General features: G+C 44.3%; 2 protein-coding genes across 4 annotated transcripts in view; one reads left to right on the top strand and one right to left on the bottom strand.

The window, feature by feature from the left end:
• The first annotated feature begins 35479 nt into the window (after window positions 1–35479).
• PITRM1 (pitrilysin metallopeptidase 1) lies at window positions 35480–126387 on the top strand. The gene is made up of 27 exons (XM_056519505.1): window positions 35480–35621; window positions 42194–42296; window positions 43077–43183; window positions 63123–63274; window positions 66694–66808; window positions 67097–67193; window positions 67596–67756; window positions 72932–73058; window positions 76745–76833; window positions 77213–77341; window positions 79246–79359; window positions 80180–80276; window positions 80440–80574; window positions 82421–82559; window positions 92069–92185; window positions 96092–96221; window positions 105638–105758; window positions 106393–106469; window positions 110023–110188; window positions 110382–110482; window positions 112645–112765; window positions 115522–115587; window positions 117034–117146; window positions 117268–117393; window positions 117466–117611; window positions 123967–124069; window positions 126149–126387. Exons 1-27 carry the CDS (start codon window positions 35584–35586, stop codon window positions 126240–126242), a joined length of 3084 nt encoding a protein of 1027 aa, XP_056375480.1. The 5' UTR covers window positions 35480–35583; the 3' UTR covers window positions 126243–126387.
• Window positions 126388–139936: 13549 nt separating this feature from the next.
• Window positions 139937–144179, bottom strand: part of PFKP (phosphofructokinase, platelet) — a 105260-nt gene continuing 101017 nt past the window's right edge. For all 3 annotated transcript variants that reach the window (XM_056519504.1, XM_056519503.1, XM_056519502.1), the window contains 2 exons: window positions 142263–142368; window positions 139937–140531 (listed from right to left, as the gene is read on the bottom strand). In XM_056519504.1, coding sequence (XP_056375479.1) covers window positions 140378–140531; window positions 142263–142368 — 260 coding nt within the window. In that variant the 3' untranslated portion in view covers window positions 139937–140377. The remainder of the gene's footprint in view (window positions 140532–142262; window positions 142369–144179) is intronic.

Genomic DNA, 144179 nt, shown 5'->3' with positions numbered 1-144179 from the left:
GGGGTATTTCTGTACTCAGGAGAAATTGCGTTACAAATTTTGGGGGTCTTTTTCTTCCTTTTAATGCTTGTGAAAATAAAAAGTATGGGGCAAATTTTTTTTTTTTACACTAACAAGCTGGTGTAGCCCCCAACTTTTCCTTTTCATAAGGGGTAAAAGGAGAAAAAGCCCCCCAAAATTTGTACTGCAATTTCTCCCGAGTACGGAGATACCCCATATGTGGCCCTAAACTGTTTCCTTGAAATACGACAGGGCTCCGAAGTGAGAGAGCGCCATGCGCATTTGAGGACTAAATTAGGGATCGCATAGGGGTGGACATAGGGGTATTCTACACCAGTGATTCCCAAACAGGGTGCCTCCAACTGTTGCTTAATTCCCAGCATGCCTGGACAGTCAGTGGCTGTCCAGAAATGCTGGGAGTTGTTGATTTGCAACAGCTGGAGGCTCCGTTTTGGAAACACTGCCATACAGTACGTTTTTCATTTTTATTGGGGGGGACAGTATAAGGGGGTGTTTATAAAGTGTTTTACTCTTTATTATGTGTTAGTGTAGTGTTTTTAGGGTACATTCGCACTGGTGTGTTACGGTGAGTTTCCCGCTAGGAGTTTGCCCTGCGGTGAAAAATTTGCCGCAGCCCAAACTTGAAGCAGGAAACTTACTGTAAACCTGCCCGTGTAAATGTACCCTGTACGTTCACATGGGGGGGGGGCAAACCTCCAGCTGTTTCAAAACTACAACTCCCAGCATGTACTGACAGACTGTGCATGCTGGGAGTTGTACTTTTGCAACAGCTGGAGACACACTGGTTGGAAAACCTTCAGTTAGGTTCTGTTACCTAACTCAGTATTTTCCAACCAGTCTGCCTCCAGCTGTTGCAAAACTACAACTCCCAGCATGCACTGATCCCCGAAGGGCATGCTGGAAGATGTAGTTATGCAATAGCTGGAGGTACGCAACTACAACCCCCAGCATGCCGAGACAGCTGTTTGCTGTTTGGGCATGCTGGGATTTGCAGTTTTGCAACATCTAGAGGGCTTCAGTTTTAGAGAACACTGCAAAGTGATCTCCAAACTGTGGTCCTCCAGCTGTTGCAAAACTACAAATTCCAGCATGCCCAGACAGCAAACAGTTGTTTGGGCATGCGAGGAGTTGTAGTTTTGCAAGATCTGGAGGGCTACAGTTTAGGGACCACTATATAGTGGTCTCAAACTGTAGCCCTCCAGCTGTTGACAAACTACATATTCCAGCATGCCCAAACAGCTGTCTGGGCATGCTGGGAGTTGTAGTTTTGCAACATCTGGAGGGCTACAGTTAGAGACCACTGTATAATGGTCTCAAACTGTACCCTCCAGATGTTGCTAGGCAACTCACCGGCTTCCGTCGGATCCAGCCGCATGTCATCGCCGCCCGCCGATCTCCGTCGCCCGCAGCCTCCGTCGCCCGCCCGGATCAGTAAGTGGATCTTCGGCGCCGGTCTCCTTCCGTTCCCCATTCTGCGCCGCCTATTGTCCGGGGACAGGACGGGATAAACGAAAGTTAACCCCCCCGCCCCCGATCTGTTATTGGTGGTCGCGTCTAGACCACCAATAGCAGGGATAGGAGGGGTGGCATCCGTGCCACCTCACTCCTATCGCTTCAGGGGGATCCTGGGTGTCTTAGACAACCGCGATCCCCCTTACATTCCAGGTCACCGGGTCACTATAGACCCGTAATGACCCCGAATCGCGCAAATCGCAAGTGTGAATTCACTTGCGATTTGCCTCGATCGCCGACATGGGGGGGTCTGATGACCCCCCTGGGCATTAGCGCGGGGTGACTCCTGATCGATATCAGCAGTCACCCCGGTCCGGTCCCCACCAGGCACGCCGTACGTAAAGGGTCCTTAAGAGGTTAAGATATAAGTGTGGATCTTAAAATACACTTCGGGCTGAGTCTGCGTACCGACCACATAAATGTGGGGGAACGAGGGTCTTTGCCTACATTCAATAGGTTCCACATCGTGTCTTTTCATTAAGATATAAGTGTGGATCTTAACCTGTTGGGGACGAAGGGCGTATGCATACGCCCTTGCGTCCTGGTACTTAAGGACGAAGGGCGTATCCGTACGCCCGTGGGAATTTCGGCCCCCGCCGCGCGCCGGGCGGGGACTAGGCCGGTGTGACTGCTGATATCTATCAGCAGGCACCCCGTGCAAATGCCCAGGGGGGTCATTAGACCCCCCCATGTCGGCGATCGGCGCAAATCGCAAGTGAATTCACACTTGCGATTTGCGCCGATTCCGGGTCATTACGGGTCTATGGTGACCCGGAATAGAAGGGGGATAGCGGGTGTCTAAGACACCCATGATCCCCCTAAAGCGATAGGAGTGAGGTGGCAGAGTTGCCACCCCTCCTATCTCTGCTATTGGTGGTCTAGACGCGACCACCAATAGCAGATCTGGGGCGGAGGGGTTTATTTTCGTTTTCCCCGTCCTGCCCTCCCACAATAGGCGGGGCAGAACGGGGAAAACGAAGAGGAGCGGCGCCGGAGTCCACTTACCCCTCCAGAGGCAGCGGAGCGACAGGGATCGGCGGGCGGCGACGGGGATCGGCGACGGAGATCTGCGGCGGCGACGGAGATCTGCGGCGGCGTGCGGCAGAAGAGGACGGCTCCCGGATGCGACGGAAGCCGGTGAGTAGTTGCCTAGCAACATCTAGAGGGCTACAGTCTGAGACCACTATAGTGGTCTCTAGACTGTAGCCCTCCAGATGTTGCAAAACTACAACTCCCAGCATGCCCAGACAGCTGTTTGCTGTGTGTGCATGCTGGAATTTGTAGTTTTGCAACAGCTGTAGGTCTGCAGTTTAGAGACCACTGCACAGTGATCTCTATACTGCCCTCTAGATCTTGCAAAACTACAACTCCTAGCATGCCCAAACAGGCTGTTTGCTGTCTGGGCATGCTGGGAGTTGTAGTTTTGCAACATCTGGAGGTCCACAGTTTGGAGATCACTGTTCAGTGGTCTCTAAATTGTAGCACTCCAGATGTTGCAAAACTACAAATTCCAGCATGCCCACACAGAAAACAGCTGTCTCGGCATCCTGGGAGTTGTAGTTGCGTACCTCCAGCTGATGCATAACTACATCTCCCAGCATGCCCTTCTGTGATCAGACATGCTGGGAATTGTAGTTTTGCAACAGCTGGAGGCACACTGGTTGGAAAATATTGAGTTAGATAACAGAACCTAACTGAAGGTTTTCCAACCAGTGTGCTTCCAGCTGTTGCAAAAGTACAACTCCCAGCATGCACGGTCTGTCAGTACATGCTGGGAGTTGTAGTTTTGAAACAGCTGGAGGTTTGCCCCCCCCCCCCCCATGTGAATGTATAGGGTACATTCACACGGACAGGTTTACAGTAAGTTTTCTGCTTCAAGTATGAGCTGCGGCAGTATTTGCCGCAGTGCAAACTCCTAGCAGGGAACTCACTGTAAACCTCCGCCAGTGTGAATGTATTCTAAAAACACTACACTACACTAACACATAATAAAGGGTAAAACACTACATATACACCCCCCTTACACTGTCCCCCCCCCCCAATAAAAATTAAAAACATATTTTACACTAACATGCTGGTGTTGCCCTTTACTTTTTATTTTCACAAGAGGTAAAAGGAAAAAAAGACCCCCAAAATGTGTAACGCAATTTCTCCTGAGTATGGAAATACCCCATATGTGGGCGTAAAATGCTCTGCGGACGCACAACAAGGCTCGGGAGTGAGAGCTCACTATTTACATTTGAAGCCTAAATTGGTGATTTGCACAGGGGTGGCTAATTTTACAGCGGTTCTGACATAAACGCAAAAAAATAAATACCGACATGTGACCCCATTTTGGAAACTACACCCCTCACGGAATGTAACAAGGGGTATAGTGAGCATTAACACCCCACAGGTGTTTGACAAATTTTCGTTAAAGTTGGATGGGAAAATGAAAAAAAAAAAATTTGGGGACTAAAATGCTGGTGTTACCCTACATTTTTCAGTTTCACAAGGGAAAATAGGAAAAATGCCCCCCAAAATTTGTAACCCCATTTCTTCTGAGTGAGAAAATACCCCAAATGTGGATGTAAAGTGCTCTGCGGGCGAACTACAATGCTCAGAAGAGAAGGAGCGCCATTGGGATTTTGAAGAGAAAATGTGTCCGGAATTGAAGGCCACGTGTGTTTACAAAGCCCCCATAGTGCCAGAACAATGGACCCCCCAACATGAGACCCCATTTTGGAAACTACACCCTTCACGTAATGTAATAAGGGTTGCAGTGAGCATTTACGCCCCACAGGTGTCTGACAGATTTTTGAAACAGTGGTCCGTGAAAATAAAAATTTAATTTTTAATTTGCTCAGCCCACTGTTCCAAAGATCTGTCAAATGCCAGTGGGGTGTAAATACTCACTGCACCCCTTATTCAATTCTGTGGGGGGGGTAGTTTCCAAAATGGGGTTACATGTGGGGGGGGGGGGGGGTCCACTGTTCTGGCACCTGACTACTATTCCAAACAAATTCACTCTTCAAAAGCTCAATGGTACTCCTCCTCTTCTGAGCATTGTAGTTCGACCGCAGGGCACTTGACGTCCACATATGGGGTATTTCCATACTCAGAAGAAATGGGGTTACAAATTTTGGGGGGTATTTTCTGCTATTAACCCTTGCAAAAATGTGAAATTTGGGGGGAAAAAACATTTTACTAAACATTTTTTTGTTTTTTACATATGCAAAAGTTGTGAAACCCCTGTGGGGTATTAAGGCTCACTTTATTCCTTGTTACATTCCTTGAGGGGTCTAGTTTCTAAAATGGTATGCCATGTGTTTTTTTTTTTTTTTTTTGCTGTTCTGGCACCATAGGGGCTTCCTAAATGCGACATGCCCCCCGAGCAAAATTTGCTCTCAAAAAGCCAAATAGGACTCCCTCTCTTCTGAGCATTGTAGTTCGCCCGTAATGCACTTCAGGTCAACTTATGGGGTACCTCCATACTCAGAAGAGATGGGGTTACAAATTTTGGGGGGTATTTTCTGCTATTAACCCTTGAAAAAAATGTGAAATTTTGGGGGAAACACATTTTAGTGACCTTTTTTTTTTTTTTTTTACAAATGCCAAAGTCGTGAAACACCTGTGGGGTATTAAGGCTCACTTAATTCCTTGTTACGTTCCTCAAGGGGTCTAGTTTCCAAAATGGTATGCCATGTGTTTTTTTTTTTTTGCTGTTCTGGCACCATAGGGGCTTCCCCTGCTCTGCCCGGCCCCTGGATGTCTGGACAGGCCAGGGGAAGATGGCGGCGACGGAGCAGGGACCGGCGGGTACACTTACCTGTCCGGGACCGCAGGATCGGCGCAGACTGGCGGAGGTGAGTAGGTCTTCTGTCTTCTGCTCATCTATGGCGTCTTCTTTGCAGCAGGGAGCACCGCCGTAAAGCAGCGCTCCCTGCTGTTACTGGCAGTTACAAAACTGCAAGTCCCAGCATGCCCAGACAGCCAAAGGCTGTGTGAGCATGCTGGGAGTTGCAGTTTTTCAACATCTGGAGGACCACAGTTTGGAGACCACTGTGCTCTTCCAGATGTTGCAAAACTACAACTCCCAGCATACCAAGACTGTCCAGGCTTGCTGGGAGTTTTAGTTCTGTAACATCTGGCCCTCCAGATGTTGCAGAACTACAACTCCCAGCAAGCCTGGACAGTCTTGGTATGCTGGAAGTTGTAGTTTTGCAACATCTGGAAGAGCACAGTGGTTCCCAAACTGTAGTCCTCCAGATGTTGCAAAACTACAACTCCAATCATGCTCAGACTGCCCAGGCATGCTGGAAGTTGTAGTTCAGCAACATCTGGCTCTAAAGATTTTGTCGAACTACTACTTCCAGCATGCCTGAGCATGGTTGGGATTGTAGTTTTGCAACATCAGGAGGGCTACAGTGGTCCGCAAACTGTTCTCCTCCAGCTGTTGCGTAACTGCTACTCCCAATATGCCTGTCTGGGCATGCTGGGAGTTGTAGTTTTGCAACAGCTGGAGGCTGCCCCCCCCTGTGAATGTACAGGGTACACTCACATGTGCAGAGGGTTACAGTGAGTATGCAGCAAATTTTGCGCTGGGAAACTCGCTGTGATCCCCCGCCTGTGTGACTGTACCCTAAAAAAACTACAATACACTACACTACCACAAAATAAAAGAAAAAGTAAAAAACACTACATATACACATACCCCTACACAGCCCCCCTCCCCTCCCCAATAAAAATGAACAACGTCTGGTACGGCACTGTTTCCAAAATGAAGCCTCCAGCTGTTGCAAAACAACAACTCCCAGAATTGCCGGACAGCCGTTGACTGTCTAGGCATGCTGGGAGTTTTGGAACAGCTGGAGGCACCCTGTTTGGGAATCACTGGCGTAGAATACCCCTATGTCCACCCCTATGCAAATCCCTAATTTAGTCCTCAAATGCGCATGGCGCTCTCACTTTGGAGCTCTGTCGTATTTCAAGGCGACAGTTTACGTCCACATATGGGGTATCTCCGTACTTGGGAGAACATACCTAACACATTTTGGGGGCTTTTTCTCCTTTTACCCCTTATGAAAAGGTGAAGTTGGGGTCTATTCCAGCATGTTAGTGTAATAAAAATTTTTTTTTTACACTAACATGCTGGTGTTGCCCTATACTTTTCATTTTCACAAGAGGTAAAAGGGAAAAAAGCTCCCCAAAATTTGTAACGCAATTTCTCCCGAGTACGGAAATACCCCATATGTGGGCGCAAAGTGCTCTGGGGGCGCACAACAAGGCCCAGAAGGGAGAGTACACCATGTACATTTGAGATGATTTGCACAGGGGTGGCTGATTGTTACAGCGGTTCTGACAAACGCAAAAGAAAAAAAAAATACATGTGACCCCATTTTGGAAACTACACCCCTCACGGAATGTAATGAGGGGTGCAGTGAGAATTTACCCCCCACAGGTGTCTGACAGATCTTTGGAACAGTGGTCCGTGAAAATAAGAAAATGTGCACAGCTCACTGTTCCAAAGATCTGTCAGACACCAGTGGGGGGTAAATGCTCACTGTACCCCTTGTTACATTCCTTGAGGGGTCTAGTTTCCAAAATGGTATGCCATGTGTTTTTTTTTTTTTTTTTTTTTGCTGTCCTCGCACCATAGGTGCTTCCTAAATGCGACATACCCACCGAGCAAAATTTGCTCTCAAAAAGCCAAATATGACTCCTCTTCTGAGGATTGTAGTTCGCCCGTAGTGCACTTCAGGTCAACTTATGGGGTACCTCCATACTCAGAAGAGATGGGGTTACAAATTTTGGGGGGTATTTTCTGCTATTAACCCTTGCAAAAATGTGAAATTTTGGGGGAAACACACATTTTAGTGAAAAAAAAATGTTTTACATATGCAAAAGTCGTGAAACCCCTGTGGGGTATTAAGGCTCACTTAACCCCTTGTAACATTACTCAAGGGGTCTAGTTTCCAAAATGGTATGCCATGTGTTTTGTTTTTTTTGCTGTCCTGGCACCATAGGGGCTTCCTAAATGCGACATGCCCCCCGAGAAAATTTGCTCTCAAAAAGCCAAATATGACTCCATCTCTTCTGAGCATTGTAGTTCGCCCGTAGTGCACTTCAGGTCAACTTATGGGGTACCTCCATACTCAGAAGAGATGGGGTTACAAATTTTGGGGGGTATTTTCTGGTATTAACCCTTGCAAAAATGGGAAATTGGGGGCGAAACACACATTTTAGTGAAAAAAAATAATTATTTTTACATATGCAAAAGTCGTGAAACACCTGTGGGGTATTATTAAGGCTCACTTAATTCCTTGTTACGTTTCTCAAGGGGTCTAGTTTCCAAAATGATATGCCATGTGGGTTTTTTTTTTTTTTTTTTTGCTGTTCTGGCACCATAGGAGCTTCCTAAATGCAACATGCCCCCCAAAAACCATTTCAGAAAAACATACTCTCCAAAATCGCCTTGTCGCTCCTTCGCTTCTGAGCCCTCTACTGCGCCCGCCGAACAATTTACATAGACATATGAGGTATGTGCTTACTCAAGAGAAATTGGGCTACAAATATAAGTATACATTTTCTCCTTTTACCCCTTGTAAAAATTAAAAAAAATTGGGTCTACAAGAACATTCGAGTGTAAAAAATGAAGATTGTGAATTTTCTCCTTCACTTTGCTGCTATTCCTGTGAAACACCTAAAGGGTTAAAACGCTGACTGAATGTCATTTTAAATACTTTGGGGGGTGCAGTTTTTATAATGGGGTCATTTGTGGGGTATTTCTAATATGAAGACCCTTCAAATCCACTTTAAACCGGAACTGGTCCCTGAAAAATAGTGAGTTTGAAAATTTTGTGAAAAATTGGAAAATTGCTGTTGAACTTTGAAGCCCTCTGGTGTCTTCCAAAAGTAAAAACTTGTAAATTTTATAATGCAAACATAAAGTAGACATATTGGATATGTGAATCAATTTTTTTTTATTTGGAATATCCATTTTCCTTACAAGCAGAGAGCTTCAAAGTTAGAAAAATGCTAAATTTTCAATTTTTCCATCAAATTTTGGGATTTTTCACCAAGAAAGGATGCAAGTTACCACAAACATTTACCACCATGTTAAAGTAGAATATGTCACGAAAAAACAATCTCGGAATCAGAATGATAACTAAAAGAATTCCAGAGTTATTAATGTTTAAAGTGACAGTGGTCAGATGTTCAAAAAACACTCTGGTCCTAAGGTGCAAATGGCCTGCTCCTTAAGGGGTTAAGCTTCTAAATAGGCTAACACTAACCCATCCCCATCCCCATTAGTACCCCAGTACCCACTGGACCAGGAGTACCAGGAAAAGCAGTACAGTCCACTTATTGATGGCTTCATAAAAAATAATAATTAAATCACCTGTCTTTCTTATTTTACAAAACAAAACAAATATTTGATATAGTCGTGTGGGAAATCGTCCAAACTATTAAAACAAATTAAAACCACTATAATAAGATGATGTTTATGTTCCTGTATGGTGAACAGTGTAAGACTAGGTTTCCACTTGTTTTTTTTGTTTTTTTTACAAAAACGCCAATAAAAACGCCCATTCTCCGCCGCATGGCGTTTTTTTTATTTTAAACGCTGCAGCCAGATGTTAGCTGCAAGTCAATAGTAAACTGCAAAATGACAAATCCACTTGGCGTTTTTCAGTTTGGCATTTTTTTTAATCCTTTTGGCATTTTTGGGCTCCTTGGCAGTTTTTAAAAAATGACCTCTTGTCGACACTTTGGCGTTTTTTTCTGGAAAATCTTGGCGTTTTTCTCCCATAGAAGTCTATGGGAGTGAAAAAATGCCAAGAAAAACGCCATGTGGGTTTTAACTTTGGCGTTTTTTCAGGCGGTTTTTATTCTTTTTTGGACTTGAGCGATCTCAAAATAAAATGGCGATACCTTTTTTTATTAAAATTTAGTAGGGTATCATAAAAAAAAAAAAATATATATATATATATATATATATATATATATATATATATCTATAGTTCCAAGCATGAGAGCCAGCAAAGACCCCCTCTGTATGTGCACGTGGTCAGCCAACTGGCAAGTCAGCAGTCCGTAAGCATGCAATCTCCACCACAGCACAAAAGTCCAAGTTTGCCGAAACGTTGCACCGCTACCACATTTATGGTGTGAATAAACTTTGAAGCCTTTCCACTTTATCCTGGACCTCTGACTTTTTGTGCTGTGGTGGAGATTGCATGCTTTTATATATATATATATATATATATATATATATATATATATATATATATATATATATATATATATATATATATATATACCGTATATACTCGAGTATAAGCCGACCCGAGTATAAGCCGAGACCCCTAATTTCAACCCAAAATCCCAGGAAAAGTTATTGACTCGAGTATAAGCCTAGGGTGGGAAATACCTCATCCTCCCCTGTCATCATCCAGACCCGTCATTAACATCCTCATCATCATCCCCTTGTCATCATCCCACACATCCCCCCTTCATCATCCCCTTATCATCCCACACATCCCCCTTCATCATCCCCTTGTCATCATCCCACACATCCCCCCTTCATCATCCCCTTATCATCCCGCACATCCCCCCTTCATCATCCCCTTATCATCCCGCACATCCCCCCTTCATCATCCCCTTATCATCCCGCACATCCCCCCTTCATCATCCCCTTGTAATCATCCCGCACATCCCCCCTTCATCATCCCCACACCCCCCCTTCATCATCCTCTTCTCATCATTCGCCCTCAGTGGTCTTCAACCTGCGGACCTCCAGAGGTTTCAAAACTACAACTCCCAGCAAGCCCGGGCAGCCATCGGCTGTCCGGGCTTGCTGGGAGTTGTAGTTTTGAAACCTCCGGAGGTCCGCAGGTTGAAGACCACTGCGGCCTTCAACATCATCCAGCCCCCCTCTCACCCCCTTTAGTTCTGAGTACTCACCTCCGCTCGGCGCTGGTCCGGTCCTGCAGGGCTGTCCGGTGAGGAGGTGGTCCGGTGAGGAGGTGGTCCGGGCTGCTATCTTCACCGGGGGCGCCTCTTCTCCGCGCTTCCGGCCCGGAATAGATGCGTTGCCTTGACAATGACGCAAATGACGCACCTCTGCGTCGTTGTCACGGCAACGTGACTATTCTGAGGCCGGGCCCGAAGCGCTTAGAAGAGGCCTCCCCGGTGAAGATAGCAGCCCGGAACCACTATCCCACCGGACCACCTCCTCACCGGACAGTCCTGCAGGACCGGACCAGCGCCGAGCGGAGGTGAGTACTCAGAACTAAAGGGGGTGAGAGGGGGCTGGATGATGTTGAAGGCCGCAGTGGTCTTCAACTTGCGGACCTCCGGAGGTTTCAAAACTACAACTCCCAGCAAGCCCGGACAGCCGATGGCTGCCCGGGCTTGCTGGGAGTTGTAGTTTTGAAACCTCTGGAGGTCCGCAGGTTGAAGACCACTGCGGGTGGGGGAGTTCACTCAAGTATAAGCCGAGGGGGGTGTTTTCAGCATGAAAAATCGTGCTGAAAAACTCGGCTTATACTCGAGTATATACGGTATATATTAGTGATGGAAAAAATTGTATTTAACGAAACTTATCTTTTTTAGAACAAAATTTTAATTAATTTTTTAACAGGGATCAATTTATGTGGGCGGGGACCTAAAAATGTAGCCGGAAATAAAAATGTAGTGTGTGCGTGTTTTTAACTTTTTTTTATAAATTTTTTAGGTAGTACTACTACTCACAGCGTGGAACACACTCTTCCATGATGAGAGTAGTAGTACCTGTTTGTACTAATTGACAGATCGCCCGTTGCGATCCTCCTGTATAATGTATAGATGCGGCCGGCCGCTCTTCTATGGTCCCCTGCACTGACGTATATATACACATATTCATATTTCTTGCAGAGAGCTGTGATTGGTCAGATGGTTCCAGCCAATCACAGCTCTAGGAATATGTGTATATATACGTCAGTGCCGGGGACCATAGAGGAGCGGACGGCCGCATCTATACATTATACAGGACGATCGCAGCGGGTGTCAGGAGTTACACTCGCTGCGATCTCTCTATTAATGCAGGTACTACAGCTCCCAGCATGGAGCAGAGTGTGCTCCATGTTGGTTGCAGTAGTACTTGCAGTAAGGGACAGATCACAGCGGATGTCACTTCTCCTGACACCCGCTGCGATCGCCCTGAAGTGACTGCGGGGACTCAGCTGTTCTCACCGCTACAGAACCGGGAGAACAGCTGATCCTGAGCCTTATATATACATCGTATATCTACTGCTCAGCAAGAACTTACAGTGAGCCTGCAATGTGTATACAGTATACACATTGCTGGCTCACTTAACCCCTTGTTTAGCTGTGCGCTATGCACAAGCCCAACGAGTTAACTTACACTGCTGGACAGTGTAGGTTAACCCTTTGGGTGGTATATAGTATATACAGCTATCTATAGATAGCTGTACATAGTGTATACAGAAGATGAAGTCCCCTCACCTCCCTCCAGTCTCCACGGGTCCGTGTAGCTCCGCCCCCTAGTGATGACATCATTAAGGGCGAAGCTACAGACGGGATCCAAGCTGGTAAGGTTATAAGGCTCTGTTAACATTGTCCGTTTTGTATAATGTGAACAGACCCTTCTGGCAGTGTCTTCCCAGATAGGGAGACTCCAGCTGTTGCTAAACTGGCATGCTGGGAGTTGTAGTTTTGCCACAATTGGAGGCTCCCTGTTTGGGAAGACATTGCAATATGGGTGCATTCCCCAGCGGACAGCGACAAAAATGTACTAACCAATATTTTGTGTTTTTTTTTTCTTCTCGTTTCAGATCCGTGTGTGCAGAGGATTATGGCGGATTCGATGGATTACGGCGGGTGAACATTATTTTTTTCTTTGAATAAAATGGCTAATGAAGGCTGTGGGGGAGTGTTTTTTAAAATAAATTTTTCCAATGTGTTGTGTTTTTTTTTTTATTGAATTTTGAGGCTTAGTAGTGGAAGACGGTCTTATTGACGGAATTCATTACTAAGCCGGGGCTTAGCGTTAGCCCCAAAAACAGCTAGCGCTAACCACCATTTATTACCCCAGTACCCACCGCCACAGGGGTGCCGGGAAGAGCCGGTACCAACAGGCCCGGAGCGTCAAAAATGGCGCTCCTGGGCCTAGGCGGTAACAGGCTGGCGTTATTTAGGCTGGGGAGGACCAGTATCAATGGTCCTCGCCCACCCTGGTAACGTCAGGCTGTTGCTGTTTGGTATTGTGCTGAGAATGAAAATACGGGGAACCCTATGCGTTTTTTTATTTATTTAAAAACGGGTTCCCCGTATTTTCATTCTCAGCACAATACCAACCAAACAGCAACAGCCTGACGTTACCAGGGTGGGCGAGGACTATTGCTACTGTCCCTCGCCAGCCTGTTACCGCCTAGGCCCAGGAGCGCCATTTTTTACACTCCGGGCCTGTTGGTACCGGCTCTTCCCGGCACCCCTGTGGCGGTGGGTACCAGGGGTAATAATTGGTGGTTAGCGCTAGCTGTTTTTGGGGCTAATGCTAAGCCCCGGCTTAGTAATGGATTCCATCAATAAGATCCGGCTTCCACTACTAAGCCTGAAAATTCAATAAAAAATAAAAAAAAAACACAAAACATTGGAAAAATTATTTTATTTTAAACAACACTCCCCCACAGCCCTCATTAGCCATTTTATTAAAAGAAAAAAATATGTTCATCTGGGAGTTGTAGTTTAACAACAGCTGGAGTCTCCCTATCTGGGAAGACACTGCCAGAAGGGTCTGTTCACATTATACAAAATGGACAATGTGAACAGAGCCTCACAGAGCCTCACAGAGCCTCACAGAGCCTCACAGAGCCTCACAGAGCCTCACAGAGCCTCACTCCCGTCTGTAGCTTCGCCCCATAATTATGTCATCACTAGGGGGGCGGAGAGTGAGGAAGGTAAGTGGACCTCCTGTTCTGTATATACTATATACAGCTATCTATAGATAGCTGTATATTCTGTATACTGCACAAAGGGGCTATAGGTGCAGGGAGTCCTGTCAGTCTGGTGACAGGATTCCCGGCTTCTGTATAGTATACATGGGTACACTATGCCCCCCTGTATACTATATTGCCGGGGAGGTGAGTAGTGATGCTGTACATCATTCCTCATCTCCTTACACTCTCTGTAGCGGGCGCTCAGCATCCGACCCACAGAGTGGTACCCAGAAGACAGTGTGAAAACTGCCACAGGGGACAAAGCTGACTATTTCCACACACCAGAAAAAACGCCAGAAAAACTGCCAAAACTCAGGAAAAACCTGTGGCAGTTTTTCTGTCATTTTTGCTGGCGTTTTTTTAGGTGTACAAAAAAAAAAAAATCAAGTGGAAACCTAGCCTAACCGTCATGAAAAAAAAAAATAAACTCCAGAATTGCTGATTTGTATTCACAATGTTTATAAGAAAAAAATAAAAAGTGATAAACACAGATACAATTTAAACAAAAGATGTACCGATAAAAACACAGCACAAAAATACAAGCCCTCACACAGCCCTGTATAATGAAAAATAAAACATATATAAAGGTGTCAGCATAGGGCAATTTTTTGCATATTGATAATTTTTTTTTTTTAAGTTTACGTATTTTTAACTCCTTGGGGATTAAGCCCATTTTGACCTTAAGGACCAGGCCATTTTTGCCAAATCTGAGCATTAATTACTCTGGGATGCTTTTACTTATGAATTTGATTCCGAGATTGTTTTTTCGTGACATATTCAACTTTCTGTTAGTGGTACATTTTTGTTGATACTTGCATCATTTCTTGGTGAAAAATTTAAAAATGTCATGAAAAATTTGAAAATCTTGCTTTTTTTTTTTAACTTTGAAGCTCTCTGCTTGTAAGGAAAATTAGGGTTTCAAAGTTTAGCAGCAGTTTCAAATTTTTCACAAAAATTTCAAAAAATACGGAATTTTTCAGGGACCAGTTTTTTTTATTTTATTTTTCATGGACCAGTTCAGTTTTTAAGTGAATTTGAGGGTCGTTATGTTATAAATACCCAATAATGGACCACATTATGAAAATTGCACCCCTCAAAGTATTCAAAATAACATTCAGAAAGTTTGTTAACCCTTTAGGTTTTTCACAGCAATAGCAGCAAAGTGGAGGAGAAAATTCAAGTGGTTTTTTTTTTGTTTTTTTTTTTTCATTTTTACAAGGGGTAAAATGAGAAAAAGACCACAAAAATTTGTAATCTCATTTCTCTTGAGTACAGAAATTCCTCGTATGTGGATATACAGTGCTCCGTGGGTGCACTACAGGGCTCAGAAGGGAAGGAGCGACAATGGGATTTTGGAGAATGAATTTTGCTGAAATGGTTTTTGGGGAGCATTTTCCATTTAGGAAGCCACTGTAATTGTAGAACAGCAAAAAAAAACACATGGTACACTATTTGGGAAACTACATCCGTCAAGGAATGTAACAAAGGGTATAGTGAGCCTTAACACCCTACAGGTGATTGACATACTTTTGTAAACGTGCGACATGAAAATTAGAGATGAGCAAATCGAACTTGACGAACCCGAATTCGTTACGAATTTCATGAAGAATTCGATTTGCAACGAATACGAATATCGCCGCGATTCTATCACACGAATCGCTTCATTAAACTCCATTTTACAGCGTTCCAGGCTATTGGAGACCTAAGATGGCGGATCCACATGTGAGTACATGGGGCAGGGGATTATGGGAGGGCGGGAATGAAGGTAGGCGGGCTGACCCTGAATCACATGTGAGATGCAGCCTATCAGTGTTCATTGACCCCTGTGATGATCACAGCCCCTATATAAGGCGGCCATCTTGCCTCACTTCATTTCATCTATGCACTTAGATGGAGAGGACGGGACTGTGTGTGTGCTGAGTACTGAGTGCTCTGCTGTTACTCTGAGAAGGATCATTGATAGCTAAACCTCCTATTCCCGTTATTGAGCATTGCAGCAGAGAGGGGCAGATAGCTGTCAGATGCCTCATACCGATCAACAAGCTGCCTGAACTTTATCAACCATCTTATCTCCTCATTTTTCAGCCCAATTGAGTTTATTTTTATTTGCTCCACAAATCTTCTGCTGCTCAGAATTGTGTGACAGAGTGCAATTTAGGGTTTAATCCCTGGATTATTTTTTTGTGGTGCTGCACTGTTGGGTCCTGCTGCTGTTCAGAAATAAGTCATATTAGTGTGGACTTTAGTGCCTTTTTACCATTTTCACCTGTTACTCTGTCTCTGTGCTAAATTCAGTGTTATACCACACGTTATATACCTGCCGGTGTATTAAAGAAAAAAAAGTTTTTCCTGCGTACAAATACGCTTTTTCAGTGGCCTTATCAGTGCAAAGGGCCTCATACAAGCAAATAGCGTACCATATACCACCTTTTTTCTGTCTCTGTGCTAAATTCAGTGTTATACCACACGTTATACACCTGCCAGTGTATTAAAGGAAAAAAAAGGTTTTCCTGCATACAAATACGCTTAACCCCTTAAGGACCAAGGACGTACAGGTACGTCCTTGGTCCTGCTCCCGTGATATAACGCAGGGTTACAGGGTAACCCCGCATCATATCACGGCGGGCTCTGCGTCATAGTGAAGCCGGGACCCGCCGCTAATAGCGTGCAGCGCTGCGCGCTATTAACCCTTTAGCCGTGCGCTCAGAGCTGAGCCACGCGGATAAAAGTGAAAGTAAAAGCTGCCGGTTAACTCAGTGGGCTGTTCAGGATAGCCGTGGCGAAATCGTGGCATCCCGAACAGCTTACAGGACAGCGGGAGGGCCCCTACCTGCCTCCTCGCTGTCCGATCGACGAATGATTGCTCAGTGCCTGAGATCCAGGCATGAGCAGTCATGCGGCAGAATCGTTGATCACTGGTTTCTTATGAGAAACCAGTGATCAATGATAAAGATCAGTGTGTGCAGTGTTATAGGTCCCTATGGGATAACAATGATCAGTGTGTGCAGTGTTATAGGTCCCTATGGGAGCTATAACACTGCAAAAAAAAAGTAAAAAAAAAGTGAATAAATATAATTTAACCCCTCCCCTATTAAAAGTTTGAATCACCACCCTTTTCCCATAAAAAAAAACCACAGTGTAATTAAAAATAAACATATATGGTATCACCGCATGCGGAAATGTCCGAATTATAAAAATATATCGTTAATTAAACCGCTCGGTCAATGGCGTATGCGCAAAAAAATTTCAAAGTCCAAAATAGTGCATTTTTGGTCACTTTTTATGTAATTTAAAAATGAATAAAAAGCGATCAATAAGTCCTATCAATGCAAAAATGGTACAGTTAAAAACTTCAGAACACGGCGCAAAAAATTAGCCCTCATACCGCCCCATACACGGAAAAATAAAAAAGTTATAGGTGTCAGAAGATGACAATTTTAAACGTATACATTTTCCTGCATGTAGTTATGATTTTTTCCAGAAGTCCGACAAAATCAAACCTATATAAGTAGGGTATCATTTTAATCTTAGGGACCTACAGAATAAAGATAAGGTGTCATTTTTACTGAAAAATGTACTACGTAGAAACAGAAGCCCCCAAAAGTTACAAAACGGTGTGTTTTTTTTAATTTTGTCACACAATGATTTTTTTTTCCGTTTCACCGTAGATTTTTGTGTAGAATTGGTGGCACAAAAAATAAGCAATCATATGGATTTTTAGGTGCAAAATTGAAAGAGTTATGATTTTTTAAAGGCAAGGAGCAAAAAATGAAAATGCAAAAACGGAAAAAACCCTGGTCCTTAAGGGGTTAACAGTGGCCTTATCATTGCAAAGGGCCTAAATACAAGCAAATAGCGTACAATATAAAACCTTTTTTTCTGTCTCTGTGCTAAATTCAGTGTTATACCACACGTTATACACCTGCCGGTGTATTAAAGAAAAAAAAAAGTTTTTCCTGCGTACAAATACGCTTAACAGTGCGCTCCTCATTGCAAAGGGCATACATACAACCAAGTAGTGTACTATTTAGTACCTGTATTTCTGTCTCAGTGCTAAATTCAGTGCTATTCCATACATTAGTATACACCGGCTGGTGTATACAACAAAAAAAATAATACGTATAAATACGCTTAACAGTGACTGTGTAACTGTTATTCTGTCTAGGGCCTATACACTTTGAAAGGATAGCCGTAAGTAATCGCCTGCTGCTGTTCTATACCCTCATAAACGCACTAAGTATGTCAGGCAGGGAAGTGCCAGGACGTGCACAAAGAGGGGGCAGAGGCCTACATACGTCAGGCAGAGTTTGCAGCAAACTTGGAGCGAGTGGCAGCAGGAGTCGCAGCAATAGGCCTGAGCTCCCATTAACACCCAGCGGTCGTGTCGTCGACCCATCTCTCCTCGTCAATTGGTTTGCACACTCATCCCCATCATCACAAGTGACATCTGACAACCCCAGTCAAGAGTTGGTGGGTTCCTCAGACACAACCCTCAGTTGGCATGGCCCGGGAGCAGTCCCCATAATCCCATTGCCTTTGTCCTATGCTGTTCCCTCTCCCAAAGAAGTATCTCATGCTTTGGGTTCAGCTCCACTATTTACTGAGGACGATCCAATAGAGGACAGTCAGCAGCTAATGGGCAGCCAAGAATGTGAGGAGACATGCGTCGCTTGCTCCGCAAGGCGGGCAAGTAGTGATGCGGAGAGTTACGTGGGAGGCGGTGTTTCAATTGTTCAGGGTCCTGAGGAAGACACTGTTGTGGAACACGAGGAGGACATCAGTGACGTGCACACATCTTTTGATGATGATGAAGCCGATCGCAATTGGGAGCTGGGTGCAGAAGTCTGGGGTTCATCATCATCATCAGGAGAAGAGATTTGCTCTTTGTCTATGAGGCAGCAAGGCGGTAGCACGGTTGGCAATCAGCGTGGTGGTGGCAGTAGTGGAAATTCAGGAGCCAAATGTGCCAGGGGGAGACCACTTGCTTCGCGGCAAGCTACCATTCAGGGAGGTAGTGGAACAGGGGTTCCTGGATACGGCGCCAATAGCAGTGAAATAGTGCGGACTGCGGGTGGGAAAATCAGCTACTCTGCGGTGTGGTTGTTCTTCATAAAGAATCCGGAGGACCTTAGCGTAGTCACATGCAAAATCTGTCGGCAGAAAGTGAAGCGTGGCCAGGGTCCTAATCTCGGCACCACGGCCCTGAGTCAACACATGATTCGCCACCATAAAGCGGCCTGGGATAACCGTGGCTCCGATGTAGTGATCCAGCCTGTCGCATCACCCAGTGGCCATCCGCTCCCTCCGTCATCCAGCCAAGGCTCCACCACCTCAGCTGAAGGGAGCTGTGTGTCAAACTCTCCTTCTTGCGCTCCTGCTTCTTCCGCTCGTAGTCAGCCATTCCGCCAACAATCGATCGGCAAAGCCATGTCCAAGAGACAACAGTATGCGCCCACTCATCCAACAGCGCAGAAGTTGAATGTGCTCCTGTCCAAGTTGCTGGTGTTGCAGTCCCTCCCTTTCCAACTGGTGGACTCTGCAGCTTTCAGGGAATTGATGGCTTGTACCGAGCCCAGGTGGAGAGTCCCAAGCCGTCATTTCTTTGCGAAGAAGGCAGTACCAGCCCTGCATAAGTTTGTACAAGAGAAGGTGGGCCAGTCCTTGAGCCTGTCGGTGTGTTCAAAAGTGCATGGCAGCGCCGACGTGTGGAGCTGTAACTATGGGCAGGGACAATACATGTCTTTTACGGCCCACTGGGTAAATGTTGTTCCTGCGCAGCCACAACAGCAACTTGGACAGGTCACACCGCTTCCTCCTCCACGCTCTTGCTCCCAGTCAGTCGGTCCTTTTACAGTGTGCGTCTCCTCCTCCCCCGTGTCCTCGGCCTCCACTGCACATTCAAATCTCGGTGGCCCTTCATCGTACCACGTGTGTAGGGCACAGCGGTGTCAAGACGTCCTTCACATGGTTTGCCTTGGCGAACAGAGTCACACAGGGGAAGAACTGCTGAAGTTCATTAGGGAAGAAATCCGAGTATGGCTTACTCCACGAAATCTGGAAATGGGAAACATGGTGACCGACAATGGGAAGAACATTGTAGCCGCGCTGCGACAAGGAAGTGTGAACCATTCGCCCTGCATAGCACACGTGTTGAATCTGGTTGTCAAGAAGTTCATCAAGTCTTCACCCCATTTGCAAGACTTCCTGACAATGGCAAGGAAACTGTGCATGCACTTCAGCCACTCGTACACCGCCAAGCACACTTTGCTTAATCTGCAGCGCCAGAACGGTATCCCACAACATAGTCTCATTTGTGACGTTGCCACACGTTGGAATTCCACCCTCCATATGTTGGACAGACTATACGAACAAAGAAAAGCCATCACGGATTTTTTGATGATCCAAGCAGATAGGAGTACTCCCCTGTGTAACTTCAATGTGAACGAGAGGCAGCTCATACGTGACACCTGCCGTTTGCTGAGGCCCTTTGAGGTAGCAACATTTTTTGTTAGTCGCTCGAAATACGCCATGAACAACGTAATTCCACTCCTACATTTACTCCAAAAAATGATTGAAAACATGGCTGGTAACGGCAATGGAGACGTTGCGCCTACATCAGAAGGCTACATGAGTCCTGTGGGGGATGAACTGGAGGAGGATGATGAGGGGCAGAGCGGAGCACAGTTTACGGTGGATGAGATGGCCGGTGTTTCTGGTCATTGGACAGGAGAGGAGGAGCAGGAGCAGCCAGAGGAGCTGGAAGGTTATTACGAGGGAGGCGAGACAGAGGACCCAGATACACCGTGGCAGTATGCAGTGGAGATGGAGGCAGGTAGTCCCAGCGAGTCACTGTCACAAATGGCACAATGCATGCTGAGTTGCTTGCGTAGTGACCCCTGAATTGTCAAAATTCGTCAGCGTGATGACTTCTGGATCTCCACCTTATTAGACTCTCACTACCGGCCCAGAATGGGGGCCTTTTTTACACCCACTGAGAGGGAGGACAAACTGACCTACTTCAGGGAGCTTCTACGTAGTCGGTTGGCCGATGCCTATCGGCCACATGGTCCATCCTCTCGCAGGTCTGACTCGGGGGGCCCTCTGCGCTCACCTTCCACTGCCATGGCTGCTGGGGAGGGGAGGGGTGGCAGGAGCAGTACCGGCTCAATCAGCAGCAGCCTGAGTCTACAGTCGCTGATGAGTAGTTTCCTTCAGCCGCATAGTGAAGCTACTCATCAGCAGCAGGTGGACATGGAGCAGGACCTGAACCAGCAGGTGGTGGCTTACCTCGACATGACCCTGCCAACAACCGCTGAAGATCCGCTGGACTTCTGGGCAGCCAAACTCGATTTATGGCCGCAACTAGCGGAGTTTGACCTGGAAAAGCTGTCCTGCCCGGCCAGTAGTGTGCCATCAGAGCGGGCGTTTAGTGCGGCCGGGGCCATAGTCACCCCAAGGCGAACTCGTCTGTCCACTAAAAATGTGGAGAGACTGATGTTTGTCAAGATGAATCAGGGATGGATCAGCCAGGATTTCCAGCCACCAATGACAGATGGGTCTCAGTAGATTGACCATGCTCCTACAACAAAATGTTCTCTATTGTGGTCGGTTATGAAACCCTCTGGGCAGAACTGGGCATTATACGTCCCGCTTGCCACATACGGCCCTTTGATTGGCTCTGACTGGGCCGCGCTGATTGGGGGACAACTATGCTGCCTAATCTGGGGGACAAATATGCTCCTAATCTGGGGGACATCTATGCTGCCTAATCTGGGGGACATCTATGCTGCCTAATCTGGGGGACATCTATGCTGCCTAATCTGGGGGACAACTATGCTCCTTATCTGGGGGACAACTATGCTCTTATCTGGGGGACAACTATGCTCCTTATCTGGGGGACAACTATGCTCCTTATCTGGGGGACAACTATGCTCCTAATCTGGGGGACAACTAAACTCCTAATCTGGTGGACATCTATGCTGCCTAATCTGGGGGACAAGTATGATCCTAATCTGGGGGACATCTATGCTGTCTACTCTGGGGGACAATTATGCTCCTAATGTGGGGAACATCTATCCTGCCTAATCTGGGTGACATCTATGCTGCCTAATCTGGGGGACAACTATGATCCTAATCTGGGGGACATCTATGCTGCCTAATCTGGATGACATCTATGCTGCCTAATCTGGGGGACAACTATGCTCCTTATCTGGGGGACAACTATGCTCCTAATCTGGGGGACAACTAAACTCCTAATCTGGTGGACATCTATGCTGCCTAATCTGGGGGACAAGTATGCTCCTAATCCTGGGGACATCTATGCTGCCTACTCTGGGGGACAAGTATGCTCCTAATCTGGTGGACATCTTTGCTGCCTAATCTGGGGGACAAGTATGCTCCTTATCTTGGGGACAACTATGTTCCTAATCTGGGGGACATGCATGCTGCCTAATATGGATGACATCTATGCTGCCTAATCTGGGGGACAACTATGCTCCTAATATGGGGAAACTGATGCTTCTGGCCTTGGGCCTATCATTTTTTTAAGTTTAGCAGTAGCTAAATACATGCTTAATGCAAATGTCAACATTGATCTTTAAATGTAAGGGGTTATGAAACCCTCTTGGGTACTGCGAATGACTGCTCCAAACTCATTCTGTGTCTTTCACAAACTACTTGCCTCCCTGGTGCCTCAGGTCTTGGGCCTATACTTTTTTGAAGTTTAGCAGTAGCTAAATACATGCTTAATGCAAATGTAAACATTGATCTTTAAATGTAAGGGGTTATGAAAACCTCTTGGGTACTGCAAATGCATGATCCAGACTCATTCTGTATCTTTCAGGAACTACTTGCCTCCCTGGTGCCTTTGGCCTTGGGCCTTAAATTTTTGGATGTTTAGTAGTAGCTAAATACATGCTTAATGCAAATTTCAACAATGATCGTTAAATTCTCGGCGCTCTGCCAGGGCCTTCTCCTACCCCGCCTGGGCCGATCCGAGGACCTCACTAACCAACTCACTAACTAATCCAATCGCTTATAGCGACAGGCGGTGTGTACAAAGGGCAGGGACTTAATCAAAGCCAGCTTATGACCCTCACTTACTGGTAATTCCTCGTTTTAAGGTTAAATAATTGCAATCCCAGATTCCTATCATGAACTGGTTTCAGCGTGCAACATGCACCTGTCCTTGAAAGATAGAGACACGCTAATCCGTTCAGTGGAGCGCGGCTGCGGCCCCAGAAATCTGAAGGCATAACACACCTGGTATTGCTCGATTTCGCAATTGATCGTGCAAAGGTAGGGGGTTATTAAAGCCTCTTGGGTACTGCTGAGGCCTACTCCTGACTGCTCCTGGTGTAATGTATGGGGTAATTAAACACTCTTGGGTAGTGTTTTTTTTTTTATTTACTGATAATTTTATTGATAATTTTCGAGAATGCTAATCGTTACACAACGGAACTATTGTTGCGTGTGATTTTTTAATGAAAATAAAAAATAAATAAAAATACGGACAGGGATTAACTCTGCTTCATCATTTTGGGCGAAAAAAGTCCTTTGGTGATCTGATCTTTTGGAGAAAGATGCGCTTACACACATATTGAATTAGTTTTTGTAAAAAATTTTTAAACATTGTGTGGTTTATTATTTTTGAGAACAATGTCTTTGGGTGGTCCACCGTCCTGCATTATAGAGTCTTGTGAACTGTTGGATATGCGCTTGTTCTTACACAAAGGTATTTCTTTAAAAAAAAATTAAAATGTTGTTTTTTGGAGGGGATTGTGAAGCCCGGGTGTGTACTGGTGCATCAGCCAACTCCAGGCTTTGTCCTTCAGGCAATATATGGGTTCCTGATGCCGCAGAGGTGGGGCCTGGGTCTGGAAATTTCTCATTTTTGGATAGAGGGTGCTTCCTATGAGAAATCCTTGTCAAAAATGTCATATATTGTGTTGTTTTTTTTGTGGGGGGGGGGGGGGGGATTGTGAAGCCCTGGTGTGTAGTGTACTAGTGCATCAGCCAACTCCACGCTGTGCCATTCAGTCACTAAATGGTCTCCTCTTGCTGCCAACATGTCAACGCTGTGCCATTCAGCCACTATATGGTGTCCTCATGCTGCCAACACCTCCACACTGTGCCATTCAGCCACTATATGGTGTCCTCATGCTGCCAACACCTCCACGCTGTGCCATTCAGCCACTATATGGTCTCCTCATGCTGCCAACACCTCCACGCTGTGCCATTCAGCCACTATATGGTCTCCTCATGCTGCCAACACCTCCATGCTGTGCCATTCAGCCACTATATGGTGTCCTCATACTGCCAACACCTCCACACTGTGCCATTCAGCCACTATATGGTGTCCTCATGCTGCCAACACCTCCATGCTGTGCCATTCAGCCACTATATGGTGTCCTCATGCTGCCAACACCTCCACGCTATGTCATTCAGTCACTGTATGGTCTCCTGACACTGATACCACCACCAGGCTCTGTCATTGTGCTGCTGTGTGGCAGTGATTCTAAAAGCGATGCCGGTAATCTTCATGTTATTATGAATAACAGTATTATTTCACTACCCCAGAACACTCCATATGCGTTTTAGGACACAGCAAAGTGTTCTATACCCCTATAGAGGCTGTATGTAGGCTAGAAATAGCCTTTTTTAATATCGAACAAATTCGGATCGAAACAAACTTTTCGGAAAAATTCAGCGAATCGCCCGAATCAAATTTTTGAAAAGTTCGCTCATCTCTAGTGAAAATGAAAACTATTTTTTTTTTCACCAAAATGATGGTGTTACCATAATTTTTTTTATTTTCACAAGGGGTAATAGGTGAAAATGTCCACCAAAATTGGTAACCCCATTTCTCTCAAGTAAGGAAATACCTCATGGATGTAAACTGCTCTGTGAGCGCACTACAGCGCTCAGAAGGGAAGGAGCGACAATGGGATTTTGGAGAGCCAATTTTGCTGAAATGGTTTTTGGAAGCCCCCATGATGCCAGAACTGGTAAACAAAAACCACATGGCAACTATTTAAGAAACTACACCCTCAAAGAATGTAAGGGGTACAGTGAGACTTAACACCTCACAGGTGTTTGATGAATTTTCGCTAAAAGTGAACGTGAAAATGAAAAATTAGATTTTTTACACTAAAATGCTGGTGTTACCCCAAATCTTTCATTTTCACAAGGGGTAATAGGAAAAAAAGCTCCCCAAAACTTGTAATACCATTTCTTTTGAGTATGGATATACTTCATATGTGGCTATAAAGTGCTCTGCGGGCGCACTACAATGCTCAGAAGAGAGGGAGCGCCATTGAGCTTTTGGAGAGAGAATTTGGTTGGAATGGAAATCGGGGGCCATGTGTGTTTTAAAGCCACTGTGCTGCCAGAACAATGGACCCCCCCCCCCCCCACATGTGACCCTAACCCTATTTTGGAAACTATACCCCTCACAAAATGTAACAAGGGATGCCAGTAAGCAATTACACCCCTCTGGTGTTTGACAGATCTTTGGAACAGTGGGCTGTGCAAATGAAAAATAAAATTTTTCATTTTCACCGACCACTGTTCCAAAAATCTGTCAGACACCTGTGGGGTGTAAATGCTCAATGCACCCCTTGTTACATTCAATGATGGGTGTAGTTTCCAAAATGGTGTCACATGTGGAGGGGTCCTCTGTTCTGGCAGCATCGGGGCTTTGTAAATGAACATCACCTTCAATTCCAGTCAAATTCTCTCTCCAAAAGCCAAATGGCGCTCCTTCTCTTCTGAGCCCTGTAGTGCGCCCGCAGAGCACTTTACGTCCACATGTGGGATATTTATGGTGGTTTAAATTTGGGGGGCTTTTTTCCTATTACCCCTTGTGAAAATGTTCCGTGAGGGGTGTAGTTTCCAAAATGGGGTCACATGTGGCAGTTTTTTTTTTTGCGTTTATGTCAGAACCGCTGTAAAATCAGCTACCCCTGTACAAATCACCAATTTAGGCCTCAAATGTACATAGTGCGCTCTCACTCCTGAGCCCTGTTGTTCTCTGTCATTTTCAACCATTTAGGGACACATATGGGGTATTTCCGTACTCAGGAGAAATTGTGATACAAATTTTGGGGGTCTTTTTGTTCATTTACCTCTTATAAAAATGAAAAATATGGGGTAACACCAGCATGTTAGTGTAAAAATTTTTTTTACACTAACATGCTGGTGTAGACCCCAACTTTACCTTTTCATAAGGGGTAAAGGGAGAAAAATACCCCATATGTGTCCCTAAATGGTTGAAATACGACAGGGCTCAGGAGTGTGAGAGCGCCATGCACATTTGAGGCCTAAATTAGGGATTTCATAGGGGTGGACCCGGATGTAAGCATGGCGCTTGCCTCCTCCACCAAAAATACCCTGAGGCAGTGTTTCCCAAACAGGGTTCCTCCAGCTGTTGCAAAACTCCCAGCAAGCCTAGACAGTCAATGGCTGTCTGGCAATACTGGGAGTTGATATTTTGCAACAGCTGGAGGCTCCGTTTTGGAAACAGTGCCATAGGAGCCTTTTTTTTTTTTTTTTTTGGGGGGGGGGGGGTGCAGTGTAAGGGTGTGTGTGTGTGTATATGTGTGTATATGTAAACCTTCAGCTGTTTCAAAACTACAACTCCCAGCATGCACTAACAGACTGTGCATGCTGGGAGTTGTAGTTATGCAGCAGCTGGGGGCATACTGGTTGGAAAACACTGAGTTAGGTAACAAACAGTGTTTCCCAACCAGTGTGCCTCCACTTGTTGTAAAACTACAACTCCCAGCATGCCCAGACAGCCAAAGGGCATGCTGGGAGTTGAAGTTATGCAACAACTGGAGGAGAACAGTTTGGAGAGCACTGTGTAGTGGTCTCTCCAAACTGTGGCCCTCCAGATGTTGCAAAACTTCAACTCCAAACATGCCCAGACAGTCCAGGCATGCTGGGAGTTGTAGTTCAGCAACATCTGAAAGGCCAGATGTTGCAAAACTACAATGCTCAGCATGCCTGACTGTCTAAGCTAGGCATGCTTTGAATTGTAGTTTTGCAACATCTGGAGGGCTACAATTTGGACACCACTGACTCCAAACTGTGCCCTTCCAGATTTAGCAAAACTACAACTCCCAGCATTCCAAGACTGTCCAGGCATGCTGGTAGTTGTAGTTCTGCAACATCTGAAGGGCCAGATGTTACAGAACTACAACTCCCATCATGCCTGGACTGTCTGGCCATGCTGAGAATTGTAGTTTTGCAACATCTGCACAGTGCACAGTTTGGAGACCACTGCAAAGTGGCCAAAGGCTGCCTGGGTATGCTGGGAGTTGTAGTTTTGAAACTCCTAAAAGACAACAGTGAAGATCACTTACCAGCGATCTTTACTGCTGCCGCTGACTACGTGGCCGCCGGTCCTCCCTGGAGCCTGCCGCTGATCCTCCCCGCAACCTGCCACTGGTCCTCCAGCCACAATGAGCCCCCGCAGCCGCCACCATCTTCCCCCCACTCTTCCCGTACTTCCAGAGGTGGGCAGAGCGGGGGATCTAAATTTTAACCCCCCCACACCTGCCCTGCGATTGGCCGGTCAGTCCTGACCGGCCAATCGCAGGGGATAGGAGGAGGTGGCACTCCTGCCACCTCACTCCTATCATTCAGAGTGGTCATTGCTGTCTTTCAAAGCACTGATCACCCCTATTTTCAGGACGATCGGTCACCAGAGACCCGATCAGCCTGGAAAAGCCGTGATTCGCCGGTCAGAATCGTCCACATGTGGGATCATGCCGATCGCCATTATAGGAGGTCTCAGGACCGCCTAGGCGATGTTCTGGATGGCTGCTGATAGATATCAGAAGCCATCCCTTTCTGATCACCGCCCCATGCGCGGAAGTGAACGGGAACGCCAAGGGCATACAGGTACGGCCTTGGTCCTTAACCCCTTAAGGACCAGGCCATTTTATACCTTAAGGACCGGAGCGTTTTTTGCAATTCTGACCACTGTCACTTTAAACATTAATAACTCTGGAATGCTTTTAGTTATCATTCTGATTCCGAGATTGTTTTTTCGTGACATATTCTACTTTAACTTAGTGGTAAAATTTTATGGTAACTTGCATCCTTTCTTGGTGAAAAATCCCAAAATTTGATGAAAAAAATGAAAATTTTGCATTTTTCTAACTTTGAAGCTCTCTGCTTGTAAGGAAAATGGATATTCAAAATATATTTTTTTGGGGTTCACATATACAATATGTCTACTTTATGTTTGCATCATAAAATGTATGAGTTTTTACTTTTTGAAGACATCAGAGGGCTTCAAAGTTCAGTAGCAATTTTGAAATTTTTCACAAAATTTTCAAACTCACTATTTTTCAGGGACCAGTTCAGTTTTGAAGTGGATTTGAAGGGTCTTCATATTAGAAATACCCCATAAAAGACCCCATTATAAAAACTACACCCCCTAAAGTATTCAAAAAAACATTCAGTAAGTGTATTAACCCTTTAGGTGTTTCACAGGAATAGCAGCAAAGTGAAGGAGAAAATTCAAAATCTTCATTTTTTACACTCGCATGTTCTTGTAGACCCAATTTTTGAATTTTTGCAAGGGATAAAAAGGAGAAAATTTTTACTTGTATTTGAAACCCAATTTCTCTCGAGTAAGCACATACCTCATATGTCTATGTTAATTGTTCGGCGGGCGCAGTAGAGGGCTCAGAAGGGAAGGAGCGACAAATGGTTTTTGGGGGGCATGCCGCATTTAGGAAGCCCCTATGGTGCCAGGACAGCAAAAAAAAACACATGGCATACCATTTTGGAAACTAGACCCCTCAGGGAACGTAAAAAGGGGTAAAGTGAACCTTAATACCCTACAGGTGATTCACGACTTTTGCATATGTAAAAAAAATATATATTTTTTTTTACCTAAAATGCTTGGTTTCCCAAAAATTTTACATTTTTAAAAAGGGTAATAGCAGAAAATACCCCCCAAAATTTGAAGCCCAATTTCTCCCAATTTCTCCCAATTTCTCATGGGGGTGAAAAGTGCTCTGCTGGTGCACTACAGGTCTCAGAAGAGAAGGAGTCACATTTGGCTTTTTGAAAGCAAATTTTGCTCTGGGGGCATGCCGCATTTAGGAAGCCCCTATGGTGCCAGAACAGCAAAAAAAAACACATGGCATACCATTTTGGAAACTAGACCCCTCGGGGAACGTAACAAGGGGTAACGTGAACCTTAATGCCCTACAGGTGTTTCACGACTTTTGCATATGTAAAAAAAAAATTTTTTTTTACCTAAAATGCTTGTTTTCCCAAAATGTTTACATTTTTAAAAAGGGTAATAGCGGAAAATACCCCCCAAAATTTGAAGCCCAATTTCTCCCGATTCAGAAAACACCCCATATGGGGGTGAAAAGTGCTCTGCTGGCGCACTACAGGTCTCAGAAGAGAAGGAGTAACATTTGGCTTTTTGAAAGCAAATTTTGCTCTGGGGGCATGCCGCATTTAGGAAGCCCCTATGGTGCCAGAACTGAAAAAAAAAACACATGGCATACCATTTTGGAAACTAGACCCCTCGGGGAACGTAACAAGGGGTAATGTGAACCTTAATACCCTACAGGTGTTTCACGACTTTTGCATATGTAAAAAAATATATATATTTTTTTACCTAAAATGCTTGGTTTCCCAAATTTTTTACAATTTTAAAAAGGGTAATAGCAGAAAATACCCCCCAAAATTTGAAGCCCAATTTCTCCCGATTCAGAAAACACCCCATATGGGTGTGAAAAGTGCTCTGCTGGTGCACTACAGGTCTCAGAAGAGAAGGAGTCACATTTGGCTTTTTGAAAGCAAATTTTGCTCTGGGGGCATGCCGCATTTAGGAAGCCCCTATGGTGCCAGAACAGCAAAAAAAAACACATGGCATACCATTTTGGAAACTAGACCCCTCGGGGAACGTAACAAGGGGTAACGTGAACCTTAATGCCCTACAGGTGTTTCACGACTTTTGCATATGTAAAAAAAAAATTTTTTTTTACCTAAAATGCTTGTTTTCCCAAAATGTTTACATTTTTAAAAAGGGTAATAGCGGAAAATACCCCCCAAAATTTGAAGCCCAATTTCTCCCGATTCAGAAAACACCCCATATGGGGGTGAAAAGTGCTCTGCTGGCGCACTACAGGTCTCAGAAGAGAAGGAGTAACATTTGGCTTTTTGAAAGCAAATTTTGCTCTGGGGGCATGCCGCATTTAGGAAGCCCCTATGGTGCCAGAACTGAAAAAAAAAACACATGGCATACCATTTTGGAAACTAGACCCCTCGGGGAACGTAACAAGGGGTAATGTGAACCTTAATACCCTACAGGTGTTTCACGACTTTTGCATATGTAAAAAAATATATATATTTTTTTACCTAAAATGCTTGGTTTCCCAAATTTTTTACAATTTTAAAAAGGGTAATAGCAGAAAATACCCCCCAAAATTTGAAGCCCAATTTCTCCCGATTCAGAAAACACCCCATATGGGTGTGAAAAGTGCTCTGCTGGCGCACTACAGGTCTCAGAAGAGAAGGAGTCACATTTGGCTTTTTGAAAGCGAATTTTGCTCTGGGGGCATGCCGCATTTAGGAAGCCCCTATGGTGCCAGGACAGCAAAAAAAAAAAACACATGGCATACCATTTTGGAAACTAGACCCCTCGGGGAACGTAACAAGGGGTAATTTGAACCTTAATACCCTACAGGTGTTTCACGACTTTTGCATATGTAAAAAAATATATATTTTTTTTACCTAAAATGCTTGTTTTCCCAAAAATGTTACATTTTTTAAAAGGGTAATAGCAGATAATACCCCCCAAAATTTGAAGCCCAATTTCTCCCGAGTACGGCGATACCCCATATGTGGCCCTAAACTGTTGCCTTGAAATACGACAGGGCTCCAAAGTGAGAGCGCCATGCGCATTTGAGGCCTAAATTAGGGACTTGCATAGGGGTGGACATAGGGGTATTCTACGCCAGTGATTCCCAAACAGGGTGCCTCCAGCTGTTGTAAAACTCCCAGCATGCCTGGACAGTCAACGGCTATCTGGCAATACTGGGAGTAGTTGTTTTGCAACAGCTGGAGGCTCCGTTTTGGAAACAGTGGCGTACCAGACGTTTTTCATTTTTATTGGGGAGGGGGGCTGTGTAGGGGTATGTGTATATGTAGTGTTTTTACTTTTTATTTTATTTTGTGTTAGTGTAGTGTAGTGTTTTTAGGGTACAGTCGCACGGGCGGGGGTTCACAGTAGTTTCTCGCTGTCAGTTTGAGCTACGGCAGAAAATTTGACGCAGCTCAAACTTGCAGCCGGATACTTACTGTAATCGTCCGCCTATGTGAGTGTACCTTGTACGTTCACATTGGGGGGGGGGGGGGTGAAATCCAGCTGTTGCAAAACTACAACTCCCAGCATGTACGGTCTATCAGTGCATGCTGGGAGTTGTAGTTTTGCAACCGTTGGAGGCTCCGTTTTGGAAACAGTGGCGTACCAGACGTTTTTCATTTTTATTGGGGAGGGGAGGGGGGCTGTGTAGGGGTATGTGTATATGTAGTGTTTTTTACTTTTTATTTTATTTTGTGTTAGTGTAGTGTAGTGTTTTTAGGGTACAGTCACACGGGCGGGGGGGTTCACAGTAGTTTCTCGCTGGCAGTTTGAGCTGCGGCAGAAATTTTTCCGCACCTCAAACTTGCAGCCGGATACTTACTGTAATCCTCCGCCCATGTGAGTGTACCCTGTACGTTCACATTGGAGGGGGGGGAACATCCTGCTGTTGCAAAACTACAACTCCCAGCATGTACGGTCTATCAGTGCATGCTGGGAGTTGTAGTTTTGCAACAGCTGGAGACACACAGGTTGTGAAACACCGAGTTTGGTAACAAACTCAGTGTTTTGCAACCAGTGTGCCTTCAGCTGTTGCAAAAGCTACAACCCCCAGCATGTACGGACAGCGGAAGGGCATGCTGGGTGTTGTAGTTATGCAACAGCTGGAGGCATACTACTTTGGCTGGGGATGCTGGGGATTGTAGTTATGCAACAGCTGGAGACACACTGGTTTGCTACTTAACTCAGTGTGCCTTCAGCTGTTGCAAAACTACAACTCTCAGCAGTCACCGACAGCCAACGGGCATGCTGGGAGTTGTAGTTATGCAACCACCAGATGCACCACTACAACTCCCAGCATGCACTTTAGCTGATTGTGCAAGCTGGGAGTTGTAGTTACACAACAGCTGAAGGTACACTTTTCCATAGAAAGAATGTGCCTCCAGCTGTTGCAAAACTACAAGTCCCAGCATGCCCATAAGGGCATGCTGGGAGTTGTGGTGGTCTGCCTCCTGCTGTTGCATAACTACAGCTCCCAGCATTCCCTTGTTGCATGCTGGGAGCTGTTGCTAAGCAACAGCAGGAGGCTGTCACTCACCTCCAACGATCCTCGCCGCACAGGTCAGTCCCTCGTCGTCTCCGCCGCCGCCGCTGCTCCTGGGGCCCCGATCCCAACAGGGGCTTCGGGGATCGGGGTCCCCAGCACCCGGGGTGCACGTCCCGCACCCGCTCACGTCCTCCGGAAGAGGGGCGGAGCGGGTTGCGGGAGTGACACCCGCAGCAGGCGCCCTGATTGGTAGGCCGGTAATCCGGCCGACGAATCAGGGCGATCGTGAGGTGGCACCAGTGCCACCTCACCCCTGCTGGCTCTGGCCCTGCTGGCTCAGCCAATAATTCCGGGTCACCGGGTCACTGGAGACCCGATTGACCCGGAATCCGCCGCAGATCGCTGGACTGAATTGTCCAGCGATCTGCGGCCATCGCCGACATGGGGGGTCATAATGACCCCCCTGGGCGATATGCCCCGATGCCTGCTGAACGATTTCAGCAGGCATCGGGGACCAGCTCCGCTCCAGATGGTTGCGGGGGGCCGGTAAAACACATGACGTTCTCATACGTCATGTGTCCTTAAGGACTCGGAAATGGAGACGTATGAGAACGTCATGTGTCCTTAAGGGGTTAAAGGGGTACTCCGGTGGAAACCTTTTTTCTTTTAAATCAACTGGTGGCAGAAAGTTAAACATATTTGTAAATTACTTCTATTAAAAAATCTTCATCCTTCCTCTACTTATTAGCTGCTGAATACTACAGAGGAAAGTCTTTTCTTTTTGGAATGCTCTCTGATGACATCACAAGCACAGTTCTCTCTGCTGACGTTAATATAATAATAATAACGCTTTATTTATTGTTGTCCTTAGTGGGATTTGAACCCAATTCCCTAGCACTGCAAGGCAGCAGTGCTAACCACTGAGCCACCATGCTGCCCTTAACATACATCTGCAATGCATGGTTGCTAAGAAATGTCAGCAGAGAGCACTGTGCTCGTGATGTCATCAGTGTTCCAAAAAAGAAATGAATTTTCTTCTGTAGCATTCAGCAGCTAATAAGTACTGGAAGGATTAAGATTTTTTAATAGAAGTAATTTACAAATATGTTTAACTTTCTGCCACCAGTTGATTTAAAAGAAAAAAGGTTTTCACCGGAGTACCCCTTTAAGTACCTAGGAGCAAGGGAGTACCTGTATGCCCTTGGTCCACAACAAGTTAAAAGTAGTTTAATAATAGAAAAGCATGTAATCTTAAACAACAGAATAAAGTTATTTTTTTTATATATATTTTTTTTTTATTCAACAACATTTTTGTGGTTTCACATTTTATTATTATTATTTTTACCCGAAGATACTGCCATATCGGGTCAATAGGGCTAGTGGTCCATTTTATGGTAAAATGAAAGGTGTCATTACAAAGTACAATTGGTAACAAAAAAAACAAGCCCTCATATGGGTCTATGGCTGAATTTTTTTTTAAAGGGATACTCCACTGGAAAACATTTTCTTAAATCAACTGGTGTCAGAAAGTGAAATAGATTTATAAATTACTTCTATTTAAAAATCTTAATCCTTCCAGTACTTATCATCTGCTGTATGCTACACAGGAAATTCTTTTCTTTTTGACTTTCCTTTCTGTCTGACCACAGTGCTCTCTGCTGACACCTCTGTCCATTTTAGGAACTGTCCAGAGTAGGAGCAAATCCCCGTAGCAAACATATCCTGCAGAGCATACAGCAGCTGATAAATACTTAAAGGATTAAGATTTTTAAATAGAAGTAATTTACAAATCTGCTTAACTTTCTGGCACCAGTTGATAAAAAAAAAATGTTTTCCAGTGGAGTGCCCCTTTAACCTGTCCAGGACCAAGGGCGTACATGTAAGCCCTGGTCCCATTAACAGGGTTTAAACCAATCTCACGAGCGGAGAACGGGTTAAACCCGGTGGGTCTTGTTTGCTACGGGCAGATAGGACCCACTGCTAATGCCGGGCACCGTTGATTGGGACGATGCCCGGCATTAACTCTTTAGTTGTCACAATCAAAGTTGATCGCGGCTTCTAAAATTAAACTAAAACTATCCTGGCAGCTCAGCAGAGCTGATTGGGACTATTGCGACAAAATTGCGATGTCCCGATCAGCTTACTGAAAGACGAGAGGGTCCCCACCTGCCTCTTTGTCTTCCATTCGGCGATCTGCTACTCCAAGCCTGCTCAGCAGGCTAGAGCAGCAGAGTGCCTAGAACACTGATCAATGCTATGCTATGGCATAGCACTGATCAGTATATGCAATGAAATGATTGCATGTTATAGCCCCCTGTGGGGGCTTAAAAAAAAATAAAATAAAGTGTAAAAATTTCAGTTAATAAAAGTGAATTAACCCCTTCCCTATTAAAAGTTTCAATCATCCCCTTTTCCCATTATTTAAACAAAATGATGTAATAAAAAATAAAAATAATCATATGTGGTATCGCCGCGTACGTAAATGTCTGAACTATTAAAATATAAGGTTAGCTAAACTGCACGGTTGATGGCGTACAAGTAAAAAAATACCAAAGTCCAAAATTGTACATTTTTGGTCTCTTCAATTACCATAAAAAATTAATAAAAATCGATTAACGTCCCATCAAAACAAAAATGGTACCGATAAAAACTACAGACCACATTGCAAAAATGATCCCCCCATATAGCCCCATATGCGGAAAAAATTTTAAAGTTATAGGGGTCAGAAAAATGACAATTTTAAACATACTAATTTTGGTGCATGCAGTTTGGATTTTTTAAAGTAGTAAAATAAAATAAAACCTACATAAAATGGGTATCCTTGTAACCGTATGGACCTACAGAATAAAGATAAGGCATCATTTTTACCGAAAATTGCACTGTGTAAAAACGGAGGCCCACAAATATATTTTTTGCCGTTTTGCAGTAGATTTTGTTATCAAATGATTGATGTCATTACAAAGTACAATTGGTGGCGTTAAAAAATAAGTCAGTAGGTGCAAAATTTAAAGCGTAAAAATCCTAAAGATTTTTAGGAGAGGAGGAAAAAACAAAAGTGCAAAAACGAAAATTGGCCTGGTCCTTTAGGTCAAAATGGGCTTGGTAAGAGTTATGGGTCTTAAAAGGAGAAGAAATCCAAACATGAAAATGTGTAGTGTCATTTCATTAGGGGGTTAATTTATATATATTTATAAAAAAGAGTTAATAAAAATACATGTTGCTGATCTTACTGCATAGAGCAGAGCTGGGACTGATGCGGAGTTGCCAGGCGCTGCTGCAGAACCTCTTGCGGCCGACAGTGATCAGTGACTGGCAAGACTACCTCAGCTCTGCTACATGGCCCTATAGATTGATCACCGTTGGCCACAAGAGGTTCTGCAGCAGCAATCTAAAGAGCCATGTAGCAGAGGTGAAGCTGATGGCAGATCCTTAGCTATCAATTTACATGATGCTTGGTACAGTGCTTCCCAACCATGGTGCCTCCAGCTGTTGCAAGGTTACAAGCTGTTGCACCAGCATGAGGCACCCTGGTTGGAAAACACTGTAGCACGCGCAGTAGACATCTACACATCGGGTCTAAGCCCCGCCTCTTCCTGTCCGGTCATGTGACCTTCTTTAAACCTCTCCGCGGAAGCCGCTGCCGTATTTTGTGACGCTGTGCCGGTGTGGTGTACAGGAGGGCAGACATGAGCGGGCAGTACAGAGCCGGGCTGCTGCTGAGCCGGTGAGATATCCGCACTGTGTGCACGGTTTATGGCCGTCAGTGCTGTAATGACTTCTGTCAGTCCTCTGGGAGGTGACATGCGGTTCTTCGGTCCTGTCATTCTGTCTGTCGGTATCAGGTGTTGCTGCCACTTTTGGTTCTGCAGAGTTCTGTTGTTGTTATAGTCAATGTTAGGCTCCCTTGTTGTTAATGGAAAGAACATTGTGTGCCCACGTTGTGAGTAACTACTGTTCTCTCATCTACCCCTGTGTGTTTGTGTCACATTCATAACTGTCCCCTCATCTTCCTCCTGTCAGTCATAACTGTCCCCTCATCTCCCCATGTGTCAGTCATTACTGTCCCCTCATCTCCCTCCTGTCAGTCATTACTGTCCCCTCATCTCCCTCCTGTCAGTCATTACTGTCCCCTCATCTCCCTCCTGTCAGTCATTACTGTCCCCTCATCTCCCTCCTGTCAGTCATTACTGTCCCCTCATCGACCTCCTGTCAGTCATTACTGTCCTCTCATCTCCCTCCTGTCAGTCATTACTGTCCCCTCATCTCCCTCCTGTCAGTCATTACTGTCCCCTCATCTCCCTCCTGTCAGTCATTACTGTCCCCTCATCTCCCTCCTGTCAGTCATTACTGTCCCCTCATCGACCTCCTGTCAGTCATTACTGTCCCCTCATCTCCCTATGTGTCAGTCATTACTGTCCCCTCATCTCCCTATGTGTCAGTCATTACTGTCCCTCATCTCCCTCCTGTCAGTCATTACTGTCCCCTCATCTCCCCATGTGTCAGTCATTACTGTCCCTCATCTCCCTCCTGTCAGTCATTACTGTCCCTCATCTCCCTCCTGTCAGTCATTACTGTCCCCTCATCTCCCTCCTGTCAGTCATTACTGTCCCCTCATCTCCCCATGTGTCAGTCATTACTGTCCCCTCATCTCCCCATGTGTCAGTCATTACTGTCCCCTCATCTCCCTCCTGTCAGTCATTACTGTCCCTCATCTCCCTCCTGTCAGTCATTACTGTCCCTCATCTCCCTCCTGTCAGTCATTACTGTCCCTCATCTCCCTCCTGTCAGTCATTACTGTCCCTCATCTCCCTCCTGTCAGTCATTACTTTCCCTCATCTCCCTCCTGTCAGTCATTACTGTCCCCTCATCTCCCCATGTGTCAGTCATTACTGTCCCCTCATCTCCCCATGTGTCAGTCATTACTGTCCCCTCATCTCCCTCCTGTAAGTCATTACTGTCCCCTCATCGACCTCCTGTCAGTCATTACTGTCCCCTCATCTCCCCATGTTTCAGTCATTACTGTCCCCTCATCTCCCCATGTGTCAGTCATTACTGTCCCTCATCTCCCTCCTGTCAGTCATTACTGTCCCTCATCTCCCTCCTGTCAGTCATTACTGTCCCTCATCTCCCTCCTGTCAGTCATTACTGTCCCCTCATCTCCCCATGTGTCTGTCATTACTGTCCCCTCATCTCCCCATGTGTCTGTCATTACTGTCCCCTCATCTCCCCATGTGTCTGTCATTACTGTCCCCTCATCTCCCCATGTGTCTGTCATTACTGTCCCTCATCTCCCCATTTGTCAGTCATTACTGTCCCTCATCTCCCCATTTGTCAGTAATTACTGTCCCTCATCTCCCTCCTGTCAGTCATTACTGTCCCCTCATCTCCCCATGTGTCAGTCATTACTGTCCCCTCATCTCCCTCCTGTCAGTCATTACTGTCCCCTCATCTACCTCCTGTCAGTCATTACTGTCCCCTCATCTACCTCCTGTCAGTCATTACTGTCCCCTCATCTCCCCATGTGTCAGTCATTACTGTCCCCTCATCTCCCCATGTGTCAGTCATTACTGTCCCCTCATCTCCCCATTTGTCAGTCATTACTGTCCCTCATCTCCCCATTTGTCAGTAATTACTGTCCCTCATCTCCCTCCTGTCAGTCATTACTGTCCCCTCATCTCCTCATGTGTCAGTCATTACTGTCCCCTCATCTCCCCATGTGTCAGTCATTACTGTCCCTCATCTACCTCCTGTCAGTCATTACTGTCCCCTCATCTCCCCATGTGTCAGTCATTACTGTCCCCTCATCTCCCCATGTGTCAGTCATTACTGTCTCCTCATCTCCCCATGTGTCAGTCATTACTGTCCCTCATCTCCCTCCTGTCAGTCATTACTGTCCCCTCATCTCCCCATGTGTCGGTCATTACTGTCCCCTCATCTCCCCATGTGTCAGTCATTACTGTCCCCTCATCTCCCCATGTGTCAGTCATTACTGTCCCCTCATCTCCCTCCTGTAAGTCATTACTGTCCCCTCATCGACCTCCTGTCAGTCATTACTGTCCCCTCATCTCCCCATGTTTCAGTCATTACTGTCCCCTCATCTCCCCATGTGTCAGTCATTACTGTCCCTCATCTCCCTCCTGTCATTCATTACTGTCCCTCATCTCCCTCCTGTCAGTCATTACTGTCCCCTCATCTCCCCTTGTGTCAGTCATTACTGTCCCCTCATCTCCCCATGTGTCTGTCATTACTGTCCCTCATCTCCCCATGTGTCTGTCATTACTGTCCCTCATCTCCCTCCTGTCAGTCATTACTGTCCCCTCATCTCCCCATGTGTCAGTCATTACTGTCCCCTCATCTCCCTCCTTTCAGTCATTACTGTCCCTCATCTACCTCCTGTCAGTCATTACTGTCCCCTCATCTACCTCCTGTCAGTCATTACTGTCCCCTCATCTCCCCATGTGTCAGTCATTACTGTCCCCTCATCTCCCCATGTGTCAGTCATTACTGTCCCCTCATCTCCCCATGTGTCAGTCATTACTGTCCCTCATCTCCCTCCTGTCAGTCATTACTGTCCCTCATCTCCCTCCTGTCAGTCATTACTGTCCCTCATCTCCCTCCTGTCAGTCATTACTGTCCCCTCATCTCCCCATGTGTCTGTCATTACTGTCCCCTCATCTCCCCATGTGTCTGTCATTACTGTCCCCTCATCTCCCCATGTGTCTGTCATTACTGTCCCCTCATCTCCCCATGTGTCTGTCATTACTGTCCCTCATCTCCCCATTTGTCAGTCATTACTGTCCCTCATCTCCCCATTTGTCAGTAATTACTGTCCCTCATCTCCCTCCTGTCAGTCATTACTGTCCCCTCATCTCCCCATGTGTCAGTCATTACTGTCCCCTCATCTCCCTCCTGTCAGTCATTACTGTCCCCTCATCTACCTCCTGTCAGTCATTACTGTCCCCTCATCTACCTCCTGTCAGTCATTACTGTCCCCTCATCTCCCCATGTGTCAGTCATTACTGTCCCCTCATCTCCCCATGTGTCAGTCATTACTGTCCCCTCATCTCCCCATTTGTCAGTCATTACTGTCCCTCATCTCCCCATTTGTCAGTAATTACTGTCCCTCATCTCCCTCCTGTCAGTCATTACTGTCCCCTCATCTCCCCATGTGTCAGTCATTACTGTCCCCTCATCTCCCCATGTGTCAGTCATTACTGTCCCTCATCTACCTCCTGTCAGTCATTACTGTCCCCTCATCTCCCCATGTGTCAGTCATTACTGTCCCCTCATCTCCCCATGTGTCAGTCATTACTGTCTCCTCATCTCCCCATGTGTCAGTCATTACTGTCCCTCATCTCCCTCCTGTCAGTCATTACTGTCCCCTCATCTCCCCATGTGTCGGTCATTACTGTCCCCTCATCTCCCCATGTGTCAGTCATTACTGTCCCCTCATCTCCCCATGTGTCAGTCATTACTGTCCCCTCATCTCCCTCCTGTAAGTCATTACTGTCCCCTCATCGACCTCCTGTCAGTCATTACTGTCCCCTCATCTCCCCATGTTTCAGTCATTACTGTCCCCTCATCTCCCCATGTGTCAGTCATTACTGTCCCTCATCTCCCTCCTGTCATTCATTACTGTCCCTCATCTCCCTCCTGTCAGTCATTACTGTCCCCTCATCTCCCCTTGTGTCAGTCATTACTGTCCCCTCATCTCCCCATGTGTCTGTCATTACTGTCCCTCATCTCCCCATGTGTCTGTCATTACTGTCCCTCATCTCCCTCCTGTCAGTCATTACTGTCCCCTCATCTCCCCATGTGTCAGTCATTACTGTCCCCTCATCTCCCTCCTTTCAGTCATTACTGTCCCTCATCTACCTCCTGTCAGTCATTACTGTCCCCTCATCTACCTCCTGTCAGTCATTACTGTCCCCTCATCTCCCCATGTGTCAGTCATTACTGTCCCCTCATCTCCCCATGTGTCAGTCATTACTGTCCCCTCATCTCCCCATGTGTCAGTCATTACTGTCCCTCATCTCCCCATTTGTCAGTCATTACTGTCCCTCATCTCCCCATTTGTCAGTAATTACTGTCCCTCATCTCCCTCCTGTCAGTCATTACTGTCCCCTCATCTCCCCATGTGTCAGTCATTACTGTCCCCTCATCTCCCCATGTGTCAGTCATTACTGTCCCTCATCTCCCCATGTGTCAGTCATTACTGTCCCTCATCTCCCTCCTGTCAGTCATTACTGTCCCCTCATCTCCCCATGTGTCAGTCATTACTGTCCCCTCATCTCCCCATGTGTCAGTCATTACTGTCCCCTCATCTCCCCATGTGTCAGTCATTACTGTCCACTCATCTCCCTCCTGTAAGTCATTACTGTCCCTCATCTCCCTCCTGTCAGTCATTACTGTCCCTCATCTCCCTCCTGTCAGTCATTACTGTCCCCTCATCGACCTCCTGTCAGTCATTACTGTCCCCTCATCACCTTCCTTTCACAGTCATTACTGTCCCCTCATCTCCCTCCTGTCAGTCTTTACTGTCCCTTCATCTCCCCATGTGTCACAGTCCTTGTTGTTCCCTCAATTCAGTCATTGTGTCAGACTTGTGTCAGTCATTACTGTCTTTTCCCTGGCACCCGGGATTTTTCATGCCCTGTCCGAAGATGCCCAGATACAGCACTCTGGCATCTCTGGTGCTTTCATGTAAATGAGTGGACCCTGTGCCATATGCAGCATGTAATCCTCTCTGAGGGCTGGGGCCCAGTTCTGGAGATCAGAGTCTAAGGCTGCATTCACACCACGTTTTTGCAATACAGTTCCCGTATCAGGTTTTTTAGGAAAAATGGATTCCTCAAAACCTGACTAAACTGTATCAAAACGTGTGTACAAATTTTAACCCGTATACAGTTAAAAAATGTATACGGTTTAAAAAAGGACATCTGGTTGCATCCGTTTAAAAAAAAAATGTATACATTTTTAACTTTTCACTCCATTTTGAATAAAGTTTCACTTGTTTGATTGCACAGTTTTTTTCTTGGAATTTCAAAGTCAAAAAATGTATGGTGAAAACCGGATGGAACTGTATGCACATACAGTTCTGTACGGTTCCCATTGACTCCCATGTTAAAAAAAAAAACATATACAGTTTAATACAGTTTTTCAACCTGACCTAATACCGTGGTAGGCTACGGTTTTGGGTACGGGAAAAAAAACCTGACAAAACCGTACAGGATGCAAAACGGACACAACCTGATGCATGTTTTGGCATACGGTTTTCAATGGAGAGTCAATGCATACGGTTTCCAATAAGGTTCCATACGGTTTTCACATAGAAAATGCATACGGGAACTGTATTGCAAAAACGTGGTGTGAATGTACCCTAAGTGAGGTAAATCCTCCCTGTGATCAGAAACTTATCCCAGATCCTGTATATAGGGAATAAGATGCATTTTACCATTCAACCCCTTTCAATACAGTACAACTTGTTTTTTAGAAAGATGTTTTTCCTTCAGATGACAAATAAAATAAAAATTCTAAAATTGTTATGGATCTGTGTTCACATCTGTGTCGGAGCTCTGTTTGGGGAAATCAGTTTCAGAATCCATTTAGTTAGCAGACAATTGCAAATAGTAATTTGTCTGGTCAGATCCTGCTAAATAAATGGACAATGTGATCCGTCTGTGTCTGTTGGTCATGGACTGTCCCCATATGTTTTCTGGCCCCTTGTGGAGTCTGTGGTAAAAGCCTGAATGGTGCAGCCACTGACACAGATAAAAAGGAGGTCTTAGGGTGACCACAATTTGGGCATATGGCCGTCAAATATGGTGGTAAAATTTAAAATTGGCTACTGCCGCACCCGCACTTTCCCCCATTAACTTCAATGAACCGGATGGAGTCAGCTGGTAACTCCGGTCGGCTGAACCGCATCAGTTTTCGTTGCTGTTGTTTTAACAACTGTATTTAGTTTGGAAACAAAAACTGATACTGTTAAATATTGAGCCGACCTGAGTTTTTAGCTGACTCTATCCTGCTCATTGAGGTGAATGGGGTACGACAGGGATATGGCAGTAGGTGGTTTTTAAATCTCCTGCCCAATTCAAGCTGCCGTATGCCCAGATCATGCTGTAAATGCACCCTTAGAAGGCCCCCTCCCCCCGGGGGTCAATTGCTTATAGAGGTAACCCACCTCTGATTCCCAGATTGGGAGACACGGAGTGCCTTTCTTTCTCTATCCTCACCACACATTTCTTGACAGTCACCCACTATTTCACCTTTTACCCTTTTATTTTTGTCTAGTGCACTTTTTAAGAATTCATGGAGATGGCGAGCGACTTCAGCAAGTGAAAAAGCATTGCAGTTTAAACCAGGCGAAACGATCCATGGATTCACAGTGAAGGAGGTATGACTCCATCATGATACAATGTAACAACGATGAAATAATACAGTGGATGCAAACTTATGGAAGAACACTGTATAGAACAGAAAAATTATTTCTTTTTCAGCCTCAAAACTTAGCAGGAACATAGCCATACAGGGATTATTCAGTACTGGGATTTTTTCACCTGTTGAAGTATATGGGTTTTTTTATTGGTCTTTGCAGAATTTCTTAAAGGGGTATTCTGCCCACAGACACCTGCAGCTGGGACCCCCCGTTATCTCCGTGTAGCACCCGTGCTGCACCCAGCATTCTAAACAGTAAGTATAGAACACTGGACTTGGGCAGCTGGAGATGTGAAGTCACGCCACACCCCCTCCATTCACGTCTATGGGAGGGGGGGGGGGTGATGGCCGTCACACTCCTCCCATAGATATGAATGGAGGGGGCGTGGCATGACATCACATCTCCAGCTGCCCAAACTCAGCATTCTAAATGCTGGCACCGGACATACAGAATTTCTTTCTGGATTTTCAAAACGTCTTTTTTTTTTTTAAGTGACAGTATCTGCGATTGCGCTATTGTGGTCCACAGGTAATACCCAGCAAACTCTGCAACAGTACATACATTGCATTGTGGATTAGACTCCCCCATTGAAGCCTGCTAAGTAATATATTTATTCTTGAAGGAGAGTATTATCAGTAGTGTAAGCCTATAGAAAGTCGTATGTTACGTGTGTATCTCACACTACCTTTAATACATCTACGTCCTGTATTGTTATTTATTTTTATTTTTTTACTGCAGGTCACTCCGGTCCCTGACTTGTTTTTAACTGCAGTAAAGCTCAACCATGAAGCCACTGGTGCAAAATACTTGCATGTCGCAAGAGAAGACTCAAATAACTTATTCAGGTACACCAAAGAGAATGTCACAACACACATCACTTCTATTCAACCTGCACTTCACTGTCCACACTGATGCATACTAGTTTGGAAAATGACAGTACAGTGGTCCCTCAAGTTACAATATGAATTGGTTCCAGGATGACCATTGTATGTTGAAACCATTGTATGTTGAGACCATAATTATATGGAAACCTGGTAATTGGTTCTGAAGCCACCAAAATGTCATCCAAAAATCGTAAAAAGTGAGGATTAAACAAAAATAAGTAGATAACTAACACAGATAAAGCAAATCCTTACATATAAAAGTAATAAAGATCTGCTGGGAGCTGTAAATCATTGTCTATGTTGAGGACAGGAGCTTCTTTAGGGTCCTGTACAGTACACAGTGTCCTAAAAAATGTAAAATGGAGCCGCTGTGAGGTGCAGGACTACGCCCCATAAAATGTTGCGTTGGCCCCTGCCCTCAGCTGTCCGGAGATTTCTGAACTTAAAGCGAAGGGATGGGGAAAGCAGTTCTGCACCTCCCTCAGTGCCGTACACAGTTCCCTCCCTCAGGAGGACATAGATTCTCACAGCCCGGCTCCTGGATGTAGATTTTGACAGCTAAGAAAATCTACGGCCAGGGGTCTGTGCAAGCGGCGCTGTGGGAATCCCTCTCCTCCTGAGGCAGGTGCACAGCCCGACTTACACAGTGCATACGCTTCAGTAATACAGGTGTTTTACCAGTGAAGGCCCATTCTGATTGGTCAGTTGTTCCAGCCGTTGACATGTTTCACAGATCTGGACTGTCCGTAGCATTGAATGTTGAGTCTGGTTTCAAGTTACTATGGTCCAGAAAAGACCATTGTATGTTGAAACTATTGTATGTTGAGGCCATTGTAAGTTGAGGGATCACTGTATATACAATAGTATTTTTCTAAATATTTTCTATCTTTTCATGTGACAACACTGAAGAAATTACCCTCTGCTACACAGTAAAGTAGTTACTGCACAGTGTTTAATGTCTCTCCCTCGAAATAACACAAAACAGCCATTAATGTCTAAACCTTGGCAACAAAAGTGAGGACACCCCTAAGTGGAAATGTTTAAACTGGGCCCAACGTGTCAATATTTTGTGTGGACCTCATTATTTTCCAGCACTGCCATAAGCCTCTTGGGCATGGAGTTCACCAGAGCCTCACAGGTTTGCACCGGAGTCCTTTCTCTCTTCATGACAACATCACAGAGCTGGAGGATGTTAGAGACCTGGTGCTCCCCCACCTTCTGTTTGAGGATGTGAGGATGCCCCACAGATGCCCAAAATGGTTTAGTAATAATACTTTAAAGATATAGTGGCACTATTGCTATAAAGTAGTCATGGTCACTGGGCTGCGGTACCTCTATCACAGCGGGAAACCGAAGTCCTAAGCGTGCGTCGGCTGACTGAAGCCTAGCGGTGAGTGCGGGTAACAATGTATTTTCTATACTAGTTGTCAATAGGGTTTAGGTCTGGAGACATTCTTGGCCCGTCCATCACCTTTACCCTCAGGCAGAGATGGTCTTGGAGGTGTTTGGGGTCATTATCATATTGGAATACTGCCCTGCCGACCAGTATTCAAAGGGAGGGGATCATGCTCAGCTTCAGTATGTCACAGTACATGTTGGCATTCATGGTCTCCTCAATGAACTGTAGCTCCCACCACCATGCTTTACTGTAGGCACACTTGTCTTTGTACTCTCACCTGGTTACCACCACACACACCTGACACCATCTAAACCAAATAAGTTTATATTTGACTCATCGGACCACAGGACTTTGTTTAGTAATCCATGTCCTTAGTCTGCTTGTCTTAAGCAAACTGCAAGCTTTCTTGTGCATTATCTTTAGAAGTTGTTTCCTTCTGGGACAACAGCCATGCAGACAAATTTAATGCATTGTGCGGCGTATGGTCTGAGCACTGACACGCTGACCCCCACCCCTTAAACCTCTGCAGCAATGCTGGCAGCACTCATATGTCTATTTCCCTAAAAACTACCTCTGGATATGACACTGAGCATGTGCACTCAACTTCTTTGATTGCCCATGGTGAGGCCTGTTCTGAGCAAAACCTGTCCTGTGAAACTGCTGTATGGTCTTGCCCACCATGCTGCAGCTCAAGCAATCTTATAGCCTAGGCTGTTTATATTTAAAGCAACAGTTCTTTTTTCCAGATCCTAAGGGAGATCTTTGCTATGAGGTGCCATGTTGAGTGTGAGATTGATAGCACAACATTTAAGACAATCTCTACCTGTTTACACCTGAGACCTTGTAATATTTCTTGTGTTGTCACATGAAAATATTCAATCAAATATTAACAAAAATCTGAGGGGTGTTAGATATACAGCCATGGCCATAAATGTTGGCACCCCTGAATTTTTTTTAGAAAATGAAGTATTTCTCACAGAAAACAATGTTTTGCTATACACATGTTTATTCCCTTTGTGTGTATAGGAACTAAACCACAAAAGAGAGGGGGAAAAAAAGCAAATTGGACATAATGTCACCCCAAACTCCAAAAATGGTCTGGACAAAATTATTGGCACCCTTAACTTAATATTTGGTTGCACACCCTTTGGGAAAAAATAACTGAAATCAGTCACTTCCTATAACCATCCATAAGCTTCTTACACCTCTCAGCTGGAATGTTGGACCACTCTTACTTTGCAAACTGCTCCAGGTCTCTCTTATTGGAAGGACACCTTTTCCTAACAGAAATTTTAAGATCTCTCCACAGATGTTCAATGGGATTTAGATCTGGACTCATTGCTGGCCACTTCAGAACCCTCAAGCGCTTTGTTGCCATCCATTTCTGGGGGCTTTTTGACGTATGTTTGGGGTTATTGTCCTGCTGGAAGACCCAAGATCTCGGATGTAAACCCAGCTTTCTGACACTGGGCTGTACAGTGTGACCCAAAATACATTGGTAATCCTCAGATTTCATGATGTCTTGCACACATTCAAGGCACCCAGTGCCAGAGGCAGCAAAACAACCCCCAAACATCATTGAACCTCCAACATATTTCACTGTAGGTACTGTGTTCTTTTTTTTTTTTTTTTTGTAGGCCTATTTCTGTTTTTGGTAAACAGTAGAATCATGTACTTTAACAAAAAGCTCTATCTTGGTCTCATTGGTCCACAAGATGTTTTCCCAGAAGGATTTTGGCTTAAGTTCATTTAGGCAAAATGTAGTCTTTCTTTTTTATGTCTGTGTCAGCAGTGGGGTCCTCCTGGGTCTCCTGCCATAATGTTGCATTTCATTTAAATGTCGACAGTTCGCGCTGACACTCATGCTCCCTAAGCCTGCAGGACAGCTTGAATATCTTTTGGAACTTGTTTGGGGCTGCTTATCCACCATCTGGACTATCCTGCGTTGACACCTTTCATCAACTTTTCTCTTCCGTCCACGCCCGGGGAGATTAGCTACAGTGCCATGGATTGCAAACTTCTTGATAATGTTGCGCACTGTGGACAAAGGCAAATCTAGATCTCTGGAGATGGACTTGTAACCTTGAGATTGTTGATATTTTTCCACAATTTTGGTTCTCAAGTCCTCAGACAGTTCTCTTCTCTTTCTGTTGTCCATTCTTAGTGTGGCACACACAGACACACAATGCAAATACTAAGTGAACTTCTCTCATTTTTATCTGCTTTCAGGTGTGATTTTTATATTGCCCACACCTGTTACTTGCCCCAGGTGAGTTTAAAGGAGCATCTCATGCTTGAAACAATCTTATTTTTCCACAATTTTGAAAGGGTGGCAATAATTTTGTCCAGCCCATTTTTGGAGTTTGGTGACATTATGTCCAATTTGCTTTTTTTCCTCCCTTTATTGGTTTAGTTCCAATACACACAAAGGGAATAAACATGTGTATAGCAAAACATGTGTTAATGTAGTACTTTTCCTTGAGAAATACTTCAATTTCTTGAAAGATTTCAGGGATGCTGACATTTACGGTGTGTGTGTGTGTGTGTGTGTGTATATAGTGTGTGTGTGTGTGTATGTGTATATATATATATATATATATATATATATATTCGTTTAATTTTTTTCAATTATATGAGATGCTGTACATTTGTCATCTAATAAGGTGCTTGTATACTTATGTTATATATCTATCTAGTGGGAGGTTTTCCTGTATACAGGTGACTTGATCATGGGAAAAGTGATGCAAATGTTGAAAAATTTGGTTTTTCCTGTATTGAAGCCTTTCTCTGTCTCAATGCCAAACAAACAGATATTTTAACTTGCTTTGCGGTATAGGAAATTATTGCAATTATTTTTTTCTTATACAACTTGCATAAATTGTTTCCTGCAAACATGCTTGGGGAAATCTTCAGCCTGTGTGGCCTTACCCTTAAATCTGTAGACTAAAGTTGCTGCTTGTTGCCTTTTGAAAAGCCTGTCACTGACTGATATGCCATCTGTGGGTGTCCTGTCCTCACACAACTAGGCAAAGATAACAGCTTCTGTGATGTCAAAGGGAATATGTCAGCTACAATTCATGTTCCAAAATGCTGATACTGTTAGATATGTTAGGACAAGGAGACCCATGGTACCTTAATCTGCCTATTGGGAGCAAAGAGTAATTCCCAAACCTCTGATTGGCTGGAACACCAATTCGCTCCCCCTCCCATCCCTGTCTTTCCTTCATTGACAGTCAACTGGAAGCCAAGCCCTGTTTGCAAATCTCATCCCTGTGCTGTGCATACAGATCGTGTTCAGGTAAGAGATTTGGAAACAGGGCTTGGCTTACAGCGGATTGTCAATCCAGCAGGGACAGGGATGGAAGGGGGAGGCAAGGAGGATTCCAGTTCTCAGCAGTTCAGGGGCTTGGAAGCTTCTCATTGACCCTTGATATCAGAGCATAAATGCATTGCCTACCTTATGGAAGCACAGACAGATATTTGTCTCCTTGTCCTAATGGCATCTAACAGTGTCAGCAATTCACTGCAGTTTTTGAGCCAAAGCCAGTAGTGGATTCAGAAGGATGGAGAAGTATAAATCCTTCCTTTTACATTTCCCATTCCTTGTGAATCAGCTTTAAATTTTAGCTAAAAAAAAATTGCAGTGGCAGTTTTCAAAAAAGTGAAAACACAGCCTTAGGGTAGGGTCACTCGTAACGCATCCGCAGATTATTTGATTATTTGCGGTCCCTAGAGTGAGTCTCCTGCACTGCCTGTGCGTCCTACATTGTATGCTCTCTGAAGCAATCCGCCGCTATGAGCAGACACACAGGGATCTGTGAGTCCTGTGCGCATGCACAGTTTACTCACAGACATTGCGGCCCCTCAGCCTAGCTCAGGGAGCAGATCCCTGTGCATGCGCGCGCTACTCTCTGACCCCTGTGTGTCTGCTCATAGCAGCGGATTGCTGCTACGAGCAGACAACGCATGGCACACACACAGCATGAGGCTCACTCTAAGGATAGTCATTAGTGCATCTGCAGCGCCAAATGCGCTGCAGATACGTTAGGTGTTACCCTACCCTTAGGGGATTTTACAGAATTAGGAAAAAAATGGTTGCCTTCTTATTAAAAAAATGACCATACCTTTTAACTTCAACACATCTTGGATCTAAAAAGTTACTGTCCTTTCTGCTGGGGTGCCACAACATTGTGCACCATTGGGCAACAAATGTGGGCCTGTTTTCTCCGTAAGAAGCAGACGCAACTTAGTACACACCTTAATGACATGACCTGCCACTTTTAAGTGGTGGTGGTGGTGGTGGTGGGTGGAGGTATTGGGTTGTGCCAGCATGGCTGTGAAGTGCCAGAGAGGAAGGAAAGCAAGACCTTTTAAAGGGGATGTGTGGCAGAAGAGATTTTTGTTAAGAAGCACACCCATAGTGTCGTAAACCTCTGTTCACCTCCAGCTTATTACCAGATGAGGCAGCACATCTCTGCAGCCAGTGATTAGCTGAGCTGCAACATGACCGTCGACCTCCCTCCCCAGAAACAGAAAAAAGATCTCACTATCAGTATGCTTCTTAAAGGAGTTCTCCGGTGGAAAACAATTTTACCTAATCGCTCATGACAGCACCCCTGGAGAGGATCTCCCACCACAGGACAGGAAACCTGGGAAAATAAAAAATGGGACATGCCTCTCCACACCTCAGTTCAGGTTTCCTGTCCTCCAGTAGGAGCCCTGGGAGCTGTTTCCATACCTCTCCAGGGACTGAAGGTCCTCCGGTATTGGGGCTCCCTGTCCGGCAGAAGTCTCCTCTGGAGAGCAGCCATGAGCCTGCCTGCGGGGAGTCTGATGGGGTCCCCATAGCCCTGCATCTCCATCCTTTCCCCCAGTCTCAGCGGCGTTAAGGATGTGGGGGCTGTGGAGTAGCGTGGTTTCCGCTGGCTCTACAGTCTCTGGGGCTGGAGTGTCGCTTGCGCAGTAACGCTGGCGGATGTGACATCAGCCCAGCAGCATAGCGTCACTTCCGGTTCCAGCTCCATTCAAAGGGGTGTGGGTTTTCTCCATTTTCGGATTACCTGTCGGTGTTCTCCAGCGTCCAGAACTCCGTGGACAGCAGGCAGCCAGCCCGCAGCAATATCCAGAAGCCCGAACCTGCAACAGTATAGCAGCACGCAGCAGGAGTATCCAGCAGCAACAGTTCCAGCCCGCAGCAGCTGAGCAGACCATTCTTGGTGGCCCTGCAGTGTTTTGCTTAAAACACTCCTCCAGCATGTCGTAGCATTCGACAGAGAGACGTAGACGCTCCAAGAAGAGTAGTTCCAGCCCTGCTACGGAGGTCTGGATCTACTTCTGGGTGAGATCATTTCAATTTCATTCCATATTCTGCTAGCTTAGTTAGGCTATTGTTTTGTAGGGTAGAAATTCCGTAAGAAAGAATGTGAAGAATTTGAGAAGCCAAAATTACGTCCGAAAAATTGAAATTTCATTTCGTGCGGAAATGCACGGAAAGGGGGGAGGGTTTGTGGGAGGGCCAAATCGGCCATTTTATGATTGTGCTAGTCAGAAATTAGAGCTGCAAGTGTTATATAAGCCCCAAAATGTCCTGAAAAAAATCTACAAACAAACTACAAGTTGATGTGGCTGACGAGTAAAAAAAAAGGGTGGAGTGTGGGGTGGAGAATGGGTGTCATCCTTTTTCCATGGGCTGTCTCTTCTACATTTTTCTGTTCGGAAACTATCTCAGGCGTAAACATTTTTTCCCATTGACTTCAATTGAATTCTGCTAGCCGATTCCGCTTGAAGAATGAACATGCTCTTTCTTCAAGTGGAACGGAATTCAGCGTCGGAATTCCGCTAGCGGAATTTACGCTGTGTGAATAGGACAGCGGAAATTACATTGAAGTAAATGGCAGAGGAGATGGCAATTCTTTTGGAGCGGATAATTCATGAGGAATTACTCGAGTAAATTGCTCTTGAATTCCGACGTGTGAACGGGCCCTTGGAGTAATGATCCGGGAGGAGAGAGATTCATCCCTTTAAAGAACTACCAATTGTCAAGAATGTGGGTGCTTCAACCTCCTCTGTGCTCATCCCTGCTATTTCCAGTCCCCCTTGTGTTCAAGAGGAAAATCTTACTTTATATTCCTCCTCCTGATGAAGAGTAAGAAGAGTTTAACCCCTTAAGGACCAGGCCATTTTACACCTTAGGACCAGAGCGTTTTTTGAACATCTGACCACTGTCACTTTAAACATTAATAACTCTGGAATGCTTTTAGTTATCATTCTGATTCCGAGATTGTTTTTCGTGACATATTCTACTTTAACATGGTGGTAAATTTTTTTGTGGTAACTTGCATCCTTTCTTGGTGAAAAATCCCCAAATGTGATGAAAAAAATGAAAAATGTAGCATTTTTCTAACGTTGAAGCTCTCTTCTTGTAAGGAAAATGGATATTCAAAATAATATTTTTTTAGATCACATATCCAATATGTCTACTTTGTTTGCATCATAAAATTGACGTGTTTTTACTTTTGGAAGACACCAGAGGGCTTCAGCAGCAATTTTCCAATTTTTCACAAAATTTTCAAACTCACTATTTTTCAGGGACCAGTTCAGGTTTGAAGTGGATTTGAAGGGTCTTCATATTAGAAATACCCCACAATAAGACCCCATTATAAAAACTGCACCCCCAAAGTATTCAAAATGACATTCAGTCAGCGTTTTAACCCTTTAGGTGTTTCACAGGAATAGCAGCAAAGTGAAGTAGAGAATTCACAATCTTCATTTTTTACACTCGAATGTTCTTGTAGACCCAATTTTTTTTACTTTTACAAGGGGTAAAAGGAGAAAATGTATACTTATATTTGTAGCCCAATTTCTCTTGAGTAAGCACATACCTCATATGTCTATGTAAATTGTTCGGCGGGCGCAGTAGAGGGCTCAGAAGCGAAGGAGCGACAAGGCGATTTTGGAGAGTATGTTTTTTCTGAAATGGTTTTTGGGGGGCATGTTGCATTTAGGAAGCCCCTATGGTGCCAGAACAGCAAAAAAAAAACACATGCCATACCATTTTGGAAACTAAGACCCCCTTGAGGAACGTAACAAGGAATTAAGTGAGCCTTAATACCCCACAGGTGTTTCATGACTTTTGCATATGTAAAAAAAAAAAAAAAAAAATTTTTTTCACTAAAATATGTGTTTTCCCCCCCAAATTTCACATTTTCACCGAAAATGCTTGGTTTCCCAAAAATTTTACATTTTTACAAAGGGTTAAAGCAGAAATTACCCCCCAAAATTTGAAGCCCAATTTCTCTCGATTCAGAAAACACCCCATATGGGGGTAAAAACTGCTCTGCTGGCGCACTACAGGTCTCAGAAGAGAAGGAGTCACATTTTGGCTTTTTGGAAGCAAATTTTGCTCTGGGGGCATGCCGCATTTAGGAAGCCCCTATGGTGCCAGGGCAGCAAAAAAAAAAAAAAAAAACATATGGCATACCATTTTGGAAACTAGACCCCTTGGGGAATGTAACAAGGGGTAAAGTGAACCTTAATACCCCACAGGGGTTTCACCACTTTGGCATATGTAAAAAAAAAAAAAAAAATATTCACTAAAATGTGTTTCCCCCCCCAAATTTCACATTTTTGCAAGGGTTAATAGCAGAAAAGACCCCCCCCCCCCCACAATGCTCAGAAGAGGAGTCACATTTGCAAACTTTGCTGAAATGGGGGGGGAGGGGGACATGTTGCATTTAGGAAGCCCCTATGGTGCCAGGACAGCTAAATAACCCCCACATGGCATACCATTTTGGAACTAGACCCCTTGAGGAATGTAATAAGGGGTACAGTGAGCATTTACCCCCCCCCCCCCCCCCCACTGGTGTCTGTCAGATCTTTGGAACAGTGGGCTGTACACAATTTTTAATTTGCACAGCCCACTGTTCCAAAGATCTGTCAGACACCAGTGGGGTGTAAATTATCACTGCACCCCTCATTACATTCCGTGAGGGGTGTAGTTTCCGAAATGGGGTCACATGTGTTTTTTTTTGTTTTTTTTGCGTTTTTCAAAACCGCTGTAACAATCAGCCACCCCTGTGCAAATCGCCTCAAATGTACATGGTGCACTCTCCCTTCTGGGCCTTGTTGTGCGCCCCCAGAGCACTTTGCGCCCATATATGGGGTATCTCCGTACTCGGGAGAAATTGCATTACAAATTTTAGGGGGCTTTTTTCCCTTTTACCTCTTGTCAAAATGAAAAGTATAGGGCAACACCAGCATGTTAGTGTAAAAAATTTATTTTTTTACACTAACATGCTGTTGTAGACCCCAACTTCACCTTTTCATAAGGGGTGAAAGGAGAAAAAGCCCCCCAAAATTTGTAAGGCAATTTCTCCCGAGTACGGCGATACCCTATATGTGGCCCTAAACTGTTGCCTTGAAATACGACAGGGCTCCAAAGTGAGAGCGCCATGTGCATTTGAGACCTGAATTAGGGATTTGCATAGGGGTGGACATAGCGGTATTCTACGCCAGTGATTCCCAAACAGGGTGCCTACAGCTGTTGCAAAACTCCCAGCATGCTTGGACAGTCAACGGCTGTCCGGCAATACTGGGAGTTGTTGTTTTGCAACAGTTGGAGGCTCCATTTTGGAAACAGTGGTGTACCAGACGTTTTTCATTTTTATTGGGGAGGGGAGGGGGGCTGTGTAGGGGTATGTGTATATGTAGTGTTTTTTACTTTTTATTTTGTGTTTAGTGTAGTGTTTTTTAGGGTACAGTCACACGGGCGGGGGATAACAGCGAGTTTCCCGCTGCGAGTTTGTGCGGTCGTGCAAAATTTGCTGCATCGCAAACTTGCAGCCTGATACTCACTGTAAGCCCCCTGTCCATGTGAATGTACCCTGTACATTCACAGGGGGGGGCGGGACCTCCAGCTGTTGCAAAACTACAACTCCCAGCATGCACGGTCCATCAGTGCATGCTGGTAGTTATAGTTTTGCAACAGCTGGAGGCACACGGGTTGGGAAACACTAAGTTAGGAAACAGACAATGTTTCCCAACCAGTGGGCCTCCAGTTGTTGCAAAACCACAACTCCCAGCGTGCCCAGACAGCCGAAGGGCATATTGGGAGTAGTGGTTACGCGACAGCTGGAGGAGAACAGTTTGGGGACCACTGTGTAGTGGTGTCCAAGCTGTAGCCCTCCAGATGTTGCAAAACTACAACTCCCAGTATGCTAAAACTGTCCAGGCATGCTGGGAGTAGTAGTTCTGCAACATCTGAAGGGCCAGATGTTACAGAACTACAACTCCCAGCATGCCTGGACAGTAAGGGCATGCTGAGGATGTGTAGTTTTGCAACATGTGGAAGGGCACAGTGGTCTCCAAACTGTGGACCTCCAAATGTTGCAAAACTGCAACTCCCAGCATGCCCAGACGCCAAGGGCTGTCTGGGCATGCTGGGAGTTGTAGTATACAGGGTCCCGTTACAACAATGCATGTCGCTTTACGGCGACGTGCATTGCTGTAAAGGTCCCGCCCCGCCGCCGAAGATCCACTCACCTGTCGCCGCCGCCGTTGTCTTCATTGCCGGGATCCAGGTCTTCAGGGACAAGGTTAGTACCGGGGCCGGGCCCCAGCACTCCCCCGTCCCCCGCCGCGTCCTCCTGTCTTCCTCCCGTCCTCTCCGGATTTCCAGGGGCCGGGCAGGGCGGGAGGAAGTAACCGCCCTCCCCTCCCCCGCGATTGGTCGGTTAGTTCTAACCGAGGAATCGCAGGGGTTAGGCGGAGGTGGCAGGCTTGCCACCTCGCTCCTATACTCTAGCATGGTCCTGGCTGTCTGTGACAACTGGGATCATGCAAAATTAACGGGCAGTCGGGTCCCAAAGACCCGATCAGCCCGGTATCGCCGCAAATCGCTGGCGCGATTTCGCCGGCCATTTGCGGCGATCACCGACGTGGGGGGCCGACATGGCCCCCCCTCGGCGTTTGCCCTGGATCCCTGCTGAAGGATTTCAGCAGGGATCCGCTTCCGATCTCTGCCCGGCGCGCGGCAGAGACCGGAGAAACACCAGGACGTTCTGGAACATCCTTGGTCCTTAAAGCTCAGGGTGTGGGGACGTTCCAGAACGTCCTTGGTCCTTAACTGGTTAAATCAAAATTGCTCTTTTCCCCAGATCATACGGATCAGCTCCTTAACCCCTTAAAGGGGTACTCCGCCCCTAGCATCTTATCCCCTATCCAAAGGATAGGGGATAAGATGTCAGATCGCGGGGGTCCTGCTGCTGGGGACCCCCGGGATCTCCGCTGTAGCGCCCCGCCATCATTACTGCACAGAGAAAACTCGCTCTGTGTGAAATGATGGGCGATACAGGGGCCGGAGCATCATTACATCACGGCTCCGCCCCCTTGTAACATCGTCACGATGGGGCGGAGCCATAACGTCGCAATGCTCCGACCCCTGTATCGCCGCTCATTATGGGCTGAGCCCTTAAAGGGGTACTCCGCCCCTAGCATCTTATCCCCTATCCAAAGGATAGGGGATAAGATGTCAGATCTCTGGAATCCCCAGCGGCGGGACCTTCGCAATCTGACATCTTATCACCTATACTTTGGATATGGGATAATATGCTAGGGGCAGAGTACCCCTTTAAGGACTCAGCCCATTTTGGCCTTAAGGATTCAGACAATTTTATTTTTACGTTTTTGTTTTTTTCCTCCTCGCCTTCAAAAAATCATAATGCTTTTATATTTTCATCCACAGACTAGTATGAGGGCTTGTTTTTTGCGCGACCAGTTGTCCGTTGTAATGCCATCACTCATTATATCATAAAATGTATGGCGCAACCAAAAAAATACTATTTATATGGGCAAATTAAAAAGAAAACCGCAATTTTGCAAATTTTGGAAGGTTTTGTTTTCACGCCGTACAATTTACAATAAAAATGACGTGTGTTCTTTATTCTTTGGGTCAATATGATTAAAATGATACCCACTTTTCTATTACTGTTGAACTTTTTTAACCAAATTAGTACGTTTAAAATCCCCCTATTTTGAAGACCTATAACTTTTTTCATTTTTTCCATATAAGCGGAGGTATGAGGGCTCCTTGCGCCGTGATTTGTACTTTTTTATTGATACCACATTTGCTTATATAAAACTTATAATACCTTTTTTTTAAAAAAAATTTTTTTTGGGGGGGGGGGGAAATAAAATGTGATTAAAAAAGCAGGTATTTTTATTTTTTTTTTTTTTTAACGTTCACGCCGTTCACCGTACGGTATCATTACCATTTTTATTATAATAGTTCGGGCATTTACTCATGCGGCGATACCAAATATGTATATAAAATATTTTTTTTTTACACTTTTTGGGAGTGAAATAGGGAAAATGGGACAATTTACATTTTTATTGGGGGAGGAGGTTTTTCACGTTTTTATTTTACTTATTTTTTACTCTATTTTCTACTCTGTATTGATCACAGCATCTGAGGGGTTAATGGCAAACATCCGCGCGATCGCGGATGTCCGCCATTACCTGCGGGTCCCTGGCTGCTATCAGCAGATGGGACCTGCCACGCATGACCCAAGCATCGCTCCGATGCTCGCGGTTATGCATAGGACGTAAATGTACGTCCTGGTGTGTTATGTACCAGCTCACCAGGATGTACATATACGTCCGGCGTCTTTAAGGGGTTAAAGCAATCCACCTAACGGCTAATCTTGAGAGAGAAAATTATCTAAGGAGATACCCGGCTTAGGCTCGACCTTCTCAATGCCTGCAAAGGTAAGTACGTTAGGATCTGCTCCGTGCGCCTCTACTACATGGTTGATCAGTCGGGGAGCCCCCTTGCGGGTACGCAGAGAGTACATATGCTCTCTAATGCGATTAAATAACGGTCTGATCGTTTTACCTATGTATTAGTAGCCGCATGGGCAGAAAATAACGTAAACCACAAACTTAGACCTGCAAGTGATTAAAGAATTGATAGTATGAGTATAAGCACCTAACCGCATAATTTTTTGTTTGGTGTTTTGTTTACAGAAATTACAACTGTTACAAGGGTAGTTTCCTCTAGGAACTGTACTTCTCAACCAAGATTCTCCCTTTTTCTTTTAATCATTCTGGTTGCTTCTTAGAATGGCCCCTAGCGTTTTATTCTTTTTATATGCTATAAGGGGTTTTCTTACTGCGACTATCTTAAGGCCTTCATCATTTTCAATGATAAACCAGTTCCGCCGAACTGCTTGATCAATGATGTTATTTATGGGGGAGTTTTTGAAAGCAAATACAGACCGCTTTTCATTCTCAGTAATCGCGGATTTGGTTTTTCGATTTTTATATAATAACAGATCTTCTCTCTTGCACTTGTCCGCTCGTTGTCTGGCGGACAGTATAAGAGCCTCTGGATACTGTCTTTCTCATAACCGAACGGTCAGATCATCCGCCTGAAGTTTGTAAGTCTCTTCGGACATGTTATTCCTTCTCTGGCGGACGAACTGTCCGTAAGGAATACCTTTCTTTACGGCCTCAGGGTGGGAACTGTTATAATGGAGGAGGGTGTTCTTAGCCACCGGTTTTCGATACCCTTCACTGACAATACAATCATTCTCTGCTATCAATTTAATATCCAAAAATTCAATGGAGTTTCCTCCAAACAAGTAAACGACATTTTGGCAGTATTGGAAGTATTAAGATAGAGAACGAAATCAGAAAATTGGGTAGCAGTACCCGACCAAACTACCAATATGTCGTCCACAAAACGGGAATAGAATCTGAAATACTGTAAAAAGGGATTTTGAACTGTGTAGACCAGGTGTTTCTCCAAAATAGCTAAGAACAAATTAGCGTACGTACAGGACACCGGTGTCCCCATGAGTATAAACTTTAGCGCATAACTGACAAACTCAATGAAGGACGTAGATTTATCAGAGCTAGTGAGATACTCCCGTACAGCCTCCACACCCGCATCATGCGGGATACGGGTGTGGAGGCGGACCACGTCGATTGAACATAAGCTCCAGCCCGACTCCCAACTGAGCTGGTCAATCAATTGTAGGAGATGTTGGGTGTCTTTTATGTAGGCAGGGATGGACGTGAGAAGGGGTCAGAGTAACCAGTCGGTGTAGTGGGACAGGTGTTCAGTGACTGAGCCCACGCCCGAGACAATGGGTCGTCCAGGAGGTGGGCTCAGTCCCTTATGAACCTTAGGGAGATGGTACTATTTGGATGGTCTCGGATTCTCGGGAACTAGTTTCTCAGCATTCTTACTTGATAGTATACCTGCCGTAACACTCTTCTGTAAAAAAAGATTTTAAGTCGCTCAAAATTTTTAAAGCAGGGTCTTTTTTTAAGGAAGAGTAAGTGTATACATCTTGAAGTTGCCTTTCGGCTTCTTTTTCGTACATATCTTTATACATGTAAACTACACTACCTCCCTTGTCAGCCTTGACAATCCAAATATCCTCTCTGGATTTTAAATTTGTTCAGGGCTAACTTTTCAGACGAACTTAAATTAAGCTGACTTTTTTTTTATACAGAATAGATTTAACATCTTTTAAAACGGCATTCTGAAAGAGATCTAAATGGCCCCCTGGCTGAATGGGCGGATTAAATTTGGACTTTACGCCCTTGGTGAACCTGTCTATTTCTAGAACATTATTCACATTATCCGCAAATTATGTAGCCAGGAAACCAATACATTCTCTTTCAATCTGTGTACAATCGCCTGGAAAAAAGCCCAGACCACCAATAGAAGCCTGCACATCTCCCTCACATTTTTCCTGCTCATGAGTAACTTTATTAAGAAAAAACTTATGTAAATTGATATCTCTCACTGCTTTCGCTAAGTCTATTTCAAATTGCACTACATCAAAGTCCTCCACTACTCCATAATTGAGACCTTTCGAGAGCAGTGTAACAGTAGCGCTGTCCAAAATGTCATTGGTTAAATTAATATCGTTGGAAACTAATCCTGGTGCCTCCACGGTGTAATTTTCCTCTTCTTTTGTTCTTTTGCGACTCTTTCTTCTCCCCTTTTCGGTGCATTTTTTGCTAAAGGGACATCAGTGGTTCTAGAATGCACTCCTGCATCACTTTCTTTCCGAGAGGTCGCTTTTCCCACGGGTTTCTGGGATTTACTCTGCGGGGGTCCTCTGTGAGGATTTGGTTTAATTCCTCTCCCCATTCCCGGTTTGGAAAACCATGTGAATACCTGATCATTGGTATAATCGCGCTTGTCTCGGAGGTATTTTTCTCTCTTTTTAGACTTAATTTCTTCTTGCGAGGTAACAACCTTCTGTTGTAATTTATCAAAGAACGCATGAGATTGCTCAGATGTAGCTCTCTTAATGTATTCACATTTAGCTAATTTGAGTTCATCAGTGACCTTGTTGTGTTCTATGCGGTTCCTAGTGAGCACGATTTGTAACAGGTTCTTAGCGTGATCTAGGTGCCCTTGCTTCCAAATTTCCAAGAACACTGGGTCATCTTGGTACACTGCAGGTGTTTTGAAAGAACGCAGACCTCTTGGTGTCTGGTCACACAGGACATAGGACTGCAAAGAATTAACAGTCCAAAACAAGGATATCTCCTTCTCAGATAAGCTGAAGATTTTCTGCTCCAAAGCTTTAATGTTCATCAACTCAATTTCTGGTTTGATGTTACATTCTGCAAAGTACTCCCCTGCATTGGTGAGTTGCTGACTCTTTATTCATATTCTATCAAGATTTATTGAACTGTGTTGTTTGAGTTTTGAGCACCACCTGAGTTCCCACCGCAGTCACCAGTGCCCTCCTTGAAGTCCGCCAGCTGACACAGAAGTGCTGAGTCTGCTCTCTTTCACTGCTTAGTCTTATTCTTATTGTTCTATGCACTCTGAGCATGCGGCGATGTCTGTCCAAAAGCCACAAAACACGGACACGGACATGGAAGGGATGATCCATACACTGGATGCTGCACTTTCTTTGGGGAGAGGAGACGCAGGGGAGTACTTTGCAGAATGTAACATCAAACCAGAAATTGAGTTGATGAACATTAAAGCTTTGGAGCAGAAAATCTTCAGCTTATCTGAGGAGATATCCTTGTTTTGGACTGTTAATTCTTTGCAGTCCTATGTCCTGTGTGACCGGACACCAAGAGGTCTGCGTTCTTTCAAAACACCTGCAGTGTACCAAGATGACCCAGTGTTCTTGGAAATTTGGAAGCAAGCCCACCTAGATCACGCTAAGAACCTGTTACAATTCGTGCTCACGAGGAACCGCATAGAACACAACAAGGTCACTGATGAACTCAAATTAGCTAAATGTGAATACATTAAGAGAGCTACATCTGAGCAATCTCATGCATTGTTTGATAAATTACAACAGAAGGTTGTTACCTCGCAAGAAGAAATTAAGTCTAAAAAGAGAGAAAAATACCTCCGAGACAAGCGAGATTATACTAATGATCCGGTATTCACATGGTTTTCCAAACCGGGAATGGGGAGAGGAATGAAACCAAATCCTCACAGAGGACCCCCGTAGAGTAAATCCCAGAAACCCGTGGGAAAAGCGACCTCTCGGAAAGAAAGTGATGCAGGAGTACATTCTAGAACCACTGATGTCCCTTTAGCAAAAAAACGCACCGAAAGGGGGAGAAGAAAGAGTCGCAAAAGAACAAAAGAAGAGGAAAATTACACCGTGGAGGCACCAGGATTAGTTTCCAACGTTATAAATTTAACCAATGACATTTTGGACAGCACTACTCTTACACTGCTCTCGAAAGGTCTCAATTATGGAGTAGTGGAGGACTTTGATGTAGTGCAATTTGAAATAGATTTAGCTAAAGCAGTGAGAGATATCAATTTACATAAGTTTTTTTCTTAATAAAGTTACTCATGAGCAGGAAAAATGTGAGGGAGATGTGCCAGCTTCTATTGGTGGTCTGGGCTTTTTTCCAGGCGATTGTACACAGATTGAAAGAGAATGTATTGGTTTCTTGGCTACAGAATTTTCTGATAATGTGAATAATGTTCTAGAAATAGACAGGTTCACCAAGGGCGTAAAGTCCAAATTTAATCCGCCCATTCAGCCAGGGGGCCATTTAGATCTCTTTCAGAATGCCGTTTTAAAAGATGTTAAATCTATTCTGTATAAAAAAGTCAGCTTAATTTAAGTTTGTCTGAAAAGTTAGCCCTGAACAAATTTAAAATCCAGAGAGGATATTTGGATTTTCAAGGCTGACAAAGGAGGTAGTGTAGTTTACATGTATAAAGATATGTACGAAAAAGAAGCCGAAAGGCAACTTCAAGATGTATACACTTACTCTTCCTTAAAAAAAGCCTACTTAAAAAATTTTGAGCGACTTAAAATCTTTTTTACAGAAGAGTGTTACGGCAGGTATACTATCACGTAAGAATGCTGAGAAACTAGTTCCCGAGAATCCGAGACCATCCAAATAGTACCATCTCCCTAAGATTCATAAGGGACTGAGCCCACCTCCTGGACGACCCATTGTCTCGGAGGTGGGCTCAGTCACTGAACACCTGTCCCACTACACCGACTGGTTACTCCGACCCCTTCTCACGTCCATCCCTGCCTACATAAAAGACTCCCAACATCTCCTACAATTGATTGACCAGCTCAGTTGGGAGTCGGGCTGGAGCTTATGTTCAATCGACGTGGTCCGCCTCCACACCCGTATCCCGCATGATGCGGGTGTGGAGGCTGTCCGGGAGTATCTCACTAGCTCTGATAAATCTACGTCCTTCATTGAGTTTGTCAGTGATGCGCTAAAGTTTATACTCACAAATAGCACTTTTAAGTATGTTGATCAATGGTACAGACAGGACACCGGGACCCCGATGAGGACATCGGTGTCCTGTACGTACGCTAATTTGTTCTTAGCTATTTTGCAGAAACACCTGGTCTACACGGTTCAAAATCCCTTTTTACAGTATATCAGACATATTGGTAGTTTGGTCGGGTACTGCTACCCAATTTTCTGATTTCGTTCACTATCTAAATACTTCCAATACTGCCAAAATGTTGTTTACTTACTTGTTTGGAGGAAACTCAATAGAATTTTTGCATATTAAATTGATAGCAGAGAATGATCGTATTGTCAGTGAAGGGTATCGAAAACCGGTGGCTAAGAACACCCTCCTCGATTATAACAGTTCCCACCCTGAGGCCGTAAAGAAAGGTATTCCTTACGGACAGTTCGTCCGCCTGAGAAGGAATAACATGTCCGACGAGACTTACAAACTTCTGGCGGATGATCTGACCGTTCGGTTACGAGAAAGACAGTATCCAGAGGCTCTTATACTGTCCTCCAGACAACGAGCGGACAAGTGCAAGAGAGAAGATCTGTTATTATATAAAAATCGAAAAAAACAAATCCACGATTACTGAGAATGAAAAGCGGTCTGTATTTGCTTTCAAAAACTCAACAAAATCATGCGGTTAGGTGCTTATACTCATACTATCAATTCTTTAATCACTTGCAGGTCTAAGTTTGTGGTTTACGTTATTTTCTGCCCATGCGGCTACTATTACATAGGTAAAACGATCAGACGGTTATTTAATCGCATTAGAGAGCATATGTACTCTCTGCGTACCCGCAAGGGGGCTCCCCAATCAACCATGTAGTAGAGGTGCACGGAGCAGACCCTAACGTACTTACCTTTGCAGGCATTGAGAAGGTCGAGCCTAAGCCGGGTATCTCCTTAGATAAGTTTCTCTTACGAAGAGAAAATTATTGGATACCAAAATCGGATGCTTGTCGCCCCCTGGGCCTCAATGATAAGGTTGATTTTGCTCCTTGTTTTTAATTTTTGCACTTGAATGTTGTTTTATCCACTGTGTGACGGGTTAGTCAATACCGTGTTTGGTTACCACCCCCCTGTCATGTCACTACACACGTAACCTTTGTTGGTAGGTGTAGCTGTTTAGTTACCTGTATTTAAGGTTCTCGTGTATCATTCTGCAATTGAGGCCCGAAGAAGCACGTTCACCGTGTGAAACGGTTCCGTTGCCGACTTGTGTACCCCCTGTTGTCAGTCTCTCCCCTACTGTTTGTAAGTGAGTATGCCGCAATAAAGAAGGTCCTCACGTGAACCAGCGTTGGTGAGTTGCTGACTCTTTATTCATCTTCTATCAAGATTTATTGAACTGTGTTGTTTGAGTTTGAGCACCACCCGAGTTCCCACCACAGTCACCAGTGCCCTCCTTGAAGTCTGCTAGCTGACACAGCAGTGCCGAGTCTGCTCTCTTTCTCTGCTTAATTTACAAAACTGTTTAACTTTCTGAAGAAAGTTGGTATGAGGAAAAATTGTTTTCCATCGGAGTATTCCTTTAATCCCCCCTGCCACATATCTCCTTTTTAGATCCAAGGACAGCCCCTTTTATAAACAGTTTCAGCACTTTGACACTGTTGACTCCCTGAGACCAATCCTTCATGAACACTTTAAAACTGATTAAACTGAACTACCACCCCACCACCATCAGAGAAACAACAACAACAAAACTGTCCCTTTATTTTTAGTGTACAGTTCCGAACAACCCCTCTGGACAGCACCGGAGTCCCACACATACTGGAACATACAGTTTTGTGTGGGTCCAAGAAGTATCCATGTAGAGATCCCTTCTTCAAGATGTTAAATCGATCCTTATCCACTTTTATGAATGCATTCACAGGTAAGAACACTTCACATTCTCTCATTGGTTCAGTGTGTTGAATGATTTCTTGCTCTGAAAGTGTCTAGTTTAGTGTGTAAAATGTCCATTTATTTCAAATTCTTAATGTCCAAAGGAGTTATCTGGTTTCACTACTTAAAGGAATACTCAGTCGAAAAACATCTAATCCCCTATACTTTAGATAGGGGATAAGATGTTTTTCAGCAGAGTACCCCGTTAAAAAGTACCTGTCACCAATTAAACTACTCTAAACACTCCTCCCACCCTTAAAAAGCTCTGTATCTTACCTTTCTTCTTGCTCACATAGTGCAATCTCCCAGCAGGAGAAATCCCGCGATCCCGCATCATATCGCGTCGGTCCCGGCGCTAATCAACGGCCGGGACCCGCGGCTAATACCACACATCGCCGATCACGGCGATGTGTGGTATTAACCCTTTAGAAGCGGCGGTCAAAGCTGACCGCCGCTTCTAAAGTGAAACTGAAAGTATCCCGGCTGCTCAGTCGGGCTGTTCGGGACCGCCGCGGTGAAATCGCGGCATCCCGAACAGCTGATCGGACACCGGGAGGGCTCTTACCTGCCTCCTCGGTGTCCGATCGACGAATGACTGCTCCGTGCCTGAGATCCAGGCAGGAGCAGTCAAGCGCCGATAATGCTGATCACAGGCGTGTTAATACACGCCTGTGATCAGGATGAGAGATCAGTGTGTGCAGTGTTATAGGTCCCTATGGGACCTATAACACTGCAAAAAAAAAGTTAAAAAAAAGTGTTAATAAAGGTCATTTAACCCCTTCCCTAATAAAAGTTTGAATCACCCCCCTTTTCCCATAAAAAAAATTAAACAGTGTAAAAAAAAAAAAAAAATAAACATATGTGGTATCGCCGCGTGCGTAAATGTCCGAACTATAAAAATATATAATTAATTAAGCCGTACGGTCAATGGTGTATGCGCAAAAAAATTCCAAAGTCCAAAAAAGCGTATTTTGGTAACTTTTTATAACATTAAAAAATGAATAAAAAGTGATCAAAAAGTCCAATCAAAACAAAAATCATACCGATAAAAACTTCAGATCACGGCGCAAAAAATGAGTCCTCATACCGCCCTGTACGTGGAAAAATAAAAAAGTTATAGGGGTCAGAAAATGACATTTTTAAACGTATAAATTTTCCTGCATGTAGTTATGATTTTTTCCAGAAGTGCGACAAAAAGTAGGGTATCATTTTAACTGTATGGACCTACAGAATAATAAGGTGTAATTTTTACCGAAATATGCACTGCGTAGAAATGGAAGCCCCCAAAAGTTACAAAATGGCGTTTTTTTTTCGATTTTGTCGCACAATGATTTTTTTTTCCGTTTCGCCGTGCATTTTTGGGTAAAATGACTAATGTCACTGCAAAGTAGAATTGGCGACGCAAAAAATAAGCCATATATGGATTTTTAGGTGGAAAATTGAAAGGGTTATGATTTTTAAAAGGTAAGGAGGAAAAAACGAAAGTGCAAAAATGGAAAAACCCTGAGTCCTTAAGGGGTTAATTGCAATAGGGAACAGAACAGAGCCACCTAGTGGCCCTTTTTTCGATTACATTTTAAACATATTTATGTTGATAATTTTAACCCCTTAACGACGAAGGACGTATATTTACGTCCTTCGCCGGCTCCCGTGATATGCCGCGGGGTCACGCAGTGTCCCCGTGGCATATCGGGTCGGTCCCGGCGGCTATCAACGGCCGGGAACTGCGGCTAATACAGGACATCACCGATCGCGTTGATGCCCTGTATTAACCCTTCAGAAGCGGCGATCAAAGCGTGTGAAGTGAAAGTGACACGGCTGCTCATTCGGGCTGTTCGGGACCGCCGCGGTGAAATCGCGGCGTCCTGAACAGCTTACAGGACACCGGGAGGGCCCTTACCTGCCTCCTCGGTGTCCGATCGACGAATGACTGCTCCGTGCCGGAGATCCCAAAAAAAAAGTGTTAAGGTCATTTAACCCCTTCCCTAATAAAAGTTTGAATCACCCCCCTTTTCCCATAAAAAAAAATAAAACAGTGTAAATAAAAATAAACATGTGGTATCGCCGCGTGCGTAAATGTCTGAACTATAAAAGTATATCATTAATTTAACCGCACGGTCAATGGCGTACGCGCAAAAAAATTCCAAAGTCCAAAAAAGCTTATTTTTGGTCACTTTTTATACCATTAAAATATGAATAAAAAGTGATCAAAAAGTCCGATCAAAACAAAAATGGGACCGATAAAAACTTCAGATCACGGCGCAAAAAATTAGCCCTCATACCGCCCTGTATGTGGAAAAATAAAAAAAGTTATAGGGGTCAGAATATGACATTTTTAAACGTATAAATTTTCCTGCATGTAGTTATGATTTTTTCAAGAAGTACGACAAAATGAAACCTATATAAGTAGGGTATAATTTTAACCGTATGGACCTACAGAATAAAGATAATGTGTCATTTTTACCGAAATATGCACTGCGTAGAAACGGAAGCCCCCAAAAATTACAAAATGGCGTTTTTTCTTCGATTTTGTCGCACAATGATTTTTGTTTCCGTTTCGCCGTGCATTTTTGGGTAAAATGACTAATGTCACTGCAAAGTAGAATTGGTGACGCAAAAAATAAGCCATAATATGGATTTTTTGGTGAAAAATTTAAAGGGTTATGATTTTTAAAAGGTAAGGAGGAAAAAACTAAAGTGCAAAAACTGAAAAACCCTGCGTCCTTAAGGGGTTAAAAGAAAGTGAATGGGAAAGTGTCTGCTAATTACACAAGGAACACTATATAAAAAGTTTTATTTGGTGACAGGTACTCTTTAAATTGTGCCTGCCATTAAGAAAAGGCTTTGACATGGCCATTGTCATTGTCAAGAAATAAAAAAAACAAGGGTTTTTAAGGGTCGGGTCTAAGTGTTAAAGGGGTATTCCGGGCAAAAACCTTTTATCCCCTCCGATAGACATGAATGGAGGGGGCGTGGTGTGACGTCATGTCCCCAGTCCCGGAAACCTTGAGGTTTCAGAAACTGGAGACGCAGCTCCCGCATAGAATGCGGGGGCTGCAGGGAGATTGCGGGGGGGGGGGGGGGGGGGGGTGGCTGGTCCCAGCGGCGGGCCCCCCACGTTCAGACATCTTATCCCCTATCCTTTGGATTGGAGATAAAATGTTTTTGCCCGTAATACCCCTTTAAGATCCCGAACAAGCAGAGAGGAAAGAGTGTGGCAGAGCTACTGGTCAAAACTCTTGAGATCACTCTACAACATGTCAAATATTTTTTAAAGTGACAGCACCCATTTTGTGTGCAGGTTTATTCAACCTCCTTTTCACTTTATTTATTTATTTTTTGCTCAAATCAAAATACAACATAACCTGACCTGAGCTCAAATAATCTCTTCTAACCTTATTTTTGCAGCAAGTGATTACACGATGTACCCGTTTTCAACTCAAAATGCCAAGGACTTCCAGAATCTCCTGTCTGTGTATTTAGATGCTGTATTTTTCCCGTGCCTGAGGGAACTGGACTTCTGGTAACACTAATTTAATAAGAATATTTGGGCAGGTTTACTAATCCTACGTATTTTGGTCAGTAATTTTACCAAGGCCACGAGGAAACTAATACAGGGAAAAAAATATAATGAAAAGATTTGCAAATTTTTGTGTTTTGACCCACTCTTGGTTTTGGTAAAAATATTGAGCAAAATAAGGCAAAAAGGATTGTGGGTGAACTCCTAAAGGGGCACTTTTTTTTTTTTTTTTTTTTTTTTTTTTATACGAATGTTTGTTATAAATTGACTTCCTTTTATTTATTCTTACAGGCAAGAAGGATGGAGATTAGAGCATGAAAATCCCACTGATCCCAATTCCCCTCTGATATTTAAGGGCATTGTATTTAATGAGATGAAAGGAGCATTTGTGAGTTGTTTTTTTGTTTAATCTCTTTTGCATTGCACATTTAGGGTACGTTCACACATACGGGTTTCTGCACAGATTTGATGCGAAGGATTTGTAACTGCAGATTAGAAGCTGTGCTCAATCATTTATTTTACATCGAAATCTGTAGCAGAAAATCCTGTGCATCAAATCCTGCGCATCAAATCTGCATATGTGTGAACATACCCTTAGGCTTTCTTGGTGCGGAAATTCCACAAATTGCGGACACCGACCTAAACATTGTGGCGCTAGGACCGCACAGGAATGCACTCTCAGAGACGTCAATGCATTGCATGTGGAGTCTGCAGAAAGGGCCTGTATATATCAGTGGTTTACCTTGCTCGTCCAATCATTTTAGTGCGATATATATTTTCTCTCCCTTAGACAGATAATGAGAGAATCTTTGCACAGCAGCTACAGAACAAGCTTCTTCCAGACCACACGTACTCTGTCGTATCTGGAGGAGAGCCATTAGACATCCCAGATCTCACCTGGAATCAGCTGAAGCAATTTCATGCCACTCACTATCACCCAAGCAATGCCAGGTACAATATGTTACACTGTGCACTTTACAGGCCTCTAAACATCATAACTGCTACCTAACGTGTGGTCTATATGACGATTTTATATCCCAACTATATGGAGAGGTTTATTTATTTATTTAACGTTTTTTTTCTTTTTCCCTTTATGACTTTATTATACATTGCTATGCTAAGGCTGGGTTCACATTTTGTAAATGCAGTGCGTCCTAGGCATATGTCTGCAACCCATCACAAAAAGGATGCCAGTGTATGTCGTGACACACTGCAGGGAGCCTGACCTAAACATAGTCACCAATTCTTAATGTTTGGGCCACTTCTCACATGTACACAGTAATTTGGTGGGGCTTAATAGTGTGATTGCTGCTAAAGTAGGGTATATATGTGGGAAGTGACCCCAATGTAGACATTTGCTGCCTATGGGGAGGTCATTAAGTGAATAAGCGAGCCCACTACAGTGCCCTTTTTTATAGAATGCTGAATGGATACCTAGGATGCTCTGCATTAATGCAGTGTCAACCAGGGCTGCGACAGCTAATCAACAAAATTCTTAATGAAAGTTGTCAACTGATTTCACTGTCAGGCCTGACAGCTGCATTTATATGGCCCTCTATGTGACAATGTGACATTGGTGGTGCAGTGGTTTGGATCTGCACAGTGCAGGAAGGAGGCCTTTGTTAGGCCTCTGGGACTCTGACAGGCTGTACAAATAGAGAGCAGCTCTAAAGCACCATTGAAATACTGCATTGATGTGTATGCACAATCAAATTAATGCTCGTACATGTCCCCTAGGTGGACTAAAGTGTTTAAAAAATAAGATTGTTTTTAAAAATTTAAATCCATTCCATACTAAAAATTGAAATCAACCCCCAATTTCCATTTTACAAATTAAATAAAAAACTGTATTTGTAACACTGTTTGTTATTAAATTATATAAAAAGCATTTTTTTAATCCAATTAATTGGTTATGAAAACAATTGTTGCAGCCTTTTACCATGTTCACACGGCAGAATTTCCGTGTGGAATTTTACAAAAGCATTCCGCATGAAAATTCCTCAGCAGCAGAGTCCCATTGATTTCAATTGGACTGAAGAATTTCTTCCATCAGATGTTTCTGGCATGGAAATCTTGATTCCGGCATCCACAAAAACATTGAACATGTTCAATGTTTCTGTGGAGTCCGCAGGAAAATGCATTGCGATCTATGAGACTGCGCATTTCCAAGTGGTCCTAGCGCCAGCCTGTTCTGCTGGTGATACGCTGTCAGTGGAATGTCCACACAGAGATTTTCCATGCTGACATTCCACCGTGTGAACTTAGCCTTATGAGAATCGAGCCTTTTTAGAGGTTGATTTTTTATTTTATTTATTTTTTTTATCCAGTTGTGATGTAGAATAACTGGAAACAAACATTTTGTTTCAGGTTTAGTTGTGCCTATTGATGTGGATTTGGTATTATAAATTACTGATAAATGTAATGTAGGCACAGGGGTGTTGGAATTTAATAAAAAACTACTTGTCCACGGGACTAAAACGGAGCAAAATCTACTTGTCTCTCGTGACTATCCACTTGCATATTGAAATAGTAAAAGATAATTTTTCAAGTTTAGTGGTTTTCTATTCTACGCCATTTACTTTGTGGTTGAGGTAACATGTTGTTTTGATACTTTAGGCCGGCCTGATTACAGCAATAAAAAATTGTATAGTTTCCCCCATGGTTTACTAATATAAAAAAAAATCTGAATGTTTTTACAATTTTTTTTAAATTGCCATTTTATGACCCCTGTAGCTTTAACCCCTTTACTCAACAGCCTGTTTTGGCCTCAATGACCAAGGCCTTTTTTTCAAATCTGACATGTGTCTCTTTATGTGGTAATAACTCTGGAATGCTTTTACTTATCAATCCAATTCCGAGATTGTTTTTTCGTGACATATTGTACTTTACATTAGTGGTAAATTTTGATTGATATATTCAGCGTTTTTTGTAAAAAAAATGAAAAATTTGGCAAAAAAATGAAAAATTTGCATTTTTCTAGACTTTACATTTTATGCTTGTACCATAAATAGTCATATCGCACCAAATTAATGATTAATTCACATCTGCAATATGTCTACTTTATGTTCCCATCATTTGATAAACATTATTTTACTTTTTTAGAATGTTAGAGGGTTTATAAGTTTAGCAGCAATTTTCCAGATTTTCAAGAAAATTTCAAAATCTGATTTTTCAGGGACCAGTTCAGTTCTGAAGTGGAATTGAGGGGCCTGAATGTTAGATACCCCCATAAATCACCCCATTTTATAACCTGCACCCCTTAAAGTAGTCAGAATGACATTAAAGAAGTTTATTAACCCTTTCGGTGCTTCACAGAAATGAAAGCAAAGTGGAGGCTGAATTTAAAAATTTCATTTTTTTTGCAGATTTTTCATTTTTATCCATTTTTTTCTGTAACACAATAGGTGTTGACAAAGAAATAAAACTCAAGATTTATTCCCTGAATTCTGACGTTTTTAGAAATATTCCATATGTGGCCTTTGTGCGCTACGTGTCTCTCATGCAGGCCTCAGACATGAAGGAGTGCTATGTGGATTTTGGGGCACCCTTTTAGTTTAGGATATTTTGTTGGCATCATATAAAGTCGCAGACGCCTTGGGGTGAAAAAATATTTTTGGGAGACAAGTTGACGCTTTTATTGGTACCATTCTGGGACACATGTGACACTTTGAGCGTTTTTTATTTTATTTTTTATGAGGTGATATACATAAAAAAATCTATTCTGCAGTTGTTTTTTATTAAAAGAATTTAGGTCGTTCGTCATGCGGTATAAAAGACATGTTAACTTTACTCTGCAGGTTGATACGGTTACGGCGATACCAAATTTCTATGCTTTTTTTTATATTTTAGTTCATTTATAGCATAAAAACGATTTTAGTAAAAAAAATCACGTTTTTAATTCGCCGTATTCTGTGAGCCATAACTTTTTTATTTTTTCACTGACGCAATTGTGTATGGACTCTTTTTTTGCGGGACATGTTGATGTTTTTGGGGGGACTATTTTTGAGTTTGTGTTGGGGTGTATTATATATATATATAATTTATTTTACTATTTTTTTCCAATTTTTTTCATTTTATTTTTCATATTTTTTATTTTAATTTTTTTTCACATTTTTATTTTTTTTTCCACTTTTTTAATTTCTTTTTCACTTTATTTCACATTTAACTTTTTTTTGTTTTACTGTTATACACAGAATTCAATGGAGTACACATCTGTACTCCATTGAATTTTGCCTATGTCTGTCAGTACTGACAGGCATAGGAAAGATCAGTCCCTACCTTAGGTAGAGACTGATCACTCATGTTGCCATGGCAACGGAGGCTACTGTCAGTCCTCCGGTTGCCATGGCAACCATCAGCGCTCTGCTTTCACTTTGCAGAGCGCCGATGGTGACAGTGGGAGCTCCCTCCCTCTGTAATCCTAATAGACGCCGCGGTCACAGTGACCGCAGCGTCTACAGGGTTAACTCAGGATCGGAGCTGCGCTCCGATCCTGAGTGCTGCGGGCGGCCTCCCCCAACGGGGCCCCTCTCACCACCGATCGCTTCACTGAATGAAGCGACGGAGGAGAGGGGGAAGGAGGAGACCGCCGCCAGATCACTGCTTTCGGTTCGTCTGAACTGACGGACCAATAGCAGCGATCGCCGGCCGGGGACCGCTGCGATTGGTCCCTGGCCGGCTTCAGGGAGGTCCTGCTGTGTAGCACAGCAAGTTTCATAAAACTGTCACAGCGCGCGGCGGCGCTGTGACAGTTTATGTCCATCAGGTACATGTACCTGATGTTGCGCGAAGTCACCGCGATTCATCAGGTACATGTACCTGATTTTGCGTAAACGGGTTAAAAAAAAAAATGTTTTTTCACATACCAGGCAGTATGAGGGCTAATTTTTGGCGCCATAGTCTGTTTTTTGTATCGGTACCATTTTGGTATTGATCTGACTTTTGAATCGCTTTTTAACTTTTTTTTCTGAGATATTATAAAGATTGCAATTCTATGGTTTGGTATTTTTTTTTTTTTTACATTTACGTCATTTACCGTATGGGATGCATAATGTTATATTTTAATAGTTCGTACAATTACGCACGCAGTGATATTAAATATGTTTATTATGTTTACATGGTTTTTATATAGGAAAAGGGGTTATTTGAACTTCTAACATGGAAGGGGTTAATGTGTGTTTTTTAACTTTTAATAAAACTTTATTTATTTATTTATTTTTTTTAAAACTTTATTAGACTTTTAGGAGGAATCATTTGATTCCTCATACAGATAAATAGAGTTCTATTGAACTCTATTGATCTGTGTGCTCTGTGATCCATTGATAGAGCCGAGTCCAGCCGACTCACCGACAAGTACTCTTCAGGGTTTCTTCTTTATTAATATACTCACATATACATGTAAAACAGAAGAGGAGGACGGGACAGGGGGTACACAAATCCGGCAATAGAGTCTTTTTCACACGTCAAGCGTGCTTTATCTGGCCTGTATTGGAGTTTCACTTGCTGCTTCTTATATAGGTGAGTCTTGATTAGAATGACAACAGAGACTCTCACCTGACCTGACGTAGTCACAGGGGGCGTGCCAAACTAATGGACTGACCATTCGGCTCCCTGACTAAAAGCCGCATTAGGTAAAGAAACGCAATTACGTACAGTAATATTACAAGATTATTATAAAACCAAGGAAAACATACATTAGGTAAATTAAAAGCACAGAGAAAAATCAATCTTATCATTAAGACCAAGTGTACCAGTAGCGGCTTCGAGATCTAAATCGTTTCTCTTTGCAACAGGAATTTATCCAGGTTAATGCCCTGTTTAGGTTTTACCCTTTTTTCTATTCCTGCAAAACGCAATGAATCTGGTTTACCTTCGTGGCGTTCTAACACATGGGCAATGAAGCGGGGGGCACCCTTTAATGTGCGCAAAGAATAAAAGTGATCGCAAATGCGAGCATGCAATTGACGAATAGTCTTGCCAATGTAGTAGTACCCGCACGGGCAAAAAAATAACATAAACCACAAATTTTGTTCTGCAAATGATAAGATCAGTGACTTGGTGTAAACATTGGCCCATACGTATAGTCTTAAGTTTGGCATTGTATAAAAAAATCTTCTTCTTCTGCAGCTTCTTTACCTATGGAAATCTTCCATTGGAGCAGCACTTAAAGCAAATTCAGGAAGATGCCTTGAGCAAGTTTAAGAGCATTGATCCACACACAATGGTTCCACAACAGCAGAGATGGAGGTGTCCGGTAAGTTCATTAAAATGTAATACCGTATATACTCGAGTATAAGCCGAGTTTTTCAGCACGATTTTTCGTGCTGAAAACACCCCCCTCGGCTTATACTCGAGTGAACTCCCCCACCCGCAGTGGTCTTCAACCTGCGGACCTCCAGAGGTTTCAAAACTACAACTCCCAGCAAGCCCGGGCAGCCATCGGCTGTCCGGGCTTGCTGGGAGTTGTAGTTTTGAAACCTCCGGAGGTCCGCAGGTTGAAGACCACTGCGGCTTTCAACATCATCCAGCCCCCTCTCACCCCCTTTAGTTCTGAGTACTCACCTCCGCTCGGCGCTGGTCCGGTCCTGCAGGACTGTCCGGTGAGGAGGTGGTCCGGTGGGATAGTGGTTCCGGGCTGCTATCTTCACCGGGGAGGCCTCTTCTAAGCGCTTCGGGCCCGGCCTCAGAATAGTCACGTTGCCGTGACAACGACGCAGAGGTGCGTTCATTGCCAACGTACTTCTGCGTCATTGTCAAGGCAACGCCTCTATTCCGGGCCGGAAGCGCGGAGAAGAGGCGCCCCCGGTGAAGATAGCAGCCCGGACCACCTCCTCACCGGGCCACCTCCTCACCGGACAGCCCTGCAGGACCGGACCAGCGCCAAGCGGAGGTGAGTACTCAGAACTAAAGGGGGTGAGAGGGGGGCTGGATGATGTTGAAGGCCGCAGTGGTCTTCAACCTGCGGACCTCCGGAGGTTTCAAAACTACAACTCCCAGCAAGCCCGGACAGCCGATGGCTGCCCGGGCTTGCTAGGAGTTGTAGTTTTGAAACCTCTGGAGGTCCGCAGGTTGAAGACCACTGAGGGCGAATGATGAGAAGAGGATGATGAAGGGGGGGTGTGGGGATGATGAAGGGGGGTGGGGATGATGAAGGGGGGGGGGTGTGGGATGATTACAAGGGGATGATGAAGGGGGGATGTGTGGGATGATAAGGGGATGATGAAGGGGGGATGTGCGGGATGATAAGGGGATGATGAAGGGGGATGTGTGGGATGATAAGGGGATGATGAAGGGGGGATGTGTGGGATGATAAGGGGATGATGAAGGGGGGATGTGCGGGATGATAAGGGGATGATGAAGGGGGGATGTGTGGGATGATGACAAGGGGATGATGAAGGGGGATGTGTGGGATGATAAGGGGATGATGAAGGGGGGATGTGTGGGATGATAAGGGGATGATGAAGGGGGGATGTGCGGGATGATAAGGGGATGATGAAGGGGGGATGTGTGGGATGATGACAAGGGGATGATGAAGGGGGATGTGTGGGATGATAAGGGGGTGATGAAGGGGGGATGTGTGGGATGATGACAAGGGGATGATGATGAGGATGTTAATGACGGGTCTGGATGATGACAGGGGGGGATGAGGTATTTCCCACCCTAGGCTTATACTCGAGTCAATAACTTTTCCTGGGATTTTGGGTTGAAATTAGGGGTCTCGGCTTATACTCGAGTATATACGGTACATTTTCATCATATAATTTTAGATTAAATCACTACAGCTACCGGGAAATTTCAATGAGCCGACCGGATTCAGATAGTGACTCCATTTTTGCCCTAGTTTTGTAACTGGACTTAAAACCATAGTATACCACAGTTTTAAGTCTGGTCACAAAATCGGATACTGGGCAAAAATGAGCCGACCGGAGTCGCTGTCTGAGTAAATGAGATCTGGCTCCTATCCGGCTGGGATATGGGATCGACCGGTTTTGAAATTTCCCAGCCGTATCTGGCAGCCATAGGGACAAAACGTCATGTGAATGCAGCCTTAAAGGGGTACTCCGGCCCCGAGACATCTTATCCCCTATCCGATATGGGATAAGATGTCTCACCGCGGGGGTCCCGCCGGGGGCTCCCGCAATCTTTAATTCGCCACCTACCTGTTTGAGCTGCACACCGCGGCTCACAAACAGCCGGGTGGCAACCACGGGGTTGGAGTATCGTGACGTCACGGCTCCGCCCCCGTGTGACGTCACCCCCTGCCCCCGCTATGCAAGTCTATGTGAGAGGATAAGATGTCTCAGGGCCGGAGTACCCGTTTAATGTTTCCTTCTTTTTAAATGTGGTATGCGTCATGATGATTCAGTAGCCATGTTTTATCTTTATATTTTCGTTATTTTTATATATTGTTCTTGGTTGTCTCATTGCGTTTTAACAAATAAGTAATGAATTGACTGTTGTGGTTCGTGGCTTTGGGGTAGAATTAGATTTGGCTCCAAATGTTATACAACCAGATAAATATCTGCAGACCATGCATCTGAGGTTATCAATGCTGAGACACAAGATGGCTGCCACCATGGTGTCTATTGAATACAATATGTTCACAGACCAGGCGCATTAGACACTCCACTTAGCAGTGTTACTGGAGACCAAATGCTTTCATAGCACCCCACAGACCAACTAAACACCCCTTAACTAAGAGAGAGAAAAAAAGATAATACTAATAGCTAGAAACTTAAATCTGCAGTGTAAGGAAACACATATACAACAATTATAGCAGAAACACTATCTGTTGGCTATTTGGGGGGATTTTCCTTTATCTGTACAACTATTATATATAAAACACACAAAAGAAAATAACTGAAAATACTTATCTTCGGGGAACCTTTACGACAAGTATGAGCAACAGTTGCAGTCCTTGGTCTCAGGATCAGACCCAAACAGGAAGTTGAATGGAAGGTGTCCCACCAGGAAGTTGAAAAGAGCTGGTGAGGTTGATGTCAAGCGGAAGAAAGAGAGACCCTCATTCTCCTTGCAAAGCCTTTTATGTTGTTTTCTCCGCCCCTTATCCAACCCACACGTGGTCTTTGACTAATGTTACAAGAGCCCACCTACCTGTGAACATGCCTAGGAGACCCCAGGTAAGAGACTCCATCTTGCCTTTATCTAACTAAATCCATGTGGCTTTCTGGTAGAGGATCACAAAATAGACTGCCATAACATTGACCATTGCTTCGTTTAGCCTTAAAGCCCCTCCACTTTTCTTATGTTCCAATTTCCTGGAGAAGTCTGAAATGAGGATCTTGTCATTTTAGACTTCTTAAGGGAATTAGAACATTTTCAAGACTAAACAAATTGATGGCACATTCATTAGATTAAGATTTAGAAAAATCTCACTGTAGAAAATTTAGAAAATCTCACTCATTTGAAGTCTTTAAACAAATATACTACAAATAATTTATTTTAAAGGAAAACTGGCGGCTTGCTTCCCCCCCCCCCCCCCCACTAACCAGTATTACTGGCTCGTAGTGCGAGGGACGCTGATCAGTTTGGTGCATACCATGCCCGGATCCGCTGCGCTGTTTGCTAACTGGCAGCTGTGTATTTTCTGCAACTCATTTTGCTACCCATTGACTTCAATGGATAGAATAGTACACAGCAGCAAAATACGGCACAATATTTCTCCTCTCTTAGGAATAAATGTTAGATTGCTGGGGGTCCAATTGCTCTGACACCCAAAATGGTGGGCCTGGCCGAAGCAGAGAGGAGATAATATGGAGCAGTATGTCATTCTGATTCTGTGGGAGTATTGAAAGAAGACTTGAACATTAGCTATTCATCATTTCATTTTTTTTAATGTATTTATTTTGACAAACTTTTTAAAGTGATATACAGTTAAACAACAAAATTAAAATGTAGTGAAATGTATTTAATTTGCAGGAAGAATATCATATCACTTGTGGAGTGGACACATTTGCAAGTGATCCGGCTAAACAGACGATGGTCAGCATGAGCTTCCTCTTATCAGAGTGAGTCCTTTTTTACTTTTCTTCAGATTTTAATGTCCTACTTCAATGATGTTTAGCTCTGTGAGGGACTCTTTTTGCCTCTGTAACAAAAAATCTGTGTCTTTGAAATGTTTATTATTAAAATGTTTATTTTGCAAGCTACAGTAAGTAGGCATGTAACCTGAATAATCTGTTTACTTAGCATTAAAACCTGGACTGACAGTTTGCAGTGGCCACAAGGTGGCGTACTGCTTTTTTCACTTATGGTAATCTTGAAATTGTGAGCAGTGCACCAGATCTATATGGATTTGTTTGTGTGTATAGAATATATATATATATATATATATATATATATATATATATATATATTATAAAATTATTTATGGCTTTTGTTTACTAGCATTACAGATTCCTTTGAGTCATTTACACTGAGCCTCTTGTCATCTTTGTTGGTTGATGGACCAAATTCTCCTTTCTACAAAGCCTTAATAGAAGCCAACCTTGGGACTGATTTCTCTCCTGATACTGGGTAATACAACTTTTTCCCATAATTATCAGTTTTACAATATCTTTGTTTAGTTTTGTGTTTTTCATTTCCTATTTATTTAGTCGATTACAATGAATTTTAGTTACTTACAAGGCTGGGAAGTCTTTAAAGCAGATCTGTCATCTGCCCTAGTCAGAAAAAAAATATTGTACCTTTTGTGTAATAACTTCCTATAACTAATGCATTAAACCCCATACAGCAGATCCTATTCCCCTCACTAATGATTGATATATGCCACTGCACAGCCTTTGGCCTCATTCACACACATTCTTTTTTTTCGACCTTATTTAAACTGTTGTAAAAAGGTAATGAAGATAAAATAAAGCTCTTGAACAAAAATAAATAAATAAAAAAATAAAACTGGCTTACTTGACTTGCACAATATTTTTAATGTGTTTTTAGACACTTCTGTACCTTGCTCAACCAGGCAAAAACAACTTTTGGCATGTTACTAATAGTGCTGGGCAATATAACGGTTCATACCGAATACCGTTTTTTTAAATTTTGTACGATATTTTGAATTTTTCCTATACCCCAATATCGGTCGGGCCCTTCCCCCCTACAATGAATGGATTATCAGCTGCAGCGCTGTCCCCTATCATATGTGTCCTGCGGGCGCTGCTCCCCATCCTACTGTGAGCCGCTGGCGCTTTAAATCAATGAGTTGCGTGCCGCGGAGCTGGAAATGATTACTAAAGGATACCTTACTGATTAATTTAACATATTCCTGTGCCCGGGCTGCACAAATAAACTTTTTCACCTTCCTACGTTCCCCCGTTGCTCCGGTATCTGCCTCACTGTTCTCCACTGCAATCTTCATGCTGCTTCCTCGAGACAGAAACGTCACAGAGCTGTCAGTGTATCACCAGCCGCAGCGATGTATCACCAGCCGGCCGGCTCCTTACATGACAGTGCGCTCAGCCTATCATCGGCCGAAGCAGGACATCGCTGCTGCCGGTGATACACTGACAGCTCTGTGACGTTTCTGTCCCGAGGAAGCAGCATGAAGATTGCAGCGGAGAACAGTGAGGCAGATACCGGAACAACGGGGGAAAGTAGGAAGGTGAGTCAAAGTTTATTTTTGCAGCCCGGGCACAGGAATATGTTAAATTAATCAGTAGAGATGTCCTTTAGTAATCATTTCCAGTGTCGCGGCACGCCACTCATTTATTTAAAGCGTCAGCGGCTCACAAGAGGATGGGGAGCAGCACCCGCAGGTCACATACGATTAGTTCCCCAGCGTGGGGGGGGGGGGGGGGGTTAATACCGTGGAACCGCCATAACTTACAAAAATACTGTCATATGCATTTTTGGTCATACCGCCCAGCACTAGTTACTAAGACATCCACGACTACGAGCGGACACACACAGCTACCCTGCAGCAGCTGGCAGCTTGCTCTGCAGTCCCTCTGTGACTGCCGTTGGCACATCTGCAGCATAGAATACTCTGCAAATGCACCCTGTATGACCCTGCCCTTATTCTGCATAAACTTCTATGCAAAAAAAAGGCCAGGTCTTCTGGGATGCGCCCCGTGTGACCCTGCCAAAGGTGGGACCTGCCAGCTGGCAAGGAAATGCAGCACAATGCCACCCGCTTCATTGGCTTGTATCTCAAGAGCTTTTAAGTAGTGAATCCCAGTGCGATCCACTATTCACATTTCGAGCAACACGTTAAAAGTTGTTTTTAATGACAGTAACGCCTTATAAAAAAAAAAAAAAAAACTAACTTTTGGCACACATTAAGGAAAGCGACAGGAATATGATGCTGTTTGGACATGAACACCCATGTTGCTAAATATTTAAAGGATTTTTTAATGTTAAATATTAATTTAAAATGTTAGAAATTGTGGTATGTATACAATTTTGGTTTGTGTTTTTCATTCTAGTTTTAACAATTACACCAGAGACACTTACTTCAGCATTGGATTACAGGGAGTAAATAAAGATCATGTCCAGTCTGTGAAAGAAATCATAACTAAAACTATCCAAGAGGTTGTTGAGTAAGTATAATGTTAGTGAACTTATTAATGGCATATACCAGTGTTTTCCTACCAGTGTGCCTCCAGCTGTTGCCAACGGCTGTCCGGGCATGCTGGGAGTTGTAGTTTTGCAACAGCAGGAGGCACACTGGTTGAGAAACACTGGCATATACAGAGGTTGGAACATTAGGAGTTCGACTTACTTTGTCCATAGTCAAGCTGAACTCTTCCTGACACGCCTATCATGACTGTCAGTGCCCCCTTTTTCAGCTTTTATCGCAGATGATAAACTTTATACTTGTACTGTACTAAAAATCTGTCGGGTCTCATACATCGCATCACTAAAACAAAAGGGAATCCTTTTTGGTGCACGTTTGGTAGTGGTTAGAGATGAGCGAACTTACAGTAAATTCGATTCGTCGCAAACTTCTCGGCTCGGCAGTTAATAACTTATCCTGCATAAATTAGTTCAGCTTTCAGGTGCTCCGGTGGGCTGGAAAAGGTGGATACAGTCCTAGGAAAGAGTCTCCTAGGACTGTATCCACCTTTTCCAGCCCACGGGAGCACCTGAAAGCTGAACTAATTTATGCAGGATAAGTCATCAACTGCCGAGCCGAGAAGTTTGTGACGAATCGAATTTACTGTAAGTTCGCTCATCTCTAGTAGTGGTGTCTGTGACCTGACTGGATGTATATGTAGTAGACATCTGTTTCCTCTGGGGACCAGCGATGAGAGAGGAGCTATGCTGGCACCAGGATTGAGATGGGGAGATATACTGCGGACATGGAATTAGTCCAGGCAACATGCATTTTTCTATTATAAATGTTTCTTTTTACTGCAGAAAAGGATTTGAGACAGAAAGAATTGAAGCACTTCTCCACAAGCTTGAGATCCAGATGAAGCATCAGTCTACAAGCTTTGGCCTTACATTAGCCTCAGTACGTTGCCTGTTTATTACTATGACATGTAGCCTATTATATGTATGTACAAAAAGGTGAAGCATCTAGGCGTGACATATTGACTGAGCAATGTGATGCTGTGCCTTGTTTTAATGTTTATACAGTGCAAAATCTTATGTGTTTTTGTCTTCCTTTTTACAAGTATGTTGCATCTAGCTGGAATCACGATGGAGACCCTGTTGACCTGTTAAAAGTTGGAGAGAAAATAAATCGATTCAGACAGTGTCTTAAAGACAACCCCACATTCCTACAAGAAAAAGTCAAGCAGCATTTTCAGGTAATTATATGAATTCTCAAAGCCAAAAAAATGTAATTATTTTTTTCATATACATCAACAGCTTCAGATGATAAGTGAATGCGGAGACCTTTCTCCTTTTAGGTGTCCTGCTAAAAACATTCACTGTGTAGTTGTCAGACGACAGGCCCTTTTTATTGTATCCAATCTGACTAGTGCGGTCTATTATAGTCTATATAGATTGCATCATTTGGATTGTCTGCCATGTGCTTCACCTGGTTGAACCTCATGATCACAGAGGGTTTCAGGACTGAGATTCAATGCCTGGTGGACATGTCATAATGTCATGTAAATGACAGTGTCCCTTTAAATTGTTTATAACCAGAACACACAATTACCACATTTATTGTTCTGTTAACCCCATTTTTATTTTATGTATATTTACTAATACTATTTCTGCAGCCTAGTTAATCACTTTAATCATTTCTAACATTAACCTCCTGGGGTCAAAGGGCGTACCTGTACGCCTATGTTCCGCTCCCCTTCTATGACACTCGCTCAGTAGCTGAGCACGGACCATAGGGGGTTGGTACCCGCCGCTGTCTACTTTCGGAACCCATGGCTGATGCCGGACATCACCGATCAAAGAGATGCCCTGCATTAACCCCTTAGACGCTGCGATGATTGCAGCATCTAATATGTTAAAACCATGTCCCGGCTGCTTAGCGTTGCTGATCGGAGGGCCTTTACCTGCCTCCTCTCCATCCGATCTGTGCCTCGATGCTCCAGTCAGGTATGCCAGGCTGGAGCATTTGAGCACAGATAACACTGATCAATGCAATGCTATGGCATAGCATTGAACAGTGTATGCAATCTAATGATTGCTTGTAATAGTCCCCTATGGAGACTATAAAATTGAGTAAAAAGAAAAAAAAAAGTTTGTGATTTAACCCCTACCCTAATAATAAAAGTTTCAATCACCCCTCTTTTCCCATAAAATTAAAAAAATGTAAACCAAAAATAAACATAAGCATATGTGGTATCGCCTCGTGCGTAAATGTCTAAAGTATAAAAATATAATGTTGCTTTAACTGCACGGTCAATGGTGTATACATAAAAAAAAAATACCGAAGTCCAGAATTGTGTATTTTTAGTCACTTTGTAAACCTTAAAAAATGTATAAAAAGTGATCAAAAAAGTCCCATTAAAACAAAAATGGTACCAATAAAAAGTACAGATCACAGCATATACATCTCCCTATACGGAAAATTTTAAAAGTTATAGTGGTCAGAAGAGGACAATTTTAAACATTCTAATTTTTGTACAAAAAGTTATAATTTTTTAAAAAGTAAAATCCAACACATGTAAGTTGGGTATCATTTTAATCGTACGGACCTACAGAATAAACTAAAGGTGTAATTTTTTACCAAAAAGTGCACTGTGTGGAATTAAAAGCCCCCAAAAGCTAAAACATTTTTTTTTTTTGCCCCATAAATAATTTTTTTGGTTTCACCATAGATTTTGTGGTGGAATGATTGATGTCATTACAAAGTAAAATTGGTGCAAAAAAAACAATCCCTCATATGGCTCTAAAGGTGGAAAATTTTAAGCGTTATGATTTTTAGAAGGGAAGGAGGAAAAAACAAAAATGAAAAATGGCCCGGTCTTCAAGGGGTTAAAATTATTTTCTTTAGTCACCATCTTATAAATGTTTTTTCTGTAACATGTAGCTAAGAAGCGAAGTATCCTACAAAGCTATGTATCATAAAAAAAAAGTGAAACTTTACTTTTAACTTTTAAGATAATTAATAAGGTTAAAAAAGCTGGATTTAGAGGAGAGGCAGCCTGCATTGTGTTTTGTTATTTTCAATGTTCTACTATTTTACAGAATAATCTACACACAATGACTTTAAGTATGAGTCCCGATGAAAATTATTATGAGAAGAAAGCTCAACTGGAAAATAAAAAATTGAACCAGAAGGTTGAAGCTTTGACTGAAGACGAGAGGAAGCAAATATATGAGAAAGGTAACATTTCTGATACATGTTACATATAGAATAATCCATACTATAACAAACAGAAAAATCTATTTGATAAAGCACTGCGTCTGTGTACAATCTGCTTAGTAATGCAATTGACCATTGATAGACAGTAGATGAGGACTTAGGTCATGTATCCTTCTGAAAATAAAAGTTTATAAATAACTTAAATCCCAACACCCCAAAAACCACTCAACCAACCCCAGCAACTACCTAACACATATACACTTTTTAACAAAAAAAAGACATGAGAGGTAACACATGAGCCACAGAATGTCCTGCACATGTCGCTGAGCTGTTAGTGTCCCCCATGTAAATACTACGGGTGACCGACTTTTGCATGTAATTGCTACCCGGATCATCACACCAGGAGTTCAGACAGTATGTCGCTTCACAGCAAAGGCGGGATTGAAGTGCTCATCACAGGGCCTCCATACTTAAACATAACTGTCGGCGCATCCCATACAGAATCTGGATTTAAAAACTAAAGACAATACACTTCCAATCTGAACCAGTCCAGGTTTCTCGATCACAACACCACTGTCAACTATGGCGATGGTGGCTGTCTGTCATCAGCAGGACAAATAAAGGAGTACTACAGCCTAATACAACTTATCCCCTACATGTATGTCTATGGGAGAGGTAGAGATGCAGCGTTCATGCATTCCCGCCTCTCCCATAGAACTGAATAGAGAAGGCGTGTCTGCCGACCTCACATTGACATCAGGTTGACGACACGAGCATTAGCCGCGCAGTTCTTAGGCAATTCCGGGTCCCCGTACAGGAGATCACAGGGGGTCCCAGCGGTTGGACCCCTTGCGATCAGATAGGGGATAAGTTGTCCATGGCTGCAGTACTCATTTAATGGGTGCGTGACACCAAATTTCTTTCTTTTTCGCGACTGGAAATGGTCTGGTTAGAGATGGGCGGGGGTTAATGAAGGGGGCATCCTGTGGATGGTGGGCATGGAAACTGTGGGAGCTTCTTGTGCGTGTCAGAAGATCAAATAATCCTCATTTCTCTATCTGCTCCATTGGGGGACACAGACCATGGGTATATGCTGCTGTCTCTAGGAGGCTTGACACTATGGCAACAAGAAAAGTCGGCTCCTCCCAGCAGGGTAAACCCGCCCACAGGCACCTGAGGTAATCAGTTTTAGCTTAGTGTCTTAAGGAGGTGGACATGGTCTGGAGTTCTCACCAGACCAGGTCTCATATTTTTTATTTTCCTAGGATTAGGAGACGTGTTAGTTTTCTATTCCTTTTTCTTTCCTGTTTTCAGGTGGGGACTCAGGTACTGCGGCTCACTGTTTCCCCATTGCAATTGAGGGGGCACAGACATTGAGTATATGCGCTGTTAACCCCCTCTCGCCAATGGTCAGCGCCTGGGGTTGTACCTCATGGGTCTGGGTCCCCCTACCTCCCTGCTCGCTTCGCTCGCACATGGTAGCCCGGCATGATGCAAGTGACAAAAGCTGGCTGAAGACTTCATTGGGAAGACTTCATGAGGTAAGTTTTTCTGACTAAGGTGAGTATTTTCCCCTTGTTTTCTTTAGGGAGGACTTTCAACATCTGGAGACCCCCAGTTTTTGCCCACTCTTCTATATGGGGACTGTTGGGGCTGGCCAGGAGGGATTTCCCTCCTTTCCTTTATTGGGGGTGCTTTATTATATCTGGGGCTGAGCAGGCACATGTATGTTTCAGTTTATCATGTGTGTGTGGTGTGGGGTGTTTCACAGTATCACCGCGGCTACAAGAGGCAGCCGCGGCGCATATCTTTTATTACGGGCGCCGAGTTCTTACTTTCGTTTTGGCAGCGCAGCTGCCGACAGTATCTCGCCCGCTCCCTCGCTTCCCCCGCTGGCGCATTTGTGTTCGCCTATGCGCTCGGGGCCGGGAGTGGGCACCATTAGGGACCGGGCTGCATATCTTTCATTGCGGGCGCTCGGCACTGTTCTTACTTTAGTTTTGGCAGCGCGGCTGCCAACTGTGTCTCGCCTGCTCCCTCCCTTCCCTCATATGCGCTCTGGGCTGGGAACGGGCGCCATTAGGGACCGGGCTGTATATTACTTCGCCCGGTGCGCGTTGGCTCCACCCACCCAGGGCTGCCGAAGCCTGCATAAGGGCGCAAACTGCACCCCAATCAGCGCTGTGTGCGCGCATAGGGGGTTATTGCAGGGCCAATCACAGAGCCCTTGTGTTTTGCACAGCCCCCTCTTCTTCATCAGCCGCAGTTCTCAATGGCACCGGCACCCAAGACCTTCAGCTCTCACGCTGAATTTTAGACCCTGCTGGAATCCGCCTGGAGGCACCCTGACAAGAAGTTTCAGGAAACGAAGAAGGTTGAAGCACGGTATCCCTTCGCCAAGGACCTCATTGCTCGGTGGACCTCCTCTCCAGCTGTGGATCTGCCGGTCTCCCGCCTCTCTAAGGCTGCCTTCAAGGATCCAGCGGACATGAAGGTGGAGACTTTGGCAAACTTTTCCTTTGAGACAGCAGGATCTTCCTGCTTTTGCTTCGGCCTGGGTGTCAAGGGCCCTTTCAGTATGGTCTCCCATCTCCGCCAGGGTAGTCTTCAAGATCCCTCTGGAGGATTTATTTAATCTAGCTCTCCGATGCTCCGCAGCTGGAGATTTTCTGTGTTCTGCTTCCATGCGCAGCCACTGTGCTGCCTTTGCCACAAGCTACTTGGTTGCCACCGTCCCTCCATGTGACTTAAAGCCTGGAATGTGGACGCCGCCTTCAGGAAGTGAGGCGACGGGCGGAAAAGAGTTCTTTATTACCTCTGGATAAGGCTCACAGAACCGCTTTCCGCATAAGTCCTCTTTCGGGTTCTGCAGACCTTTGGTGCCACCAAAGGGTACGAACAAAGGGTCCAACCGGGCGCCTTCACAGGAAGAGGGCTCCCTCGTTCCGGACCTGTCCCTCCCGGAGGTCTGCTATCCTTTCCGTCCGTTTTGCGGCCCCATCAGGCACCCGTAGGCCTTCCTCGGTCTGAAGGGTCGCCCCCACCCGCCGACCTTTCTCGGGTGGTTGGTCGCCTCTTACTCTTCTGGGATGCCTGGACCACGCACATTCAGGATCCAACTCCTTTTTTATCCAGGGAGTAATTGTCCCGGTTCCTTCAGTGGAACGTTTTCGAGGTTTATTCCAACCTCTTTGTGGTCCCCAAGAAAGGCGTTTCTGTTTGCCCAATCTTGGTTCTCGAGTATCTCAGCCAGCATCTTCTGCTTTCCCATCCCGAATGGAGTCTCTCCGTGCTGGCGTCCCTGGTTCATGGGGAAATTTCGTTCCTCGGTGGACATCAAGGATGCCTGCCTCCACATCTCATTGTTCCGGACGGTCATTTTCTATTGTGGCTCTCCATTTCGGTCTGACCACTTCTCCGCGGACCTTTACCAATGTCCTGGCGCCTGTGATAGCCCTTTTACGGACAACAGTTGTTTCCGTGATTCCTTACTTGGATGACCTCCTGATCAGAGCTCCAGCCATGGCCCAGATCCTGGAGAGTCTTAGTCTCAACCTCCAGACCTTGTCTAACTTTGGTTGGATGGTCAATCGGGACAAGTCCGCTCTCCTGGGGCTCCAGTTCGACCCGGCCTCTGCCGCTTTGACTCTGCCGACCATTCGGCTGACTCTCTTATCAAGAGTCCGATGACTTAAGCACCCTGCTCCAGATTCCATTAGCTTTTCCATGGATGTCCTGGGTCGGTTAGCGGCGGCCGTGGAGGCCGTGCCATTTGCCCAGTTTCATCACCGACCTCTTCAACTGGTGATTCTCTTCCGGTGGGACAGGTCTCCATTGTCTATCGACCGCAAGATCGTTCTCTTTTGTCAGTCTTGTCGGTCCCTTCTATGGTGGCTTTGTTTCCCCCCTGCTTTTTCAGGGGCGCTCCTTCCTGCCCCTCCCTGCCAGTCTGTCGGGCTGTGGAGCTGTTGGGCTGGGGAGGTGTTTTCAAGGACTGGCTGGTCTGAGACCTTGGTCCCTAGAAGAGCCCATTTCCCCTTCAACATGTTGGTGCCTAGGGCAATCCTTTCTTTGCTTGCTTCTCGTGAAATTCCCTTCTGGGCGGAACTCAGGTTTCCGGCCATCTCAGCGCTCTTCATTTCGGGTGTCTCTGGGATGTGGTCTTTCTCAGCAGGTCCTCAGCCGTCCAAGGTGAGTGGTCCCTACATTCGGAGGTGCTTGCAGTGATCTGCAACCTCGCGCTCCAGGCGTGGACCTCTGCACGTCCTGCTACAACCAAGCGTTCCTCTCTCTTGGTCGGCCTTTGCCCTACCTTATCTGTTCCCTCTCCTTCCTCTATTTTCGGGGTCCTGAGGAATCTCACAGCAGAGGGCGTTCCCGCCTTTCTTGTGGCCCAGACTGGCCCCAGCGGGCGTGGTACGTCGTCATGGTCAGGCTCCGGAACTACTTACCTCTGCGCCTTCCCTATCGTCCAGACCTCCTATATCAGGTCTCCTGTGCCACCTCTATTTACCGTCTGTGCTTTTGACGGCATGGCGGTTGAGACAGCGGTTCTGAGGACCCGCGGTTTCTCTTCCCAAGTGGTTCGCACCATGCTGAGGGCTCACAAGCCTTCCTCTGCAAAGATTTACCACCATACCTGGGGTCTTCTTTCTGTTGGTGTGAAACTCAGCCTTTCTCCGGTCGTGAAGGCTTTCAGCTCTTAGGGGTCAAAGGTTCGGCCGTTTCCATTCATTCTTTTTCAACGTTCTCTGGCGTTCAATTATCATGTCCGAACCTAGTTCAGGGAGTGGCACAAGCTGCCCCTCCTTATCAGTCCCCTTTTTTCCCTTGGGACTTGCACTTGGTCTTAGATGCCCTGCAAGGCCCCCCTTTTGAACCTCTCAGGGACATTTCTCTTCGCCTCTTTCCCCGGAAGGTGGCGTTCCTTATTGCTCTTCCCTCTGTTAGGAGGGTGTCAGAGCTGGCAGCTCTCTCCTGCCGTTCTCCCTTCCTGGTTGTATACCAGGACAAGTTGTTTTGTTTTCCGTCTAGGTCCGTCCTTCGTACCTGATACGGTTATGGGTTTTTCATCTCAATGAGAACATCGTCCTACCGTCCTTTTGTCCGGCCCCTTCTCATCCATGGAAGCGTTTTTCCACAACCTGTTGTGGTTGTTGGACAAGACAACCATTTTGGGAGCTTACCGCTGCAAGGGGAAGATCCCACCCTTTAGGGTGTTGGCTCATTCCACCCGTTTTTCGGGGCATCCTGGGCCCTCCACTACATGGCTTCGGCCTTGCAGTTCTGTAAGGTGTCCGCGTGGTCGTCTTTGCACTCTTTCTCAAGGTGCTACCAGATTCATACCTTTTGCATCAGCTGATGCTACTCTGGGCCGTAAGACGTTGCAGGTGGCGGTGGTCCAACCGTCCACCCGTCTGATTCCTTACCCATCCAAGGGACGGCTTTGGTGCGTCCCATGGTCTGTGTCCCCCCAATGGAGCCGATAGAGAAAAGGAGATTTTTATGCTCACCGTAAAATCTCTTTCTCAAAGGATCCATTGGGGGACACAGCTCCCACCCTTTTTTCTGGTGTTCCTATTTCAGTTATCTGTCCGAGGGTGTGTTCAGTTACCTTTTTCTTCTGGTTGCTCGGACAGTTTGTCGTTTTTCTCTTGACCTGGTTGGACTTGATGGACGTATGTCTTTTTCCAACCATACTAATTATGTAACTATGTAACCTGTCGGTCTTCTCCTATTGCTCTGGGACTAAAACTGATTACCTCAGGTGCCTGTGGGCGGGTATAGCCTGCTGGGAGGAGCCGACTTTTCTTGTTGCCATAGTGTCAAGCCTCCTAGAGACAGCAGCATATACCCATGGTCTGTGTCCCCCAATGGATCCTTCGAGAGAGAGGTTTTACGGTAAGCATAAAAATCTCCTTTTCCGGGCCATCCAGAGCTTCTTCGCCATATCCGTACTCAACCATTGCTCCCAACATCTCCTTGCAGCTTGGTCAGAGTGGCCTAGATGGCAGGAAGTTCATTAACCCCTTAAGGACCAGGCCATTTTACACCTTAAGGACCGGAGCGTTTTTTGCAATTCTGACCACTGCACTTTAAACATTAATAACTCTGGAATGCTTTTAGTTATCATTCTGATTCCGAGATTGTTTTTTCGTGACATATTCTACTTTAACTTAGTGGTAAAATTTTATGGTAACTTGCATCCTTTCTTGGTGAAAAATCCCAAAATTTGCTGAAAAAAATGAAAATTTAGCATTTTTCGAACTTTGAAGCTCTCTGCTTGTAAGGAAAATGGATATTCAAAATATATTTTTTGGGGGTTCACATATACAATATGTCTACTTTATATTTGCATCATAAAATTTATGAGTTTTTACTTTTGGAAGACACCAGAGGGCTTCAAAGTTTAGCAGCAATTTTGAAATTTTTCACAACATTTTCAAACTCACTTCAGGGACCAGTTCAGTTTTGAAGTGGATTTGAAGGGCCTTCATATTAGAAATACCCCATAAATTACCCCATTATAAAAACTGCACCCTCCAAAGTATTCAAAATGACATTCAGTAAGTGTATTAACCCTTTAGGTGTTTCACAGGAATAACAGCAAAGTGAAGGAGAAAATTCTAAATCTTCATTTTTTACACTCGCATGTTCTTGTAGACCCAATTTTTGAATTTTTGCAAGGGGGTAAAAAGGAGAAAATTTTTACTTGTATTTGAAACCCAATTTCTCTCGAGTAAGCACATATGTCTGTTAATTGTTCAGTGGGCGCAGTAGAGGGCTCAGAAGGGAAGGAGCGACAAATGGTTTTTGGGGGGCATGTCACGTTTAGGAAGCCCCTATGGTGCCAGGACAGCAAAAAAAAAACACATGGCATACCATTTTGGAAACTAGACCCCTCAGGGAACGTAACAAGGGGTAAAGCGAACCTTAATACCCCACAGGTGATTCACGACTTTTGCATATGTAAAAAAAAAAAAAAATTACCTAAAATGCTTGGTTTCCCAAAAATGTTACATTTTTAAAAATTGTAATAGCAGAAAATACCCCCCCAAAACTTGTAACACAATTTCTCCCGAGTACGGTGATACCCCATATGTGGCCCTAAACTGTTGCCTTGAAATACGACAGGGCTCCAAAGTGAGAGCGCCATGCGCATTTGAGGCCTAAGTTAGGGATTGCATAGGGGTGGACATAGGGGTATTCTACGCCAGTGATTCCCAAACAGGGTGCCTCCAGCTGTTGTAAAACTCCCAGCATGCCTAGACAGTCAACGGCTATCTGGCAATACTGGGAGTAGTTGTTTTGCAACAGCTGGAGGCTCCGTTTTGGAAACAGTGGCGTACCAGACGTTTTTCATTTTTATTGGGGAGGGGGGTTGTATAGGGGTATGTGTATATGTAGTGTTTTTTACTTTTTATTTTATTTTGTGCTAGTGTAGTGTTTTTAGGGTACAGTCACACGGGCGGGGGTTCACAGTAGTTTCTCGCTGGCAGTTTGAGCTGCGGCAGAAAATTTGACGCAGCTCAAACTTGCAGCCGGATACTTACTGTAATCCTCCGCCCATGTGAGTGTACCCTGTACATTCACATTGGGGGGGGGGGGGGGGGGGGGAGGGTTCATCCAGCTGTTGCAAAACTACAACTCCCAGCATGTACGGTCTATCAGTGCATGCTGGGAGTTGTAGTTTTGCAACAGCTGGAGGCACACTGGTTGTGAAACACAGAGTTTGGTAACAAACTCAGTGTTTTGCAACCAGTGTGCCTTCAGCTGTTGCAAAAGCTACAACCCCCAGCATGTATGGACAGCGGAAGGGCATGCTGGGTCTTGTAGTTATGCAACAGCTGGAGGCATACTACTTTGGCTGGGGATGCTGGGGACTGTAGTTATGCAACAGCTGGAGACACACTGGTTTGCTACTTAACTCTGTGCCTTCAGCTGTTGCAAAACTACAACTCTCAGCATGCACTTTAGCTGATTGTGCAAGCTGGGAGTTTTAGTTATACAACAGCGTAAGGTACACTTTTCCATAGAAAGAATGTGCCTCCAGCTGTTGCAAAATTCCATAAGGTAATGCTGGGAGTTGTGGTGGTCTGCCTCCTGCTGTTGCATAACTACAGATCCCAGCATGCCCTTTTTGCATGCTGGGAGCTGTTGCTAAGCAACAGCAGGAGGCTGTCGCTCACCTCCAACGATCTAGCCGCATCAGGTCAGTCCCTCGTCGTTGCCGCCGCCGCTGCTCCTGGGGCCCCGATCCCAACAGGGACGCCGGGGATCGGGGTCCCCAGCACCCGGGGTGCACGTCCCGCACCCGCTCAAGCCCTCCAGAAGAGGGGCGGAGCGGGTTGCGGGAGTGACACCCGCAGCAGGCGCCCTGATTAGTCGGCCGGTAATCCACCTCACCCCTGCTGGCTATGGCTGTTCGGGGCACTGGAGACCCGATTGACCCGGAATCCGCCGCAGATCGCTGGACTGAATTGTTCAGCGATCTGCGGCCATCGCCGACATGGGGGGTCATCATGACCCCCCTGGGTGATATGCCCCGATGCCTGCTGAATGATTTCAGCGGGCACCGGCTCCGCTCCAGATGGTTGCGGGGGGCCGGTAAAACACATGACATTCTCATACGTCATGTGTCCTTAAGGACTCGGAAATAGAGACGTATGAGAACGTCATGTGTCCTTAAGGGGTTTAAATTACCATCCTTTTTGCCCAGTTCTGTCCACTAGGCAAAATGTCTTTGAGTGCGTTGTAGAGGCATGTCTCCAAGAGAACAATCTCTTACCAAGAGGTACATTTCTGGGAGACTTTTTATAGGGTAGCACTTTTACGTTTACTATTGTGGCAAGACCCTCTGTGATCCGGATGGTTAACTGTGGTGTTAAACTTTTCCTGCTGTATGACTTCAAACAAGTGTCTAGAGCAGTGGTCTCCAACCTGCGGACCTCCAGATGTTGCAAAACTACAACTCCTAGCTGGGAGTTGTAGTTTTGCAACATCTGGAGGTCAGCAGTTTGAAGACCACTGGTCTAGAGCTTTGATCATCTCTCTGTACAGCTTGATCTCCTGTCTGTAGTGTGTGTCATTCATTATACATCTGTTTCTGCTTGGGTCAGGCCTTTTACTACAAACATTTTGATGCTTTATTTTTATTTTTTTAAATGCAAAAAATACTTTTAGGTACAACATTGCATAAAAGGGCTCATGAATGTTGGGGGGGGTTTAACATGTCAGGTATCTACTATAGTAAAAAGGTATGGGGATTGTAGTGATTAGATTTAAGCTGTTTCCACATAGGCATAACACAGACTCCTGTTTGTGTCCATATTACGGACTAAAAGACCCGAACTGAAAGCAGCTTAGAGGTATGTGATGTTAGCTTTAGTCTTTAGTCTCGTGGTTGGGTTGGAACTTGCCTCCGTATTATGCACCTGTGACAGTGGGCTAAATTTGCATTTGTGTGATTTAAGGTTTTAATAATTTTTTTTCCCTTGAATTTCAATAAAAAAAATGTTTTTCCTCTATAGGTCTTGAGCTTCTAGAGTTGCAAAGTAAACCCCAGGATGCATCTTGTCTTCCTGCACTCAAAGTATCTGACATTGAGCCGACAATCCCACATACAGACCTGGAATTGGCTTATGCAGGTAATGTGTATATTCTATATAGCCCAGTGCTATAATGAGGTTTAAATTAAAGTTACTGAACCATGTTTCATGTGACACCACTGTTCTAAGCAGTGTATATGCAGGGATGTGGAATTTTGTTTCGTCCGACGCCCGGGACATGTAGTTCCGGGCGCCGGGCAGGTGAATTTTTCAGGCCCTTAGCCCTGCTTCGGGCAAGCAGGGCCAGACCTAAAGGCCCCAGACAAGTACGGCGGCACTCACAGGGGAGTATGGAGCGTGCTCCGAACTCCACCCCACCCCACCCCATACTCTGCAGCCCCCAAATTATTTCAGTAGCTGGGGGCCGCCGCTAATAGCCAGCTTGCGGCGATCCCGATCGCTGTGGCTGGCTATTAACCCTTTAGATCGCCATTGTCAAAGCTGACAGCGGCGTCTAAAGGGACATGTTAATGCTTCCTGTTAGGCTAGTGGGGTGAATCGCCCGCCCCCCCCCCCCACGCTGCACGATTGCGGGTTTGGGGGGTAATCCACTGTAGAGGAAGCCGGAGGGCTTACCTCGGCTTCCATGGTGTCTGTGGCTCTGTCATTGATAGTCTGGCTGGACTAGGCTCTGTCAATGGATCGCAGAGCACACAGTTCAATGGAGTTCAATAGAACTCTATTGATCTGTATGAGGAATCTAATGTTGCCTCGTAAAAGTCCCCTAAGGGACTAATAAAGTGTGAAAAAAAAATGTTTAATAAAAGTTTTAAAGATACACATTAACCCTTTCCATATTAAAAGTTCAAATCGCCCCTTTTCCTATATAAAAACATGTAAACATAATAAAAATAAACATATTTGGTATCGCTGCGTGCGTAATTGAACGAACTATTAAAAAATAACATTATATATCCCGTACAGTAAATGATGTAAATGTAAATACGTAAATGTAAATAAAAAATGCCAAACCGCAGAATTACAATTTTTAGAATATTCCAGAAAAAAGTTAAAAGCTATTTAAAAAGTCAGATCAATACCAAAATGGTACCGATACAAAAATAGATTATGGTGCAAAAAATGAGCCCTCATTCAGCCTGGTATGTGAATTTTAAATTTTTTTTTAAGGCTACAGGGGTCAGAAAATTGCAATAAAAATAAAAAAAATCTAAAAAGTTCTGATTTTTTTGTTAATTAATAAAACATGACAGAAACTATACAAATCTGTTATTGCTGTAATCAGGCGACATTAATTATCAAAATAACATTTGAGCTCAACCACAAGGTAAATGGCGTAAAAAAGAAAACAACCAAATCTGCAAAATTATCTTTTACTATTTCAATTTCACTTCACTAATATTTTTTTTTTTGTTTCGGAGAATGTTATGGAAAAATTAAAAGGTATCATTATAGTATTTAGTTATGGCTATTATAGGGCAAGGAGGAAAAATCAAGAGTGTAAAAGCGAAAATTGGCCCGGACAAGTGGATCGTCATGAGGGACAAGTAGATTTTTCTCCGTTTTAGTCCCTTGGGCAAGTAGTTTTTTTTTATTAAAGGGGTATTCCAGGCAAAACCTTTTTTTTTTATATATATTAACTGGCTCCGGAAAGTTAAACAGATTTGTAAATTATATGTATATACCAGTCCTCAAGAACACTAGGGATGTGTAGAATAAAGAGGAAAGAAAATAGTGGATCTGATAAGGATTTATTAATATATGTATATAAGTAAGTAAATGCAAATAAATCACCAATCACTCTGCAGGGCCCTTGCAGGAATGAATTGGTAATAATCAATATATAAATAAAAATGAAAATGAAAATGCAGATAAAAATAATATAGCAGAAATGCACCAATGTCCACTACGGTGGTTAGCAACGTGTCTCTTTTGGTTAGTAGTCACTCTTGGTCACAGTTAAGTCCAAGGATATCCAATTAAAAGAGTCACAGTTCAGTAATCAACTCCTATGATACTGTAGCCAAATATAGCAATAGTGGCGATAATAGCAACAGTTGTAGCAATTATGGCAATAGTTTGTAGAGTATCGGTGCACAGCACCACTCACCCTTCTTCTCGGCTGTTAGCGATCCCGGCAAGCAATGATGTTCACAGGTAGCGATTTCGGCAGACCGCGATGTCCTGTAGGTGATAAAAGCTGTTTGTATTGCCGGTCTGGATCGTAGCCTAGGTGAGTGGTTCTCCGGTAGGCTGTAAGTATCCTGGGCTGGCACGGGGAGGCGTCCGGCCTAGGGAGAACGTGTCCAGGAACTCTGCCGTCCGGGGCTGTGAATGGAGATCTGTGAGCAGCTGCGTGTCTGAATGATGCGCTAGCTGCGCGCGTGTTGCAGTGGTCCCAGTTCTGTGAGCATCCAGCAGTTGCTAGCCAAAATGTGTGGATATAGTCTCTTTAGAAGTGGTATAAGGTGCTTTTGCAAGTCAGACGCGTTTCAAGGCCTGCGGGCCTTTTCTTCAGTGACAGTAAGGTAACCTTACTGTCACTGAAGAAAAGGCCCGCAGGCCTTGAAACGCGTCTGCCTTGCAAAAACACCTTATACCACTTCTAAAGAGACGCTAGCCAAAATGTGTGGATATAAACTGCTGGATGCTCACAGAACTGGGACCACTGCAACACGCGCGCAGCTAGCGCATCATTCAGACACGCAGCTGCTCCCAGATCTCCGTTCACAGCCCCGGACGGCAGAGTTCCTGGACACGTTCTCCCTAGGCCGGACGCCTCCCCGTGCCAGCCCAGGATACTTACAGCCTACCGGAGAACCACTCACCTAGGCTACGATCCAGACCGGCAATACAAACAGCTTTTATCACCTACAGGACATCGCGGTCTGCCGAAATCGCTACCTGTGAACATCATTGCTTGCCGGGATCGCTAACAGCCGAGAAGAAGGGTGAGTGGTGCTGTGCACCGGTACTCTACAAACTACTGCCATAATTGCTACAACTGTTGCTATTATCGCCACTATTGCTATATTTGGCTACAGTATCATAATTGCTACAACTGTTGCTATTATCGCCACTATTGCTATATTTGGCTACAGTATCATAGGAGTTGATTACTGAACTGTGACTCTTTAAATTGGATATCCTTGGACTTAACTGTGACCAAGAGTGACTACTAACCAAGTTGCTAACCACCGTAGTGGACATTGGTGCATTTCTGCTTTATTATTTTTATCTGCATTTTCATTTATATATTGATTATTACCAATTCATTCCTGCAAGGGCCCTGCAGAGTGATTGATGTATTTGCATTTACTTACTTATATACATATATTAATAAATCCTTATCAGATCCACTATTTTCTTTCCTCTTTATTCTACACATCCCTAGTGTTCTTGAGGACTGGTATATACATATATTTTCCCATTTTTTGACTAGGCCTGATTGGGTGAAGGCATCACCTTTAACCTCGAACACTCTCCTTACCTTTATCTTTAAGTGAGCTACACATCCTATTGTCCAGATTTGTAAATTACTTCTATTAAAAAATCTTAATCCTTCCAATAGTTATTAGCTTCTGAAGTTTTCTGTCTAACTGCTCAATGATGATGTCACGTCACGGGAGCTGTGCATGATGGGAGAATATCTCCATAGGAGCTGGACAGCTCCCGAAACGTGAGTCATCAGAGAGCATTTAGACAGAAAACAACAACTCAACTGCAGAAGCTAATAACTATTGGAAGGATTAATATTTTTTAATAGAAGTAATTTACAAATCTGTTTAACTTTCAGGAGCCAGTTGATATATAAAAAAAAAATTTGGCCTGGAATACCCCTTTAACTTTCCACACCCCTAATATATGCATCCATTGTCTTACAGCTAAAATATAAATGAACAAATGAATTTAAAGTAAGCTATAGATATATAAATTTGTAGTTTGATAGATGCTTGTTACTAAGTAAGCATATATGTTTTATTTCAGGTGAGGTTCCTGTTCAGTATTGTGCTCAGCCAACAAACGGTATGGTTTATTTCCGAGCAATCTCCAGCCTTAATACTCTTCCTGAGGAGCTCAAGCCTTACGTGCCTCTCTTCTGCTCTGTTATAACAAAGTAAGTGACCTTTTTATATTATGGTGTGTAATGTTATCTATACCATGTGGCTATAAGCAGCAGCGACTGAACATAATGATTTATACTAGTTCATACCAAAACTGCGGACAGTATTTGGAGGTGGTCTTGCCTTGGAACTTTCAAGTTGACAGGGACAGATGTTGAACTGTGAACTCAGATTTTTATTAGGTGGTAGTATTGTATTGAGGTGAGGGCTGTGTGTAGGACAATCATCAATTGCATAGCCTGTTCTATATATCAACCATTTCTATGAACCTCAATTTGTGCATTTTCTTCTGGTTCTCTTTCATGTGACAGTAGGTAATGTTAAAGTGGTTATTCAAAATTAAAAAAACATAGCTGATTTTATAAAAAAAAAAAAAAACGCACCACACCTGTGCTTAGGTTGTGTGTGATATTGCAGCTCCGTTCCATTGAAGTGAATGAAGCCAAGTTGTAATACCACACATAACCTGAGAACAGGAGTGGTGCTGTCTGTGGAAGACATGATCTGTTTTTTTTCTATTCTGTCCCACTTTTATGGATACAGAATCGGGAGTGAAGCGCATGGCCATGCGCTTCTCTACCTGCTCATTCTTGTGATTTTAGGTGTGAGTGAATACTCGGAACCTGACGTTTTAAAAACGTTTTTAAAGGTACACTTTAGTACACATTAACCCCTTAAGGACCCACGCTGTAAATGTACGGCGCTGCATAGCGTCACTTCGCTCACAGCGCCATACATTAACGGCACAGCTGTTATGCGAGCACAGAAGCTGTGCTCGCTTCATTCACAGCGGGTCCCGGCGGCTGTCAGCAGCAGCAGCAGAACCGCCGGTAATGGCAGACATCAGTGATCGCGCTGTCTGCCATTAACCCCTCAGATGTTGTGATCAATACAGATCACGGCATCTGCCGTGGGGATTAGATCAGCCAAGATGATGTCTCCCGGGGTCTTCTGCACTGATCTGCCTTCCAGTAGACCAGAGCAGAAGATTTCTGATAATACTGATCAGTGCTATGCCCTATGCATAGCACTGAACAGTATTAGCAATCTAATGATTGCTGTAAATAGTCCCCTATGAGGACTAAAAGTATGTAAAAATGAATGTAAGAATTGTGAAAAAAAAATTTGAAAAAGCGATTCCCCAAAAAATTTTAAATCACCCTTTTCCCCATATTAATACACAAAAGCTTAAAAAAAGAGAAATAATAAACATATTTGGTATTGTCGCGTGCGTAAATGTCTGAACTATAAAAATATAATGTTAATGATCCCCTACGGCAAATGGTGTAAAAAAAAAATAAATAAATAAAAAAAATTCAGCTTTTCTCTATCGGCTCCATTGGGGGACACAAACCATGGGACACAGACCATGGGTGTATGCTGCTGTCTCTAGGAGGTATGACACTATGGCAACAAAAAAAGTCTGCTCCTCCCAGCAGGATATACCTGCCTCCAGGCCCTGAGCTAATCAGTTTTATCTTAGTGTCTGAAGGAGGTGGACATGGTCTGGAATTCTCCAGACCAGGTCTTATGTTTTATTATTTTCCTAGTTAGGGAATGTGTTAGTTTTTTATTCCTTTTTCTTTATTCCTTTTTCTTTCATGTGTTCAGGTTTCATTGCAATTGAGGGGGCACAGACATTGCGTATATGTGCTGTTAACCCCCTCTCGCCAACGGTCAGCGCCTGGGGTTGTACCTCATGGGTTCGGGTCCCCCTATTCCCTGCTCGCCTCGCTCGCACATGGTAGCTCGACGTGATGCATGTGACAGAAAGCTGACTGAAGACTCCACAGATGACTCCATTAGGTAAGTTCTTCTGACTGAGGTGAGTATATATTCCCTTTCTCCCTTAGGTGCAGACTTGCAACCTCTGGAGACCCTCGGTTTTTGGCCCACCTTTCTAATTGGGCTGGCCTGGACAAGGGGCTTTATCTTTATTTCTGGGCAGCGCAGTGCCATTTTTGGATGAAGGGGCTCAGTTATTCACATGCACTTAAGATATGTGTGTGTGTGCTTTTACTTATGTAGCTGACAGCCGCAGCGTTTATACTGTACGGGCGCACGAAACGCCGACTTACTTTCACTTTCGGCAGCAGTCTGCTGCCGGAGAATATGAGTCTCGCCCGGTCACTTCCATGCAAGCGCATATGCGGACGACGTGCGCTCGGGGCAAGGAGTGGGCACCATTACTGTGTTTCTTCTTCGTCGGCTGGGGCGCTTTAGCTCCGCCCACAGGGCCGCCGGCCGGAGCTTACTGGAGGCGCGAATTGTCCTCCAATCAGCGCTGTGTGCGCGATTTTAGGTGGCAGGGGCCAATCAGCAGTGCCCCTGCTCCAGGCACGCCCCTCTCTGGCTATTGGCTGTTTTTTTTTTTTTTTCTCCCTCTCTATCTACACTAGAGCGGAGTTCTCCTCACAGCAGCTGCCCTGGGGACACAGACTAGGGTGAGAGAGTTCTTTTTTCATTATGTCCGTACCCAGAACTGTTCCTCCCTCTAAACAGACAACTGGAGCTTTAGTTTACCATTTTGTCTGTAAGAGCTGTAATTCCAAAATGCCTGGTTCTGCTTAACCCACTTGCTCTGCCTGCTCCACCAGACCCCCTGGCATCCCCGGATGCTCTTTCAGTCCCGGTGGATTCGGCCGCCCCCTTCAGCCTAGGTTTCTTCTCTATCCCAGTATATGGCTGACTTGACTCAAGTCTCCCGTTCAGTGACTGAGGCCTCCCGTGACGTGTCTGCCTTGAAGAGGTCTACCCTGCGCCGGCCCCGAGTCCTGCACCTCTTCTCCACATGCTTCACGCTCTCACAAGCATACTAGGGATGCTTCTTCTGACTCTTCCATTGAGTCTTCAAGTAGACGTGGGTGCTCCCCTCGTGGGTTCCGCCCCCCCCCCCCGTGTCATCTGGTCGCAAACGTTGTTCCTCCAGAGGACGTTCCCGGAGTCGCCGCTCTGCCTCACCAGAACCGCGTACCCGATCATGGTCGCCCCCCCTTCCAGGGCTTCCTCCACTCGTTCACATTCTCCTGGTGAACTGGCGGATGAGGCTTCCGATTCGGCATCTGACTCGGGGGACCGCTCGGAGACAGTTGAAACGGTGAACTCATTGGTTGCGGTCATAAGAGACACCTTTCACTTAGAGGACCCAGGATCTTCGGACGTGACTCCTGAAGTATCCTTTCATCGTGCTAAACCAGCACCTCAAATGTTCAGCTCTCACGCTGAATTTGACACCCTTCTGGAATCTGCATGGAGACATCCGGACAAGAGGTTCCCGGGAATGAAAAAGGTTCAAGTGCATTATCCATTCGCCAAGGACCTTGTCTCAAAGGTGGTTTTCCCTCCCTCGGTGGATCCACCAGTTTCCCGTATCTCTAAGGCTACTACACTGCCGCTAGCAGACGCGGCTCCTTTCAAGGATCTGACGGACAAGAAGGTGGAGTCCTTAGCGAAGTTAGCGAAGCAGCAGGCTCTTCTCTGCTTCCCACCTTCGCCTCTGCATGGGTGTCCAAGGCCCTATCGGTGTGGTGCACAAAACTCCGTCAGGGTATCCTGGCGGGATCCTCCCCAGAGGATCTGTCTGCTTTGGTTCTACAATGCTCTAAAGCTGGGGACTTTCTGTGTACAGCTTCCATGCAGTCAGCCCGTTGTGCTACCTTTGCTGTTGGTCACCTAGCGGCCCTCCGCCGTTCCATGTGGCTTAAGGCGTGTGATGCGGATGCCGCCTCCAAAAGGTCTCTCACCGAGCTTCCTTTTACTGGTACCCGTCTTTTTGGCATGCGCCTTGACGAGATTATCTCTGAGGCGACGGGGGTAAGAGTTCCTTGTTGCCGCAAAATAAGGCTCGCTCTACTTCCCAGAGGAAGTCCTCTTCCTTCCGGTCCTTTCGGACTTTTGGCCCCAATAAGGGGTCTGGGCAGGCGCCTTCGCGGGATAAGAAGGCTCCCTCGTTCCGGGCGCGGCCATCTTGGAAGTCGGACACCAACCGTTTTGGCTGTTTTGCGGCCAAATCGGGCAACCGCAAACCCACTTCCACATGAAGTGAAGCCCCCACCCGCAGATTTTTCTCGGGTGGGAGGCCATCTCTCACTTTTTTGAGACATCTGGATCACACACATTCAGGACTCCTGGGACAGGGACGTGGTGTCCAACGGATACCGAATCGCATTTGCCTCCCTTCCGAGGGATCGATTTTTTATTTTTATTTTTCCAGTCCCGGGCCCCCCGGTCTCCTTCTCTTGCGAAGCAGTTTCGGGAGGCCCTCCGGTCTCTACTTCTTCAAGGAGTCATTGTCCCCGTTCCTTCAGGGGAACGTTTTCAGGATTTCTATTCCAATCTTTTTATGATCCCCAAGAAGGGAGGTTCTGTGTGGCCAATATTGGACCTCAAGCGTCTCAACAGTCATCTTCTCATCCGCCACTTCCGAATGGAATCACTCCGTTCAGTAGTGGCGACCATGGAACAAGGGGAGTTTCTTTCTTCGGTTGACATCAAGGATGCCTACCTCCATGTTCCAATATTTCCCGGCCATCTACGGTACCTCCGCTTTGCGGTTCCGGAGGGGCATTTTCGATTCGTAGCCCTCCCTTTTGGTCTGGCCACTGCTCCTCGGGTCTTTACCAAGATCCTTGCGCCAGTGATAGCTCTGTTGCGGGCGAGAGGAATCTCAGGGATCCCTTACCTGGACGACCTTCTCATCAAGGCTCCCACCAGTGTCCAGACTCTGGAGAGTGTGGATCTCACTCTCCAGACCTTGGATCGCTTCGGGTGGATGGTCAACTGGGACAAGTCTGTCCTCTCTCCCACCCAGTCTTTGATCTTCTTGGGACTTCAATTCAACACAGCCTGTGCCCGGATTTGCCTTCCGCTGGACAAACGTTTGACTCTCCTGTCAGGGGTCCGCTCCCTTCGGGCACAGGTCCCAGTTTCCATCCGCAATTGCATGGAAGTCTTGGGTCGAATGGTAGCGGCCATGGAGGCTGTACCTATTGCCTAATTTCATTACCGCCCCCTTCAACTGGCGATTCTCTCGCGATGGGACAGATCTCCTCTGTCTCTAGATCACAAGATTTCTCTCCCTCGTCGAATCTGCCAGTCTCTGCTCTGGTGACTCCGCTCCCCCTTCTTCTTCAGGGGCGGTCATTTCTTCCCTTCCACTGGCAGGTAGTTACAACAGATGCCAGTCTGTCAGGCTGGGACGGTGTGTTCAGGGACTGGACGGTTCAAGGCCTCTGGTCTCCCCGGGAAGCCTTTCTTCCGATAAACATCTTGGAACTGAGGGCGATTCTTCATTGGGAGTCCCTGCTTCAGACCTGCCCTGTCCGTGTCCAGTCGGACAACGCCACGGCCGTAGCTTACATAAATCCGCAAGGCGGCACTCGCAGCTCGGCAGCCATGGCCAAGGTGACAAAGATTCTCCTCTGGGCTGAAAACAAGGTTCCGGCCATTTCAACGATTCGCATTCTCAACTGGGAAGCGAACTTCCTCAGCCGACCCCGGCGTGTGGTCTCTACATCCGGAGGTCTTCGCGCAGGTCTCTTTGCGTCTCGGCACAATCGGAAGATTCTTCCATTTGTGTCAAAGTCCCGGGACCCCCTGGCTCTAGCCATGGATGCCCTAGTGATTCCTTGGGCGGGGTTTGCCTTGCCCTATCTGTTCCCTCCCCTTCCGCTCCTTCCCAGGGTTCTGAGGAAGCTCAAAGCGGAGGGCGTTCCCTCCATACTGGTAGCTCCAGATTGGCCCCGAAGGACGTGGTACGCCGACGTGGTCAGGCTCCTGGACGATGCTCCGTTGTGCCTTCCACTTCGTCCGGACCTGCTGTCTCAGGGTCCTCTTTGCCACCCCAATTTACAGTTGCTGCATTTGATGGCGTGGTGGTTGAGACCGCGGTTTTGAGAGCCCGAGGCTTCTCTTCCCAAGTCATTCGCACCATGCTTAGAGCTCGTAAGCCCTCATCGGCAAAAATTTACCACCGTACCTGGCGGTCTTATTTTCATGGTGTGAAGCTCAGGTCTTGTCTCCTGTTACTTTTTCCGTTCCCTGTCTTCTATCCTTCTTGCAGTCGGGATTGGAACTGGGGTTGTCTCTCAGTTCCCTTAAGGGTCAGGTTTCGGCTCTATCTATTCTTTTTCAGTGTCCTCTGACTTCTAATTCTCATGTCCGGACCTTCGTTCAAGGAGTTGGGCATACTGCCCCTCCTTATCGGTCACCTTCTCCCCCTTGGGACTTTGAACCCCTTAGGGAGGTGTCCCTGCGCCTCCTTTCTTGGAAAGTGGCTTTCTTGTTGCTACCACCTCCATTCGGAGAGTGTCTGAATTGGCAGCTCTATCCTGCCGTTCTCCGTTTCTGGTGATTCACCAGGACAAGGTTGTCTTCCGGCCAGATCCTTCCTTTTTGCCTAAGGTCGTTTTGGCCTTTCATCTCAACGAGGACATTGTCCTTCCGTCCTTTTTGTCCCGCTCCTTCTCATCCTAAGGAGCGTTTGCTCCACAAACTGGATGTGGTTCGGGCTGTTAGGTACTACCTCTCTATCACTTCTTCGTTTCGTCAGTGCGATTCCTTTTTTGTCCTTACGGAAGGTCGTCGTAAGGGACAACCTGCTTCCAAGGCCACCGTTTCTCGTTGGATCCAGTCTGCCATTTCGGAAGCCTATCGCTGTAGGGGGAAGATCCCTACCTTCTGGGTTCTGGCTCATTCTACCCGTTCTGTTGGTGCATCCTGGGCTCTCCAGAGCAAAGCCTCGGCCTCGCAGATTTGCAAAGTGGCTACCTGGTCGTCTTTGCACACTTTCTCGAGGTTCTACCGGGTTCATACCTTCGCATCGACTGATGCTAGTCTGGGCCATAAAGTGCAGGAACAGCCGTCTGCCTGACTATCTGCCCACCCAAGGGACGGCTTTGGTACGTCCCACGGTCTGTGTCCCCCAATGGAGCCGATAGAGAAAAGGAGATTTTTTTAATGCTTACCTTTAAAATCTCTTTCTCGAAGGATCCATTGGGAGACAGAGCTCCCGCCCTTTTTGGGTTCCTCTTTGGTTCTCTGTCCGAGGGTGTGTTCAGTTATACTTTTTCTTCTGGTTTTCGGACAGTTCGTGTTTTTCCTTGACCTGTCGGTCCTCTCCTATTGCTCTGGAACTAAAACTGATTAGCTCAGGGCCTGGAGGCGGGTATATCCTGCTGGGAGGAGCCGACTTTTTTTGTTGCCATAGTGTCATACCTCCTAGAGACAGCAGCATACACCCGTGGTCTGTGTCCCCAATGGATCCTTCGAGAAAGAGATTTTACGGTAAGCATTAAAAAAAATCTCCTTTTTTGTCACATCGAACTGCAAATTTTTTTTTTTATAAAAAACGATCGTAAAGTCACATATGTGCAAACATGGTACTAAAAAAAACTACAGATCATGGTGCAAAAAAAATGAGCCCTCACACATCCCTGAATACGGACGGATGGAGGTGGTCAAAATAGGGCAATTTAAAATGTACTGATTTTGTAAAAAAAAGTTTGAGATTTTTTAAAAGCAGTACAATAATAGAAAAGTATGTAACCATGGGTATCATTTTAATCATATTGACCCAGAGAATAAAGAAAACATAAAATTTTTACCGTAAAGTGTACAGCGTGAAAACAAAACCCTCCAAATGTGCACAATTATGGTTTTCATTTAACCCCTTAAGGACTCAGGGTTTTTCAGTTTTTGCACTTTCGTCTTTTCCTCCTTACATTTTAAAAATCATAACCCTTTCATTTTTCCACCAAAAAAATCCATATTATGGCTTATTTTTTGTGTCACCAATTCTACTTTGCAGTGACATTAGTCATTTTACCCAAACATTCACGGCGAAACGGGAAAAAAAAATCATTGTGCGACAAAATCGAAGAAAAAACGCCATTTTTTTACTTTTGGAGGCTTCCGTTTCTACACAGTGCATATTTCGGTGAAAATGACACATTATCATTATTCTTTAAGTCCATACGGTTAAAATGATACCCTACTTATATAGGTTTGTTTTTGTCGAACTTCTGGAAAAAATCATAACTACATGCAGGAAAATTTATACGTTTAAAAATGTCATCTTCTGACCCCTATAACTTTTTTTATTTTTCCACGTACAGGGCGGTATGAGGACTCATTTTTTGCGCCGGCATCTGAAGTTTTTATCGGTACAATTTTTGTTTTGTTCGGACTTTTTGATCACTTTTTATTCATTTTTAATGGTATAAAAAGTGACCAAAAATAAGCTTTTTTTGGACTTTGGAATTTTTTTGCGCGTACGCCATTGACCGTGCGGTTTAATTAATGATATATTTTTATAGTTCGGACATTTACGCATGCGGCGATACCACAAATGTTTATTTTATTCATTATTTACACTGTTTTATTTTATTTTAGGAGAAAAGGGGGGTGATTCAAACTTTAATTTTTTTATAACTTTTTTTTTTTTTTGCAGTGTTTATAGGTCCCATAGGGACCTAGAACACTGCGCACACTGATCTCTCATGCTGATCACTGGCGTGTATGAACACGCCTGTGATCAGTGTTATCGGCGCTTGACTGCTCCTGCCTGGATCTCAGGCACGGAGCAGTCATTCTTAGATCGGACACCGAGGATGCAGGTAAGGGCCCTCCCGGTGTCCTGTAAGCTGTTCGGGACGCCGCGATTTCACCGCGGCGGTCCCGAACAGCCCGACTGAGCAGCCGGGATACTTTCACTTCAGAGGAGGCGGTCAGCTTTGATCGCCGCGTCTGAAGGGTTAATACAGGGCATCACCACGATCGGTGATTTCCCGTATTAGCCGCGGGTCCCGGCCGTTGATAGCCGCTGGGACCGACCCGATATGACGCGGGGATACGGCGTGACCCCGCGGCATATCGCGGGAGCCGGCGGAGGACGTAAATATACGTCCTGCGTCGTTAAGGAGTTAAATTTCCTTACACAAAATTTTTTTGGGGGGGTTTACCATACATTTTAGGTTAAAATTAGTGATTTCATTACAAAGTACAACTGGTCACGCAAAAAAACAAGACCTCATATGGGTCTGTGAAAGAAAATTTGAGTTATGGATTTTAGAAGCCAAGGAGGAAAAAACAAAAACTCGAAAATTAAAATGTCCTTAGGGTCAAAATGGGCTGTGTCCTTTTTAAGGGGTTAAGTGACCATCCTCAGATTGTTGCCACAAAGCTGCACGTATCAGTGGTAGGTTTCCATAGGAATTCATGTTACTTTAACTGTAACGGTGATTACAGAGTGATTCATGATCTATGTTACACCTGTATACTATATACTAGTAATTTTCTTTTCTAATTTTTGGTGGTGAAAAGTAAATCTTTTTGCAATGCAATTTATGTTTAGTTCAGTTCCTCCTGATGTGTCTTACAATGTGATGATAGATGTGGTTGATTTTTCCAGGATGGGGTGCGGTGTTTATAGCTACCGAGAACAAGCTCAACAGATGGAGCTGACAACAGGAGGGATGAGCGTCTGTCCACACATCATACCAGATGACTCCAACCTGGACTCCTATGAACAGGTGACCTGACTGCACAGACATACCACAGCCATTTCCTTACTTTACCATGACATTTTCTTAAATACCTTTTACTTATTAGTTAATCTCCGTTTCTATATGCTTTTTGACTAATAGAAGGCAGAACAAAGCTTGAAGGAGTACTCCGGTGGAAAACAAATTATTTTTCAAATCAACTGGTGCAAGAAAGTTAAACAGATTTGTAAATTACTTCTATTTAAAAATCTTAATCCTTCCAGGACTTATCAGCTGCTGTATGCTCCAGAGGAAGTTGTATTTATTTCTGGAGTTCTTTTTTGTCTGACCACAGTGCTCTCTGCTGACACCTCTGTCCGTATAAGGAAGTGTCCAGAGGATTATAGGTTTCCTATGGGGACTTGCTCCTGCTCTGGACAGTTCCTGACATGGACAGAGATGTCAGCAGAGAGCACTGTGGTCAGACAGAAACAAATTCCAGAAATAAATACAACTTTCTGTGGAGCATACAGCAGTTAAGTACTGGAAGGATTAAGATTTTCTTTTTTTAAATAGAAGTAATTTACAAATCTGTTTAACTTTTTGGAGCCAGTTTTTTTTTTCTCCCCCACCGGAGTACCCCTTTAAGTCTTTTTATGGAAGTTTTGTTTTATTCCACTAGGGGGTGCTGTTTTCATCGATTTGCTTGGACAGGAATATGCCGGACATGATGCACCTGTGGAGTGAAATATTTAACAGGTATCTGAATCTACTTTCTGGTATTCTGTGTTTTTAAATATGTTTTTCTGTTTTATACACTTTAAAGGGGTACTCTGCTACCCCAGCATCATGGCCATGCCCCTCAATGCAAGCCTATGGAAGGGGTATGGTGTGATGTCATTAGGGGGTGTGGCAGTGACATCACAACCACGCCAGATGCTGCACAGAGATCCTGGGGGTCCCAGCACCGCAGCCTTGCGATCAGACATCTTATCCCCTTATTATGGTTGACATTTATCAAATGGTGCCGGCTCAAACACTTCTGCGCGACTTATAAGCACCTGTGCTGCTTGTGCCAGGGGGATGTGAAGTAGAATTGAAGGGGGCCCTGCTTCCTCACATGCAGCTTTAAAAGTTTACTTGTGACACTTAGTCACAGAAATATGCACCATCTCAATAGGTTGAGTATATTTGTGCATTGTGCGCCGGGCTCAATGGCAGCAGGACCAGAAAGGGGTGAATCTTAAAGGGGTACTCCACTGGAAAGCATTTTTTTTTTTTTTTTTTAAATCAACTGGTGCCAGAAAGTTAAACAGGTTTGTAAATTACTTCTATTTAAAAATCTTAAACCTTGCAGCTGCTATATGTTCCAGAGTAAGTTCTTTTCTTTTTGAATTTCTTTTTTGTCTGACCACAGTGCTCTCTGCTGTCATCTCTGTTCATTTTAGAAACTTTCCAGAGTAGGAGCAAGTCCCATAGCAAACCTCTACTGCTCTGGACAGTTCCTAAAATGGACTGAGGTGTCGGCTGAGAGCACTGTGGTCAGACAGAAAGGAAACTAAAAAAAAAGAAAATAACTTCCTGTGGAGCATACAGCAGCTGATAAGTACTGGAAGGATTAAGATTTTTAAATAGAAGTAATTTACAAATCTGTTAAATGTTCTGGCACCAGTTGATATAAAAAAAAGAAAAAGTCTTTAATTTATGTGCAGCTTTCCAAAACGCTGCACATGATTAACCCCTTAAGTGGTGCATTTTTGTTGACAAATGCAGCATTTTTTGTGAAAAACTTCAAAATATTGTAAAAAACTGGAAAATTTCTGACTTTTTTTTTTATATGGTGTACAAAACCTGTGTGGTAAAAGTGATATTTATTCTGTGGGTCGGTACGATTATGGCGATACCCATTTTATATAGCTTTCTATGTTCTTTTTCCTTTTCTGAGCAAAATTCTTTTTCTGGCATTCATTTTCCAACAGCCGAAATCTTTTTATTTTGAGTCCGAAGCCATTGAATAAGGGCTTATTTTTTGCGGGATGAGCTGTACTTTTTATTGGTATCGTTTTTGTGCTATGTGCTACCTTTTCATCTTTTTAAGTCCGCTATTTGTACCAAAACTGGCAAATTTTGCGCTTTTGTTTTAATGTTTTTTTTACGGCGTTCACCGTGCGGGATAATTTACATTATAGTTTTATAGTACACATCATTACGGACGTGGCAATACCTATTATTTACCGTATATACTCGAGTATAAGCCGACCCGAGTATAAGCCGAGACCCCTAATTTCAACCCAAAATCCCAGGAAAAGTTATTGACTCGAGTATAAGCCTAGGGTGGGAAATACCTCATCCCCCCCTGTCATCATCCAGACCCGTCATTAACATCCTCATCATCCCCTTGTCATCATCCCACACATCCCCCCTTCATCATCCCCTTGTCATCATCCCACACATCCCCTTATCATCCCACACATCCCCCCTTCATCATCCCCTTGTCATCATCCCACACATCCCCCCTTCATCATCCCCTTGTCATCATCCCACACATCCCCTTATCCCACACATCCCCCCTTCATCATCCCCTTGTCATCATCCCACACATCCCCCCTTCATCATCCCCTTGTCATCATCCCACACATCCCCTTATCATCCCACACATCCCCCCTTCATCATCCCCTTGTAATCATCCCACACCCCCCCCCCTTCATCATCCCCACCCCCCTTCATCATCCCCACCCCCCCCCCCCCTTCATTATCCTCTTCTCATCATTCGCCCTCAGTGGTCTTCAACATGCGGACCTCCAGAGGTTTCAAAACTACAACTCCCAGCAAGCCCGGGCAGCCATCGGCTGTCCGGGCTTGCTGGGAGTTGTAGTTTTGAAACCTCCGGAGGTCCGCAGGTTGAAGACCACTGCGGCCTTCAACATCATCCAGCCCCCTCTCACCCCCTTTAGTTCTGAGTACTCACCTCCGCTCGGCGCTGGTCCGGTCCTGCAGGGCTGTCCGGTAAGGAGGTGGTCCGGTGAGGAGGTGGCCCGGGCTGCTATCTTCACCGGGGGCGCCTCTTCTCCGCGCTTCCGGCCCGGAATAGAGCCGTTGCCTTGACAGCGACGTATCTGCGTCGTTGTCAAGGCAACGTGACTATTCTGAGGCCGGGCCGGAAGCGCTTAGAAGAGGCCTCCCCGGTGAAGATAGCAGCCCGGAACCACTATCCCACCGGACCACCTCCTCACCGGACAGTCCTGCAGCACCGGACCAGCGCCGAGCGGAGGTGAGTACTCAGAACTAAAGGGGGTGAGAGGGGGCTGGATGATGTTGAAGGCCGCAGTGGTCTTCAACCTGCGGACCTCCGGAGGTTTCAAAACTACAACTCCCAGCAAGCCCGGACAGCCGATGGCTGCCCGGGCTTGCTGGGAGTTGTAGTTTTGAAACCTCTGGAGGTCCGCAGGTTGAAGACCACTGCGGGTGGGGGAGTTCACTCGAGTATAAGCCGAGGGGGGTGTTTTCAGCACGAAAAATCGTGCTGAAAAACTCGGCCTATACTCGAGTATATACGGTATATGATTTGTGTTTTTTGATATTTTTTGGTGATAATAAAGGGCTTTTATTGGGAAAGGGATATATATATATATATATATATATATATATATATATATATATATATATATATATTTACACTTCATACTTTTATTGAAGAACTTTTTATAAAATTTTGTACACTTTTTGCAGGTTATACTATGCTGCAATACATTTGTACTGCAGCACAGTATGACCCGATCAGCTGCACACTGTACATGTACTGTACAGGCATCTGTAGCAGGCAGACAGGAGGTCATGATCTGTCCTCCTGCCATAGCAACCAACGGCGACCCGCATTCATATTGCGGCGCCGCTGTTGGTAAAGAGGAGCAGAGCGCTCCCCCTGTCCACACCATAGATGCCGTGATCAGGATTGATCATGGCATCTAGGGGGTTAACGCTGCCGGGACCGGCGCGATAGCTGCTCTGGCTGCTGCGGCAGGACTCTGGCTGTGATTAACAGCCGGGTCCCGTTGCCGATCTCCTGCGCTGCCCGCGGCAGTGCCGGAGATCGCTAGAACGTAGGCATAAGTCCAATTGCGCGAACATGTCAGATGCTTGGACATATGCATACGGGAAGGGGTTAATGTGCCCGATATGTTTACAGATTAAGTATTGCTATGTACCTCTTTAAATAGATGGCTTTCTGTAAACTGTGCTTTCTTACTTTATAATTTAGAAGCTGTTTTAGATGGCGTTATAAGTAATAAAATGTTTTTTTTTTTTACTATAGTCCCCATTTTGATGATGAAGAACGGCTTCGAGTTTTAGTAAGGATGAGCGCACAGGAGATGTCGAATGGCATTCCAGATTCTGGCCACACCTATGCTGCTATACGAGCAAGTCGGACATTAACTCCGGCCGGGGAACTAAACGAACTCTTCAATGGAATGGATCAGGTAGTGAAATGAAAAACAGGAAAGTAAATGACTGCCGATTAATTTTTTTTGGGGGGTAGGGTACCTAATTTTGCTATAATTATTTGTCACAGGATAAAAAGTTAATGTACTTATCTGTTAACACCTTCCATACTGATCATGATTATAATCTCATATTATTGGCTAATTTTTCCTTTAAATCACTTATCACTAGGTCCGAATGATGAAAAGGATTGCCGAAATGTCGGATTTGACCCCATTACTGCGAAAAATGTCACGTATTCGTAAATCCTTACTACTGAGTGACAGCATAAGGTAAAGCCATATGCATTTGAGTATATTTAGAAAGTATGGGCTACTTTACAAGGCTAGGTTCATATGTGGTATTTTGGTCAGTATCTTCAGCCAAAACCAGAATTGGGTCCAAAACACAGAAAGAATTTCAACTCCATTATACTTTTTCTGTGTCTGCTTCCCTCCCCAAAACACACCCGTACAATGAGCGGCCCAGGAGTTGTCTACTATTTATTGTACATTGTACTTCTGCTCAGTTCCCATTTTATTACATCGATTTAAATTTTTTTTCCCCCATTTCACCCCACTATTAATTCTATTTAATTCTATTTATCTTTTTTTGTTCTTTTTTTTAATAGATTGCGATACATAAAACTATGTCCTTAACCCCCTAACAACACGTGATGGATCTGATCTGTCATAACACCATTAAAAGTGTATGGAGCGGGCCCATGACTCAAGCCTGGTCTGTACCTGGTGGTCCCTAGCTGCTTTCATTCGCCAAGGTCTGCTGCTAAAATAATGTTTGCAGCGATCTTGGCTATTAACACTTTAGATGCTACTGTCAAAATAAAAAATAAACATATTTGGTATCGCCATGGGTAGAATTGTCTGAAATGTTAAATTATATCATTATTGATCTCACACTGCGGACAGCGTAAATGGGGAAAAAAAATTTAAGTTCTGGAATTTATTGTCCCCTATAAATAAAAGTGCTAATTTATTTGTGTACAAACTGTAGTAAAAACATCCATAAGATCAACATGTTTCTAACCCAGACAGGCTTCTTCATCAGGTAATGGAAGTACTATACAACATAATAACCACACTTATTTAAGCATTAAAAAGAAAATGGCAGAAAACCAGTACCAGGTCAAATGATATCCTCTCAGCAGAGGTAAAACATATTAAAAATAAACAGAGAGAGGGTGAAGTGTTAAAGGTGTATTCTTTATCCAAAGAATGTCTGATCGTAGGGGTTCCGTCGCTGGGGCGATTACACCCCCTCCCATAGACATGAATGGAGAGAGTGTGACGTGACCTCACGAGGGGGCATGGCCCACATTTCTGTCTCGGGGGCAGCGCTCAGCCCAGAATGCCGGTGGCTGCACAGAGATTGTGGGGGTTCCAGCGGCGGAAACCCTGCTATCAGACATCTTATCCCCTATCCTTTTGATTGGGGATAAGATGTCTAAGGTCGGAGTACCCCTTTAAACCTATTGATCAACTGGTAATATAAGACACCCATACCAAGATTGGCTATAATCATGAACATTATAACAACAACCAGGTTGATACCTCACAGATACTAAGATATAATATTATTACCAATCTAATATTACCTAATATAATGTTAACATCATGAATACTTACAAGTCTATTCATTTAAAAATATTAAGGAGTTATCCGGTAAAATAAACATAAACCCTATCCACAGGATAGGGGATAAGTAGCTGATCGCGGGGGTCCGATCACTGGAGCCCCCGCAAAATCACCAGGATGGGACCTGGGGCTCCGTGAGGTGCATATGCTGCATGTGGCATGGGCTCCATACATTTCTATAGAGGGCGTGCCGTATACCAGTAGGAGGCATGTGCTCCTCTCTGAGAGTCGGGTCCTGTCGATCACAAGGGGCTCCATCGTTTGGACTCTATGCCAACAGCTACTTTTCCCCTATCCTGTGGGTAAGGGGATAAGTTTAGTTTAGCTTGAGTTCTCCTTTAAATAGAGCGCTATATACAGAATGGAGTAATGTTATAACACGGCTAGGTTGGTAACTGGAGTGACCCACTTGGTTGTGGCTACAGAAGCCTAAGGAGGCTTAATCTGTATGCAATTTAAAAAGAGCTCTTCCTGTATAGATGAAGATTTCATAATGGGTAGGCAAGAGTGCTAATACAAAAATGCTTGGATATTATAGTTTACTTGAATGATGTTGGTCCAGTGATGCTTGGGTGCAGGATGACCAAAGCATCCATAGGATATACCAGTTGGAAGAAAAAGACATATGTGATGTGTGTGTGTGTTATATATGTATATATGTGTGAGAACCATATTAATTAGTGTAATAGAATATACCATACAGTAAAAATGATTTTCTTATATTTTGATGGTGTTTCTTCATCCGCCAATGAAATAGCTGAATCATACGGCTGATGTATTTCTGTCTCCTGTCCCAATAGGTGCTCTGTCAATGCCACACCTCAGCAGATGTCTATAGCTGCAAAGGAAGTCGAACACTTTTTGGCTGGAATCCATCGGAGTAAAAAAGAGCGCAAAGCAATTCGACCTTATATTATTTCGGTACAGCACAATGTTAAATATTGAAGTTCTGTTATCTTTGAAGAAAAAGATTTTGAGATTGTCTTCAAAAAAGTGTTTGTTGTCAGTTTTCCTTGTACACACATGGCACAGACTTTACTTAGGACATTACTTTAGGGTGGTCAAAATACATGTCTGTCACCCGAGGTCTTAAACTTTAGACATAATTCCATATGTTAAGCCAAAGTAGTATCAGGCTGGTGCTGTGACATTTACAGTAATGAAGAGTCCAGAACGAAATGCACTCACCATCCACGAGGTTATTCAGTATACATCGGGCATTGATAGACGGAGGCAGGGGCACACCGGCACAAGTTGGCAAATTGTTTTGCGCTGGTTTGCGCTTGCATTTCATTCTGGACTCTTCATTACTGTCTTACATATCCTGTTTTCCCAAATTGCTCCGCCGCGATCCACTTTTTGCCTTACCTGCATGTACACCTGTCCTAGCTTGCACATGCTGCCCTAGTCCTGCAAGTGTCGGATCACTGCTTTCTTACTCTTCCATTTGCTGTGACATTTAGACTAACATTTTCAGTATTGGAGTTGTATTTTTACAACATCTGGAGGAACCCTGGTTGGGAAACACTGTGACAAGCTATTATTATGCTAAAGTTATACTCCCACAAGAGCAACCATGTAACACTATAGTAAGCTATTGAACAGATATTTACCCTGATTTACTAATGTCAACCCGACTCTTTCTTGAGTTGTGTGACCAAACTCAGCCCATGCGACACTTTGTGCGACACAATTTCCCGACACACACAATACTATCACTTAGTGTTTTTTAAACCTGTCAAAATGGGGGTGGTTAGCCAAAAAAGGGGCATATTCCTGACAAAAAAAAAAGAAAAAACACTCCGAGTATGATGAAAAACTCACAGGAAAACGTGTGAATTTTGCTTCACCAAAACCCAACAGCTCTGGGCTGTCAGGAAATTACTCAAAAACCCAGTGAATCCTACCCCCATCATGGAACAGGGTCTGTTCCATGTTGGGGGCAGTAGTACAGGGGCTGAGGGATTGATAGCACCGGGTCTCACTACTGAGACCTGATCTGATCAGAAGTTATTAAGCAGGGGAGCGGGCGGCATGCTCTTCTCCACAGCGATGTACAGTGTACTTTTTCTTTCATTTTTAAATTCCCTGCCTGGAGCTCTGAATGGCCGGTACTGAGGGCTCTGTCTGGCCCCCGCAGCACTTCTATATATCTTGCCCCCTGCTGCGCTATATAAGTCTTTCTCCCCACAGGACATTTATATAGGTATTGTCCCCAGCAGCGCAATCATATATCCCCGCAGCGCATGTGTATATATATTTTCCCCCCGCAGCACTGTCATAAGCCCCTGGAAGCACTATGAATGAAAAGTATTCTAACAGCAGCACATCTGGCTCGGAAGCCGGCCGGCCCTATGTGCTACTGAATACTTGTCATTCATAGTGCTGCGGCGCCATCTGTATGTATATATATATATATATATATATATATATGTACTGCGGGGGTCAGACATATATCCATATGTCTGGCCCCCACAGCGCTTCTATAAATGTATGCCACTGCAGCGCTATGAATTAAACGTTTTCTATCGGCAGCGCATCAGGCCGGCCGGCTTCCCAGCCTGATGCTCTGCTGTTAGAATACTTTTCGTTCATAGCACTGCGGAGGCATATGTTTATAGAAACGCTGTGGGGGCCAAACATATAGCGTTATCTGCCCCCCACAGTGCTTCTATGTACATATGCCGCCGTAGTGCTATGAATGACAAGTGTTCATTTAGCAGCACATCGCGCCGGCCGGCTTCCCGGCCCGATGCACTGCTAATAGAATACTTTTCATTCATAGCGCTGCCGGGGGCTTATGATAGCGATGTGGGGGGAAAATATATATACACATGCGCAGCGGGGGACAATACCTATATAAATGCGCCGCGGGGACAATACTTATATAAATGCACTTCGGGGGCCAGACATATAAATCACCCCCACCCCCGGCGATTCTATATATCTTTCCCCACCGCATTGCTTCTATTTGAAAACCCCACCGGGAGCCCTGAATGGCTCCTCAGTACTAGCCATTCAGGGCTCCCGTCGGGGAATTTTAAAATGAAAATAGATGTACACTGTACGTCGCTGGGGAGGAGCATGAGGCCTGCTCCCCTTTTTAATAACTTCTGTTCGGGTCTCAGAAGTGAGACCTGATGCGATCAATCCCTCAGCCCCTGTACTACTGCCCCCAACATGGAACAGACCCTGTTCCATGATGGGGGTAGTAGTACAAGCACTAATGTAGTCTTAGACAGACGGCTGTGTGAGTGCAGCCTTTTAACATGTTACATTTTACAACTTTTTTAAAATTCTTTTTGACCCATATATCTTAATCTGTTTTGTGGGTGTTTTGCTTCTCACTTTCCTATCTTTAATTGAATGTTTCTGTAATTATCTTGGCAATACTGCCTGTCAGGGCAGAATACATTTCGTGAGACAGATTTAAACCATGCGACACAAAAAAATCCAGAGACAGGCGACAGATTAGTAAATCAGGGCAATTAAAGAAAGAGTAAAAAGAAAAACACTCCACATTAAACACTCAGGTTTTAGTAAACCAGGGCCATTGTATATATAAAACTCAACAAGTATGAAATAGTTAATTGATTTGAACCAATTTATAGGTTCGTTACATTTGGACTGAGTAAATGATGTTTGTATTTTATTTTATTTGTTTTTTTAATTCATAGAAATCTTTAAATCCTGCCTTGGTTGAAAAAGATGGATCACACGCAGGCTACAGGAAGCTTGTTCATGTAAGTTACTTGTTTGAAGGGGGTTACCCCACCAACAGCACCCAGGGGATTGGTGGTGGGGGATTGACCACTGGGACTGCTCAGAGTGGTGGTGGAGCATGTGTGCCGCCTCTCCTTTTTAACTCTGTGTAATGAGTTTTGTTCGTGTGAAAACTGCTTGCAGTCAGGACTTACAGCTAATGATTGACATCAGCGATGACTCTGATGTCTGCCGTTTAACTCTTTTATATTCTGCAATCCTACAAATAACATAAACTGCATAAAATGAATTGTGTGTTGTGTTTTTTTATTTATTTATAATTTCACTTTATTATACAAACTAGCTGAGTACCCGGCGTTGCCCGGTTTTTCCTTCCTAATCCTTGTTGGGGAGGAAAATCCGGAAGCTTTTGACTTCATATCCCATCCACATATATTGTTGTCGTATCCCGTCCTCATACCACTACCTCCTATCCCGACCTCCTATCCCGACCTCCTATCCCGACCTCCTATCCCGACCTCCTATCCCGACCTCCTATCCCGTCCTCCTATCCCGACCTCCTATCCCGTCCTCCTATCCCAAACTGTAATATGTGTACCAGGTATTGAAATATCTCCAGCCATACAGAAGTTATGTGAGAACATACATTTCCCATTGATTTGCATGGGACTTTAAACAAAAACCCCGACCCTCACAAATGGGTGTAGGTAAGGGTTAAATTAACTATCCTCTATTTTAAGTCGACATATAAGTAACATGTGACCAAGTATTATCGAAATATCTCCAGCCGTTTGGAAGTTATGCAGTAACATATATTTCTCATTGACTTGTATGGGACTTTAAACATAAACCCCGCCCCTGGAAAATAGGGGGGAGTAAGGGTTAAATCACCTATCCTATGTTTGTTGTTGACATATAAGTAACATGTGTGCCAAGTTTCATGTTAATATCTTTAGCCGTTTGGACGTGATGCTGGAACATTCACACACACACAAGTTGAGTTTTATATATATATATATATATATATATATATATATATATATATATATATATATATATGTATAGATTTAGTTTTTGGTTTTTGGTTTTGCTTTAGATTTTGTGTTCAAACTAGTGATGTCTTTACAAAGTACTATTTATTGGTCTTGCATAAAACAAGCCCTCATTTGACCCTGTAAAAAACAAAAATGAAAATTTGACCCAGTCATTAAGAGGTTGATAAATAATCTGTTTATATTTAAAGTTTTTGGACAGCTTCATCTTTTTTTTTTTTTTAGGTTTGTTTTATACAAGCAGATAAATTTCCATTAGTACCGGTTGAGAATTTATACAAGTCATGAATCTGTGATGGCTTCTTCTTAGAGACTGCAGCTTTGTTAGTGTCGATCTGTATTTTGTAGGTACAGTGATTATAATAGTGGAGATATTACAGCAGTACATCATAATGGTTTTGTTTTTACCCTTAGGACCCAACTTTCAAACCCTGTCAGATGAAGACGCACTTTTCCTTGCCTTTTCCAGTAAATTACATTGGTGAATGTATAAGGACTGTCCCTTACATGCATGCTGACTATGCCAGGTAAAATTATTTTAACAGTTGTATCTAGGAAATATGTAGCATCTGTTATATAAATTTAATTATTAATTATACAGGGAAACATTTTTCACTTAAAAATAGAGATTCTTTTTGTCCTTTTTAGCCTTCGTGTACTTGCACGAGTAATGACTGCAAAATTTCTCCATGGAGAGATCCGTGAAAAAGGAGGAGCCTACGGTGGTGGGGCCAGGTTGAGCTTTGATGGAGTGTTCACATTCTACTCATATCGGTAAGATTAACATGGGTCATAGAAGCAAGACCATGGTGTATTAGAGTCTCTCATGTTTACTTTTCTTTTCAGAGACCCAAATTCATTGTCTACATTGTCCACGTATTGTAAGGCAATAGAATGGGCCAAGTCAGGAAAGTTCACTTTACAAGACCTCGATGAAGCTAAATTGTCAATATTTTCAGCTGTGGATTCTCCTGTTGCTCCTTCTGACAAAGGTATGTTTGGGGAGCATTTTAATGAGAAAGTATTGTATAATAGGTATATACAGAGACCATAATTTTATGCAATTTTGGCTACTGAAGAATGAGACCTATGTCTTGAAACGCGTATAGCCCCGTTTGCCACCTATATCCACCTTCTATCAGCACCTATATGATCACCTGATACCTATGGTATAGCCCTTTGCAGCGCTGCAGTACGGGGACACCAGCTTACTCACCTGTTCACACCGTCCAGTAACTGCTTCGGCCGGACGCAGATCCGTGCCCACCTGCACCCCGCCGGGATCGCTGGAGCAACTACCCCTGGGCTGGACGCAACTCTGTGCCAGCTCTAAGTATCATCATCACCGCAAGACAGCGTGAGTCATACCCCACTGCGGACTACAGATACCATACTGTATGCACAGCATTTATTAAAAACTTCTTATAATACTGTGAACAAACCTGGCACTTTACATATTATTATTGAACTTAACCCGCTGCACGGACATCACTTTATCTATACCAAAGACTTTATCTCTCCAACAATTGACATTCATTTAAAGGTGGCTGATCGTTATCATATTTTTTTCATCTTATTTTTATATTTTTAATGGTTTTTATTGGAATATCTTTTAATAGTTTTAAATACATCTTGTGCAAGGGCCCTGCACAGATGTATATTGCATTATAGTTTAATAAATGTGATTTTATATTTTATGTTTCCAACCTCAATTCGGGATTATTAAGGATTTCACATTACAATCAATTAATGTAATTCTGCACTTTTCTATTTCTCTATTTCTTTATTTCTTTCTTTTCTACTGCCTCTAGAGGACTGGTCTCTGTATATACCTATTATACAATACTTTCTATATATTTTTAGGTCTGTGGGATACAGACCTACCCAGTTAACCTCGAGTCAGCTCAGGCTGAGTGAGCTACACAACCTTTGCTGTATTATTCCATTTTAATGAAGTCCACCATACAGTAGAAGCATATAGGTGATAAGGCTCAGTGCAGTCCCCTCCACACTCTCACGGTTAACGCACGGGATTCCCTTTACTTTGCGACCATGCCTGACTCTTTTTGCTGGTGGTGTGTTGTGGCCAGTAACACCATATTTTTCTACTTCGAAAGAAAATTTGAGTAAAAGCTCTAGCACAGGGGTACTCAACTACTTTTAGTAAGGGTCCATTTATCCAGGTCTGCCATCAGGTGAAGGTCCAAGCTGAACAATAAGGCCTTGTTCACACCTATTGGATGCATTGCCATGGAACAAGAGTTGTTGCAATTATTATTGCCCTAAGAATAAGTCACAAGGTAAAATGAGCTACTGAAGTGTGGAGGATGTAAATCTACAGTTTTACAAATCTACATACTGTGAGAATAATAATAATACTGCCACACATTGTGCCCCTGAGAACATTACTGCCTCATACTGTGAGCAATTATAATACTACCACACACTGTGCCCAATTATAATACTGCCACACACTGTGCCCCCGAATATTACTGCCACACGCTGTGCCCATGAATATAATACTGCCACATGCTGTGCCCCCGAATATAATACTGCCAAACGCTGTGCCCCCAAATATAATACTGCCACACACGCTGTGCCCCCGAATATAATACTACCACACACGCTGTGCCCCAGAATATAATACTGCGACACACGCTGTGCCCTGAATATAATGCTTCCCCACATGCTGTGCCCCCCGAATATAATGCTTCCCACACGCTGTGCCCCCGAATGTAATGCTTCCCCACATGCTGTGCCCCCGAATATAAAACTGCCACACGCTGTGCCCCAGCATAATATTGCCTAACATTGCTCTTAAATCATTTTTACCAACTTGTGATTCCCCAGCTATTGCAAACTACATCTCCAATCAGAAGAGTATGACGGGAGCTGTAGTTTATCAACATCTGGAGGGCCACAGTTTGTCAACCATTGTGTTTTAAGTGCTGCACTTTCTATTTCTTTGTCTCTCTTCATTGGGGGACACCTAACTGGGTATATGCTCTTGCCACTAGGAGGTGCTGACACTAGGAAAAAGAAAAAGTCAGCTCCTCCCTGGCAGAATATACCCGCCCACCTGCAGTGAGGTAACCAGTTTTAGCTAGTGTCACTTAGGAGGTAGACACACAGGTCTGGAGACCAGACCTGGTCTTTTTTTTATTATTTTCTAGTAACTGCTGTTTAGTTAGATTTCTTTACTCCCTTTTATTTCCATTTTTCAGGTGGGGCGACAGGAGCATGGCGCTGCCTGTTTCCCCATATGCGGCTAAGGGGCACGGGACATTGACAAATAATTCCAATGCACCGTTAACCCCTTCCCGCCAATGGCCAGCGCCTGGGGTTGCACTTTGGGTCCAGGTCCCCCTATTTTCCCTGCTCGTCTTGGACTGTAGCAGCATGACGTGATGCAGGTGACTAAAATGCTGGCAGAAGACGTCTCTAGGTGAGTATGTAAGCATCTGAGGTGAGTACACCCCCCTCTTTTTCCCCTCTTCCCTAGCAGTACGGGCAGTGTTATTTCCCTATTTCTGGGACTGCTTTTGGGAGTCCGGACAGTGAGGGGTTAACCCTTGCTATTTTTATTCATGCAGCCTCGACTGTATCTATTGGGCTCAAAGGAGGGGGGGTTGCTAGTACAAACGGTATTTTTTGTGTGGGAGAGTGTTGATTTTTGACTTACATCTCGTCCTTCCGACTGGAGCCGTCCCCCCTCCGTCTGCTATGCGCGGTGGGGGTGCGTTCTGGGGCACTTGGCTGGCGGGATTCCGGGGGCCATGGTGGCACATAGCTCCGCCCTTCTTCTTCCCCTGATTCCCGCACAAGCCGGGAGGACACAGCTCCTCCCTCCCTGTCTCACGAGCTGCTGGGGTCTATTTTCAGTGAGGGTTTCACCTCACGGCTGTGGCATATAGCTCTGCCCCCTCCCCGCCCTCAAGTGCGGGGTCAGTGGCGCTCCCGTAGCTCCCAGGGCTTCAGCCCGGAGGGAGCTTTGTTCCATTTCCCTCAACCTGGAGCCGAACGGCGGCTTGGCAGCAGGCTCCTGTGAGCCGTCGCTGTTCCAGAAGATTTCTCTGCTGCTTAACATATGCGGCTTATGCGGGCAGGGCGCCCTGCGCCCCATGTCTCCTCCTAGCTCTGCCTCCTGCAAACTCCGGCCTCCCTAAGCTGTGGCCCTGCGGGAGCTTCTCCTGCCCAGGCTGCTTTCTGTTTCTATTAGCCTCGGAGCTATGTGGTTAGCAGACTCTTCTAGCGTGCTGCTCTGCCGTCGCCGCTCCTGAGGCTGCCTGCTGTCTGTTCTTCCTCATCAGAGGAGAATTGATTGCAGGAGTTAGGTCCCCATTGGACAGATAAGTGTAATTGATGCACCGTTATTTAAAAAAAAAAAAAAAAAATAGAGAAAACCTGCAGCTTCATTATATTTGGTTTAAGTTTAATGCCTTCAGTCTGGGGTTCCTACAGTCACTCATCTAGCAGATGAAGTACCTGCGGCTGGCCCTCCGGTACCTCTCTACTGTGCGAGGTGTCCAATGGAATGACTCGCCCATACCTGTAGACCGGACAGTGGTCTGCATTTTTTCCTCTGCCGCCTGTCATATGTCACACAGCTGATTTATCTGTTGCTGCGGTTCCGATACCCCACTGCTAGGTGTGGTATATGGCGAACTGACCGATGTGTCTTCAGGACCCATACCAGTAAACCAGACAGTAGTCTGCATGGTTTCCTCTGCCGTTTATCACGTGTCTCACGGCTGATGTATCTGTTACTGCAGTTCCTATACCCCACTGCTGAGTGCGGTATATGGAGAACTGACCCAATGTGTCTTCAGGACCCATACCAGTAAGCCAGACAGTGGTCTGCATGGTTTCCTCTGCTGCTTATCACATGTCTCATGGCTGAGGTGTCTGTGGCTGCAGTTTCGATACCCCACTGCTGGGTGCGGTGCGGTATGGGAAGAACTGACCCGATGTGTCTTCAGGACCCATACCAGTAAGTCAGACAGTGGTCTGCATGGTTTCCTCTGCCGTTTATCACACGTCTCACGGCTGATGAGGTGTCTGTGGCTGCAGTTCCGATACCCCTCTGCTGGGTGCAGTATTTGGAGAAATGACCCGATGTTTCTTAAGGACCCTAAGACTCGTTACGAAGTGTTCTACGGATCCATTCCAGTGAGCCAGACGGTGGTCCAGATGGTCTCCCACATCGCCGGTCGCATGTTTAACGGCTGATGCATCGGCAACTGGAGTTCCGGTTCCTCACTACTGAGCGAGGTTCCGATGGTATGTATGGTGGTCTTCTGTGGATCCATGCCAGTGGGCCAAACAATGGTCTGCATAGTGGACTACACCGCCTGTCATACGTCAACCGGCTGATGTTCTGCGGCTGATGTTCCAGTCCCTCTCTACTGGGTTAGGTGCCGATGAGATGCATAACTGTCTTCGGTGCATTCATGCCAGTAAGCCTGACAGTGGTCCTCATGGTCGTATACGCCGCCTGTCATACATCAGATTGCTGATATACCTGTGCCTGGGGTTCCGGTTCCTCACTACTCGGCAATGTGCCGAGGGTAGGAGCAGTTGTCCTCTGTGGATCCATGCCGGTCGGTCAAACAGTAATCTGCATTGTTGCCTGCATAGTCTGTAAACCTTCAGACGGCTTATGTATCTGCAGCTTGTGTTCCGGTACCTCATTGCCGGTGAAGTGCCGATGAGATGCATCGTTGTCTACTTTGGACCCATACCAGTACGTCAGACATTTTTCTGCTGGGTTGTCTACACCGCCTGTCCTACATCAACCAGCTGGTGTGTCTGCTTTTTCGGTCCCTCACTATTGTGTGAGGCGTCCGACGTAGTGTTCCTTTCTCTGCTATGGTCCCATACCAGTGAGCCAGAAGGTGGTCTGTATGGTTGCCTGCACCGCCTGTCATACGTCACACGTCTGCTGTATCTGTGGCTGGAGTTCCGGTACCTCAGGTGGCTCTGATTCCTTGAGCGGTGGGGATGGTTCAGCTCTTGGACATTTGTAGCGGTGCGGGCCCCGACTCAGTCCGGGCAGTATTTCTGTTCGGCACTCTTTCACTTCCATGTGGCAGTTTTTTCGCCAGGAGATTTTTCGCGGACATCTGTTACCTCTTTTTTTCCTGTGGTTTCTTTTCTCTCTATATGACCCGGGTGCTTTGGGTCTCTACAGTGGGCGGGCCTTTGCTTTGGGCCCTGGCCCTTCTACTTGAACGGGAGTTCTTCTGGGAGCTCCTTTTTCTGGGCCTAGTGGGTCTCCGACCTAGGGGCTCGTCCGCAAGCCTGGCGGACATGTGAGTTCAGTCTTGGGACTGTCTCCCCTTTGTTTTTTTCCCACGCTAGGGGACTGCTTTGGTACGTCCCATCAGTTAGGTGTCCCCCAATGAAGAGCGACCGAGAAAAGGAGATTTTTTTTTGTACTCACCGTAAAATCTCTTTCTCGTAGCCTTCATTGGGGGACACCGCACCCACCCATTTCTTCTTCTGTTTCTGGGGTTCTCCGGGTTTCTTTCTAGGGTCCTTCGGACATAATTCCTCGTTGGCTTCTCCTACTGCTTTGTGACAAAACTGGTTACCTCACTGCAGGTGGGCAGGTATATCCTGCCAGGGAGGAGCCGACTTTTTCTTTTTCCTAGTGTCAGTGCCTCCTAGTGGCAAGAGCATATACCATCAGTTAGGTGTCCCCCAATGAAGGCTATGAGAAAGAGATTTTACAAAAAAATCTCCTTTTTCATAGCATCTTTGTCATTTCGTTCTAGCGGTCAGACCCCGGCTGAACAGACATTTTAATGGCATAATCTTAGTTATGTGCTAGTAGTGTTGGGGACGACTACTTAAAATTCAATTATAGTATTTTTAAACCAAAATTGCAGTATAATACATAAAAATAAAGACCCGCTCACCCCTCCCATGTGGGTAAATAATTCGGCAGCAGCAGCGTGTATATTGGCTAACAAGCTCGGAGGAAAACACTAGAGCCGGGTCTGCAGGTGCAGCAACTCCAAGGAAAGACGGATATCCGGCTCCTAATGAATGAGTAAAATCCAACTGTATGTTTGTTTTTAAAGATTTTTTTCATTAAAGTTGGATTTTACTCATTCATTGGGAGCCGGATATCCGCCTTTCCTTGCAGTATAATACAGACCTAAGGAGGATTTCAGGCACTAAATTCTTGTTTAGCGATACAGGCGGCTAAATAAAATATCATAAAGTACACTGATCCGATTATGTGCCATATTCCTTATCTTCATCTGTTCTATAATAGAATTAGGCTTTCACTAATCCTTTTTCTATTAAATCTCCTGTAACATAATACTCTTGGTATTCTAGGTATGAATCTTTTCTTGCATGGTATAACCGATGAGATGCGACAGAAGCATAGAGAGCAACTGTTTGCTGTCAGTCATTCTGATCTCATAGATGTTGCCAGCAGGTAAGCATATTATTGTTAAAAGTACAGTCACCAGACTCAAATAGGTATTTTTAATCTTCTAAAATGTTATTACTAGAGTTGAGCAAACTTAAAGTAAATTGGCTTGTAGCCAACCTCGCAGCTCGGCCGTTGATTACTTTAGTCTGCATAAATTAGTTCAGCTTTCCAAGGGCTCCAGTTGCCTGGAAAAGGTGAATACAGACCAAGGAGACCTAAGACTGTCATTCCGGACTTTTCCAGGCAACCAGAGCCCTTGGAAAGCTGAACTAATTTACGCAGACTAAAGTAATCAACAACCGAGCTGCGAGGTTCACTACAAACAGATTTACTGTAAGTTCGCTCAACTCTAGTAATTGCTACAATGTGTCTTCAATTTATGTTCAGAGGTCGTACGACCCTTGAGACCTTTTAGGCCCAGCTCTAAAATCTCATTGCAGAGTACAGTGGGAGAATTTTGCTTGGAAATCCTGTTGCAGCAGACTCCCATTGTTTTCAATTGGACCCTGCTGCACCGTTCACATGGAGAAATTTCTTTGACAGAAACATCTGCCACAGAAATTCTGATTCCAGACTCAGCATAAAGAATTGACATGTCAGTTCTTTTTGCAGATTCTGCTTGGAAAGGCATTGCCGTCTATGGAGACTGCGTGTTTCCGAGCGGTCCCTGCACCGGCTTGTTGTTCTGGTGTCTGTGGACATTAGGTGATGTGAATGAGATCACTCAGACACTTATTGTGCATGGAAACCAAATAGGGCAATCTGCAGTTCCCTGCACCGCTAAGTGGCCGGGAGTACAAGTTTGCAGAGAAAATCTGTGAAAGAGGACATGATGCTGAATCGGCACTGCATCCCCTTCATATATAGGATTGATTGGGATCCCAGAGGTTGGACCCCCACCACCTATTCTTTGTCCCACACCTATCAACTATGCAAAAAAAAGTTATTGTGGTCCAGAATGCTATGAGGCAAAAATTAAAGAAAAATCCCTGTCTCAGTACTTAAAGGAGTACTCCGGGATAAGAGAACTTATCCCGTATCCTAAGGTCGCACCCCCCACAATCTGAAACCTATCCCCTATCCTAAGGATTTCTTATCCCAGATTACTCCTTTTAAGGCAGTTCCCAATAAGGTTGCCTGCAGCTGTTGCAAAACTACAACTCCCAGCATGCCCGGACAGCCTTTGTCTGTCCTGGCATGCTGGCAGTTATAGTTTTGCAACAGCTGGAGGCACCCTGGTTGGAAAACACTGCCTAAAGGGTTAAATGAACATTGGGTAAAACTGTTAACTTGGTGCACATCATGCAAATGTTAGAACTCGAGGAGAATCCTTGTGCTTTGCACTCACAAGTGAACTTGCATTAAAGGGGTACTCCCGTGGAAAACTTGCTTTTTTCTTTTTGGATTTTTCTGATGTCATGACCACAGTGCTCAGAGCAGCATATGTTTGCTATGGGGATTAGAGATGAGCGAACTTACAGTAAATTCGATTCATCACAAACTTCTCGGCTCGGCAGTTGATGACTTATCCTGCACTTTCCTAGGACTGTATCCACCTTTTCCAGCCCACAGGAGCACCTGAAAGCTGAACTAATTTATGCAGGATAAGTAATCAACTGCCGAGCCGAGAAGTTCGTGACAAATTGAAGTGTAAGTTCGCTCATCTCTAATGGGGATTTTCTCCTGCTCTGGACAGTTTCAAAAATGGACAGCTGAGTTCAGTAGAGAGCACTGTGGTCATGACATCAGAGACATGCAAAAAGAAAATAATTTCCTCTGTAGGATATAGCCCCTAAAAAGTACTGGAAGGATTAAGATTTTTTAATAGAAGTAATTTACAAATCTGTTTAACTTTCTGGCACCAGTTGATTTAAAAAAAAAAAGTTTTCCACGGGAGATTTTTTAGCTGGCATTTACAAATTTGTGCTGTTTGCTTATTATGGAGACTTCTTGCCTGATTGGCCAGTAAGCACCATGTGACTGCAGTTGTGACTCATGCCAGCGCACAGTTGTCACATCCGCATGGTGTTTCCTCTGCATGACATAGATCTATGCCATAAATATGTCTTTTGTACATTACAGATATTTAGCTATTGGCCAGTGCACACATGGGATGGCTATTCTGGGTCCTGAGAATGCAAGTATCGCAAAAGATCCAACTTGGATCATTCGATGAGATTATTCTTCATGAAGAAGATACGTTTATTAGTCCTTGTAAAGGAAATCTATTTATACATTCTTTATTAGGTCATTCTTCATTTATTTTATAAACTCTTAACATTTCTTGTAATGTCAAATTATATTAAAAGAAAACTCACTTATCACTTTGTTGTAATGTATTCTATTCATGTAAATCCAGTCTGATGTTATTATGAATGAATATTGCAGACATAAACTAAACTTTTATCTGTAATCTGATTTAGGGAAAATGCATCACTTGTCTTCATTAATCCTTCTTTTAGTATATTGTAAAGGGGTATTCTAGCCTCAAAAGATTTTAGCAGTGAGTTGGGGTGCTCCTAAAATAAACAAAAAACACCTATACAGTGGTCCCTCAACATACGATGGTAATCCGTTCCAAATGAACGATCTTTAGTTGAAACCATCGTATGTTGAGGGATCCGTGCAATGTAAAGTATAGGACAGTGGTCTACAACCTGCGGATCTCCAGATGTTGCAAAACTACAACTCCTAGCATGCCCGGACAACCAACGGCTGTCTGGGCATGCTGGGAGTTGTAGTTTTGCAACATCTGGAGGTCCGCAGGTTGAAGACCACTGGTATAGGTTATACAGTACTCGCCTGTCCCCGCCGCTCACCGCTGCCCTGGATGTCGCCCTCCATCGCTGTCGCCGCGTCCCCAGACCGTCTCTGCTGCGTCTCTTCATCACCGTCATCACGTCGCTGCTCACGCCGCACCTATTGGATGACTGGACGGCTTGTGCGATGACGACGATGGAGAGCGCCGGCGATGCAGGGGATCCCGAAGAGGACGGTCCGGAGCCCTGGTACAGGTGAGTGACACCCACCGGACCACACAGGGCACCGAAACGGCTATCCGGTGGCAGCTGAAGCAGTCTGCGCTGCCGGATAGCCGTTTATGCGATGGCCCCGACATAGTTTTTTTTTATGTTGATGCTGAGAGGTCATCACATGTTAAAATTATTGTATGTCGGGGCCATCATAGGTCAGGGGTTCACTGTACTCTCCTGTCCCGATCTTCTGCTGCTGCCATTGAAATAAGTACAATTTCTGCTGCTTACTACTGATTCCTGTTGTTTCGCAGTGATTGGCTGAACAGGCAGGTCCTTCAGGGACATCACAGAAAGTAGCAGTGGGGATTTTGATATGGTAGTATGGTAATATATATATATATATATATATATATATATATATATATATATATATATATATATATATATATATATATGCAATAAGTCCAGCAGCACTCACGGGATCAAGTAGAAACACAGCAGTGTTTATTAAACCATGTATAAATGCAACGTTTCAGTGATATCCACCACCTTTTTCAAGCATGGTATACAAATGTGCAAAACAGACCTTTATATGGTATCATATTAAGTTAATTACAAAACTCCAATCAATATAATCAAATAAAATTCACACAGTAAAAAAGACATAAACAATACAAAATTCATAATGTAGAAAGTGCAAGTGATGACAGTGTGTTAAGAAACAACAATGGTCACCGTATATACAATGGATCATCGTTGTTATTAAAAATACAAAGTGTAGTTAATAAAGACGCAGCTGAAGCTACGTCTTCCAGTGATTAAAAACAACAGCATTGTCATGGGGACAGACCACTCACCTCCTGTATATGGGTGCCGCCATTACGGCGTCTCACATGTGGTCATATGGCTCCCGGTCATGTGACGATCCCAAGCTCCGCCCCGTCATCACGTGACCGGAGCGCACACTCGCGCATGCGCACCTGCCACTTTGATGCCGAAAAGGGCATCAAGAGACCTGGCGGAGACACGGGAGCGCCCCAAACACCGGGACCAGACTAAACTCACAAATCTCAATGCAAAAGGGTAAATAAAAATACAGGATCAAATCTAGAGAAATGTATGGGAGTGTACAAAATAAATAAGTATAGGGGCAAAAATATTATAATGTTCAAAAATCAGGGCAGCTCAAAAGCAGTCATCTGTGGATGACAGGAAGACCTATCAATCGTACAAAAAACGCATCAAAAACGCATTATGTGAATAGGGAAAAGAAAGCTATTTGAAAAAATGTGTCAAAGAATAAGTCAATGGACACACATATGTACATAAATGCACAGAAGTGTATCCAGAAGCGTCATGCCAAAAGGCTACGGGAAAAAAAGGTGAGGAGTAGAATGTGGAATCAAAGTTCCACATTGTACCCAAAAAAGATTTTTACAGCAGATGTAGTGTGTGTGTATATATACATACATCCAAGAACCAACAGATCAAGGTTGGAGTATAGAACTAAATGTAAATTATGTAGTGAATAGGGAAATAGTGTTAATAACCGTGATATTAATGATACATACATGTACTAAAAGTGAATATTACGTATACGTGTATGTTTGAGATCCACACAAGCACAACGTCCATTCGTGTACACGTCTGGATACCAAACCTATCTAAAAAAAGTAAAGTGTTCTTGAAGCAATATCTGGTTAAATATATTACATTGCCCCAATTTTTGTACATCACACATAACTAGAATGTAATCACAGGGAGATCCTTTATTCCACGCATGTGGGGATAACATAAAAAATTATAATAGTATATTCCATGTCGGTATCTTTGGTCTGTCCCCCGACAAATGAAAATTTCAACATCTAGAATAGAATAAAATAAAGAAAAGGTATCAATAATATGTATTATATATTACATTGTATACCATTTAGATACATTCTCAACAGTCGACATGGCCTACGCATTATATATAGCCGATGTAACAGTAAAATCTACATTTAGGCCACGCGGGCGTAACGTGTCCAACTCGTGAATCCAATACAATTCACGTTTCTTTAGCCGATTGATTCTGTCTCCTCCCTTCTTACTTTCTGGTATATGATCAATTAGTGTAAATCGTAACTCGCTTTCCGTATGGCCCGCCTCAACAAAATGTTTGGATACCGGCAGATCCAGTCTAGCCTTCCTGATCGAATACCGGTGTTGGTTGAGGCGGGTCCGGAAGTCGAGTGTGGTTTCACCAATGTAAAGAAGTCTACAGGGGCATGAAAGTGCATAGATGACAAAATGCGACGTACAAGTTAAAAAGAACTTCAATTTATATTCCCTTAGTGTTAGAGGGTGTACAAATGAGGTACCCTTGTTCATCCTGGGGCTGTTGATACACATGCCACAAGGAAATGAACCCTTACGATTAACTGTCAAGTATTTCTGTCGGTCCATCGGGCTTGTGGATACGTCGGTTTTTACCAGACGATCCTTCAAGCTCGGGGACTTCCGATAAGACATCAGTGGGGGTATACAGAACTCTGGAATTTCGGGATGACATTTACTCAAGATACCCCAATGTTTCCGTACCACACCGGCGATCCTATCCGATCTACTATTAAATGTAGACACAAATGCGATCCTCGGTGGTTTAGGAACTTTTTCAGTCTGATGGATTAGTAATTTACGGTCCAATTCTAAGGTCTTATTTTTGCTTGCCAAAAGTAAATTACGTGGATACCCTCTGCGTGCAAAGTTATCCACCATTTTGTCTAAGGCCGGTAGGACTCTGTTCTCCACTCCCACCACCCGGCGGGCCCTCATCATCTGGCTTGATGGGAGGGACCGTACCATGGGGCGGGGGTGGTGACTGTCATACCTTAAAACAGAATTGCTGTCCGTTGGTTTCGTATATAGATCGGTGGTCAGCCGTCCACCGTCTATACTTACCAACGTGTCTAGAAATTGTACTGAAACCGTAGAAGAAGTCAAAGTAAATTTAATATTAGTGTGAATCTGGTTCAAAAACTCAAAAAAATCCAAAAGTTGTTCGTGTGTACCTGTCCAGATTAAAAAGACATCGTCTATGTAACGCCACCACCCCAGCACATGGCTGAAGTGGTGGCTCACATAGACGAATGTCTCTTCTAGGGCCGCCATGAACACGTTCGCGTACGTGGGCGCCACGTTCGTGCCCATGGCGGTCCCAGACAGCTGCAAATAAAAAGAGTCGTTAAACATAAAATAATTATGTTTCAGTACAATTTCCAGTAGTGTCAAAATCAATTTACTCTCTTCCTGTGTGTGATCCAGTGAGATAGCCAGCTGGACTGCCTCCAGTCCTGCCTCATGGGGTATAGATGTGTACAATGAAGAGACGTCCAAAGACGCCAAAATAGTATTTTCAGGAATATTGATTAATTCTATTTTTCTAAGAAAATCCGCTGTGTCTCTAATAAAGGACTTAGAGTTCACAGCGTAGGTTCTTAGGATCCTGTCCAAAAAAATGGAGATCTGGCTAGTAATCGACCCCCTCCCGGAGACAATTGGTCAACCGGGAGGGTCCACAAGAGACTTGTGGATTTTGGGCAAAATGTACAAAAAAGGGGTCGTTGGACAAGTGACCACAAGAAAATCATAAAGCGCCTTGTCAATCAAGCCCCTTTGAAGAGCAGGGCCCAGGCACTCCTGAATCCTGCTGGCTATCTCTCTTTTTGGATCACTTTTAAGTTGTTTGTACGTAGTCACATCAGATAATTGTCTATAGACTTCACTCAAGTATTTCGATCGGTCCATGACCACAACCGCCCCGCCTTTGTCGGCGGGTTTTACCACCAGGTTGTGGTCATGGACGATTTGATTTAATGCAAGTTGTTGTTTTTTGGTCAAATTAGGACGTATTGGCACATGTTGTTCTGACTTAAATCTTTCAATGTCTCGTCTCACTAATGCACAAAAAGTATCGATCGCACTGGAGCTGGTGTGTGGGTTAAAGTTGCTGGGGGGCTTGAAGGATCGTCTGGTAAAAACCGACGTATCCACAAGCCCGATGGACCGACAGAAATACTTGACAGTTAATCGTAAGGGTTCATTTCCTTGTGGCATGTGTATCAACTGCCCCAGGATGAACAAGGGTACCTCATTTGTACACCCTCTAACACTAAGGGAATATAAATTGAAGTTCTTTTTAACTTGTACGTCGCATTTTGTCATCTATGCACTTTCATGCCCCTGTAGACTTCTTTACATTGGTGAAACCACACTCGACTTCCGGACCCGCCTCAACCAACACCGGTATTCGATCAGGAAGGCTAGACTGGATCTGCCGGTATCCAAACATTTTGTTGAGGCGGGCCATACGGAAAGCGAGTTACGATTTACACTAATTGATCATATACCAGAAAGTAAGAAGGGAGGAGACAGAATCAATCGGCTAAAGAAACGTGAATTGTATTGGATTCACGAGTTGGACACGTTACGCCCGCGTGGCCTAAATGTAGATTTTACTGTTACATCGGCTATATATAATGCGTAGGCCATGTCGACTGTTGAGAATGTATCTAAATGGTATACAATGTAATATATAATACATATTATTGATACCTTTTCTTTATTTTATTCTATTCTAGATGTTGAAATTTTCATTTGTCGGGGGACAGACCAAAGATACCGACATGGAATATACTATTATAATTTTTTATGTTATCCCCACATGCGTGGAATAAAGGATCTCCCTGTGATTACATTCTAGTTATGTGTGATGTACAAAAATTGGGGCAATGTAATATATTTAACCAGATATTGCTTCAAGAACACTTTACTTTTTTTAGATAGGTTTGGTATCCAGACGTGTACACGAATGGAGGTTGTGCTTGTGTGGATCTCAAACATACACGTATACGTAATATTCACTTTTAGTACATGTATGTATCATTAATATCACGGTTATTAACACTATTTCCCTATTCACTACATAATTTACATTTAGTTCTATACTCCAACCTTGATCCGTTGGTTCTTGGATGTATGTATATATACACACACACTACATCTGCTGTAAAAATCTTTTTTGGGTACAATGTGGAACTTTGATTCCACATTCTACTCCTCACCTTTTTTTCCCGTAGCCTTTTGGCATGACGCTTCTGGATACACTTCTGTGCATTTATGTACATATGTGTGTCCATTGACTTATTCTTTGACACATTTTTTCAAATAGCTTTCTTTTCCCTATTCACATAATGCGTTTTTGATGCGTTTTTTGTACGATTGATAGGTCTTCCTGTCATCCACAGATGACTGCTTTTGAGCTGCCCTGATTTTTGAACATTATAATATTTTTGCCCCTATACTTATTTATTTTGTACACTCCCATACATTTCTCTAGATTTGATCCTGTATTTTTATTTACCCTTTTGCATTGAGATTTGTGAGTTTAGTCTGGTCCCGGTGTTTGGGGCGCTCCCGTGTCTCCGCCAGGTCTCTTGATGCCCTTTTCGGCATCAAAGTGGCAGGTGCGCATGCGCGAGTGTGCGCTCCGGTCACGTGATGACGGGGCGGAGCTTGGGATCGTCACATGACCGGGAGCCATATGACCACATGTGAGACGCCGTAATGGCGGCACCCATATACAGGAGGTGAGTGGTCTGTCCCCATGACAATGCTGTTGTTTTTAATCACTGGAAGACGTAGCTTCAGCTGCGTCTTTATTAACTACACTTTGTATTTTTAATAACAACGATGATCCATTGTATATACGGTGACCATTGTTGTTTCTTAACACACTGTCATCACTTGCACTTTCTACATTATGAATTTTGTATTGTTTATGTCTTTTTTACTGTGTGAATTTTATTTGATTATATTGATTGGAGTTTTGTAATTAACTTAATATGATACCATATAAAGGTCTGTTTTGCACATTTGTATACCATGCTTGAAAAAGGTGGTGGATATCACTGAAACGTTGCATTTATACATGGTTTAATAAACACTGCTGTGTTTCTACTTGATCCCGTGAGTGCTGCTGGACTTATTGCTGGTATCTATGGATGTGGTCTGCGACTGGGACCACGTTTTTTGCCTATTGCACCCGGATTACTGTCTCAAGATCTTTAGTGGTTGTGCTGTCCTCCGCCATTTGGAGATATATATATATATATATATATATCAACAGAAGAATGCAGCAGCACTGACTTATTCTTTGTCTATATATATATATATATATATATATATATATATATATATATATATATATATATATATAATATTTATATATATTTATATTATGCCCAATTACAATATACCCCCCCATGACTTTTTTCGTATTTTGGTGCTTCACAACCTGGAATTATCATGGATTGTTTGAGGATTTTGATCATTTAACATAAAGAACATACAACTTTGAATATGTTTTTATTTATTTATTTATTTATTTATTGTGAAGTTAGATATTTGTACTTGTGAACAGCGGTATTCCGGGATCTAAGCGTTTATCCCCTATCCCCTGCCCTCCCATAGACATGAGTGGAGGGGGCGTGGTGTGACATCATGGATGATGTGTGACGTTATGTCACGTCTCCAGTCCCGGAAACCCGGAAGTTTCTGACACTGGAGATGTAGTCCCACATACACTGCGGGTGCTGCAGGGAGATCGCAGGGGGTCCCAGCGGTGGGCCCCCTACGAACAGACATTGTATCCAGTATCCTCTGGATAGGGGGATAAAAGCTTAGATCCCGGAATACCCCTTTAAGTCTGAATACAGATTTTCAATTGGATTGAGATCTGGGCTTTGACTAGGCCATTCCAACTCATTTACATGTTTCCTCTTAAACCACTTAAGTGTTGCTTTAGCAGTGTGTTTGGGGTCATTGTTCTGCTGGAAGGTGAACCTCCGTCCTAGCCTCAAATCATGCGCAGAGTGGTACAGGTTTTGCTCAGGAATATCCCTGTATTTAGCACCATCCATCTTTCACTCAACTCTGACCAGTCCCCATCCCCACAGCATGATGCTGCCACCACCATGTTTCACTGTGGGGATGGTGTTCTCTGGGTGATGTCATGTGTTGGGATTGCGCCAGACATCGCGTTTTCTTTGATGGACAAAAAGTTCAGTTTTAGTCTCATCAGACCAGAGCACCCTCCTCCATACATTTTGGGAGTCTCCCACAAGCCTTTTTGTTTTTAGCTGAAAGTAATGGCTTTCTTCTGGCCACTCTGCCATAAGATCTATGGAGTGATTATTTCCTCTGCACAACTGATCCTCTGTCTTTTCCTTCCCTACTACTCTATGGAGCGTACGGCTTATTGTTGTCCTATGTACTCCAGTCTCTGCTGTGAAACTCTGCAGCTCCTCCAGGGTTACCTTAGGTCTCTGTGCCGCCTCTCTGATTAATGCCCTCCTTGCTCGGTCCATGAGTTTTGGTGGGCGTCTCTTGGCAGGTTTGCTGCTGTGCCATGTTCTTTCCCTTTGGTTATGATAGATTTGATGGTGCTCCTGGGGATCATCAAAGATTTGGATATTTTTTCATAACCTAACCCTGACTTGTACTTCTCAACAACATTGTCCCTTCTTTGTTTGGAGAGTTCCTTGGTCTTCATGGCATTGTTTGGTTACTGTTGCCTCTTGCTTAGGTGTTGTAGCCTCTGGAGCCTTTAAAAAAAGGTGTGTGTATATGTAATGACAGATCATGTGACACTTAGATTGCGCACAGGTGGACATAATTTCACTAATTATGTGACTGAAGATAATTGGTTGCACCAGAGCTTTTTATGGGCTTCCTAACAAAGGGGGTGAATACATACTCACATGACAATTTTCTGTTTTCTATTTCTAAACAATAGTTTTATTTATATATTTTTCTCATTTCACTTCACCAACTTAGACTTTTGTGTTCTGATTCATCACATAAATTTCAGATTAACAAAAACATTGAACTTAAGGCTGTAATGTACTAAAATACGAAGTCAAGGAGGGTGAATACTTTTGCAAGGCACTGTATACTCTCCTGTCCCGATCTTCTGCTGCTGGGTACTCTGATATGGTAATGTTTATATATTATAATGTTTTTGGAGTTTAGCCATTATTTTACTATAAACCACTGTTAGACCCCTGCCTCAGAATGAAGGACAGCTGATCTATCCCAGAATAGTCTTGTCCATTGTATATTCTTTGGAAGTTCCAGATTTGTCTTTAGCCAGGCTGTTTGTATTCCGCTGTGTGTCTTTCCTTTGTATGAATGTGAAGCTCACAGATGGACAAAGGACATGATGGGGTAAATGGGGTGTACCACAACAACTTTGAGCTGTCAAAATGGCAAAATGTTTTTTCTGGGGCTACAGTATCCATTTCTTGTTTGTTTCATTGGGGAAGCAGGAATCATGCTTATAGAGGCTGCCATCCTTGCTCCTCTGCTCCCTCCCCAGCCTGACTCTATAACTTCATTGCACCCAGTAGACTAGGTATAGACTCATACTCCCCCCCCCCCTCCCCCCCCCCCCCCCCCCCCCCTCAGTCCTACATTTCTTCCTTCTCCCATAGCTTCACTTGTCAGGAAACTTCTCTCTCCCAGGGCTCTCTTATAGGTACAAGTGTAGGCAGATTACAATCTCCTGAGTAATACACAAAAACTGACTTTGCCCTTTCTTCGTCGCCGCAGTTGTGCTTTGCATAACTTACTACTCTACTAGTCACTGCTTAGAGGCTGTGTAATATTCTTTATTATTGAAAAATAGCTTTTTCCACTTCTGATTCTGGCCCTGTGACATCTGCTCATGATCACCCACTGTTTAATCCACCATCAAAAGCCTTAGTGCTCTTCTTCTATGTGTGCAGATGATAGGATACAGGTCCAGTTGCCTTACCCATTCCTAGTCTGTGCAATTGTTTCTTGAGCAAGAATCCTCTGCTACAAGATGTACTGGACATGACACAGAATCAGCCACATTAATCATTCCCAGGTGGGGCGATTGTGTTACTTGGACCCTACTCCTCTCCTACACTGTGTAACACAGATGTGGAGTTATGGTGCTCCCCTGGTCCCAGGCCTCTGCATACTGTAGCGATTTAATGTCCCTTTACATTAAAGCAGTTAGGGTGCTATTCATGGGGTACTCCGCTGCTCAGCGTTTGGCACAAACTGTTCTGAACGCTGGAGTCGGGAGCTCGTAATGTCCCGCCCCGCCCCCTCACTCCAAGTCTATGGGAGGGGGCGTGACGGCTGTCACACCCCCTTCCCATAGACTTGCATTGGGGTGGGGGGGGCATGATGTTATGAGGGGCTATGATGTGAGCTCCCGGCTCCAGTGTTCGGAACAGTTTGTTCCAAACGCTGAGCAGCAGAGTACCCCTCTAAGTTTTTCCTATTCTACCAGTTGTGATTATTTCCTCTGCACAACTGATCCTCTGTCTTTTCCTTCCCTACTACATAGTATCATGCTATGATGCCATCTATGCCTCCTCACCAAGTTGTTGGGAGTAAATGTTATGTGCAGATAGGTATTTCTGCCTCTTGGGGTGCAGGGAATGCTGTAGAAGCAGCCATACCCCTTTACACAGGTGCAGTCATTGTTTCCAATGTATAAGTAGAGGCAAGAAAAAGTGTCTCTGCACTGGCGCTGCTGTCATGCGATCCGTATCAGATTCCGTAGGCACGGGAGTAGTTCATAAAATGGTTTTATTGTTACATTAAAACAATTAAAACATTGGACGGAATGCAAAACGCGTTTCAGGAATATGTTTTCCCTTTCTCAATTGCTAAAAATGGACAGTCCACTTTTAGCAATTGAGAAAGGGAAAACATATTCCCGAAACATGTTTTGCATTCTGTCCAATGTTTTAATGTAACAATAAAACCATTTTATGAACTACTCCCGTGCCTACGGAATCTGATGCGGATCGCATGACAGCAGCGCCAGTGCAAAGACACTTTTTCTTGCCTCTACTTATCCACGATTACCGAACGCCCTTCCTTGAAAGGCGATCGGTCCTACAGTTTGCAGGCGGCAGCTCAAGATCCATACGTCTGTACCCCATACGGAGGGGTTTCGTGCATGAATGCAAGTATTCAGCAAGGTGAGCACAACACCTATACTTGGGATCCCTGGGATTTACCTACACAGAATTACACTAGGCGCTGTCCTGTCTTTTTCCCTTTTCTTTGAAGATTGTTTCCAATGTGGGTTTCCTCTTAAGAATCTTGGTGTCCTGGCACCTCCTCGGGGCAGAGTGTTTGTCTTATGTTTAAGACAATTAGTTGCTCCGTAGTGCATGTGTTTGGTTGTGCATATAGCTACACAAACTAATATGCACAGTCCATCCAAATATGCATCAAAGGGTACACTTTAGGACCCTCGTATATAATGTAAGATTGCTACTGAGCAGCATGGTCCCAAGTACAATCACTAAAATACCTGTAGTATTTCCAACAAACCGAAAACGTCCATAGTGGCTCAAGGTGGAAAAAGTCATACATTACTAGATTGTAATTATACCAGGTAACGACTAGAGGTTCGAATATGGTGAAGATTTTTTTTTTTATCTATTTCTTCGTATTTTCTTCTTAAAAAGTTGTAAAATACGAAGAAATAGGTAGATTTGTTGGTGCTGTAATTATACTGACCTGCAAAATAAACATGTAAAAACAAAATCCCCACAAAATGGCGGAATAGGATAATTTAGAGAAAAAAATGGCTTTGTGCAAATTGAAACATCTTGCTCAGAGCCCAAGTATCAAAGAGGTTGCCCTGTGCCGCAGCATGCACTCATTCTCCCAACCTTGATTGCTGGAGGAACATCCTCTTCTAGTACTGAGCCATGCACCTCAATAAGGGGCCATCCATCTTGTGGCTCAGCACCACCTCTATGGCACAGATTCCCTTTCAGTAACTTCTCAGTCTCCATACAGGAAAAGGCTAAAATAAAGTGGCAAGCTGCTTGTTTCTGATAGAATGCTGGAGACTAAGAAATCACACAGAGCTCTTTCATTTCAGCTTTGTCCTTTATAGACACTGAAGTTACTTGCTTACTCCGTGCGGCTCACTTAAAGGGGTACTGTGGTGAACAACAATTTTATTTTTAAATCAACTGGTGCCAGAAAGTTAAACAGATTTGTAAATTACTTCTATTTAAAAATCTTAATCCTTCCAGTACTTATCAGCTGCAAATGTTCCACAGGAAGTTCTTTTCTTTTTAAATGTATTTTCTGTTTGACCACAGTGCTCTCCATAGCAAACCTCTCCTGCTCTTGACAGTTCCTGACATGGACAGAGGTGTCAGCAGAGAAAAGAAAAGAACTTCCTGTGGAGCATACAGTAAACAGGCACTGGGGTTTACTGAAGCAATGGCACTAGACAAGGCAAAGCTCTATTTTATTATTTTACAGCCCTAGAAGGCTTGTGCTTGTTTTAATTAAGCTGTAATACCCTTTTAATGGTGTAGTCACACTTACAGTATCCTGTGCATATGATGCACCATATTCGATGCTGCATATTTGAGGTGGTGTTCAGTCATTTAGTTTAGATTGAAATCTGCAGCTTCAACTCCTGCACATAAAATATGCGCAGGATACTGTACATGTAAATACACCCAATGCATTCACAGGTAAGGATCTGCTGCATATTTTCTGCAGCTGATTTTTCTACCCACTGAAGTTAATGGGTAGCAAAATCAGCTGCACAAAATATGCAGCAGACCCTGTACGTGTGAATGTACCCTAAGGGTAGGGTCCCACGTAGCGCATCTGCAGCGTATTTGATGATGCAGATGCGCTACTGACCATCCCTAGAGTGTGCCTTCTGTTCCAGTGCATCCTGCTTTGTCTGCTCATAGCAGCAATCTACCGCTACGAGCAGACACACAGTGACCTGCGAGTCGCCGCACATATTTGCACTGTACTCACAGACATTGCAGTCGGCGACTTGCAGATCACTGCAGGTTTGCTGTTACGAGCAGCCAAAGCAGGATGCACGGGCACAGGAGACTCACTCTATTGACGGTCAGTAGCGCATCCACAGCGTATTTGACGCACTACTACTAGGTGACCCTACCCTTAGTATATACAAGATTTCTGCTTGCTGCCAGTGAATGGGAAGGGTAATAGTGTATACACTCAGAAACCAAAAAATGTTGTTCTAATCATATAAGGGTATAAAAAAACCGATTGTCTCTGGCGCTGGTCTGCTGGAGGTAGTTAGGACTAGGACATCTGATAGTGTCTTAAAAGTTGGCTTATTACAGAAGTACAAGCAACGCGTTTCTGGTCGATACCGGACCCTTCGTCGGGCACCTTGCCTGATGAAGGGTCCTGTATGGACCAGAAACTCATTGCTTGTACTTCTGTAATAAACCAACTTTTAAGACACTATCAGATGTCCTAGTCCTAACTACCTGCAGCAGACCAGCGCCAGAGACGGTAGATTTTTTTCTTCCCTGTATACTGCTTTTCACTGGAAGAACGAGGTTGATTCCAGAGGACTGTGGCTGCAGGCCTGGATATTGTGTAAAGTCTACTAAGGTGTTGTGCTCTCAGTGCAACTCTGCCCGGTGAGTACCACTCTAACCACCACTGACACCCTCCACATTAACGTACTTCACTAGGGGTGCAATCCCCTTCCTCCTTTTTTTTTTTCTCTTTCCATTGTAATCATATAACAAGCAGTGCCTCTGGCATAGCCTAATAAGCTAAAAACACAAGATTGCATAAACATCACTTACATAAGACAGTACATCCCTCCTTGAATAGGCTGTTTGACTACACATTTTCATAACATATGCACCCGGCTGTAGTCCAGGAGGCTGTTCTGGTGTCTGACTTGCATTCAAGAACTAGTTACCAATCCCATAAAACATAAGCTGGATAATAATACAAAGATAACTTTCTACCTACAAAGATTCCAACAAGTTAATGTTTTCCAATGTTTCTTTATTACATCACATAAATGTAATCCTGCAACATGTCACTGAGGAAAGAAATACAGATAAAGCACATATAAATGAGTCCATTACATCTCCAATACTAGGTGTAATATACTGTAATGTAATTACACACAACACACAGGGAACATTGCAGCCCATTCACATCTGTGGCAAAACATTTGGAAAGAAAAGTAAAACAAACTAGAGAGTGAGCTGTGATGTCTTCTCCATACAATTTCATTCATAATATTCTTATGACTATTTATCTATTTTTAGACATAACCTAGAAATTGCATGGACATAAAGTGCTGAAACAATATAACTTAAATTAAAAAAAGATAAAACCTAACAGTTATATAATAAAGCAGTAAAGCACACAATGGAAATGGAGACAGGCTATGATACGAGGCATGGTGACGGCGTCTGTAGCATTAGATGGCTCCTGCTTCTGCCGCTTTACGTATGGGCACGTGAACGTGTTCCAGCTGCCCAGCATCAGAAATGTCATAGCTGGTCTTATACTTGGCCAGAATTTTCATCAATGGTCTCAGTTTCAGCCACCACTGCTCTTTTGGAATTCTGTGTCTGGATTTGGAAAGTAAGAATGAAGCGTTACTGTCTCAGCATACAATACAGACTATTGTGAAACAATACAGGGATTTTCTGTTTTCTTTAGAAAGTTGACTAGAATTAATTGGCATAACTTTCCTCAGCTCCATTTGGGGCCTTAGTCACAGATTCTGTGCATTCATTAGTTTTTTGCCCTGCTAGAATCCAGCAAAATAATGGAAACCCAACAGGCCCCCATTAAAGTGGTAGTCCACTGGCCAGCGTTCGGAACATTTAGTTCCGAACACTGTGGGTGCGCACTACGGGGGTCGGCCATGCCCCCTCGTGAAGTCAGATCACGCTCCCTCCATGCAAGTCCATGGGAGGGGGCGTGGCGGCCACCATGCCCCCTCCCATAGACTTGCATTGAGGGAGCATGGCCGACCCCCGCAGTGCGCTCACAGATTTTGGAACTAAATGTTCTGAACGCTGGCCAGTGGAGTACCCTTTTTAAAGTTATTGTAGTGCTAAACAATTTATCCCCTATACAAAGGATAGAGGATAAGTGTGATCGCAGGGGGTCCGACTGCTGAGACCCCCGCGATCTCCTGCTCGGCGCCCCGCTCTCCTTGTGCACGGCCTGATCTTTGCTCTATGGATGGAGACCTTCGACCCCTGTATGAAGTGGAAGTCAACACGCTTTATGGGAGAATCAGAGATACTCAAACACTGTATCTTCTGCTCTACCTTAGAGATGCGTGGAAGGGGCATGTCGGCCACGGCTCTGTTCATGGGTAAAGTCGGGGGTGACTTGCAGGAGATTGCAGGGGGTCCCAGTGGTTGGAACCCCCCACAATCAGATGCTTATCCCCTATCCTTTGAATAGGGGATACGTTGTTTAGCACCTCAGTACAGTACTCCTTTAATGAAATCTCTGGATAAGTTGTTGTCTGGCTCTATCTTCCATGCCGATGGCCGCAGCATCATCGCAACAGGCCTTATGGAGGACGTTATTTATTTTTATTTTATGTAAGTTCCAGATAATTTTTCAATATTTTGGTTGGAACATAAAAAAATAATGTTATTCAATATTTAGATGTATATATCAATTTTAAAATATATTTTCTAGAGATGAGCAAAGTTACAGTAATTCGATTCGTCACAAACCTTGCGGCTCGGCGGTTGCTGACTTTATCCTGCATAAATTAGTTCAGCTTTCAGGTGCTCCGGTGGCTGGAAAAGGTGGATACAGTCCTAGGAGAGAGTCTCCAGCCCACCGGAGAACCTGAAAGATGAACTAATGTATGCAGGATAAAGTCCGCAACCGCCGAGCTGGGAAGTTCGTGACGAATCGAATTACTGTAAATTCGCTCATCTCTATTATTTTCTATCAGTTCCTTATAGTTTCTAAACTTCATCTCTTACTTCCAGTGGATAAAACTCTGTCTGAGCACATGCTCGGGTTGTTGATGGAGACAATTCTGATGTTCAGCCATGATGGATGAGAAATTTTGGGAAAATTCTCATGTGTTCATAGTTGACCATAAATCATTATGTCTATAAGATAAGTTTACTGCTCAATGTTATAGTATATGGTACTGAGTGGCTTATATCAGTCTGGGTTATAAGCCTTTCACAGCTGCAGATGGATCACACCACCTTAGCTGATACCCATAAATGCTACACTAACAATATATTATCACTTGCGGTTCTTGAGAGGAAGGCCTAATGATGGAGCTGTGGTTTCTAAGATACATTAGCACTTACTTGAAGTCAGTTTCGTCTCTGAGTTGCATTACTGGCTGGAAGAGAAGAGCTCGCCTGCGCATCCCTAGTAGACATACACTGTCTTCCGTGTTAGCAAATACTTTGCCTGGAAATTGGAGAATAACATTTATTACCATTTAAAAGATCGAGGTCGGACAATTATCATCATAGCCATTAAATGGAGGGATCTAATACGCTAACTGGTTCATCTACGACACATTCTTATCTAAGATGTATAAAAGAGACACAAAACAGAAGAAAGTAATCATAGCTATGTCACTGGTGGTATGGCACTGTCCTTGTATTGTGTTATTTATGCTGAAGAATGATACTGCTGACTGACATGGTGATGACTTATTGTATTACTGTGCCAAACTGACAGTGATGAGGTACAGTACCTCTTAGACTAGGTTCACACCATGTTATGGGTGCAACAGAAGGCCCATCCTTTAGTTGCCATTAACTGGCATTCTGTTTATAACTTTCATGTATTATTTGTATTTTTCTATTATTAACGAAATGTATCAGAACGTAATGGGGGAAGTGACAAGAGTGAGAGCGTTAAGGTTTTAAAGGAGTATTCCAGCCTTAGACATCTCATCCCCTTTCCAAAGGACATGGGATAAGATGTCTGATCTCAGCGGTCCTGCCACTGTGACCCCTGCGATCTCGATGCAGCCCCCAGTATTCTGTGACGGGCGCTGCTCCCAAGACATGACATCACGGCCACACTCGTGTCGACACGCCATGCCCCCTCCATTCATGTCTATGGGAGGGGGTGTGATGGCTGTCACGCCCCCTCCCATAGACATGAATGGAGGAGGTGAGATGTGACGAGGGGGTGTGGCCATGATGCCACGTCTCCGGAGCAGTACCTGTCACAGAATGCTGGGGCTGCACAGAGATCCCTGGGATCCCTGCAGTGGGACCCCTACGTTCAGATGTCAAAGGCCTGAATACCCCTTTAACTTTTAACTACTGTTTTCTTATAAATATCAAGTGCATAATATATCTGTACAGACAGAGAATAGTGATGTCATTCAACTTTACTAAAAGAAACAAATAAGCAAGCAAAACCAGTCAGTCAACAGGATACATTCTTCTGTCTGCAGAAAATGTATGTAAAAAAATAATAAAAAAGCAGTATTCAATGATCCCCTGCCGCCGCTATTCTGATAGCGCTCAGGTTACCACTTATCTTCACTTCCTGGTCCCGGTCTCACCACAAAGTAAATGGTCATCCCTGAGCGGAGTGGTTCCCCATCTCAGACAATGATTGGCTTGGTGGACACTTTGTTGTATTGACAGGAACCAGGAAGTGAAGAGAAGCGGGTTCCTGAGCAACATCAGAACAGCAGCGGCGGGAGCGTAGTGGAGGTGAATGCTGCTCTTTATTTATTTATTTATTTTCCTAGACAACCCATTTAAATAGAAATTTTCCACAAGGCCCCCAAGCCTAGAGGAAGCAAACTGGGTTCTCCAGGGCCAAGCTTTTGCCCACAAACTGTGGGTAGGTACAGGGGAGGTTTCATCAGGACATGGAAAGACCCTTATAAAGCTAGTGTTACTAAGACTGTGTTCACGCAGTGCGGCTAATTTGCGATACCACAACCTTTTACCGCCTGCATTTTTGGAGTGAATGGACGGAAATTGCAGTAAAAATACCGTGACTGTGCTAAGCGGTAACATTTTCAAATTTTTTACCACAATTTTGGCTATTTGCGTAAAAAAAAAAAAAATAAAAAGGCACGCGGAAATGTATTGTGTTAATGCTAAATAGTTGCAACAAGTGAATACAGCCTGATGTTGCAACTTAAAAGATATATGGTTGCATGCCTAAGGACAGGTTTACACGTTTAAAGGGGTGCCAAAAAACATCTTATCCCCTATCCAAAGCATAGGGGGTAAGATGTCTGA

Source organism: Hyla sarda, chromosome 5, assembly GCF_029499605.1.
Source record: "Hyla sarda isolate aHylSar1 chromosome 5, aHylSar1.hap1, whole genome shotgun sequence".
Taxonomy (NCBI): domain Eukaryota; kingdom Metazoa; phylum Chordata; class Amphibia; order Anura; family Hylidae; genus Hyla; species Hyla sarda.
This window is presented reverse-complemented; position numbering and strand designations above follow the sequence as displayed.

Bases quoted from the DNA above. Each gene is read 5' to 3' on its own strand.
- PITRM1 (XM_056519505.1), top strand. From the start codon at position 35,584: ATGAGCGGGCAGTACAGAGCCGGGCTGCTGCTGAGCCG. The intron at 96,222-105,637 runs GTAAGTGACCTT...TGATTTTTCCAG, and splicing joins TTCTGCTCTGTTATAACAAA to GATGGGGTGCGGTGTTTATA. The intron at 117,394-117,465 runs GTAAGATTAACA...TTTTCTTTTCAG, and splicing joins TTCACATTCTACTCATATCG to AGACCCAAATTCATTGTCTA.